Source organism: Meriones unguiculatus, chromosome 8 (genome assembly GCF_030254825.1).
Source record: "Meriones unguiculatus strain TT.TT164.6M chromosome 8, Bangor_MerUng_6.1, whole genome shotgun sequence".
Lineage (NCBI taxonomy): Eukaryota > Metazoa > Chordata > Mammalia > Rodentia > Muridae > Meriones > Meriones unguiculatus.
The window spans coordinates 41928312-42072490 of record NC_083356.1 but is presented as its reverse complement, the minus strand read 5'-3'; the positions used below and the strand labels follow the sequence as shown (position 1 = coordinate 42072490).

General features: G+C 44.8%; 1 protein-coding gene across 1 annotated transcript; it reads left to right on the top strand.

Annotated features, from left to right (window-relative positions):
• The first annotated feature begins 25681 nt into the window (after positions 1 to 25681).
• On the top strand, positions 25682 to 143717 carry Fer1l6 (fer-1 like family member 6). Its single transcript, XM_060389388.1, has 40 exons — positions 25682 to 25760; positions 31161 to 31278; positions 34303 to 34357; positions 34455 to 34586; positions 39134 to 39196; positions 43115 to 43193; positions 43525 to 43681; positions 44462 to 44648; positions 45593 to 45785; positions 48155 to 48507; positions 54132 to 54240; positions 56306 to 56489; positions 60746 to 60866; positions 62424 to 62524; positions 65042 to 65132; positions 70572 to 70691; positions 72055 to 72207; positions 78475 to 78652; positions 82959 to 83083; positions 88510 to 88644; positions 90910 to 91059; positions 99969 to 100079; positions 100324 to 100485; positions 102205 to 102385; positions 104373 to 104590; positions 106218 to 106343; positions 108089 to 108125; positions 109615 to 109739; positions 111374 to 111505; positions 112393 to 112518; positions 115394 to 115521; positions 118278 to 118448; positions 120159 to 120319; positions 121838 to 121980; positions 123489 to 123577; positions 123974 to 124072; positions 126408 to 126649; positions 128167 to 128330; positions 139441 to 139541; positions 141440 to 143717. Exons 1-40 carry the CDS (start codon positions 25682 to 25684, stop codon positions 141624 to 141626), a joined length of 5586 nt encoding a protein of 1861 aa, XP_060245371.1. The 3' UTR covers positions 141627 to 143717.
• The last annotated feature ends 462 nt before the right edge of the window (positions 143718 to 144179 follow it).

The following is a 144179-nucleotide window of genomic DNA, read 5'->3' as shown; positions in this document are numbered from 1 at the left end:
TTTGACAGGATGGGTGTTTTGTGAAGTCTTACTGGCTGCCTTCCTGCATCCATCCATCATCACAAGGCTTCTTGTTAAGTGGCATCTTCTCAAAAGTTTTTTTTTTTGAAACCGATATCTTATGTATATCATGAATACTGATAAGATTTATTTGTATAATTGTTAAAATGATTATAAGAATTAGACAGGAATATAAATGGTCTCCCAATACTTGAACATAAATCAAAGATTGCTTTTTATGCATAAATTATCTTTTAATGGAAACTGGTTAAAAGTTTTTTCAAGTTTTTTTTTCTATAAAATCTGAATATTTACTTTTGCAAGGAGAGTAACAGAGGAAGATTTCAATATACTTATTTTGGGAAGCAAATTGTCACTTGGGTGCCAGGTCCGTAAGGAACTCGGGTCCAATGGCTAACCATTTTGGGGAACAAAAGGCCACTCAGGTGTCAGGTTAATACAGAACTCAGGACAAATGGCTAACCAAAGCGTGTGCCTGTCTCCAGGCTCCCTCAGCATCGCAAATACCTGTTTCATAGTCCATGCTGGCGTCCTTGCCCTTCTTACCTGACCCTTACTCTAAAGTTTTTCAGCTCCCCATCCCCAGCTTCTGAGTCATAGAGGACACTTCGGTTTCAATCATGTACTCTTGGCCACTTTTTTCTTTCGCTGACTGCCACCCCATCCCTGCTGCCACACCATGGCCCAGTCCATTCTGTGGGCCATGTTTTCTGTTACTTTCTTTTCTTGCTCTGGACTCTTCCAGATCCCCTGGCCACACTCTCCTCCATATCTCCACACCTTAGAGTGGTCCTGTCCTCACTCTACACATTGGCTTAACTAATATTGTTGCAGCCTCTTGGGGGTAAGATGGACCTTTGTTTTTCCCTTTTCCCTGATCTGCGCTTCCCTCTCTGGGTTGTAACTTTGCTCAAGGTGCAGAGCATTGGCACCTGGGAGGCAGGCGTATGATCCAGGCTCCATCATCAATCAGATGCTCACATTTGAGATCTGGAATCAGAAGCCTATGCCATAAAGTAGTAGGTACAGCCTAACGGATAGGTCTGTTAATCAGAGAGAGCAGTGGCTGTGTTTGGGGCCGTACCCTCTGGGCTCCAAAGTGGGAGAGAAGCTGCTGTGTCCAATGGCAAAGTCTACCCAGGGGCTAGCCATGGTGACATGGGTACAGCTCTTCCAAGATTTGTAGAATTTGATTTTCTGAGACTCCCTGGGAACCTGAAACTCAGCCCTTTTCCTATGTAATCTAGCCAGAGAGGGTTTATATGTCAGCATTAAGAAATCCTGTTGCTATAACTGGAGTGGGAGGGTACTGTCAAGGAGACAGGGTTGTTTCATATTCGTCTCCTGTCAGCTGTTGAAAGATATCAGTAAGACAAGAGTGTTTGCCAGATCATTCTTCAAGGATTCACTGTTTACTTAGAGTGACTCACTGTTGATAAAGCCTTCTGGAGAGAGTGATGCACAGCCAGGGAAGAGGCTTGCAAGGGAAATGGAAAGTGAGTTAACACCAGTGCAATAAATGTCTATGAGGTAGGAATTCACCTATAACCTCAGAGACAGGATCTCCTAGCAATTAAAAGGTGAGCTATAAAGAGCACCTGGTTACAGGAATTCTCTCTGAAATTCTCCAGCTTCTTGGCTTGAACAATACTAAAGCTGGTTGAAGCAAACAACAACAACAAAACCCAGCTTTTAATAGACACCATGATAATGATATGACTCTTTCAGTCTCTCATGGACCTCCTATTGATTGTGTGTCCATGGTATACCACATGAAAGAGGTGGAGAGGGAAGAGAGAGGAAGGATGTAAGGATGCCCTGCTGCTCTTACTGAGGACCAGGAGGGAAAGGGATAGTGACAGACGATAGATAGATAGACAGACAGACAGACAGACAGACAGACAGATAGATAGATAGATAGATAGATAGATAGATAACTATATGGAAATGATAGATAGATAGATGATAGAGAGATAGAGACATAGGGAGACACACACACAGAAATAGATAGAGATGGATAGATAGATGATAGATAATAATAGATAGAGATAGATAGATAGATAGATAGATAGATAGATAGATAGATAGATAGCAACCTGAGCCATGTGCTCCAAGATTCTAAGACTCTAAAGCACTTCTTATACATGCAGAGTCAGGATAACAGCTTTTCACTGTTTCTAGTCAGTGAAAATTGGAGAGGTTATGTAGTGTATCTACAACAACACTGTCAGTAAAACCAAGAAGTGAACTTAATTCTGCTTTCAGAATCCTATCTACTTTCCAGGGCATCAGTCCTCACCTGACAGAGTCCATGTCAATGCCGACAGAAAGTTGTTAAACATATTATTGCCGCAGGGACGGATGGCTCAATGGTTAAGAGCATTGGCCGCTCTTACAGAGGACCAGGGTTTGGTTCTCAGCACCCACGTGGCAGTTCGCAGTTACCCACACGGTACCAGGGGATCGAATGCCCTCTTCTGGCCTCTGAGGGCTCCTGCACACATACAGTGTATGCGCATATAGTGTATCCCACACACATAATAAAATAAAAAATTAATCAAGAAAAGATCATTGCATCTTTCTTTTTATAGGAAGGCATTCTGAATCAAGGATGGATTTGATCAGTCAATATAGAGGCAAGTGTCCTTTATCCAGGCGTGAGAGCTTTTCTACCACTCTCCAATTCTACTGTTTAAGTTGGCTCTAACTTATAATTTGGGTATAGTAGCCTTTAGCACGAAGGGCAGATATCATAAAATATGGTCAAGTGTGAGAACTGGGGGAGGAGGGAGGGTTAGAGAGAAAGTGTGGACGTTGACTCAGCCACTGTTTTCTGGGGCGATGGAATCCAAGACGATCTGGCTTCTACCCTTCCTGAGGCTGTGATCTAGAGGGCAGAATATGTGTGCATGCAACCAAACCGCCCCTCACCTTAGGCCTCTTGTACTACATTCTTATGTTTTTATAACCACATCCTTTTCTCTTCTTCCATCACGTGTCTTTGGGCATCTAGAAAGATGCTTTGTGATTTTTATATTATGCGACTAAGTAAGTTAACGATATCAGGACACTTGCGTGCACAGTCAGAGAGATGATGAAGGAGCGATGCACACAAAGTTTGCCTTAAAGGCAAGGCAGAGATGAGACAGAGTCAACAGTGGAGCTGAAAACATTTGAACTGGGGGCGCAGTGACCAACCTCATGGTCTCAGAGAATTCCCATGTCCTACCACTTTCTGTCAGAGAGGTCCCAGGCAAGGCATTTATGTACTCTAGGCTTCCTTAATTTTCTCCTTTTAAAAATAAGAGTAAATTGGTGTGTACATTAGAGGTTTCTATAGGATGAAACATGGTGGTGTTTGTGCAATGCTGGCAAAGGGCCTTGCTCCCAGGAAGCCATATCTCAATAGATAGGTGTTTGAGTGAGAAGGGTTTCCACGGCACAGAACAGAGTCCTGTCTAAAGCTCTTTGTGAGAGAGCATGGCAGATCTTCTCTTGGAGACAGGGTGAAAGTCACCTGCCCCACCTCACTATAGTTCTACTGTTTTGGAATGTCCTTAATTAGGAATCATTGTAATGCTGGCAGTGATGGCTCTGAAATACACTTCGAAGTTTTCAGTATGTTCTGGTGTGTCTTATAGGGAAAACATGCTTGTGAGTGCTTGTGTATCTGGGGATTAACAAGGTATCAGGAAGCTTTCCCCCTGGATTGATCAGGATCAAAATGCCTGAAGATGCAGAGATAATGCCTGACTCCCCATTCCCCTACCCCTACCCAGGGCATGCAACGTGCTTCCCAGAAGCCGACTCCTCTCTTTCTCTTCTACTTTCTCTTTGTGGGATGGAAGAAGGTGGTCACTGTAGGGCTGCCTGGACCTCCTGACTCCTTCAAATATCCTGTATGGTGTACACACCTGCTGTGAGAAAAGAAATCTTGGGTTCCAAGACAAGGCGGTGAGTAGAGCAGGATGGAAGCTAGGACATTCTCACAGATGTGTTTGTCCCATTAAGCCTGCAGCCACAGATCACAGACATGGCTGTCCAGGGAGTTACAGGGGCAGCTCTGTTCTTCTTTCTCAAAGAGGAGCCAGAGCAGAGCCTGCAAGGATGATCTGAGCTAATTAATCATCACGAAAGGGATTGGAAAAAGGGTATTTAATTCCTTAAATTATTGCCTCTATTTTTTAAAGATTTCTCATTTCCTTTCCTTTCCTAGCCACCTCATCTCTTTTTAATATCCATGAGTTTTAATATCCATATGAGTTTTTAATATCCGTATGAGTCTATATACTGTGTTACAGTCCATTCTTGTCATTATTTTGGTATTCAAATTGCCCCTTATTGAGTCAGAGGTGTGTCTTTTTTTTCTTCATATGCTCAGAAAGACCCTGCCTGGCTTAAGCCTTCTCCACTACTCTGTGTCAGAGCGTCCCCGAGCAAGTGGCTTACGTGCACAAGGGACCTCATTTTCCTCAACTTTACAATGCGGGTGGGAGGGCTGAGAGAATGGTCAGGGGTTAAGAATGGGTCTGACTCTTGCCCTGAGGTAGCTCCAAGCACCCACATTGGGTGGTTCATAACTGCCTGTAATTCCAGCTCTAGGAGATCTGACACTGTCTTCTGGAATTAGACACACACACACACACACACACACACACACACACACACACACAGAGCACATAAATAAAAGACTTAAGAATAGTGTTCTCTCTCCATTTTCCCCTTACTTCCTGGCAAAAGATGTTGATTATATGACAGATTGAACTGATATATGGAAATCCTGCTGATTAAAATAACACACACACACACAAACACATACACGCACATGCCATGTACTCTCTCTCTCTCTCTCTCTCTCTCTCTCTCTCTCACAAATCAAATTGGAAAATGTTCTTTCCAAAGTCAAACTGGGACATCTAGATGGCTTACATTCACTTGCCAATAGTCCTTCACACAGCCATGCAGCTGAGTGTGTGGAAAGAAGTGACCAACACAGTCTATTATTGGCTATGTGCCAGGGGAGCTGATATTTCACAGGGATGAAGGCTGATAGTTGGTCCTACATGCCCTGCCCACAAGCTGGACAATTGCTCTAGACTCCCCCCAAAAGAGCCCATAATGCTTGGAGCTGGAAAACACAGAATTCTTTTCTCTTGAAAATCTCCCCGACATTATTCCATTCATCAAGGAAAGACATATGTTGACAGGAAAGCAGCACTAGAATGGCAGGTAAAGCTCTTGGGTTTCACGCCGAACTTGATCCAAATTTGACCTGTATGCCTCGGGGCTAACCTGGCTCCTAGTCTGTCTACTAAGTGAAAGAGCTGAATTGAATTACCAAGATTTGCCCGGCATATTCTTCATTATCAAAGGTCTTAGCATCTGCTATATGATATTTATTGAATGTTGCGATGCTGAGGGCAAGGAGAATGAAATGTATAGTGTTTCTGTCTTCTAGGAGCTTTCAGGATGCTTCGGAAGATGGCCGTGATGGTGGTGGGTTTAAACACCTTCTTGGTTGATCAGAATGCTCCAGCACAGGCAGCTTCAACATCTATCATTCACTTTATATCAATAATTGAAAGAGAATTACAACACGGTATTATTTTATAGAAAGAGAATTGCTGTCTTGCCAATTTCAGTGACAGTTTTCTTGGGTTGTATGTAGCATAAGGATACTTGAGTTCAGATTGCACAGAAAAACAATGCACAGGTCACACTGCCGGTGGAATTTTGTTCAGTGGATATACTGAATATTAGCACTAAAGTACATAGGTTAAGAACTAAGGAATCACAGTAATGTCTTGGCTTTATCACCTAAGGCTGATTGAATCTGGGCAAGTACCCAGAGCCCTCTATCTAATTTTCCTCTTCTGGAAAATAGATATGGTTGTTCCTGCTTTGTAGAATAGAGTTGGAGACAAAATGAGGTAAATGTTTAAAAGTGTTTGCTGTATTTCCTGGGCATAAGAGCTCAAATTGTTACTATTGTTTTCTATCATCATTACTATTATTTTCATCACTCTTGTAGACCCTAACTCAAAAGCTTTTTGGGGAGGCAGAAACTTCATCATGGTGTACATCTGAGGAATGAGAACCTCTCCCAGGAGCTATTGTGATGTTTGGGGCTCATATCAGGGGCTCTGATTATTCTGGGGCCTCCTGGGGCATCAGCTTTCCCCTGGCACTTGGTTGCTTGGTGCTTATGAAGATTCAGCTTCTCTGTCTCTGCTTTGTCTGCTGCTGCTGCCACCACCACTGAGCCACTTTCTGCTTCTCTCTACCTGCTGCCCTTTTGTGTTGACACCAAATGCAGGGCAGGAAGTAGTCCTTTTTTCCATTTCCTCACTGTGGTTTCAGTCGACTTCTTTTCCCTGGGTGAATTTCAAGATCCTGCCTCATTACCAGTTTCTAAAGCCATGGTTCTCAACCTGCGGGTTGCGAGCCCCTTGGGTGTCAATTATTAAATAATCTTCATATCATATGTTATGATTGGTAACAGTAGCAAAATTACAGTTATGAAGTAGCAACACAATAATTTTATGGGGGGATCACTACAAGATCAGGAATTGTATTGGAGGGTCACAGAATTAGGGAGGTTGAGAACCATTGTTTTAGGGTCTTTCCAATTTGCACTCAAATTCTTTCACCCATCTGGCTAGATACTGTCACGATTTTACCCAGAAGGTTAGTTTGGCTGTGGTCCCGTCATCTATGGTTTATGGATGAGGTCATGTGTTTTTGGAATGTCCTGACCCTATTACCTCTGAGAGTTGCAAGTAACCTCAACCTTGGCCTTTCAGTCCTGTGGATACAGGGATGAGCAGAGACCCCACACAAAGTTACCTTAACTCTAGATCCAGAAAAGAGGAGGTGGCTATAGCCTGTTGGATAGAATCCACTTTTATGTATCCTGCAGCTTTGTTAATTGCTTTCATTTTCCCATCTGGAGTATCAGCAACTTTAGGAGAGAAACTTAATTCTTCCTGGCTCTTTATTTAGTAATAAGCTTAAAATTTTCTCTTTTAAATATTTTTTGTGTGATTATCAAAGTAATTTATAGGCATCACAGAAAGTTTTTAAGACATAACAAAGAAATGCCAAAGGCAAATTCCATGGTCTTGTACCAGTAACTTTATTACCTGATGCCTCTATTTCTTCATCTAAGAAGTGTATGTGGTGGAGAAGGGGAGTAAACAGTTTTTGTTACTTTTAAGATTGTGGAGGCTGACTGACAAAGATGTCTGCTCTAGTGAAAGAACAGTGATGCTATTCTAAGTGGCAAACTGCAATGACTCTCCCTGCTCCACCACAGGAAGAGTACCCTTGTTTCATCCCTGTACCCCTCAAGAAGAAAGGAGCAAAACCTGTGGGACTCAAAACACTCATATTCCCAAAAAGGTGCATTTTTAGCCTCTGGTTTCCAGAGGTACCCAGAGACTTATTCTGTCAGGGGACTGTAACCTAGCTGAGTTTACCCTTGTGGAAGAGCAGTTCCTCCTCAAGCTTCACGCAGGCAGGGCTTTTGCACCATTAGGTTGTTTACAGAAAAGCTACAGAATGCCTTTCCTTGGGGCATTTAGTCCCCATTTGTTCAACTGTTGAGTCGTGACCAAGAGTTGAAGTCCAGTTGCTGACTCTTGATAGTCAATGCAACTGTTTCTAAAGTGAGTTCTGTGAGCAATGCCTATCATAATAAGCCTGGGATTACACTTTGCAGACAATTTAAATACGTTGTTTGTGCCAGTGTCATTTTCAGGAAGCAGATAAATCGAATAAGCTTTACATAATCCAAAGTCTCTCATTTCCTAAAATGGGGAAAGCAGCTTTAATACAAGGAGTAATTAATTTCCTCTTCTTTGAGAGGAGATTATATTGCCAGGCGGTAGCTTGGATTTCAACAATTGCGTTGCTGAGAAAAGAACACACCAACCCATCTGTTGTGAGGCCCCTTAGCCAAGCTAAGGGTAAGGATGAGTATGCCTGTGCTGTCAAGTGGCCTGCAACTGTGGTCTGTGCAGAACTGAGAGCCGATTGTTTTGATGCTCCGAATGAATTAACAGTCTGAATAAATTTTGTTGTTTAACCAGCTAAGGAATCACTGCATTCTGGGCTATTTTAGGAGAATCTTAGTACATATTAGCTGATGAAATGAAAACCGTGGAGCCAACGATACTGCGTTTACCTCAGTTCTCTCCACACACATTTCATAATGGAACGTTTTTTGTTTTTTTTTTTTTTTTTTGGTGGAAGATGTGTTTGTAACTCTCAGGGTCTGGATCAGATACTGGTACCTTGGGTCTTCCAAGAAGAAGATACCAAGATAACATCAGTGTGTAGATGGATTTGGGAAACGCCTGGGAAGGACAGAGTGGAAAGAGCAGATGGCAAGGAGAACTTTTAGACCGAGCCTCCTCCAGTCTGACATCTATGTCCCAAAGGAGGTAGGAAGGGGAGTTGGGGAGAAAACACTTTCTAAGCAGTTTCTTCTAGGTTGATGGTGTCAGTGGGTGGTGACTTGTGTCCCAAGTTACCCATTAGAAGAGCAGGAAGGAGCCTGAATGAATTCGCTTTTCTCTGCTGTATTAGCCAGGCACAGCCCATTAGAACTGTGGCACCAGCCTGACGCAGATCCCGAGGCCAGTCCAGAGGCACTGTTGCTGGCCTGTCAGTCAAGGCCTGCCCTGCTTCTGGGGCTCTGGCACGCTTTCACCACCTCCATCATTTCAAGTTGTGTCCTTAATTAGAACAATTTAGTCAAAGCTTTTGGAAACTGAACAGTCACTCTGCCCACTGGAGGTTCTGCCTCTTCTACTTCACTGAACTGCTGCAACACACAAACACATGTAAAAGCTCTTTATAATCTTTAAACACTAACCCTAGCCCTAACCCTAACCTTAATCCTAACCCTATCTGTAGGGGATCTATTATGGGGGGGACAGGGGCATCAGCTGCTGAAATGACTCCAGTTCTCTGTCTTTATCCTCAGGGTTCCAGTTTCCTACAGGTATGGTATAGTTCTGGGCTTCTTAGTACAGAGCCCGGCATCTCAGAATGGGGCCAGGCATCTAACAGATACTTCAGAATGCTTGTTGAATCATGACAACAAGCTTTGCAAGAGCTCCAAAGAAATAGATCATAACCAAAGCTGAATGCAGAGTAATGATGTGGCCGAGCCTGCAGGAGTCACGTGTCACTTCTGTCTGTAGATCTCACTTAGTTTAGGCAGCAAGCCTGTGTCATGAAGGCCTCCTTCCCCCCAGGGTAGGGAGAAAGTCTCACAACATCGCATTGCAGAACCTCGTCTTTTGCATTTTGAAAATGAGCCTGAAGCTGATGGTGCCAGTAGGTCACACATTAGTGGTTACACAGCGTCGTTTTCCTGAGCTGTTTACATGACTAACGGCTTCAGTGTTATCAGCTCGTTCCTTCTTGCCTCCGGGGAGCTCCAGCCAGGGCTAAACCACTAGGAAAGGGAGAAGGCAGAGCAAGTGGAGTGCTTTATAACCAGGCAACTTCAGAGTTGAGGGCAGGTCTCTGGCTGGCTCCCGATGGGTGGTGGGTTTCTCAGTTTTGATTTGTACATTCTGTGTACCCAGCATTTCCCACAGTAAATGTCTGTGGAATGAACTAAGGAACAAATCACAAATGCCCACAGTATGGTAGATTCTGGAGAGACAGAGGGAAAGTCAGCCATTCTCTCTCTCTCTCTCTCTCTCTCTCTCTTTAAGGGAGCTTTTTACCAAATGATGGAAGCATACTCTAGTGAAAAACACCACATAAGATATAATTAAAAAGGAGGCATATCAGTGTTCGTCTGCAATCCCAGTACTGGGGAGGGAGAGACAGGGGGTCATGAGTCCCAGGCAAGCTTCAGCTACGTAGTGAGATGCTGTGTCAATAAGTAAGCAAAATTAGTAAATGTATAGTTACTATGAAAGAGGAAAAGTCACGGGACCTTCGAGTGATTGCAGATCTACGTGGTCCACGTTTGCCCCAGCAGGCTAACTCTGAACGTGACCTGATCCAAAATCACAAACATACTTCATTACCAGAGTATTCTTATTCCGGGGTTTTTTTTTTTTTTTGTAACCCAACTTTGCAGCTCTCAAGAGTGAATGCTATGGATGACACGTTGTATTGTAATGACAAAGAGTTAGACAGGCTTGGAAGCTTTAGAGCCAGAGGATCTGCTGAGCCTGGGGCCTGCGTGGGGCCCTGTTGAACTGGCATCAGATCACACATCCTTGCATAGGGCCATGAAGCTGTGGCAGGAGGCTGGGTGCCTTAAAACTTGGGCTCCCGAGTCAGGTGCCCCCAGATCAAAGCCCTGCATTTGCCACCATTTCAGTGGCTCAGTTTTGCCGTCTGCTCACTGGGTACAATGGCAGTATCAGCTGCTGCTGTAAGACGATTCTCAGTGGCAGCTTGCTGGCCACAAAAAGAGGACTCAGAGAAGGATAATAATAATAGTAATAATAATACACTGGACACTTATAATAATTCATAGAAATATTTTATCATTATTATAATATAATGAATTTATATATCTATAATTATTATAACCAACATAAACAATTCATCTATTACTGTTAATTATTATTATTATAACAATACAAACTTAGAACTGAACAGAGGATGGTGAGCATGGTTAAGGGCCCAGGCATGATGGATGGATGGAGGCTGGACTCAAGGCTTTGTCACTGTCTGGAGCTAGGCTCTTTTGAGTTTGCTTTGTTTGGGGCCGGGGGCAGGACCTAGGGCCTCTCACATGCTAGGCTAGCGCTCCACCACTGAGCTACACTCCCAGCTCTCTGCCTTTGGTTTCCTGATTCAGAATGAAACACGCAGGCAGCTTCTCCGCTCTGGACCTCTGCTGGGTTTCTGTATTTGCTGATCAGAGGCCTTGGGCTTGGCCAGCCTGAGCGCAGCAGTTCTAAAGAGAGATAGGGCACTGCCAGATGGGTACACATGGACAGGCACTTCCTGGGAAGAGCCCTACCCAGCGGGAGGGGCAGCTGGTACCACACACCTCAGCTGCTCAGCCCTTCCGTCCGTCCATTCCCAAGGGGAGCTTTCTTCCTTCCAGGACGAGCGCTGGGCGCTGTTGCTCCTCGGGTACACCTCCTGTTCAGGGAGTCGGCGTGGGCTTTTTCGCCTGCTCAAGAGCCTGGAGGTTGAGGTGAGAGTCAACGTTCTGCTTCTCCTCACAGAGCTCGAATCACTTCAGGCCGCGCTGCCACCGGTCCCCGCCGGTCCTTGGAAACGCTGTTCTTCAGCTAGTCCTCAGAGACCGGGGCCACAGAGGGTGAGGCTGCAAATGGAGTAGAGGCAGATCTTGGGTGTGAGATTGCTGTGTGCCTACAGGCAGATTCCTTTACCTCTCTGAGCCAAAGTGCTCTAAACTTGATAAGGATCGCATGGTATCTAACTTTTAACGGGTGCTTGAAAAAATGGTAGCTCTGATTGACATTTGGGAGGTAGGTAGCAGCAGAGGTCAGACAGGATGGGTGGGGTTAGAGTATTTCTGCTGTTTGTGATGGTGGGCTGATAGGCAGATACCTGGCTTTTTCCTTCCTTTTAAATATTTGCTTCTTTCTTTCTTTCTTTTGGGGGGGACAATGTTTCATTCTGTAGCCTAAGCTGGCCTCAAATTTCTGATCCTCCCGCCTCAGCCTCTCAAGTGCTGAGATAACAGGCCCAAGCCACCACACCTTGCCTTTTGACCCATAGCCAGATTTTTATAAGCCAATTTCCTCCTGTGAAAGAGAGATCAGGCACCCTGCTCAAGGCTGTTGGGAAGATTGAGTGACGGGCTCGATTTAGCAACGTATGATGACTGTCTCAGTGTGCTTTGGGCAATAAGAACAGAATGAATAGATGATAGAGAATGGCCGGCTGCCTCAGTGCTGTCTCCCAGGGTCACAGGGAAGCTCGGCTGCTCTGAGCTGTCAGTGAGGTGCAGTGCTGTCGCTGGGGCCATTCTGAGCACATCTGTCAAGCTCTCTGAGCCTAGGCACTGGAAGGATAACTCTGGCTGTGCCGGGACCCATCTGATATTCTCCACACAGAGACTCGCTTAGTCCTCAGCACTCTGAGAGTTAGGTACCCATTGGTACTTGATACCCATGGCCAAATGAAGGTTATGCAGTTTGCTCCGGGTCGCACAGTGAACGAGGCCAAAGTTAGACCAGAGCCTGAGTCTTACCCAGTATGCTGTAGAATCCTACCAGCCTCCGTCCCTCCTGGGACTCTCTCCATGGTCATGTGCTTGGAGGAGGATAGAGCAGCAGGTGGATAGGATGCACAGTTGCTCTTTCCATGCTCAGGGTCCTGGCTCTGCCTTTCTCCTCAGTTTAGGTAAGGCATTCGCCACTATAAAAATTGGGGTTTCAGGCAGGTGTAGGATAGGAAGTGAAGCATTGTATTTATGTATGGATGCACATTGGAATACTGCTTTATGACTTCACTCCCGTCATGCATTGGGGACCAACGAAGGTTTCCCTGTTGTACAGTTCTGCGGTTTAAAGTCATTATCAACCGAAGTTTTTTCCAAGGCCCCTGGGCTCAAGGCCTGGGAGTGTGCACAGCTTCAGACCTTTCTCTTTGGTGTGCTTAGGACAAGCCTGTGAAGGGCAGGCCTGAGGCGATCTGTGACTTTAGGACTTGTTAATTTTGGACTCTGAACTGATGCTTCAGTTCCAAGGACAGTCACTCTTGAAGAAGTGTGCAGGCTTGGTGGTGGTGGTGGTGGTGGGGCTCCTCCTGTCCTCAAGGCTTCCGCTTAAGTTAACAGGAAGCAGAGCTCTCGAGATCTAGGAGGCACTGGGGAGAGGAGGTGGCAGAGGCCTGTTTCGGGGACTCTGTGAATGGCACAGAGGTCTCAGGAGAAGTATCTCGCAAGCCCTCCATAAGCATGCAGAGGGCTGTGTGACGGGACAGCTTCCGGCTTTGTTTCCATCCCGGTAGGATATCTGGAAAACTTGGAGCACCGAGTTTCTAGTTGGATTTTTTTCTCTCTCTTTCTGAGTCATCTCCGGGGTATGATGACTGGGCACTGTTCGTGAGGAGCTGTGTTGAGCTGTCTCCGTGTGAGGGATTCAGAAAGCCTCACTTGACTGCGCTAATTAAAGTTTTACTCTTGGATCTCATCTTCTCCTCTTGGTTGCAGACATGATTAAGGCTGTCAGACATTTGAAGGATATGAGAAGGAGATGAGGTCATTGGTGAAACATTGACCTTGAACAACACTGTGCTTTGAAAGGATGGGAATGTCTTTTTTGTTTTCCTCAGTATATAGAGAAAGATGACTAGACTCTAGTTTTCAGCCCCTTGGAGCGTTTTTGTTTGTTTGTTTGTTTGTTTGTTTTGTTTTGTCTTGTTTTGTTTTGTTTTGAAAGGCACAGGATCCCAAAGCAAAGTTCTGCTGTAGGAACAAATTGGTCTTTGAGTGGGTGGGAAGGAGTCGTGGGAAGGAGTCGTGGGAAGAAGCAGATCAAACCTGGGTTCAGAGATGGAGCCCATGGCAGCCATATTTGCTGGGGTCTTACCATCCTGGCAGATGACCACAGGTGTGTAGATGCCTAGACATTTCTTCATGGTAACCCGAACCCCATATCAAATTTGCCTCTTTTTCGTTCCTAGCCAGCCTCTGAGACCCGTGTATCCTGGAGATGAGGAAGTAGGATTTTGGTCAAGACAAAAAAAAGACCTCCTGCCCTTATCCCCACCTGGCACGCCTCTAATCCTTTCAAATTGTGCCACTCTCTGCTGAGCAAGAGCAGGTATTCAAATCTATGAGCCTACGAGGGCCACTCTCATTCAAACTACCATACAAGTGCAAATATTTTAGAAGGGAATCCAACTTTCGATTGTACGGGAAAGAATTAATGAAACAAGCCCAAACGAGGAAATCCAGGCACAATTTTAAGTGTCCCACCAGAGAGAAGCCTGCTCGTGAGCTCTGTCAAGCATGAGCTCTCTGACTCACACAAGATCTTCTCTTCGCACATGCTGAGGGCATCTCAGCTTTGCAGGCCCCTCTTGGTACACAAGACCCTGGCAAGTGATAGCCAGGACAATACTGATGTAGACTCCTTCCTGTACATGTTTAGTAGTGGTATAGCAGGATCGTAATGGTAATATATATATACACACACACATATCTAAATAGGGACTGACTGTAGTATTACACTGACTGTTTTCTAATGTCTTCGCTAGCATTTTGGAAGGTTATTTTTCCTACTCTCGTTTATTTGTTCTGAAACAATGTCTCACTAGGTAGTCCTGGTTGGCCTTGAGTTCATCATCTTCCTGGCCCAGGTTCCGAAGTGTCAGGATCCATGGCTATATGCCAGCATGTTTTAAGTTTTTTTTTTTTTTTTTAAATGGTCTTTATGAACAGGGTTGACATAGATTTCCCCCTGTTCCACACTCCAGGCATGTGAAGGGGGGGATTTTCTTAAATGGCCTTTGCTTTGGCAAAGAAGAACCCTGGCGTCATAGAGAGAGGTTTCTTTAAATGCTAGCTTAGGCTTGGCCCAGGAAATGACATTGTATGGAGACTGTGGAAAGAACAAGGTGGCTGAAGGCTGATGTGCATCTTCTGTCTGAACATGGTACTGGATTCTGAGACCTTCCAGAACAGGGCTGACTGACATCATTTAGAATGATGCTAACCCAAGGGTCACTGAGCCGCTTTTAGGCCTGCCAGGTGCTGGTGTTCCAAAGTTGCCCATCCCTTGACTCCCACCACGAACCTTTGCAAAAGGAACCCCCCACCCCAAAACGCTCTGTGCTGTCTTCTCCTAGACCTTTAGGCGTCTGCTGACATGGCAGAGGTTGGCAAGTGTCTAAGTACAGCCACGCTCGATCCTTGCTTTGCCGTATTCGTTACTTGTGTTGTTGGGACAAAATATCTGACGAATCCAACTTAAGGAGGGAAGGGTTTATTTTTGTCTCAGGTTTATTTTGTCGCCTCGTTAAAGGTGGGGAAGGGATGGAGCTTGAAGCAGCTGGTCACACTGCATCTGAGTCAGGAAGCAGGGAGACCCGGATGTTGGTTCTCAGCTTGCTTTCTCGGGGACTGAGTCCATGGACTGGAGCTGTCTACGGTTCTAGGGACTTCTCTCCTTATATAAGCCTTCTCTCATTAATTAACCTAATCTAGAAACTCCTTCACAGACATGCCCAGGGATTTGTCTCCTAGGTGACTTTGAGTCCTGTCAACTTGACAGTTGGTACCAACCAACACATATACATTGAAGAAAACTCTGGTCCGGGTTATCAGGTAGATGGGAGGCAGTGAATTATTCATCCCCAAAGAATGTAAGAAGTGTGGTAGATTGTAGCTGATGGGGACACCTGAAGCAATCTTTAAGAGTGTTACATACTACTATGTAACACCATGAGTTACCAGGGGCTGGCTGTGACATTCTAGGCCTTTTATGTGGTATCTGGTCTGAAAATATGTGTGTGTGTGTGGGGGGGGAATGCATGCAACTCCAGATGTCTATCACAACTGGATATTTCCTTGGGAGATTGGAAGGGAGGTTTTAATTCTGGGAAAGGCCCTTAAGGAGACCTTATATTCTGAATGGAGAGATGGGGGCTTGAAGAAAGCTTTCATTTGAGTCCTATTTATGGTCTGGATGGTATGGGAGGCAGGCACAAGATGTGGTTCTGAGTGCTGTAGACCTTCCTGAGAACCAGTCAATGGGAACAGATTGACTCACTGCTAGTTAAGAAGAAAGGGCCTCTCTGACCACTCCAGCCGTCTACAGAAGTCAGAGGAGGGCCCTGGTGGCACCAATGTGCATAGCGTTCCTCTTGCCCTGCTCTGGGGTCTGCATTCTGTCTACGTTCATGGCTTTGCTCAGGTGGCTTACCTTCCTTAAGTTAATACCTACGCTTTGAACTGGAAGTGCTATTGCCTACTTCCGATGCTGTGGGCATTCTATAGAACTATAAAGAATATCACGCAAAGGAACCTGACACACGGCAGGACTTCAGTCACATTCACCCTTTCCCAGTCTCTGCTTATCTTTTTCCTCCCCTAGGACCCAATTAGAGTGCCAGCTCCTTTTAATGCCTTCCTTGACCCTTCCACGTCCATGCGGGTCATTCTTCGTTCTCTGAAAGCACTTAGTCTATATTCAAGGCAGCACTTCCTACCTTGTGCTTTCGAGCACATAGGTGTCTGTGTCCCCACCCACATCATGATGGCCCTAGCTGAGGAACTCAGCTGCACTTATCTTTGTAAACCTTTGTGTGGCCAAGTACTGCAAACAAACAAACAAACAACCTCACATATTCTTACTGAATGACAACACAGGAGAAAAGTTACCAGCCAACAGAGGACATTTAACCATAATAAAGAGAATGAAAAAGAAAGATGCATTAGTAAAGGTGGTGATTGTGAATAATAGATGAAGGCTTGATGACAGCCATAACTGATGTTCCATTTAACAGAGTACTAATGGCTTCCCAGGCCTCAGAGTGGATAATTCACTTTCTCTCCACAGTTCCAGGGTGAATACTGGGCCAAAGCGTAGTCAGCCATTGACATTTTTGATTGTTTTCTTCTGCTCTCACTTTTCAGACCGACTTTAACTCATTTCTGACTCATATAACACAATTTAAAATGGGGAGTAAGAAGTTCTGATTTTTTTGGTAAAACTTCTTTATCTGCATGGTCTATCCAACTATTCATCTGTCTCTAATCCAACATCCTGGGACTCTTAGTTCATACCAAATCATGCGATTGATATCTGGCTACAGACAAAGCCAGGCACAACTGCTGCCTTCAAATGCTCAGCATCTAATGAAGGTGAGAGATGCCTTTCAAACACTATTGGGTCAGTGTGACAGATACTGTAAGAAAAGAACAAAGTGCCGATAGAGGCCAGAGGGATGAGTGGCTTGACTTGTTCCTACCTGTGGAACCAAGGACAAAGCTCATCAAGGGAAGTGGTTATTTAAGCCCAGTAGGAAGATTTGAAACTTGACAGGCAAAGATGGATGAAGTCACCTTAGCTGGAGTCCCAGAATGAGGAAGGGTCCTGGCAGAATAGTGTGACAAGTTCAGGAAGAGCCGTCTGTCAGGATGAAGGACAGGTTTTGAGGGGCAGTGCTGACTGACATGCTGAGACACACAGCAGAGAGCCTGCAAGGGGGCTCAGGCCATTGATCCTGTTTTCTAATTTAACCATGTGTGTGGGAGATAGCACGTTAGTGTTTGCAAACAGCAGCCTGCACGTATAATCTCTTGGGTCTTCACAACAGCCCTTATAAGAGGGGCATATTTTTTCTTCTATTTTACAAATGAAGAAACTGAGGCACAAATAAATTGAAGATTTGTTCAGGCTTGTATGATTAGCAGGTGGCTGAACAAATGCTTAGAGCTAGGGATTTTAACTAACAGAATGTATAGTTCTTTAAAAAAACTAAATGTTTCCTGGAAGTATCTCTCTCTCTCTCTCTCTCTCTCTCTCTCTCTCTCTCTCTCTCACACACACACACACACACACACACACACACACACACTCAGACATGCGCACGCACACACAATTCCACCAATCATTATTTCCTTGCAAGTTTTTTCAAAGCAAACTATTTCTGCAAAATAAATATGGCAAATAACGATTTCCAAATTAAGCTAAAGAAATTGGTTCTTTTTAATCTTGTATTTTTCAATCTGCAAGCATGCAATTCCTCCATTTTTCTTACTTTATAACTTACAGCGTGGCAGTGTCACGCATATTTCTTAGATTTATTCTTATGTTTAAAAATTTTTATTCTCATAGCCAGCATTTTATTTATGGTTTTAATTTTTATCTTTGGTACAAAGAAGTATATTGATTTTTTTTTTCTGTTCTTGCTTATAGATGTCCTGTTAACTTTGGTTAGTAATTCAATTTGTCAGGTTTTTTATGGCTCTTGGGAGTTGAATGAAGTACTGAAGAGGAGATGGCCAGCATTCTGTCTCATTTTATTCCAAGATCTCGGGGGAGGGGAGCTTTGGTGTGCTCTTTTGGTTCGATGTTAACTTTAAGGGGTTTTGTAACTAAAATTTATTGGATGAAGAAAGTTCTTTGTTCTCCTAGTTCTAAAGATGGTTTCAGAGTGGGCCGGGCTGCAAGAAAGACAGAGAGTGGAGTAAGCCTCTGTGTCCAGAGTGAGGCCAGGAGGTGTGTGGGGGTGGAGGAGGGGATTGCATGGGCCTGGGGAAAACACTAGTGTTAGCAGGACTCCTGTTCTCCGGAGTCGCCTATGGTGTTCTTTAGGTCAGTAACGCACATTTTCATGACAAATATGTGGTCAAACACTTTAGAAAGGCTGAGTACTGCATCATCCATTTAGAGGGTCACAACCCACCCTGGCATTTAAGGGCTCTCAGTATCTTCCAGCAGAGATCGTTATTTAAAGGCATGCAGTTTCCTGCCTCTGGTGCCCACAAGAATAAATCCTGTTGTTCACAAAGATTTCATAGGTCCTATCTCTATTGTTTGATTTTCTTGTCAACGCGATGGAAGCAACTGTTAAAGGTGTAATTTGCTTCCTTTGACTCCTTAGTTCACAGTATCAGTTCATCATGTTGGCAGTACCAGCTTCTGTCTATGGCCTGTGGGACCACTGCTTATATCCTGGGACAGACATGGAAACAGGAAACAGGGTACAGCTATAATTCTGGAGCCCCCTTGTTCTTTTTTTTTTTATTTTATTGCTGTGGTAAATATCATGACCAAAAACAACTTGGGCTTGTTCATCTCAGTCACAGTCCCTCACTGAGGGACAGCAGGCAGGAGCCTGCTTTCTGGCTTGTTGCCCATGGCTGGTTCAGCTACTTTTTTCCCCAACATATTTTTTATTGATTATTTGGGAATTTCACATCATGCACCCCAACCACCCTCACTTCCCAGTCCTTCCAGGTCTGCCCCATCTACCCTTGTGACTCTCCCCCCAAAAAAGAAGAAGGAATAATAATAATAACAACAACACTAATAATAAATTAGACCAACTTGCATTGTCCATATACTCACTGGAACATGGTCAAATACCCAGTAGCCTGTTCCTTTAAGAAAACTGGGTCCTTCCCCACCCCTCTTTCCCCCAAAGCCATCAGTTGTAGAAAGCTACACTTCAGCATCCTTAGCACAATTTTTAAGCGTTCTCTTCGATGGTCTAGGCTATTACTTTTGGGGCACGGTTGGTGGGGGTAAAGGTTGTCACAGAAACCTTTTATATCTCTTTTTCTCAACTGTGAGTCTGCACTCACCACACAGTAGCTTCCTTTACAGTCAGGAGACCACGGATATGACCCGAAACTATCTGTCCGGGGATGGCATGCACCACTTAGAGTATCTGGCCCTCGTGTATCAATCGTCAGTCGAGACAATGCCAGGTAGATATGCTCACAGGCCAATTGGAAGGAGACAATCCTCAGGTGAGGTTCCCTCTGCTCAGGTGGCTCTAGTCGGTGTCAGGTTGACAAAAACTAACCAGGACTCATATTCTGCACCCAGCAAGTGATCTGCTTTCACCAGCTAGACTTGACTTTTTGAATGTCCCACAGCCTTCTGAGTTAGGAATTAAATGTTCTCCATGGAGAACGTTTCACATTTAAAGATCCTCTTTACCCAGGATAAAGCTTTAGGACTGTCGCTTGCTATGAAATCTGTCAAAAGTTGGTTCTTGAGATTTTAGCCATGCCTTGCTTTTCCCCCTCACAGGTCAAAGCCCACTGAGAACTAGACTGGGGCATCAAATAGGTATCAAAATACAGTCTTTGGTACTAGTTAGCTGGATTGGAGAGAGGTCAGCTCTAACTACAATCTGGCCTGGAGTCAGATGGGCTTTCAACTGCTTTCTTCTGAACCAGATAGGCTTGCCTATCTAGCTATAGGAGAGGGAAGGTCTAGCAGCCTCAGTGGCTTACTTGCATCTTAGCCTTAGGGTCAGACTGGATACAAAAGTTCCATGGACAGACAGACATCCCCCGCCTCCAAAGGAATGAGCCCAAGAAAGGAACATGAGCCAACCACCATGTTCTTCATCCTACAGAAAGGTTATACTGGAAGCAGGAAGCTTTGAAGAAATGCAGAAAGCTGAAGTGGGCAGAATTTTGAAGGTTACCTATACAGGGACAAAGGAAGAGAGCTGCTTGTTTCACTGTGGCATAGTTTGGATGAAAGGTGGTTGTTACCCTGGCATTCAGGAGAGTAGAGACTAGAGCTCTGATAAGCTGGCTTGTAAAGAAGGCGGGATGGGAAAGATGGGCCGTTTCTCAGGGGCCCAGGTAAAAGAAGGTATTGGGGTGGAAAGAATGAAGTCTTAACCACACAGTTTGAACCTGTTTCTCTATTTTCCCTGTATTGTAGCCAGCTCAGCCACGGGTGGCGTGCTGATGCCTATGGTGGGGGAGGGTACTCATTAATGGAGGAGCCAGGGAGGCAGGCACCAGCGTAGGCACTGAAAAGAGCTCCACACCCTAGGAAGACGGCATCCATAGTAACTGTGGCTGTTAGGCAGTGGGAGTGAGAAGCCTGCCAAGAAAGAAGCCCTTCTTTTCCTGGGGCACTCATCCGGTCACACTCTCCTGCTACTTTGCTCTTGAATATTTGGCAAATGCTTCTGACAAACTGTGGTTTCACTCAGCCTAGCTCTCTTCCCTGAAGCTCCCGATCATTCTTGAACTGTCTTGGGTCCTAAGAACTCACAGGGAGTGAAGGCTCTCATAAGAGTCCTTGGAGATGTGTGTACTAAACTCAGCTGACTTTTTGTAGTTGAAATATCCAGGTCCCTAACGACTGTCAGTCAAGTTGTGACTGACATTCGGCTCTCATTATGACAGGCTTTGGAACAGGCTGTGTAAAACAAGGTCCGTTAGGGCTCTGTTAGGAGCACACCCTTGGTGAATGTAAGATTTCGAATCATAATATGTCAGCGTTAATTGGTTCTCACCAGACCAGGAGTTGGTATTTAATCCCTTCAGATCATTAGATGGCCAGGGACTTTTTTTTGTCCCTACAGCAGACTGGCTATTTGCTCTCAAACCTGAGGATTATGTTCCTCCATAGCTGGACTGACCCCATGACTAAGGAGCAAGGGTAGTTAACACTGTGGCCGATTATAATGGAGGGGGGGTGAATGGAAAGGGGTGTGGAACTGAGCTAAAAATGAATCCTGAACAGGTGGGACCACTGAGTATTCTGAATGCAATATGTATCATTTTCTCCATGTGGTTAAGAACGTTCTTTTAAAATTCCCTTAAAGAGAAAGAAACCCGAGCCAATAAATCCCCTGCTGGGTTAGCATGAGGATGAGCATCGTGTAAGAAGGGGGGTGTGGTGATGTGTGCTTACAATCCCAGGCCAAAGAGGTGGGGGCATGTGCATCTCTGGGCTTCTCTGGCCAACTAGTATCGCCTAATCACAGAGGGAGCAGTCTCAAAAAACAAAGCGACGTGAGTGTGTCTGTGTATCTGCAGTACTGGGATTGCAAGTTTGTGCCACTATGCCTGGTCTTTTGTTGTCGTTGTTCCCCCTTCTTGGGCTCTGGGGACCAAATCCTGGTCTTTATGCCTGCAACACAAGAACTTTACGGACTGAGCCATCTAGCCAGTCCTTGAATAATATCCTAACTGGTATATGCTAACAACATTCATTTTATATAGCATGTTTCCCCAATCTTCCCGCTTCCCTTTCTCATCCTGAACCTCCTGTTTTCCTCCTTTGTTCTACTAGACATTTATGTCATGTATGACGTTCATGTCATATAACATACACCTGCCTGTGTATCTATATAAAGTCTAGGATCCGGAAATGATAGAAAACATTTAGTAGTCGCTCTGAGCCTGGATTAATTTGTTTGATACCGTCATTTCCAGCAACTAGGAATGTATCTAAGGCCTTGGTTAATCTTAGGATGTTGGAAATGCTTTGATTTGTTGTTGTTGTTGTTGTTTGTTTTGTTTTAGGAGCAGGGGTAGCCAGGCTGACCCAGAACTTGGTCTCCTCCTGCCTCAGTGTTGGGTTTACAGATCTATACCACCCTGCTGACACTCATGTTAAGATAGACCAGATGGTCTGCAAATTCATTCTCTTGAAAACAAAATTCGACTAAACATATAATTACATACAGTTTAAATTTTAAAGATGTTGAAGTTTTCATAGAAATTGATTCGGTGTTTATCTCTGTGTTATTATTTTGTTGTTGTTGTTGTTCTTTTTCTGTACTGGATGTTGAGGTTGAGGGTTTGGAAGACAGGATACTCTAGCAACTTGTATCCTATGGCCTCTTAGATGGGGAGGAGGCAGCGTAGACCTGTCCCGGTCACACCATTGGCACAGTTAGCGCAGTGCTTGGCCGTTTGGTCCAAGCTGTCTCTATTCTTCACGGAAGCTGGAAAAGCTGGTGCTGGAAGGGAACCTGGTGACCCAATTAAGAAATCACACAACTCTAGCTTTGAGCGATTTTCTAACTCTTGTCCCACGGAGCCAAAGAAAAGACATAAAATGGGTACAGTGCTCTGTAAACAGTTCATGGGGAAGTGTGGTGAGGTTGTCTACATAATGCCCACTGTGCAAGACAGATTTAACTTAGGACTGTCCTCTGAAGAAGAGCCTGGTGCTTAGAGGATTTCTATGACCAACCATCAATGAAACAATTAGAAAGTGCCTAGAAAAAGCCCTAACTCCAGTCTAGCCCCTTCTCCTCAGTGCCCCAAGAGCTGTGCCTGGCATCCCAGGTGCTTTGTGCCAATGCCACAAGCAGATGGGCAGAAGTCAGTCTAATCCAGGCCTTGTTTTAACATTCTTCTTGTTTGGACACAGATATCGGAGTCACGGTAGCTTTCACCCTGAGGAGACCAGGTTGGTATGGCTGCGTCTGTGTGTCTCTTAACTTCTTCTGGGTGGCCTGGGAGGAGATGTCTTAGATCCTGAGTAAGAAAGCCACATCTTTTTGGAGCTCCATTCTAGAGCAATAAACACACAGGAAAGGGCAGGTGTGATGGAAGATACGTCGGAGACTTACTGGACAAGTCTCTCTGATTTGGTAGTTGGCTCCCATGTATTGGCTAGAAGCCCCAACTCTACTTTATGAGAAATGACAAAAGCAGCACTTACTCCATGGTCTGTGGTGGCAATCCTAGGAGGTCACATGGAAAATGGCATCTCTGTCACACGGTTCCTTATAAGATTATTAAGATTCCTATTATCTTATCACTGGTACTGTAGTAATTCGTGGCAAACCTTACACTTTATAAAACATATCTCCTATTTTAATGCCATTTTGAATTGCATAAGAAATGTCTTTGTGTCACACTGGGATAAAAGCTCACCTACGTACCGAGCCTCCAATTCTAAAGCCGGAGTCACGCAGCTTTCCCAAGCTGCGTCTTCCAGCACTGACTCTGTTCCTAGTGCCCTGTCCTCCTGTGCCGTGAGCAGTGGAGACCAGCAAGCCACACTTCCTCTCTGCTCCTGGATGGCACAGGGTGGTGGAGGAGAAAATCCGTTTTCACGGAGAAGCCTTCTCATGCCAGGAGCACCCTTGACAACTTGTCACAGTTCCAGGCAGACAGCCTGCGTGGATCATCAAACTGATGTTGCTGTACCACTGAGGGGCAAACTGATTGAAATGCCTGATGCATTCCTGAAAGATTTCTGTACTTACTCTGCAGAGATCTGAGCTCTAGACGAGGGATTTTGAACTCCAGCCTTGCCCTTGGTAAAGTAAAATTTTCTAAAGGGAGTTCAAGATATCAGTTCTTTTTGGAAAGAACCAAGCCCCCAGGAGACTCTGATGGACAAAGTGTTCTTTGTTTCAAAGGGGAAGAAGTACCAGGGTCAAAGGATGATTATACCTCTCTCCCCCTGCCTCGGTAGCTGTCTCAAGCCATGCCCCAATGACTTAGTCAGGGCTTCTCTGGGAGAATCCAGAATGCCAGGCCAGGCGTGTTTTGTATGCTGGTCTCCCTCCACTACCACTATTATTGACTAGGAGCGACTTCCCTTTTGCAGATGGAAATAACTCAGTCTTGACAAGCAGCCAGCAGCTACTGGCCAAGTTCCTGAGGGTATGAGGTTCTGTTTCTATGAACCAATCACGGTTATGGGCTCTTGAGGAGCATATGTGTGGTTTCGGGGTTTGGAAAGGACCAGATGTGGGTCTCCTGTGTGGTAGCCACCCTTTGAAAAGAGGCCAGTAACAGCTACCACTGGGAATGTTCTCTTAGAAAATTCAGAAAGGGGAGTCCCTTTGTTCTCTGGAAGTTCCTGGGGGATTTAGGATGATGACACTCCCTCTCAGAGGGCACTCATTTGCTACCACCTGTATACCAGGCAATGCCTAAGCCTTCTGCTTATCTTGCTGCATTTTGTTCTCACTCGGGCCATGAGGCAGGTACCCTGGTATATTACTTTCACACAGATGAAGAAACTGGGAGAAGTCCAGACCATGCCTGAGTGCTAGCGTAGGCCGTTCTCTGCATCTCAGCCCTGCTGTATCTCACTCTCAACGACCCCTATGTCCCCTAGGTCAGAGCCCCATCATGATGCTTGGCCTCACTGCACCATTTGTCAAAGAAATGACAAAAGCCTAAGCAACAAATGAGTAAATCAATCAAGTGGAGATTTGTTTCTTCTGCTCCTTGGCCTTAACCTTATCTCTTAGACGAGATTGAGACAGGGTCTCACTGTGTATCCTAGGCTGGCCATGAGCTCACGGCAGAAAAATAACAATAACAACAACAACAATAATAAACAAAGGCTTATGAGCAACTATATTTTATATACCGTGATAATTTCTTTCCATTTATTACACCGTTACCCAGGTGGGGATCTTGAAGTTAGGGCAGCTCAGGGGCCCGCTCTAGATTGTGAAGACACTGCTGGGATGAGGGGCAGGCAGGCTGACTATGGAGTGTGTAACCCTGCCCGTGGAACTCCACCACCTACATCATCAGTCCCACACCCAGACGCACAGGCCCAGGGGCTAGGAGGAGAGAGCAGTAGGGCTGCTGCCCTGTTCAGTGGACACTCTGTAGCCAAAAGCAGTATGTGAGAAGTGGGAGAGCAAGCCGAGTCTCCACTAGGCTCACCTTCTGGGCATGCGCCATGTAGCGTTTGAGCAGGGTGCTTACGGTAAGGCCTCAGCGGGTACCAGAGATTCTTGACCTCAGAACCAGTGTGACAGCCTGGCTCTGGTGAAGTGATGCCTCTGCCAAGAGGACTGGGAGAGTCGGGGTCCTTGTGGTTATAGAGGATTGTAAACTAAGCAGGTCTCCCGGAGCTGTGTGGCCACCGTGGCCACTCTCCCTGGCTCCTCCTCTGCAAGCTGGGCAGGAGACCATTGCTGTCATCTTTTAGAGAATATCATAGCACCTGGCCCTGGCAAGCCAGGAGATGTGAGAGGTGCTGGGCTAGTACAATTAGAGCCTCCAGCCTGCTCCTGTCACGTGCAGTGGTTTCTAGAAAAGGATAACCCGGAGGTCGGGGGGAAGCTCTCCTAACACGTCTTTCAACCCCCACCCTGGGTAGATGAGGGGGCTGGCCCGCCAGTAGCACCCACCATCCCTGCGTGCATGCTTTCTCCCAGCAGGGGCAACCATGCATTTCGATGATTGTATTGATGAGTTTTTCTTCTTTTCAGAAAGGGAATGTTTGGGCTGAAGCTGAAGAAGAAGAAGAAAAATAAAGCCGAGAAGGGATTGATCCTCACCAACAAAGGTGCACAAGGTGCGGTCTGGTGTGGGGTGCTGCCCACTGCGCAAGCCTGAAGGCCTTCCTGCCGGGACTCCCCTTGTCAGACAATGCGGCTGTGTATGGGGCAGGGAGCAGGAATCTTCCTGCTGGCCCTCAGGTTCTTCTGAATCAGGTGTGGGCCTCAGGGAAATCACCCCGAGGCCCAACATCATGGACAAACAGGGGTGGGGTAGACAGCCGCTGGGCCCTGGAATGGGCCATGTGAGAAAGTGGTGACAGGTTCAAGCTCCATTTTTGCCTTTGTTTTCACTGGGTAAGTGACTCAGGAGTTCTCAGTCTCCCATTATCAAATGGGCATGGCATGGCTAGCCAAGCTGACCTTACACAGCCCTGGGGAAGGTTGAGAACAGTTTTCAAAGTAAAAGCCAGGATTCTCAAAGTAAGATGGGAGGAGGCTTTCTATACATTGTCCGATTTAACCCTTTCTTGCCATCAAGATTGCAAGGTTACAGAGACATAACGAGTGAAAATTATGCATGGCAAAGGCTGGCTGCAGAATTTGTAAAGCAAGGGTATGTGGGTGGAAATGCAAAGCCATTGTTAAGATATGAAGAGGGATTTCAAGGTGGCAATGTAACGCCTAAACCACGTGGGAGAAGATAGGTCCTTCTGAAGAAGGCTCTGCCTGTCTGTGTCAGTCAGCTTGTCCTGAGCATGGGGGAGCCTGCTGGGAAGCAGCTGCATTGGGAGGTCAGAACAGGCTGCCTGTGTTTCTGTGCTTTGAATGGATTATTCCTTCTGCCAAGTGAAGACCAAGCTTCTTCTTGGGTAGGCAGTCAGCATAGATGAAATCAAATAGCATCTATGGTTTCCAAGTGGACAGACAGGTCTTGGGTGGCTGCCTGGAGACTTCTACCTAGTGGCTTTGATAACATTCAGTTAAGGGCTGGCGTTCTGAACCTTTCCTAGACTGAAATGGCACAATGGGTATAACTTATCTTCACCCTTTTGAGGTGCTTCATTGCTATCCAGCTCCCCCACAGCCTTAAGCCCACATAAAGCCACCCTTTGCTCTGAGTAAAACCCACTCTGAGAGACAAAACAATGAACACTCATTCATACTGAGACATTGGTGATGATGACTAAATACCCTAGGATGGAAAGGGAGGATAGAACATTTTTAGTAGCTACAAGGCTTGAAACCTAATAGGAATGCTAGGATAATGGCTCAGTCAGTAAATCAGCATGAGGACCCGAGTTTGATCTTAAGAACCCACAGTATGGGAGTGTGCAATTTTAGTGCTAGGGAGGCGGACACAGACATACCCTTGGGGCTGGCTTGCTAGCCAGCCTTGCTCAGTCAGTGAGGTCTAGGCAAGTCTCAAAAGTCAAGATGATGGATGATCGAGGAAGACACCTAAGGTTGACCTCTGACCTCTGCATGCACACACATGACCTGCTTTTCTCTCCGTAGCAGAGACCTTAATAGGAATACTTTTTTTGTTCAATCAAATTGCTAATATGCATGAGAGATTTAAAGGGCTCTGGGTCTTTTCTTGGTCCTTGAAATTAGGTCCTGAGGCCACCAGGTTGACTAAGAGATGGCCCATTCCCTCCAGGGCCTTATGAAATCTACACATACGACATGTTTAATAAGCTTCTGACACCTGCTGCTACTTGACATGCATCATTCATGACCCTGAGCGTTAGATTCTGTCACCTGTATTTCAGAACAGAACTTCTTTTTTAATTTATTTTTTATATTAATTACAGTTTATTCACTTTGTACCCCAGCTGTAGCCCCCTCCTTCATTCCTTCCCAATTCCACCCTCCCTCCCTCATCTCCTCCTAAGCCCCTCTAAAAGTCTTCTGATAGGGGAGGTCCTCCTCCCCTTCTATCTGACCCTAGCTTATCAGGTCTCATCAGGACTGGCTGCAACGTCCTCCTCTGTGGGAGCAGCCATGCCAGGACAGAACTTCTAATGGGCAAGTAGCTTGCCCCAAGGAGTCACGCAGCTGACATGGGGTATGAGCTTTCCTGGCTTGCGGCATGATCTCTGGTCAGGAGTCCACCCTCACTGGCCAGCAGAGAGGAGATTAGAGCAGTCAATACCAGGCATATCAGGGGAACTAGCTCTGTGGCTACTTCTTGTTAAGAGTCTTCGGCCCACAAAACAAACAGGGCAGAGGGCCATCAGCCCCACCTAGAAAGTCAATGGTATCCATCCTGCTGGGAGGAGCTGGCCCTGTAGGGAAGGGACAAACATGGGTGTCCAAGCAGAATCATTGGCTGTTCCTTCTTGGTTTAGCTTGGGAAGATAGGGCTTTTGGTGTGTGCTCAAGCGTGTGTGTGTGTGTGTGTGTGTGTGTGTGTGTGTGTGTGTATTTTGAGGCATTGTGATCATGTAAGAATTGTTACGCTAATGGTTAGAGGCTAACCCATTCCTTCATTAGTTGTTTAGTAAGTGGTAACTCCTGTGGGCACTCATCCATTCACTTACTCAGTGAACATTGGTGGAATACCTGTTTAGTGTCTGGCTCTAGGCTAGGTCTGGTATATAATGTGGAGCTGAGATGGAGGAAAGACAACCTTGGGCACAACTCCTCTGCTTTCCAGTCCCTGCCATTTCTGACTTGTCCTCTTCCTCAGGATGTATATCCAAGATCCCTAAGACTCTTTTCTCAGGTGGGATCTTGCCTATGGTGCCCCAGAAGAGGTCTTAAGGATTGTCTGAGGGAGCCTGAGGTCCAGCTGGCTGTTTCCCTCAGCCAGAAGAATCAAGTTATTCCTCTTAGGCTAACTCAACCTGAAAGCTTACTCTTCTCTTTTCTCCTCTTCCTCTCTCCTCACCCCTCCTCATTTGGGAGGAGCCCAGGAGACCAACTTTATCATCCTAAAGCCGCTCCCGTCATCCTATTCAGTCATGCCACCTGTTCAATATAAGGAGCCTAGAACAAGACAAGAAAAATGAGACACTGGGCTGAGCCGGAGGCTGTTTGGGAGTCTCTATAGATTCCTGGCTCATTTGCACAGAGACTGTTGGCGCATCCACTAGGGGAATCTCTTAGATGTCATGTTCTAAGCAAGACTTTAAAAGTGGAAGAAGGCCACTAGGAAACAGGCAACAAAAACAAGAGCTCCAGTGTGTGTGTGTGTGTTGTGAAGAAAACCCCTATGGATGAGGAGCAGATTAAGTAAGAATTAGGTCAGAAGGAACTGAGAAAGGTCTGGGTCGGCAGAAAACGGAGAAGACCAGGTGGTGAGGAGGAGCGGGTGGAAGCCAGATGGAACAGGACAGCCACACTCAATCATGTGAGGACTTCAGATTGTTTTCTAAATAGGGTGGAAAGCCACCAGGAGGAGGCCTGAAGAGAGGTCTTGTGCTACCATTCATTTCTGTTTTGTGAAGATGACTCTGCATCAATGGTGAGAGAGAGAGAGAGAGAGAGAGAGAGAGAGAGAATTAGAGAGAGAGTGCATCAACCTTGGAGGAAGGGGCCCACGGTCTGTGAGATGCCTCTCCTGCACTAAGCTTGTGCATTGTATAGCTTTTTGAAGTCCCTAAGGATGCTTACTGCACATTTGCATCTATGCCAGCAGCTCTGCACCCATAAGGCTCCAGAGTCTGCAGAGGATGAGCATTTATTTTATCTTGTTGCTGCAAGGCTACAAGGTGCTCAGCCAGCACTAGTGTTCCCCCGCTAACACTTTTGTCCTGCTTTGGCCTGAATTTCCTGATAGAGACTGCAGTGATGCAGTCCCTCTTCATCCAGATTTCCTCTCTATAGCTACCAAGAATCTATGAGGCCATGCCTAGGGACACCAGCTCCTGGGCAGTAGGACGCTAGAGGCCATCTGTCCTCTGATTCAAGGTTTTTTTTTTCTCTGTTTGTTTGTTTTTGGCACAGTTGTCTGGTTAGACCAGACCCCAGACATGTCAAAATCTGAAGGCACATTAGAAATAATTCAGTTGATGTATTTATAGATGAACCTCGTAAGCCTGGGAACAGCTACAGTCTGAACAGGGCAGGGGGTTGGCCTGGCAAAAGCCTCATCTCCACCCCACAGAACGATGCTGAGAAAGCTTGGAACAAATGAGTTTTTGGTATATATTGCGCTATTTTGAGACTTTTTCCTTTCCAATCTCTAGTTCTGCTTTGATTCATGGGGAGAAATGCCTAAATGACAAGATTATTTAAATCACACACATGCATGGACACATGCATGCATGCACACAGGTGCATACACAGGCACTCCAACACACATGTGCACACACATTCAGAGAAAGAGAGAGGGTTTCAATACACAATTACACCTGTAAAAAATCCTGGCAGCTTTAAAAAGTTTTGAAGACACTTTCCTTATTCAACCTTTACTTTATAGAAGGAAAATAAGCCAGGAAATTCCTTCTGGCTCATTTAATCCCCCCTCTTTAGGCTGTGACAGGCACAGAGCTGGGCCACTGCTGTGTTTATCTTCCCAATGACTGTGTGCTATGGTGGGCATCAACCCTGCTTTAACTGTAGATAAGAAAAACATAGAACCAAGAGAAAGTAAGTGACAGGCATAGATTTAGCAAACTTTGGTCAATATCTGGGGAGCAGATATAATCTTGGTACCCAGGCAATGTTCCCGTGAATTAAATCAGAATCTAGGTTAGGGAGGAGTCTAAGGCTAGGACTGCAATCCACTTGCTTGGGTTTGCTGAATTCTTATAAACTTGTTTCCTTAGGGCTTCCTAGTAAGCTGTCCTCCCTGGGGTAGGTAATTTGGTAACCTTAACACAGCACACATTTATTATTTCACAGTTATGAAGCCCAGAATGCCTGAGCTCAACAGCCCTGCGTCGAAGACCCAAAGAACCATTCTTCCCGTTTCCAACTTCTATTCCGTTATTCAGCGTTCCATCACTATGACAAAGTACCTGAGGTGACAATCTGTTAAAGAGGAAGGAAGTATTTTAGCTCAGAGTTTCAGGCCATGGCTGCTTGGTTCTGTCATTGTTGGGCCAGTAGCAGGATCAAACATCACTGTAGTGGTTCATGCTAGAGCAAAGGCAGTTCAGGGATGAGGGCCCATCTTTTCTACAGCATGACATTCTGCCTTTCAAAGCTGGCCAGCACATACAGGAAAGACACTCACTGGGATCTTGCTTCCAGTTTCCTGACTGTTCCATTTACTTTGGAGACTGTTTATTTGCCAAGGTCTTGCATAGATTTCCTTAATTTGTGCACCTGTTTGTATCTTCTCTCCCTTCTTACAAAGGAGTGGATATGCACACATTAAATTGTGCATCTATCCACCTGGCTTTCCTGTCAACACAATATCAAAATCAACAGTGTCAGGGGCTCCGGCGCCTCCCGTGGTGGTGAGCACAAAGTGGAAGCTTGCTTAATTTAACAAGATTCTCTTTCTTCATTTGTTTCTCTAGATGGGGACATGTCTGAAGCACCGCAGGAAGGGTCTTCTCACCAGGAAGGACCAGAAGGAGAGTTAATTCATGACAATGCTTCCCTCACTCCTGGTCCTTCGGCTCCCCCAAAGAGAAGGTACAGTGTTTGGACAGGTAGTCTGTGACCTCACTTTGCACCCAGGATGTGTCAGGCTCTTGGAGAACTGCAGAGAAGACCTAGTTGCTGCCCATCAGGAACCCAAGGTCTAAGAAGGGAAGAAATTCCGTCTTCCCAGCTTCTCTCCGAGTGCCAGCCTCCAGATGCTGGCCAGCCTTGAGCAGAATCCTGGTCCTACTAGCTTCAGGCATTAAAAACCCTGGCTGTGCTGCTGGGAGTTTGGGAATGAATGTAAGAGCAGAAAGCACATTTGAGAACTGTCCCTTAACCTGCTCTTTAATCCATCATGATCCCAATATCCTTAGTTGTTTCTCCCAAAAGGGAAGGTGTTTCCTAAGCTATCAGAAGAAACTGCCATCTGCATGCTGTATCAGTTGACTGTGATTGTAAAACAACACAGAACAAAGCCATCCAGATCAGTAGCTTAATATAAACCTTTATGATTGTCCTTGAGGTCAGTTCGATGGTTTTAGAGGTCTTAGATAGTTGTCAAATTGTTATTCACATGTCTGTAGTCACCTGATATCTTAGTGATTTTAACTAGCAGTTGGTGACAGGCTCATCTAATCCTAGGACCGCTGTGCTCATTTCAGGGCAAAGTGTTTGTTTCAGTGTTGCCACAGCGGGGTTGAGGAGAGTGGAAGCACATGAGGTCTCACGATGTAGGCGCAGAACTAACAGGGGTCATTTCTGATGCACAGAGTTGACCGATGGGAGTTACAGGGACAGCCCATGTTAGAATGGCAGGAGACAATAAGGGTCCATCCAGGAGAGAAGCCAATTGTTGGGGTCACTAGGGTTTTCTGTCTATTGTATTTGTTTATATCAATATCTGATATGTAGTTCATCAAGTCCTTCCATTCTTTTTCCATGCAGGTTTGTTACTAACAGTCATACAAATTAGTATCTCTCTGGGTGGTAGGTCCTGAGCTGGTATTTCTATTCTTTTCTTTCTTTTCTCTTCTCTTATACATTATATTCCAATTGAAGTTTCTCCTTCCTCCACTCCTTCCAGTCTCCCTCTCACTTCCCCTCTTCTCCCAGATCTACTACTCCTCTGTTTCCCTTAAAAAAAAAAAAGGGCAGGTCTCCTAGGGATATTAACTGAAGATGGTGTAACAACTTACAATAAGACTAGCACAGACCTTCATACCAAGGCTGGGCGAGGCAATCCAGTAGGAGAAAGAGTCCCAGGAGCAGGCAGAAGAGTCAGAGACACCGTCCACTCCCGCTGTTAGGAGTCCCACAAGAACACCAAGGTACACAACCATGACGAATATGCAGAGGACCAGGCTCAGACCCATACAGAGTCCGTGAGTGCCGCAGAGCTTGCATTTCTAAGCTGTGACATCATAGTAACATATGTAGGGGCAGGTCAAAAGGAAGCAGGAGACAGTTAGAAATGCTAGGTGGTGATAAACAGAGGTGACACTTAAAAGCAGACATAATTGTGTGTGTGTGTGTGTGTGTGTGTGTGTGTGTGCATGTGCATGTGCATACTGTCACATCTCTGTCTCCCTCTACACTGCACCTTGACAACGCCCATCCCCTCCCTGTGGCTCCTGACACTTCAGTTATTGCTAAGCATCTTCTGTGGCATCACCTGGGATTTACAGAAGAGTGGAGAGCAGAAGAAAGAAAAGGAGTGATGGCCTCTTCTTCCTCCTGGATCAGAGTGCTCTCTACAGATTGAAATTCCACCCTCCCACCTATGTGCTTAGTCTTTCTTGCTCCCTGAGTCCTGAGGAGTTTCTTCTCCACAGCTCTCCCATCACACGCTTACCCTCTTGGGACATTTCACACTTATGCTTTGGATCTTTGCCTATGCACTAACCTTCCTTTCTCTGGACAGGGTGCTAGCTCTACAAGGCAGAGGAGATGGCCTACTCATCTTTATTTTACTCTTAACTATGCTTAGCACTGGGTTTCAAATTGTGAGTAATTGGTATGAATTTGAAATTTGATTGATGAAAATATGAACGATACATACTTTTCTTTACCCTCAGCCCTCAGAGTTAACCATTTGTGATACGAATCATTACTTCAGATAAGGAAATTAAAGTTAAGCCTAAAATTGAGGAGAGTAAACATTCAGCCTTCAGGTCAGTCTGATTCAAAAGCGTTGAGAATTTTTTTTTTCTTTGCAGCTGAGAGTAGTTTTCTATTGGACTGAATTGCAGTCGCAGACATGGACTGACGGCAGGTACACAGTGTCACTGTTAGAAGCCAAAAAAACAAAATTCAATCAAACCAATCTCAGTTCATTTTCCACCCATTGCTGCTTCCGTGGTAACAAGGAGCCTTCTCCTCTGCCCGTGATTATCTAATATCTGAGTGCCCAGGTGCCACACGTATATTTTCAATTACTTGAGACAGACCAGATAAATAAATTCCCTGGGACTGTGAAACTGTGAGATGGCATTTTGGTCATTCCTTCCAATTTTCTCCTTTACCAATCCTTTCAAAAGCAATCACAACACTCAAAATTGCACCTTCTGGAAAGGCTAAAGTGTTCCTGGGTCTAAAACTAGCCAGGCAAAGTTCAACCAATCTTTGCCTCTGATTTTCTGTGGGGTTGTCATTTCTGTGAGGTCAAAATACAAACAGCATGCAAAACCTTACATATAAAAAGTGCTAGTGTTTATTCTTGTGAGACACTAGATTAAACGTCTGTATGCATTCCTTTATTTAATTCTAGCAATTGCTGGAATTAAATGATCTTATTACCCTCATTATTAGGACAGGGAAACTGAGTCATAGAAATCTTAAGTCACTTGTCTACTTATATTTATTTCCCCAGAGATAGATAATCTGTGGTAGAGTGTAAATGGAGGCACTCTTGGGAACTCTTGGGAAACTCTTGGTAAAGTGTCACCGTGTTTTACATGTCTGAAGTTTGTTCTTACTTGAGATAGATTAATTTGCTTGTTGCATTGTCTACTTCTTTGTTTCATACTTGCACGCAGTGAATATAAAACAATATATTAAACTTTACTTTAATAGAGCAAAACTGCTGACTAAGATCCATGACGGAGAGATCAAATCTCAAAACTATCAAGTAAGTGATGAGATCATCCTACCCAGCATCCCCCATGTCTCCTCATGAGACTGGAGAGCAATGGTCAGAGCCGCGTGAGCACTGTTTTGTGTTGTAGATCACCATAACCGTCATCGAGGCCCGCCAGCTGGTGGGCGAGAACATTGACCCCGTTGTGACCATTGAGATCGGGGATGAGAAGAAGCAAAGCACAGTGAAGGAAGGAACCAACAGCCCATTTTATAATGAAGTAAGTCCAGAGCGTCCTGGGGGCCACACCCTCTTCACTGGCAAGGAGAGGAGTGGAGTGTTCCTCCCCGACAGCTCCTTCCCGGTCTCCAATTTAAATTCATAGCACAGTTTGAGCTCTGTCCACACACAGCCCTAAAGTGCTGATAACAAGGCAGTAGGCAGGAGAGGAGAGGAGGCCCACTTTATCTCTCATAAGCTCTTTGCCATTCTTCATAAGCACTGGGTTTGCATCCAGTGAACCTTGGATGTTGGTTAGCGAGACAGTACACATTCTTTTTTTAATATACTTTTTTAATTTATTGCAATTTATTCACTTTGTATCCCAGCTGTAGCCCTACTTTGTTCCCTCTCAATCCCTCTCTCCCTCCCTCCCTCATCTCCTCCCATGCCCCTTCCCCAGTCCACTGATAGGTAAAGACCTCCTCTCCTTCCATCTGACCCTAGCCTATCAGGTCATCAGTACTGTCTTTCACAGTCTTCCTCTGTGTCCTGGTCAGGCTGCTCCCCCTTCAGGGGAGGTGATCAAAGAACTGAGTTCATGTCAGAGACAGCCCCTGTTCCCTTTACTAGGGAGCCCATTTGGATACTGAGCTGCCATGGGCTACTTCTATGCACGGGTGCTGGGTTATCTCCATGCATGGTCCTTGGTTGGAGTATCAGTCTCAGAAAAGACCACTAGGCCCAGATTTTTTGGTTCTGTTGTTCTCCTTATGGAGCTCCAAACCCTTCCAGGTCTTTCTATCTCCCCTTTCTTTCATAAGATTCCCAATTACTCATCAGGAAAATGCAAATCAAAATGACCCTGAGATCTCACCTTACACTCATCAGAATGGCTAAGATCAAGAACTCAAGTGACAACACATGCTGGAGAGGATGTGAAGAAAGGGGAACCCTTCTCTATTGCTGATGGGAATGTAAACTTGTACAACCACTTTGGAAATAAATCTGGTGCTTACTCAGACAGTTAGGAATAGTGCTATCTCAAGATCCAGCTATGCCACTCCTAGGCTTATATCCATAAGATGCTCAAGTACACAACAAGGACATTTGCTCAGCCACGTTTATAGCAACTATTTGTAATAGCTAGAATCTGGAAACAACCCAGATGTCCCTCAATTGAGGAATGGATACAGAAATTGTGGTACATTTACACAATGGAACACTACTCAGCAATTAAAAACAAGGAAATCATGAAATTTGCAGGCAAATGGTGGGAACTAGAAAAGAGCATCCTGAGTGAGGTATCCCAGAAGCAGAAAGACACACATGGTATATACTCACTTATAAGTGGATATTAAGTATATAATATAGGATAAATATACTAAAATCTGCACACCTAAAGAAGCTAAGCAAGAAGGAGGATCTTGGATAAGATGCTCAATCTTCATTCAGAAAGGCAAATAAGATAGACATTGGAAAAAAGTGAAAATAAGGAAAAAGACAGGATCCTACCACAAGGGCCTCTGAAAGACTCTACCCTGCAGGGTATCAAAGCAGATGCTGAGACTCATAGACAAAACACATTCTTCTCCACAGGAGCAACACTGAAATTTTAATTACTGAATTTGAAGTAAGCATACTTTGTTGGAAAGCAAAACAGTTGTGTTTTTCTAAGATGCGTAGAAACTTCAAAAGAAGATTCCAAAGAGGGAAGTTTCTGAACAGTCTCTCTTTATAAATAAAATGTTATTTAGTAAAAAATATGGCAGAGTATACAATAACATGTAGTAGAAAATCGTACTTCCTTCTAATGTTTGGACTCTGAGAGGGATCCATTCTCATGATATTGAAGAATCTTCCAGAGAGATTCCAAGCATGTACAGGAATACAAATAAATGTCCCAATGGCAGCACTCATTTACTTCTCCTGGGCCTTGTTCTTTTTTACAAAATAGTGGGCTCTGGGACAGGGCACAGCTGGTCACATAGGCCAAGCTCACTTCTGCTTCACAGCTGGAGAATTTCCCATTGCTTCCATGTGTCTTAATTTGCTAACTGTTTAGGCTCTCATCTACACATACTAAAACGTTTAACAATTGGCTAGTACTTACAATATACTTATGTGGCCTAAATGAGGACCAGAGCATAGGCCTTTAAAGTTGCCTGATACCAACTGCCTGTCAGCATGAAATGAATTGCTAAAAAAAAAGAAAGGAAAGAAAAAAAAAAAAAAAGCTGCAGAGTTTTCATTACTACCCTAATGGTAATCTACAAGGGAGACAGGGACAGCATGGATAATGACATTACCTGAAAATCCCCAAATCACATTTGAGCTGTTAATTCTTTCCTCTTTGACAGTATTGCCCCTGAGCTTTCCAGATGTCACTTTCCTCTCTCTGTTCCTCTCCTCTGTCCTTTTTTTTTTGGCACAGATGTGATATTGAAGTGTGTATGAGAATTCTCAAAAGCTACAAAGCCCCTATTCACTTGTTAAATGTTAGAATTATGCTGCCAAGTCTTGGCTGTAAATGACATTAAATTGAGCCCAAGCGTAGTAGATAGGAAACCAAAAAAAAAGAACAGAAGGCAAACCCGGGACATTTGTCGTAACTTGTCACCTTCAAGGCACAGGTCATCAGGTGTTGGAGGAGGAAGGAGGGATTGGTGATGACTTGCTAGCTAGCTAGCAAAACAGGTGCAGGTCCAAAAGTCAGTAAGAGGTTAGAAACTGAGCTGAAGGCAACAAACATTGGAACATTATCAGCCCAAATGACTCCCCAAATATCCATCCTTATCAGAGTGAAGAATGTCATTAAAGTGAAATTTTCACTTGAATTTTGAGTTAGAATATGTAAAAAGTGTGTGTGTGTGTATATATATATATACGCACATATATATTGTATGTATATATATATATATACATATATACACACACACATATATATGGACATTACTTATGAAAATTTCTTTAAAGGTCATACCTGTTTTCTTATTAAACAACATATAGTGAAATCAATATCATCTTTAAGTTTATTTGTTCATTGTGGTGCTAGGGATCAAACCCATCTGCTAGGCAAGAGTTCAACCATGGTCCTCAGCTGTGAGGACCACCATTTTGAAGATCTTCTAGCACAGCACATGGTAGTTTATTTTTGCTTTCCTATTTTAGTCTAGGAAGGAAGTGTGTTAGCTGTCAGTTTCTGTTCTTCCCACTGGTATGTTCATCCATAGCTTATCATTTTTTCATATCTACAGCTCAGAGCAAAGGAAAGAACCCAGGACACAGAAGTGTCCCAGTCCTTCCTAGCCCACCACAGTGTTCTTCCTCCACACGACCACCACACAGCAGCAGCTCCCCTGTCTTATGTGCCTTCAAATTCTACAACCTTGTCTGAGAGGACCATGACTCAATCTTGATGATACTTCCACTCTTTTTCTAATCCTTTCTTCAGGAGGCTCAAAGCGTGGCTCTAGAGTCAGAAATAGCTAAAATTATTAATCCCATCATTATTTCTTAAGCTTTTTAGTGATCAGTCTTCCTACCTGAAAATTTGGGGATCCATCTTTAGAATTCTTACATTTTCGTTATCTGTCTGTGAGCATGTGGACTTGTGTACCGTGGTATACGTTTGGAGGTCAGAGGACAGCTTGCAGGAATCAGTTCTCTCCTTCCACCATGCGGATTCTGAGAAAGTGCCTTTATTCACAGAGACATAGTGACAGACCCATGGTAATTCTTTAACTCTGGAATTTAACATTTTTTCCAATATTAAAAATCTCTATCATTCATCTTCTTTTCATCCTTCCATGTTTAGTCTTGGTAATCTTACAAAAATGTTTGAAACAGAAAAAAAAATCCTGAGAAATATTTTAAATGAGTTCATACAAAATTAAAAATACTCAAGCATACCATTTCCACCTACCAGAAGAAGAAAAAAAGTGAAGAACTAACACTATCAAGGGTTGGAAAAGATACAGCAAAAACCAGAACGTAAAATGCCTTTTGTGGTGGTTTGAATGAGAATGTCCCCCTATAGGCTCAGGTATTTGAACAGTTGGTCCTTAGTTGGTGTCATTGTCTGAGAGAAGTTCAGGAAGTGCATCCTTACTGAAGGAAGTGTGTCACTGGAGGTGGGTTTTGAGGTAAAAAGCCTTGTGACTCTTCCAGATTGTTCCCTCTGCTTTGTGTCTGTGGTTGACATATGAACTCTCAGCTTCCTGCTCCAAAGCCAATCTTCCCTACAAAGACAGATTCTTGTCCCCCTGAAACTATAAGCAAAAATAAACTTGTTTTTCTACAAGTTGCCTTTGACATGGCATTTTATTATGATTATGTATAAGTAACTAATACAGCTTTCTCAGGAAAGAAAGCATAATGCTATGAAAATTTCACATGCACATAATCCATGAGGCAAAAATTCTACTTATGTCTGTTTTAGAGGAATAATTATTCTATGTAAGAATGTTGTTGGTGGCATTTTAAATATCATATATAACGTAATATACAACCAAGTGAAAGCAACCACAGTCATCTAACCCATTACGGGACAAGGCCCTTAGACGTAAACTGGGCATCGATGACCGAGATGAACTTCATGTTTTACAGTACTTCGTCTTTGATTTCGTCGGACCCCAAGTGCATCTCTTTGACAAGATCATCAAAATCTCAGTGAGTACACCATTGGAGGTGGTGTTACTGGGGAAATGCAGGAGAAGTGAGGCACTGGGGTTGTCTGGGACAGCTTGGCATGGTTAGGGATGCCTGCGTTCAGGGGGATGAATAAGGGCTGGTGAGCATGGAGGCTGCAGACCAAAGTTGACCATCCCCAGTATGGAGGATTTCAGGAGGGAAAACCATCTCCAGGGAATCTGCGCTTCTTGGAAGCAAGAGGTAAACCACAGCAAACTTTTGCTAAGCGGATGTGGGAATAATGGAACATATGCTACAAATGACATCTTAATTGACTGCCATTTTTCAGTTACATTTTTAATCAAGTTAATGTTATGTTTTCCTCTTCGGATGATAACTATATTAATTAATCACAACCGTCTTTTCTCCTAGTTAGTGAGAAATAGAGAAACAGGAGTAGAAACTGGGGAGGGACCCCATACAATAGTCACATCACTGATAACACCGAATGAGCAGAGCAAATGGTTTGGAGCATTTTGGCATTCTTGAAAGTTGCCTCTGAGTGTTGACCTCAGGGCCTTTCCAGATGGAATTGGTTCTGCTGGACAGATCTTTCTCAGCCCTTCCAGGGAGGGGACGTTTATCCCAGGGAGGGCAGATTAAAGAGGAGAAACAGTGAGAGCTCCCTGGGCTTGCTGGGGGCATTATCCAGGTATTTGGGTGGCAGGGGTGGGAAGGAAACATACAGATGGTGAAGCCATATTGTCCCAAATGAGCACAGAACTAGTGTCAATTGCACACTGTTCAGCAGGGGGATAGAGAACAGTGGGTGGCAGATGGTGACGTCTATCACTCAACCTCAGAAAACAGCCACATCTTCCACGAAGAGGGGTGTGAGACTGGGTGTGCCTGAGGGGGTAGGGTGGAGGTTGGAGAGTGAATAGGTGCTATGTTCCAAAGACTTCTCAAATAACAGAACTCCTTTCTTTCTGTCCGTAAAAGTACACGGAGAACAAGGGAATGGTTCCCTCAACAGTCCCTCTGATGGGAATCTCGGCTGACATGCATCTTGGAAATCCCCTTCCCTGTCCTGTTTTTAACAACCACTCTCACACTAGGCAGATGCATAAATGCATACGTGATGTGACCCTTAACCTCAACTGAATGTCAGTAAAGTTCTGTCTTAAGGCCTGGGTCCTAGTGGTACTATGATCCTGTCTTTCCCAGGAGCATGTGAAGAATGTGACTCTTGAGGAATGAAAATTCACCAAGAGGCAAACATTCTTAGCATTTGGATTTCAGGCGTGATGGCAAGGATGCAGAAGTTATTTCGGGAGCTGGGATGGCTCCCAGGACTCTGTGCCATCACTCTAGCAGCCACCTGATGAGACTGTCCCTAGGGCAGCTAAGTTCATCACCAGGTCTTTAAGTCACATCATAGACAAGAGTCATGACTGCATGTAGGACACCTGGAATTTTAGACACAGGATCAATGGTGATTTGCATGCCTCCTTCCTTCTCTGAGAGAAGACACTGTTTCCCTGTTCTTAAATGACTCCAGGAAAGAGAGACCAGAGATTTTAAAGAAAACACCTTCCCGCTGTGTTTAATATGGTTTTCCCTGCTAGTTCATAAACTGAAAGCCAGGTGCCCAGAATGAATTCAGTGTTAGAGAAAAGAGAGATGACTCAGAGTCATGTCTGGTTAGCACGTTGACAGCTGTGAGTCCTTGTATTAACCACTGCAAAAGCTTTTTCTGACCACGGCAGAGAGCAGCACAGATGTATATGTGCGAATGTATTTAGAAGGCAGTTTGACCTCATGAGCATTTAGCAAAATAACAAGAACAGGTTCCCATCTAGGGCCCGTCATTTCCCCGTCCTTGGGCTTTTGACTAGCCTTGTATTACTAGGCATAAATTCTCTCCTGAGGAGCAGTCTTCAGATTCAGTGAGAAAATGTTTGGCTACCCCCATCAGATCATGCAACTGTTATGTATGTAAGAGCAAACCAGTCAAAATGCACTGTGAATGAGAGAGGGACTCATGAGGCTCCACCCCTAGCTGAGGACCTTTTGGCAGCTGATGGCTTGTGGATGAGGGAGCGTCATTATTCGTAGGGAGTATGGCCACTGATAGGGTGCCTATGTTCTAGTGGCTAGCCCCACGCCCAAGCACATATAACCAACGTTAATCAGATCCAATGGGATCTACAAAAGAGGAGTGGGGACATGAATTTGGAAGGCAGACATGTTAGAGGGTTCCAGGAAGAGTTGGGGGAAAGAATGAGTGTGGATGTGATCAAAATCCATTGCATATTTGTATGAAATCCTCAAATAATAAATCAATAATGTTGTTAAAAAGGGGTGGACTATGATGAGATGTTCTTGGTATAATATGCCCTGGTGATATCATAGAGGATTTTCCTTTAATGGTAGCCCAAGGAACCTTGAACTTCAGGATGCTGTTTGTGACATCCCCAGAAGCCTAGTAATGTCATAGCCAATCTCAGTAGGCTTAGCTGGCTCTCAGCCAGTGGATGGATACCTTACAGAGGTTTCCTGACTGATTGGAAGAATCATTTGAGAGTCTTGCATTCTATCTTCCACAGGGACCTTTATCTCGTAAAAGGAGCTTGAGACAGGCCTTGGGGAGTCATGTTAGCCACAGAAAACAAGGCCAGTGACAAAAGCAGCTTTTTTGTGTATGGCCTTAAATAGCTCCCCTACTGAAGCCAAGCTGTCCTTGCTTTCCCTCTGTTTTCTGACACTGGGAAAATCACAGCCAGAGAGAGTGAGAGAGCCAGAGAGAGAGCAAGTGTGGGAGAAAAATAGGAATGGCTGTCATTTCTCACGTCAACTGAATTTACTTTTTCTTACTGCCTCTGGCAAAAGGAGCTATTCAGAAGATACTAGACTTTACCACTCATCCTTCTTTAAACCACTCATTAACTCACCGACTGTTCAGTGAATATCCATTATGAATGAGGCACATGGTAGATAGAATACACACTGCCCTTGATCAAGCAAATCTTGGGATTTATAGTTAGTAGGAATCTCAGAGGTGCCTCCTTGATGACACAGAGTTCTTGGGGCCCCTGGGTTCCAGTGACTGAGATGTCACTAATTCTGGAGAATGACCCTTTCATTGCTGAGAGATTCTGACTAGTATAAGAAATAGCTCCCTTAATTGTGCTGGAGTCTCAACCTGTTACTTAAGAACCATGCAGGGAGCCTAACCCATTTTCTAGATGCAACATTCCCCAGATTTGAGGGCACTTCGGTCACACCGTCTTCTTACTGACAGCTCCCCTTTTCTGGATTAATGACTAAATTATTCCAGGGTTTCCATCAGCCTCCCACACACTGTGACTTCTAGGCCTTCCTTCAGGACTTCCTCGGGGGTGACACCAGCCTTTCAGCAGCTGCCATAACCAAGCTGGGCACTCGACTGATTTCTAACCAGGAAAAGTACTGTACTGTGTGGAAGTCACTCTGCTGTGCAGTACCAAAACATTTCCTGGAAACACCTGATAAGTTCTCAAAGAGTTGTGGAAAGGGTTTTAGAGGCTGAGGGAAGAAGGCACAGTGGCAGCTCAGATCTAGGACAGACGCTTGGAGGAGGTGACACTTTCGCCATTGAAGGATGGGTCAAGTTTGAACAGGGAGAGGTGGGTATTGAGGGGTGGCTTTGCAGGTTGTTTGATTAAAAAAAACCTCTTGGGAAACGAGAGTGTTAGGTGTCCTTTGGCAGATGAGCTGAAAAGTTCCTGGAGAAAGAGGCACAGGTGAGACATAGGAGGTCACGCTGGGGGTTGATGGCCAAATTTCACTAAGTCCCACACAAGGTCAAACCCAGACAGGAGTCAAGTCCTAGAAGTCTCTTCATGAATCCTGCATCCATTTCACAGATGTATTCTCAAAGACAAATGAGTTAGGTTGGTACTCCATCTTTTGTAGGTCTTACATAACAAGCTGATAGGAAGCATCCTGATTGGCTCTTTCAGAGTGGACGTGGGGACGGTGTACAACCAGCCTGGTAAGCAAGCTCCACTTGTCCATCTTGCCTTCTGACTCTTCTTTGGTTTACTCACTGGTCTGCAAAGCTGGGGTTTTTCTGTGTGGTTCACTAGATTCGAGGTCTCCCAAATACCTACAGTAAGTTGAAAGAGAAAGTCAGAGAAGAGAGTGGGAAGGAAGAGAGGAGGAGGGAAAGGAAGAGAGTATGGTAGCCTGGGGACTGGGGATGTCTGGGAATGTCTACTATCATAAGCAGAAGCGGAGGAGGCCAGGAGTCTTCAGGTATGGGAAGGGAGCAGGGAGCCACTGTCCCATCTGCAAAGAATGTTACTTACAAGATGTGTTCCTAGGTCATCAGTTCTGTGACAAGTGGGCACTGCTCACAGACCCTGGGGACATCAGGACTGGCACCAAGGGCTACCTGAAGTGTGACATCAGTGTAACCGGGAAAGGAGACATCTTAAAGACCAACCCCAAAACCTCCGATGCCGAGGAGCAAATCGAGAAGTGAGACAGATCCATCCAGAGCCATAAAAGAGAAATTATATATATGCCCCACTCTGGGTCTCTTTCCTCTCTCCACTGCTTTCTCTATGGGTGTGTGAGTGCTGTCAAGCTCATGGCTCATCCACCAGAGACTCTGCTCTGTCAGATGCCTAGATGTATCTTCTCAAAGCCATGGACTCTTTTGGGAGTTCGGATTCTGGGACAAGAACACTGTTTCCCCATAACAGATTATTTTAGAAAAACCATTCTACTACTACTACTATTATTATTATTATTATTATTATTATTATTATAGATTATCATATATTGTATCTCATTCATATTGACCCCCTTTCCTCCCTTCTGCCTCCCCCAGGTCAAACCCCTCTTTCCTATGCCCCCCACTTTATATCCTTTTTGTCACTATTTAAAAAAAAGACTATTTAGCAGCAGGTGTCTGGTCCTCTGGCTCTTACAGTCTTCCCCCTTCTTTTATGTTCCCTGAGCCTTAACTGTATGCATTATGTAGATAAGTCATTTTTAAAATTATCTGATTTATTAACATCTAACTGTTTTTTTCTGTGAAAGAATCATACTTTCAACCACTGGTTTATGACAAAAAAAAAAAAAGAGTTAAATTCTAGGGGGAAAAAAACTAGAAGAAAAATTTGGTTTAGTGATGTATACCAGTGTTTTTCTATATCCAGATTTCTTTTTCCTGTCTTCAACCTGTACCTGCCTTTTCTTCCTCCTCTTGACTGACAAGCTTTTTCATTTTAAGATTTTCTTCTCTCTCTCTAGGAACCTTTTGATCCCTCAAGGATTTCCATCAGAGAGACCTTGGGCAAGGTTCTACGTGAGATTGTACAGAGCAGAAGGGCTACCCAAAATGAACTCCAGCATTATGGCAAATGTCACCAAAGCATTTGTGGGTGACAGCAAGGACCTCGTGGATCCCTTCGTGGAGGTGTCCTTTGCTGGGCAGACGGTGAGGAAACTTTGTTACCTATAGTGGTAATTATGTCCTGCTCTGAATCCAGAACATTTTTAATCAAATGAAATTAAGTTAAAAGTGACTCTGAGAAAATCTTGCACAAGAAGTGTAAGAGTTAGGAACCAGAGATACAGAGGTTGCCCACTCACGCCTCACTGGGGATCCTGGAAAAGAGCTATGGCTTTATGTGTTGCAGCTTAAGGCCAGGAAAAACATCTTTCCTCATCATGGGCTACCTCTCTAAGCAAGGACCAGGCCCTGTAGAATTACCACTCTCTCCTGGCGCATTTCACAAAGTTCCAGGCAATACCTCTCCTACCTAACCCTAGAAACCACTGTTACTTTCTCGGGAGCCATTGGAAGAATCAAGGCCTGCTTCATGGTCAAAACTGCATTCTGCCTCACTGGACTTTGGAACTTGGGACAACATGGGCTTTCAAAATACGTCCCTGTCCCTTCCCATCAGAATGAGTGAATACTGGAGTGTTTCTAACTTGGGTTAAGTTTGGAGGGAATATAGGACATCATTTCTGTTCTATGGCAAGGCAACTGAGGCCCAGGCTGCAGTGTCGATTCACTCAAGGTCATGCCTGACATTCACCCTGGTCTTTGCACAGGCATGAGCTCAGGAGCTAGCTATGCCTGCTGCTCTCCTGGAGGCGCGTACAACAGCTCCTACTTACAGCATAGGGGCTCAGGTCAACACTTACCTGAGTAAGCTTGAGTAGAAATTTCCAAGGACGGTGATTCACCTTCCCCCCAGTGCCCCGCACAACATCTATGCCAGCAGTAATGTTAATGGAGGGTAGTTGGTTTCACGGGCCTCAGGGAAACAAGGCCGCGATTATTGCCAATTCCCTTCCGATCCCCAGGCGCTTCGAAGCGTTTTCCTTAGTCGTTTATTTCTATGGCTCACATCCCCCTGGCTGTACTTTTAGGGACGAACCTCCGTGCAAAAGAATTGTGCAGATCCTGTGTGGCATGAACAGGTGGTCTTCAAGGAAATGTTCCCTCCCTTGTGCCGGAGGGTGAAAATTCAGGTGTGGGATGAAGGCAGCATGAATGACGTTGCCCTGGCAACCCACTTCATTGATCTGAAGAAAATCTCCAATGAGCAGGATGGGGATAAAGGTAGCGTTTCCTGTGTCTGACTTGGAAGTGTGTCTCCAAACCATAGTTACCTTTACATAGGCATGTAACAACACCTTTCATGAGTCTGGGTCTGGCCTGGTTAAGCTCACTGATGGAACCAAGCTCTGATCCTATGTCTTCTATGACTCTTTCTACCTAGCTGTGGTGTGTCACTGTTCTTTTAAGAAAGTGGAATGCACATACAACCAAAGGTTGCTAACCTAAAATCTATAGGACAGACATGTCCTGATATATGTCTATGTATGGTAATGTGTGAACAGTTTTTTTGCATGTTTCAATGGGTTTCCCCCTACATAAAAATTATGTCCCCAGTCGCTTGATGGGAATGTGAGAGCTTGAGAGCACAAAGGTCTTAGCGTATGACTTGACTTCCGGAGTCCTATTACTGTGTAAGAATTTCTAAATTAACTCCTGTTTAAATTTATGACAATCTTTCTCTGTACTGCAAATGTGTGTTAATTGACAAATAAATACACATACATACTTGTATACCACATACATATATAATTAAACGGTCAAATGCAAGCATACATTTATACACGTACATGTTAAATAGATCTTAGCATATGTCACATAAAGATGACATTGGCATGGTCATTTTTAACTAGATGAGTCTTTTCCAAAAGTGGAGACTTGTGTGTTTTTATGTCCTTTACAGACTGACATTACAAAAAGCTAGCAATGAATGTATATTGTCTATCTCTTCGTATTACGTCAGCATTTAACATTTTATGTAAAAAACTCACTCATCCATCTACACTTTCTTAACTAGTTGTTAAGATGTCTTATTCACAGCATTTTAGAAGCCTCTTGATGGTGCTCAGAAAGACAGATGTTTGTGCTTTAGAAGTAGGCAAGAGGGACCATAAAAATCTTTCTATCCTTATAACAATAATGTTTCTGCTTCTTTAAGTTTACTCGAAGGAGAACAGAATCTGACGGATAGAATCTAGTCTGGAGAAGTCAGAAAGAAGATATTTAGGCAGAAAGATGCTATACTACACACACACACACACACACACGTTTTCTTGGCAACTGTGAGGAAACTGATGAACAAATTATGACCTCCTATTTCTTCACATCAGTGGGGGTATGTCCTAAGGGCACATGGGAAACACTTAATAGATATTATCCTTTTAATCTTGATAGGTGAGTTAGGCACGATCAGCTTTGCCTCCATAAGAGGAAACTGAGTTACAAGGAAGTTAAGAAATTTGCCCAGTCTCATGCAGCTGAAAAGTCCCAAACCTGGAATTTGAACCTACACAGCTGAGTCTTTGGAAACACCATGCTGTTTTGCCTTTCAGAATGGATCATGAGATTGACACTGTAGGTCAGTGGCAATCGCACGGGCCTTGAGTTTGATTTCCAGTAGAGAAAAATAGAGGTATGTTGTGTTGACAGAGGTTCTCATGGTGCCATGTTTTCTCAGATGGTCTAGATTCAGGAGAGAAAGTCCCTCCGGCAGGAGTAAGTTAAAACCACCAGGTCTTATGTTTAAGAAATATATTTAAACCTTCATTTCTCACCATCTCTACCACCCTTCCCTAGTCCAAGCTATAGTGTCCTTAGCTTCCATGATGAAATGGGTCCCAAAGAAGTTTTCCCACATCCATTCTTGCAAGTTTTCACCTTCATATGGTAGTCACAATGGTCTTAAGCAGTGGTTCTCAACTTTCCTCATGTTGTGACCCTTTAATACAGTTCTTCCTTTTGTGACCCCCAACCATGACATCATAGTCATCATTATGTCATAACTGTAATTTTGTTACTGTTATGAATTGTAATGTACACATTTGCTATGCAGGTATTTGATATGTGACACACAGCCAAGGGGCTGCGACCCACAGGTTGGGAACCACTGGTCTTAAGAGACATGGTTACATTATCAATTCAATAAAATCCCTTAAAAATATTCTTAATGATAGTGAGCACAACTCATAATGAGGCCTAAGGCCTCTCACCTGTCCAAAGTCTTCTTTCATATCTCTAGTGCCACACTCTTTCCAGCTGGTTAATAGCCCTCCTACCCTGTTCATCCCTCATCAGCCCATCATTTGTTCCTCCAACAGAAGATGTGTCCTCTCCATGATGTTTATTCTGTTAAACATTTCTTGTTCAGTCTTTGTATTTGCTTGTCCTCTGCTCAGCCCCATGATTGCCATCTCGCATGTTCCCTAGTTCGTGTTAGGAACGAACATTTGATGGCTAAATGGTGACAAAAGGTACATAGTGGCCTCCCTAAAATGTGAAAATGTGTAAGTGTGTAAAAAAAGAGAGACTAGGTGGAAAATGAGCAAAATATTGTAAATGCATAGCCAGTTACCTAACACTCAGGTCTTTCCTAGGCTTTCTTCCAACTTTTGGACCTGCCTGGATTAACCTGTACGGCTCCCCCAGAAACCACAGTCTGATGGACGACTACCAGGAGATGAATGAGGGCTTTGGGGAAGGTGTGTCCTTCAGGGGCCGGATCTTGGTGGAAATTGCTGTGGAAATCCTCTCGGGTGGAGCCCAGGAGTCTAAGTTCTCCAAGGCTCTGAAGGAGTTGAAGCTGTCTTCCAAAGACAAAGACTCCAAATCTTCTAAAGGCTCCAGTAAGGACAAGGCTGACAAAGCAGATGATGGCAAAGCCCAGCAGGCTGCTGACAAAACCAACTCTACAGAGGTGGAGGTGGAAACTTTCACTGTACCCCCAGAGGTAGGCCTGAGCACTGCTCCTCTGTGCTTGATGGTCCGGGAGCCCAGGACAAAGGGAGACAGCATTTGTCACAGGCTCCAGAGACCCCTTCGCAGGTCTCATCTTCCTGGCAAAATTGTGCTGGCCTAGTGCTGGATCCTGAGGTGTGTCCTCTGTTCATGCAAGCAGTATGGTCGTATGCTCAAGATGAATTTCTTCAGAATCTCTTGAGCATAGATACATGGAAATTCAAAAGAGCAGAGACAAAAGTAGTCAGAGACATTGGTGGGCGTGGGCAGTAGGATGAGTAAACTCTGCCTGTCTCATTTGGTTTAGCTGCATTATCCTGGAATATTTTTTTTGGATGTGTGACCACGTAGGAAGAGGGAAGAAAGGGGAGAATAGTTGGCAGCAAGCTGTGTGATAAGAAGTGGAGAAGCCTCACAAACCTATTAGGAAATCACAGCCCCATCAAGTGCTTATCTTCAATTAGTTGCCACCAGAAACATATCCGCAGCGCCCACGCCCAGCTTTGTATCAACAGCATGAGATTGGAATGTCAAGATGGACATCAGCTGTGACAACCCCTCAGCCATTATCCTAGTGGTGCCGTTTGTGAGTTCTGTTTGTCATCAGTAGCAGAGGAAGGTTGATTCCAGTTGATCCTGCTTAATTCTGTCTGTGGGAATGTTTCTTGGGTCAACAGATAGGGAGATAATGGCTGCTCACCCAGAGCTGTCCGTTCCTAGGGAGCCTGGACTGAGCTCAGAGCTGCAGTGGGATAGTCACTCTTACCTTAGAAGAGCTATTTATTTTTCTTACTGGGATATTAAGAAACCACTGCAGAGAATTCAGAGCGCGGGACTGGACACATTGACTTTAGTTCTACTCGTGGTTCTAACGCTAACATTGCCCTGGATTGCCATTTATTCTTGAGCTAAATGAGGTCCTGTAGGTCACTTTGTCATAGACAACTTCTGGGGGCTGATGAGAAAGTGTGTCTAAATGGTCATCAGATCCTTTAGCACCTACATGGCTAAGCTTGCAATGTACTTGTGGCTGTTAGCCACTGCTTTCTCCCTCCACCAAGAAGTGGCTATTTAGAGCTTGCCACCTGTTGTTTGTGTCTTGGCTTTTTCAGCACCTCTTTGGACTCTTCTCTGGGAAACCCTTTCTGGAAATGTTTGTTATCAGTTAGTTGGGGACGGGGGTGGAATTGGCATTGTCTGCGTGGGGCTGTGAGTGTGTGCCTGTTCAGAATATAAGACAAGGATGGAAACTTGACTTGGCATTTGTGGGTAGCTTAATGGCTACTCAAGTACACATCTCCTGCATCTGCCTGTCTGGCAATCACTCCTGCTGTGAGCAAGGCTGGACAGGGAGATCCAAGGAGAAAGAAGCTAGGAGAAGATCTTCAGAATCTAAGTCAACATCCTTAAGACATTTTGCTGAGGGTTCCTGAAGAAAGAAATTGTAGCAGAAAGCAAGGGGGGTGGGGTAGCGAGGGGACTTCTCTACAAGTCGAGGTATAGAGAAGCTTACTGTGCTACCGTAAAGAAGATGGTAGATATAGGACAACTGAGGTGCTTCTATGGCTCCATCCTCTCCTCATCTTGGTGTCTTATTGGTAGCATTTTCTTGTCAGATTCATTAGCTATCTGTTGTTACCCGACAAGTCACCCCAAAGCTTAGTGGCTTGAAACATCAAATGTTTATCTTCTCTCCGAGTGAGGAGTTTAGGGATACCTTAGTACCGTGGTTCTGGTCCACACTTTCCTTGGAGGAAACTTTCATCAAGATCTAGGCAGAGTGGATGGGAAGGCAATCTAGTGGTGACATCTGTCATCTCATTGATCACCAGGGGTGATGTGGCTGATATAGCTAGCTAGGCAGGTGTCTCTTTCTTCTGTAATGTTCCATGCCTGTCCCTCCCAGAAGCTGTGTGGTGACCTTCCCAGAACAGAGGAGGAGTGTTCTTTGCTCAAGGGTATAAGAGTAATTTCACTCCCCTACTAGAACTCCCAAACAAGCCCTCAAGATCTTGGCAGAGGCTATGATCTTTTGAAGGTGTCACGGGACTGAAGGAGCCATCTCAAGATGATTGCTTGACACTCATGAAATGTTAGTACCTTGGGGGCCCTCTGTCTTTATTGTTATAAGAATACCATTCCTTGCTATGGTGTCTCTTCCATAAATCCGAATATCCTTATGACATGGTAGTTTGTTTCCTTCCCCTAAGGTGCTGATCTAAGAGAGAGCAAGGCCATGACCAAGCCATGACACCTCAGGCACTTCTGCTGTGCTCCTTCTTCTTGTTAGGAACAAATCATTTCATCTAGCTTATATGCAGAAGGAAGAGAGAGTTAGGGGGAGATTAACTAAGAATTTGTGGACATATTTCAAAGCCACTACCCAGATCCGCTGTTTCCCACAGCCCGAGAAGATCAACCTGTCCCCTTTCTTGGTGTCTCTTCTTTTCTTTTTCAGCTTTCTAGGGCCACAGAGCCCCAGTGTCACTGTTTGCAACAACCTCATGGCACATCCGTGCACTAGGAGACCCTAAGATGCTGCTTTTCACGTCCTCCCTCTCATTATTTAAGAAAGCTCTTCTCTCCTCTGCCAAACTCCCAAAGAGCATAGCAAGCCTGGGGGATGTGATCCTTTTCTATTTAGTTAGTTAATGTATTCACTTTACGTCCTGATTGTAGCCTCCTTCCTCCTCTCTTCCCAGTGTTGCCCTCTGTCCTTCTTTCCCCCTCCCTCCTCTATTCCTCAGATAAGATGAAACCCCCCCCCCCCCCCGCCGCTCACTCATTCACCCCAGCACATTAAGTTGCAACAGGATGGAGTGTGTCCTCTCCCCCTGTGGCCGGGTGAGTCAGCCCCTCCAGGGGAAAGTGATCAAAAAGAGTCAAGGGAGTCTAGCATAGCTGTCCTCAAAGAGGCTCCAGCCAGCAGTGGATTGAAACAGATGCTGAAATTTACAGCCACACACTGGTCAAAGCATAGGGAACCACGTGAGATAAAGGGTAGAAGGACCTGCAGGTGGCAGGAGCTCCACAAGGGGACCAACTGAGCCAACTAACCAGGGCCCAGAGGAGCTTGTGGAGACTGAAGCACCAGCCAAGGACTATGCAGAGGCTGGAGCTGGGCCCACTACACAGATGTAGCGGACGGGGAAGTCAGGCTTCATGTGGGCCCCCCCATAAGAGGAGCGGGGGCTGTCTCTGACAATGTGATCATATTTAAAGTCCGTGAATGCTGATTGAACAGCTTTATAGCAAACATCTCGCTCAACACAGGCAGGAGTAAACGCAAAGCTTAACCCTGTGGAACTTACGCTGTAGGAGGGGAGAGAACACACGCAAACTCTATCCAACAGGAAGTAGGAAGTGATGGGTGTCAGCAACTACAAATTGCTGTTATTTATGTATGGGGTGAGAAAGTTTGGTGTTTAAAATGCTCGGCCTCCTAGTGCAACAGCTGGATTTAAGTTGTGTCAGTATCATGCAGGGGCCAGCGTGCAGGGAGACATGCCCGCCTCTGTTTGACTCTTTGGGAGACAAATTAACCCCTGTGTTAACTGCTTTTTCTTTGCTGAGACAAAACAACTGACTAAAAACAACTTTAAGGAAGGGGGCTTTTAGGTTCACAATTTGAAGATGCAGGCCATCAAGGTAGGGACCTAGGGAGCTGGTTCCACTGTGTCCACAGTCAGGAAGCAGAGAGAAACAGATATTAGTGCTCAGTTTACTTACGAGCTCAGTGCGCATTACGTATCAATAATTTCTCTAGTGTCAGGCATACTTCAAGACGGAGGGCTCTTTTTTTTTTTTTTTGACAAGTGATCCAGGCCCCATTGCGATACTTGCATTATAGATAAGGAAAGCAGCAGCCGGAGAATGGATTCCACTTGCTCAAAGTCTGATAGCTGACAGGTCAGCTGCTTTGCTGCGACTTCTGTCACCCTTGAGGTCATGGGGTCTGCTTTTTCTTCTAGTCTTTTTGGGGTGCTCACCCTCCTCCCAGAGAGTAAATTCAGTTCCCAGACTGCAAGATAAGAGGCTGGTGGACAGACAGTGACTAAACTTTAGCATTATATCCTGCTCTGCCCTGCTCTGTGTTTCTGGTCAAAAGAAACATTTTCTGGATTGTCCGATGCTACAGGAAAGGTCACCTCTCACCCACTTGTCTGAAATCTTTTGGTTCTCTTAGGGGCCTGGTTCAGGACTCTTGTTCAGTGGAACTCCATGCCTGTGAGGCGACAGTTGTTGTGTTCCCTTAGCTTATTGCTGAGGGAACTTAAGCCTTACTGCCCTTTCCTTGGGCTTTACTGAGGCCGGCTGCAAAGCTAGGAAGCCCCATCTAAATGTCTTCACCTCACTCAGAACCTTTGCTGAGAGAAGGTTCCACATTAGGAAGAGCTACTTGCAAAGAACTTAGTATTACCCTATAGTGAAGTGTTTCTCGACTTTCCTAACGCTGTGACCCTTTAATACACTTCCTCATCTTGTGGTGACCCCCAACCATAAAATTATTTTCGCTGCTACTTCATAACTGTACTTTTGCCATTGTTACGAATGGTAATGGAAATACATTTTGGAGATAGGTTTGCCAAAGGGGCTGCAACCCACAGGTTGAGAAGCGCTGCCCAGTGGCTCCTGCCTCATGGCCTGCCACGGCCCAGGCTTCCAGGCTACCTGCAGGATCCTTGACCAAGCAGCCGTGGTGAAGAACAGGCCTCAAGCCTTAGCTGACTTAAATTTGCTGTGTGGCCTTAGAAGCCCCTTAATCTTCCAGCGCTTTGCTTTATAAGGTAAACGGTAGAGGTTGGAGTAGATAACTCTAGTGTCCTTTTTGATATAAAAAGCGCTTGTGCGTCACATGCAGGTGGATCCCTCGCGGCAGCAGCAGCTGGGTTCAGTACCCCACAAACACTGGATCGATGGACGCGTTTGCCTATGCACGGCCCTTCTCTCTTTTTGGCTGACTTTCCTAACTAGTTAGGGAAGTAAACTTGGAATGTGGGTCAGCACCAGGACATCAGGTTAGCACGTGTTAATCGCAGAGAGCACAAGGTCTGGGCTCAGAAAGCCTGAGAAAGACACACAACAACACAGCTTCCTGTTCCTGCAGTCTCCTCTACTGTGAAATGGGAATGGGCCAGATCCCAGGCTCTCAGCGTCGTTATGAGGGACAATGATAAATGTATGTGAGCACCCAGCTAAGCCACATAGTTATGCTCACGTGTAAGGGACTGGTGTTATGACCTCTCAGCACCTCACCTTTGATTTCTGGGTCTACAAGCCTGCTCAGCGTTGGGTCCCTACCGGCAGCATCTTGGAGAGACATACACCCAGCTCATCTCTTGCTGTGAAAGGAGACTTTTTCCCCCCTGTATGTCAATCTAGCAGGGCAGAAGGTGATTCTGTGTCATTGTAGACCAGTGGCTCGCTGGGTTTGGACCTGAGTTTGTTGGCCACAACTGCTGCCTGTCTGCTTAGTGGCAAGGCATGGCGTTTCCAGCTCCAACAGAGACGCAGAGGTCTATGAAGTATACAAGACTGAATGAGTTTCGCTAACTTGGCTTTCTAGAGAGGAAAGGAAGCCAGCTCTGTCTAGCATTTTTTTTTCTCTATCTGTAGATTATGCCAGAAAAATATGAGGAATTTTTACTTTTTGGAGCCTTTTTTGAAGCTACCATGATTGATCGGAAGATTGGAGACAAGCCTATCAGCTTTGAAGTTTCTATTGGTAAGTGCAGATGCATGCGGTGTTTGTTTCTTGAATAAGTGAAGTAATGCCTTACATGAAGGTGATTATACTCCCCGAAAAATTATAATCAGCACCTCAAAAAGAAATGGTAGTTCCTTGTCTGCCCAATATCAACACATAAAAGGTAGATTTATTCCTATAGATTAAACCAAAACAGTAATCAGTACAGGTTTGAATTCAGGGACTTGAATTCAGTAATCTTGGTTCCATTACTTTGGGCTGACTTAATTTCTCTGGGTCTTGGTTTCCTCATGTCTACCATGGAAAGGATAAAAACTGCTCACAGAATTGTAAGATTTGAAGAATTGATGCATATTCACTAGAGGCTATAACTGCAATTCCCAGCCATCTTCCTTGGCTAAATGTGCAGCTCAACCAAGAGCACTTAATGCCATCAGAGAAGAACAGATTCATATCCAGGCAGTTCTGTTCCAACAGGGCAGAAGGAAGTAGAGATGAGATGCAATCCTGAGCTACACAGCTGGAGGCCTGGCACAGAACCCTGTGTCTTCATGTCCACAGGGTACAGATGTCTGTTAGAACTGTAAAAGACAAAACTCTGACAAGAGAGGCCTTATATTTTTCCTGTTAATTGATTTATTGAAAATGGATTTTTTCTTATCCCAAATCATGTTTTTCTCACATAGTTTATCCTGGTTATGATTTCCAATCCCTCCATTCTTCCTCCCAGTTTCTCCCGCCTCTTCTCCTATCTGTATCCACCCTGGTTCCATCTCTCTTGAGAGAACAGACAGGGTTCTATGGGATTACTAATAATATAGTATAATAAGACAGAAATTAACACACCACAGTTGGTCAAACAAACAGAAGGAAAGGAACCCAAGAGAAGGCACAAGAAACAGAGATCCACTCGTTTACACACTCAGGAATCTTGTGAAGAAACACTAAGCTGGAAGCCACTATATATACACAAAGGACCTGTAGAGTAGAAAGAGAGAAGAAAATATATAAAATAAATAAAAAATAATAAGATGAAATAAAGAGGAAGGTGACATGACCCTATGAGACAAAGAAGCTCCAAAGATGCGGTTGAGTTTGTTTTCTGCCCATCTACCACCAGGCATGCAGCCTGCCCTTAAGACTGTTTCTTTCGTCAGTGAGACTCCCTTGGAGGACATTACATTTTCACTTGAAAGTGGTTATTGCTTTGAAGTTAGGGATGGGGGACTATGGCCATTTCTCCCTTCAGCCCTAGAACCCCAACTTGAGCAGTCCTGTGCATGCTGGAGAGACCTTATTTTACATGAGGTCTTATTTTATATTTTATATAGTTACAGCACAAAAGCTGCCTCATTTGAAACCCTAGCTTTCTCCTTTTCTTTCCCCACCACCTTTCCTCCTTTCTCCCTTCCCCCCTTCCCCTGCTCCTGCTCTCCTTCAATAACCATTCACTCTTCTACAAACCTGATGTTGTCTTTGGGTATTCAGACAAGGAGTCTTCTCTTAGAGAAGAAACAGTTTTGATAAGGTTCCCAATATTTTATTGAGTGAAAACCCCATTTTATAAAGTGACACACCAACAATAACAGTTTATCAAGTCTCCACGGCCAGCTTTGGTGGGATATATCCACTAAGATGTTAAAAGTGCTGGTAGCGCAGAGAGCAAAGGCTGCTAAGCTTGATCACCTGACCTTGGTCCCTGGGATCATAGGTGAAGGAGAGAACCAACTCCTGCATGTTGTCTTTTGACCTCCACATTGCTCGTGGATATACACACTCACACAAAATAATGTAATGCAATAAAATAGATAAAAAATAATGTGGCAAAATAAATATCAAAATCTACAGGGGATTTTCTTTTTCCTTAACTGTCTTTCTTAATTTGCAACTTGTGGAGGTTCTACAAACAAGAAAATAGGAAGTTTTGACTTTGTCAATCCAAATTTCTCCTTCTCCATCATTTGTTCTTTCTGCCTTTATCCTGAAATCTTATCTCCTTTCTGGGAGAGGGTGTGGGCATGCCAGGCTGCCTAATCCTCCTTGGTGACACCCAGACCCTTGCCCATTGCCATCATCTCTGAAGGTAACTTTGGGAACCTGATTGATGGAGGGTCTCATCATGGGAGTAAGAAGAAATCAGCAGAGCTGACTGAAGAAGACGTCCTTCCTCTGTTGCACGAGGGAGAAAAAGATGTGGCCCATGATGGTGCTGTTTCCATGGCCTCCACCACTCACCCAGAGAAGCCTCTGGTCACAGATGGGAACAGGTAGGAGATATGAGGCAGGTGAGAACAAAGTTTCTGCTGAGTGATAATTTTGCCAGTTCCTGGGACTGTTTCATTCAGCTTTTCAGTAAGATAAGAAACACAAATTTTATCTCAGGGCTGGGAACAAGTTGCAAACAGGGAAAGGGTGATAACTATCACTCTATTATATCCTTTGCCCTCCGATGACACATCCAGGGAATCCATCTAACGGCAGAGAAGCCATGATGGTTACTCTTAGTCCTAAGGAAAAACATTTCCATGACTGCCTGATTAAAACAGCTGTATTTAGAAGTGCACAAGGGACTGGTCAGTAGACTGTCTCCCCTCAAATTGAGGTTTCAGAGAGCAGTGTCTCGTTGGCTTTCAAGGTCCCTTTTATGGGAAAGAGTTAGGGTTGACAGAAAATAGCTGGAGGCCAGCTGCGGTAGATAAGTGCAAGAATACATCATGTGGAAGGGGAGGGATCAAAGTGTCTGGGAAGACACATTGTGCAAGGGAAAGGGGCAATCATGTATCACAGGTTCAGAAATGCAGGAAGCAAAAGGGGTGAGCAGAGTCATGGTGTTGCAAGGTTAGCATAGGTTGAAAAACAGGGTTTGCAGGAGACATTAGGCTCCGGAAACAGAAACTTACTCTTTCTTGTAAGGCATGGAGACTTACTAACAACCTATGCCAATGTGGCTCCTTAACAACAGTGTGGCTCCTGTTTGGGTTTCTCAGTTACCATCTATAAAGCCCCCTTAACTCAGAAGCATAACAAGCTAAGAAGAAATTTTAAAGTTCAGCCCAAACCCAGCTGATGATTGTCATTTTTGCACCACTAAGGAAACTCAACTTGGTGGGTTATTGAATATGTAATTTCTGCCCTTACGTTCGCCACAGTAATTTACAAACTAAAGAATGATGGTGAGGCACTGGAAATGACCGCCTCAGAAAACAGTTGGGCCAGCACCATATCTTTTTGTATTGTGAGCACTCACAAACCTTTAATTCATGCAAATTTTCAGCCTGTAGTAAAAGTAAAATTACAGAGTTGTTAAAGAAAGCACCGTCAAGCACCACGCAGGAGATTTATGAGTGGAAATAAAAGCATTCGTGCATGTGCCTTGTTTTGCTGAGTCTCATGTTGTTTGGATGAGTAATCTCCAATGTCAGGGACTCTCGTGGTGGCCATTGCCATCCCTGTTTTACATGTGAGGAGACTGGCATCTACAGATGCTTCACTGCTGCACCAGGCCGCATCATTGCTTTTCAACCCTCTGCTCTTTCTGTTTCCCTCAGAAACTGACTTCCTGCTCTGTTTTCTCAGGCACTCCTCTTTCCTACAAGCAGATCGGATGCCCCATTTGAGTGGCTTGTAAATTACCAGACTTTTTTTTTTTTAGCTTCCCGTCTCTAGACAGATCCCTCCACTCTCAAAGTCTTCCAACCCACAGTTGGAGGATCGTCAGTTGTTCTCTTCCATATTTTAAAGATTTGTTTTATTTTAAATTATGTGCATATGTGTGAGGGAGGTGTGTGTGTGGGGTGTGTGTGTGTGTGTGTGTGTGTGTGGGTGTGAATGCAGGTGCCTGTTGAGTGCAGATTAGGGTGTCAGATTCCTTGGATGCACACACATGTACATACACACACATGCCCATACACAGACACACACATTCACACTCAGACACAAAAAGGCACACACAGACATATAGAGAAACACACATATATACCCAGAGACACAGATATACACACAGACACATACATATACACACATGCACGTACACACACAGACATACATACATGCGCATACAGACACACATCACATACATAAACACATATATACACAGAGACACACACATATACATACAGACACACATACAAACACATATACACACACACAGATGCATACATGGGCACACACAGTCACGAACACCCACAATATATGCCTATTTCCCCTAATAAAATTCCACTAAGCATGTGTTCTTGGATTTCCGGTTTCACAAAGTATGTGTCTTTGCATACAGTCTGTGCTGGGTAGAGATGAGGAATAAAATCAGAGTAGGTGACATCCAGTGGAGGCTCATCATTACATCCTAAGGATTCCATGTTTATTCTGATGCTGTGTTGGCAATCCATCCATACTGACGTTTCTCACTTTGCATGGACAACAAGGCACCTTCTCATTTGCTGCTTTTCCATTTGCACAATGGCTTACCCAATGAGCCTCAACTGCCTAGTCCTTGAAGACACAGCAACAAAGCTCTGAAAAGCACAGAGACAAAGGCCTAGACTACCGTTAGCACACAATAACGAGAGCAAAGAAACCCTGAGACCAAGTAGAACAGTATGTGGGTGCTTTTTTGATGCAGGGTTCTCAGTGAAGTAATTTTAGAGATAAAATAGAGAGTAGTTTGGTTTCTGACCTTTTGTCTTTGTTGTTCTCTTGCTGTAATGACAACTTCAGTCCCTGCCAAGAACCTCTTTGGCTTACTTTTCTGAATGGACACCTGCTGGTTTATTTAATTTTTACAGAGCATACCAGGTGGCCCTTTGCTAATTCTTTTGTTTACGTGAGGAGAAATTAATGTTGAAGAGATAAAAAGGAACATCCAATCTTTCAGGCTAAAGATCTTTGTAGTTTTTGTTTGAAAGAAAAACAAAACTTGTTTCTCTCTTCTCCTCTCCTCCCCTCCCCTCTCCTCTCCTCTCCTCCCCTCCCCTCTCCTCCTTTCCTATCCTCTCCCCTCCCCTCTTCTCCTCCTCCTTCCCCTCCCCCTCCCCTCCTCTACTCTCTCATCCTCTCCACTCCCCTTCCCTCTTCTCCTCCTTCCTCCCCTTCCCTCCACTCCCTTCTCCTCTCCTTTCTTCTACATCTCCTTTCCTCTCTTTCCCTCTCCTCACCTCCCTTCCCCCTCCCTTCTTTTTCCCCTCTCCTTCCCCTCCCTTTTCTCTACAATGCTCTCCTTTCCTTGATCTCATCTCCCTCTCCCCTCCCTTTCCCTCTCCCCTCTTTTCCCTCTCTCTCCCTTTCCTTCTCCTCTCCTTTCCCTCTCCCTCCCTTTTTCTCTCTCCTCTGTTTCCCCTTTCCTCTGTCTTCTTTTTACTGTTCCTTTCTCTCCTCACTCTGCCTCTCCTCTGTGCTTCTGCAAACCCCTATCTCTGTCCCTTTCTCGCCAAACCACCACAAATACATTTCTCTAAACGACATCCATTTCTCAACAGTAAGTATCACACCCATTCCAAGCATTTTGCTTCTGCCTTCATTCTGTACTTCTCTCTACAGCCCTGTGCACGTGTGAGGAAATTACAGGTGGCTGGGAAAACCTGATCATTAAGACAGCCGTTTTACTAAGGTGAAGCCTGGGAACTTGACCTCTTCCATTGGCCCTGCCTTCACACCCACCTAACCCCACCCCTTGGGAACCAAATCCACGTTTGTCCTGTCTTTCTGCTTTGTTTTATTCTATGAATGATCTTTCTCTATCAGCGTTAAAGAGTATTTATTCCACTGTCACCATCAGACATTCCTTGGGGCTCCACATCTTCAGTGCTGGGCTATACCTCTTATCCCTTCCTAGCCAAACAAGCCACTTGTATGATTGGCACCAGTGTCTGGTAACAAGTATTGAATGGATGGACAGACGGATGGATGGATGGAAGAATGATTCTAAACTACAGATTACTGATTTCTGATTCAAATTCTGATTCAGATTGGGATATATGCCTTTACCCACATTGGTATTATGATTTATTTTCTTCCAGAAACTTCACTCCATCTGTTATATCAAAGGAGCAATACAATATGCTCAGAATATATCTTTTTTAAAAGTAATCTTGCTCTTTTACTTTATCAGTTTAAGCCCTCTTTGAGGAAGGTTCGCCCAACATATTCTACACACTGATGATAATCTCTAAGCTTTGCCCTGTGTTTGGTCTTCTTTGGAGAGTTGCATGTAGCCCAGGCTGCCCTCGAATCTGCTATGCTGCTGAGGATGGCTTTGAACTATTCCTCCCCCTGCCTGTAAGTTCCAAGTGCTGGAATCAGATCTGCACCACCATCTTCGTTTGATGGTAACTCTTAACCCTTCCCACTGCAGTCACATAACCCATCATTTGTTGCTCACAACTCTCCAATTATAGACCAAGAGTGGCACTAACAGTTTGTGTCCACCCTTCTGCAGCCCGACAGAATTCAAGAAACATGAACAAATGGTTGCAATTGCTTGGAAACCACTGATTGCTCTCTGACTTCCACACCCAATGTGCCTTTACAGAAATTACAACTATTTGCCTTTTGGTGCCAAGAAGCCCTGTGTTTCTTTCATCAGTTCCTGGGGAGACCAGACATTCAGACTGCACTGGTCCAACATGCTGGAAAAAATGGCTGACCTCTTGGTAGGTGGCTTCATAGGCAAATTGGGAAACTGGGGGCAAAGATATGCTATTCTGTTCAACCAGGGGCTTGACCTCAGGTTAAACAGCACTGAATTGGTGGCTACTGTATGTCATGGCTTCTACCGTGTGGGACCAGAGGGATGAGAAGGTTTTGCAAAATCCTGGAATTCAAATCAAACTATCCAAATCAGAATCCAAACTATCTAAATCTGCCTTTCACCCTTACAGTGCCTAGCAAGTGTCTGACTCCACATCTCCCAAAGGCAGGAATGCGAAGTCATCTCACAAAGCCGACATCCTTACTTTGACTAGTTCTGTCTCCCACACCCACAATTTTCTTCCCACTCACCCCCCCAGGTTTCACGGGGAGGGACATCCTCTAATCTTCTGCTGGCTGTCCCACTAGATGGCTCTTGTCTTAACTTCTTATTTCACTAGAACATACACTAAAGACAGAATTATTATCTCCCTCCTCTTTGCTCCACACCCTGACTTCTGTAAAGCAAAGCAGTGTTTCCAGCTATGGGATTCTAGACATTGGGGAGCTGGACCATGAAAAGAGCCCAAGAGGCCTAGCTAGGCTCAGACAGTGTGGACGCTACAGGCTTTGTAAGTCTGGCCTTGTTTATTCTTCAGACACAGTAGACTTAACATCCATCATTAACAGTAATGACAAAACAAACCAGAATATTCCCTACAGGCTATGGTTGCCTTTAACACTCTTTCCTACTTCTTTGCTCAGCATCAATAGCCCTTCATGGCTTCTATAATTAAGTTTATTCCCCTTATTACAGCAATGAAGATGGTTCCTATTAATTTTATAAATGAGGAAACTAAGCATAATGGGATTAGTTCACTAGTAAGTGGCAGCCTGGATTGGAACTCAGGTAGCCTAAGCCAGAGCCCAAATCCTTAGCTTCTTACTCCATCGTGATGTCTGTTCTTCATGCATTGGAGGTGGGAAGGAGGCTTGAGTACTCAGGCACCAGGCTTTGGTAGGAAATGCAGGTTTTATAAATTCTAGCAAAGCAGTAGGAAGATCAGCATTTCCCTTTAGATGACATTTTCCCCCACTGGACTGCTGAGTGAAATACTAGAATTTAGGGCCAAAGAGAAATGTGAAATTATTACCTGTATAATACACTCATACACTCAGAACAGAGAGTGGCTTTTTAATGCCAGTAGGACCACCTCACTTTGTAATATTGACTTAAATATTGATTCTGAATATTTTTTTTACTAATTGCATATAAAACTTTAGATTATGAAATATTTCTCATGGCATCAGGTTTTCCACAAGGCTGGTTACACAGAACAACACTTAGTTAAGTAGGACCTGGGACACAGTGGCCCTGGGTGATGCAGGAAGGGGTACACACCTGGACCTAAGGAAAAGAAGGATCAAAGTAGGAGCACAGCAGTTTTTCCAGGCCACGTTCAAGGAAGGGAGGGGCTCTTCCTACCTCCTAAGCCACAGAGACGAGGATAGGCAGCTGTAGTTTCTAGGGTGTGACAATTGGTGATCTCTATACCACGAGTCCTGTGGTTTGTCTTCAGGAAGAAGGCATAGAAGAAGTGAGGGAGCTGGTCAAGGTTTCCGAGGAGGCACCGGAAGAGAAGATGAAGGCTGTGCTCCGTGACTTCATCAGCCAAAGCAGGTGGGTGGCTTTGGCAGAGCTGAGCCCAGATGGACACAGCTCTTAATGACTTTGAGAAGTCAGCTGCGCTCACACCATTGGATGAGCACCTCACAGAATTGTATTCGCTCCTGACTCTTAAACAACTAAAAGAGAAGCCAAAGGGGAAAAGCCAAAACAAGACACACTCACTGCTCAAGAAAAAAAAAATCCTCATAGCATTAGCACCAAGTCGCCAGTGGGGATTCTGTGGCAGCACAGATGGTAGGAAGGGCTCTCCGGGGGCCTCTAGAGGCAGCTCATCCCATGCGGGAGCAACTTGGGCCATCTCTTGAAATTAACTCAATCAAGACAAGCAAAAACGAGAATTTGCTAGAATAGACTTACTAAAAAGTGAGTGGAGATTAAATTATAACAAAGGTTAAAAAACAATAGATAATCTGCTATATATGTGTATTTGTGTGTGTGTGTGTGTATGTGTGTATCATCATATATTTATATACATATGTAGGTAAGCAAAGGAATGAATGTGTTGTTTGTGCTGTCTTCATTCACTTTCATTTTTTTTCAGCACAAAAGCAATATAAAGCGTGGGTCCTTCCATGAGCCAAGTGCCCTTTATAATTCCCTTGAAACATCTTTTAAAGGCTTCATAATCTTGTATCTCATGTTGGAAAGTACTGGCAAGAAAGTAATAGCTCAATAACTCTTCTATATTATGGGAGTGCTTGAGGATGATAATTAACTGTCCCTCTTGTTCTTCAAGTTTTCAGTTAAAACATCCGTGTGTGTCAGTGATCAAAATGGTAGTTTTATAGTTGGTAACCGCAGGTCTGAGAAAGCAGTTTGGACCTGAGGTCAGGTTGGAATTCCTTCTTCTGGCTCCTTTCTTGGTCAAGCAGTTGGTCTCCTTGAGGCCACCTCCACAGCAAACACAGCCATTCACCATGTAGAGGTGACGAGACTGCCCACAGTCAAAGAGCAGGCTACATCTGAATCATGGAGAATGAATGAAAGCACAAACCTATCACTCATCACAATTTTGATGTAGAAAAACGTCTTTCCACTAGCCTCTGTGACAGGAGAGACCCTAAGCAGCCAACACGTCTGCTCGGGCTGATCCATCCTGGAGAGTAGGATGGGGTTCCCTGTACTTCTAGTAAACACAGGAATGCAACAAGAAGACTCCCACCTCAAAATATAATCCTCCTTAGTCTTTGTAGAGGGGAACAGGAAATGCAGCTTTAATGGTATCCCCGAAGATAATCACCAGGCAGAGCCCGGGTGTGGGGTCTCTTCTTAGACTCCCCTTTGTAAGTTTCCTTTGCGATAGTTTTCACCACAGAAGGACCGCATCCTCACTGTATAATACATGCATCTGTATTCCATGCTCCACAGCTCTATTGTGGCTATGATAGGAAGTGATGCATTTTCAATTTCTCTATATTCCTACTTTCAGAGATAAAAAAAAAAAAAAGAATCTGTTCTCCTGGACTGTTTTTCCCTGCCCTTGCAGACATGCATCCTCACTCACACACACTATGAAAGCACTTTGTTTCTTCCCAATGAAAGCAGATATCTGTCTAGCAGGTTGCTTCTGAACTCAGTGATTTATCATAGGCATCTTCACACATAGATGCACCATAATTAGCTTAATCTGTCTTTAACAATAGTTAATTGTTCCATTTATATTATCACCACAGTAAATAGTCTATAAATATATTCTTGCAAAAATCATTCCACTGTTTCTGAAGGACAAGAGTTCTAGTGTAATTTTTAAATTTAATTATGCATATGTTAAAGTGCTCATAGGTGCTACCAAATAGTTTGTAAGAAACAACCAGTTACTTCCACAGCAGCATGCATTTCCCATACTCTCCCGTACCACTATTCATTTTGCATAATATTACTTTTATAAGTGAAGTAGCATTGATTCTAGTATTCTTTTAGTCATCCCTAAAGACAATATGTTACTTCCTTAAGATTTTAGGTCCATTTACATTTCTTCTCGAGTTGCATTCATACCCTTTATTATTTTCCTTTTTAAACACATTTAGCATTTTATTTCCAAAAATGCTACTCTTCGAGAAGGTGGGGCCATATCTCAGTCTTAATTCTAAAATATCTGCTTTGTATGTAACATTTCAGAAAAGTCTTGGTGCATCTCACCTATATAAGGCTGTATTATTTTGTGGACATTTGTGATATATTTTGATAGCAGTTGCGACGGCTATGTATGAAGTGGAATTCGTAAATCTCCCCCAAACACAGGGCCTGGGTATCATTTCTAGTCCTTTTTGGGTGAGGAGGGGGTCTATTGGAAATGTTAGCACACCTAACATTTATGTTGCTTAAACCTAAATTTAAAAACCTCGGTTTATCAGCTTTCCACTGTGCCGCAGAGAGTAACTGTCTGTCTATATGTCTGTCTGTCTGTCTACCTACCTACCTACTTACCTACCTGTCTATTTACAACTCTCTGGAATCACACAAATGGGTTTTCAGTAAGTAGGCTGCAAAACGGATATTCTCTTTCAGAGCCTTTATCTCTGAGGCAGAAAAGAAGCCGAAGATGTTGAACCAAACTGCGCTAGATAAGAAACGACTCACGCTCTGTTGGCAAGAGCTGGTATGTGAAAACCTATTTATATTTTGAACAGAGAGAAAGCATGTGCTTTAAAAATAAACCTCATGGATGACACATAGGTCGTAGGGCAGGCAAGGACAAGGTTTAAAGAATGTATTTTTCTGTGAGGTAGAGACAGCAGTGGGAAAGAATGTGTGTTGGGGTAGGAAAGGAACTCATCTACTGGATTCATAAGGACGATCTGGAAGCCCAGGAATTCAGTTTCTTACTCAGATGGAGTCCCGATTGTGTGGCTCCCCTCCCCCGCCCCCGCCCCCGCCCCGGCACCCCACCACCCCAGCTACCGTGTCTATTTCTTCTGAAATTTGCATTTTGCTAAAACTGTTAGGTGTGGGCTAGAGGAATGGCTGGGCATTGGGCGTTTAGGAAAAAGAAATGCTCTTCCAGAGGACCCGGGTTTAATTCTTACACCCACGCGGAGGCTCACAACTGTCTGTAACTCCTGTTCCAGAGGATCTGCTGCCCTCTCCTGGCCTCAGCGCACATTGCACATGGTGCGTAGACACATGTAGGCAAACACGTACATACATTTTTTTTTTTTTTTTTTTTTTTAAGGCTAGGCTGCTAGACAATTTCACCTTGATGTCTGCCCCACACACCAAGAAGCTAAAAGAAGTAACAATTCTCCCCTCCTCCGGTCCCCATTGAAAATCGTGTTAAGGGTTGCCAGGACTTCTTGAGAACAGGCGGCTACTGATGTCCCTGTGTCCTGCCCACTGCCATCGTGTTTGTAGATGCTAAAAGGTACCCTATAGATGTTCAGTCCCTGTGGAACGAGTGGTGGCCAAGAAATGCCAGCCCAAGTCAGACAGACCCTGAAATATCTGACCGTGAAATTTCAGTTCCAGCAAGAGCCCAAAGGAACATTTGCCTGACATTGTGATAATTCTGCCAAGGGAAAAACAAAAAAATCCTCTCACTATTTGACTTTGGGTCATGGGAAGCATTTAAAACATAACAGCAGGATTCAGAAAGATTTTTTTTTCTAGGATTACAACTATTTAACCCAAGTCCAGAGACTAAACCAACTGTCTCTTCCTTCACCTTTCCCCCAGGAGATCCAGGGGGGCTGGCTTCCGCCATCTGTAAGACCTGTGTGCTTGGTCCTTCTTCTCGGCCTTTAGCCGACACGCTGTCTATACCTTTTCTCTATTGTGCATTCGCTGCAGAGCTCCGTGCGCTTGTTTTCCACCAATCCTGGCGGGGACAAGCCCACAATGCCAGTGTCTCAATAGTGCCTTGGATTTGTTACTCTTCTCACCACAGGGAACGAAGTCTACGAGATTTTGGCTCAGTCACGGCAGGGCAGGTGTGGTGGCGTTCACGGCTGTGGGAGCACGTAGCTGGGGCTCTTCACCTCTCCACATTTCATGAAACAGAGAGGGGGGTGGCAGTGTGCACTGTGCTTCCTCCTTTTTATTCAGTCCAGGAACCCAGCCCAGCAGACGGTGCTATCTGCGTTGGGAGGGGGTCTTTTCTCCTCCTTAAACCTCTTTAGAAACACCCTCACACACACACACACTCAGAGTTGTATCTTCTATGACCCACACTTTCTTCTCCATCCTGTATTGCCATACCCCAGCTGTACTCACTGATCCAACGGAAGCCTGTGTATCAATGCTGACTCTTATCCCTCACTTCAAACCATCAGTGCTGCTCCCAGATCCTGTTAATTCTGCCCCTTAAGCGTTCTAGAGCTCACTTTACTTCTCTAGCCCCCGAGAATCTCTGGCATAGACTTCCCCTGGCCTATCTTCCACCCCAAAAACAAAATTTGGTGTGATCACTTGTTCTTAGCAAATCACTAAAGTGTGTCAATAATTCATAGGATAAAGTCTAAATTCCCCTTGCATGACACACAGACCTAGCATCCTGGCCTTGTCCTGCAGTATGTCCTTACCCTGGAATTGTGTTGCAACTAGCTGGACTCTCGCTGTTATTTGTTTTCTTATTGACTGATGAATTCTATACAAGTCAGCTCAGATTCAGATCCTCCAGGCAGCCTGACTTCACCTCTGTCTGATCTCATGATACTTTATACGTTTATTTGCATGTATTGCTTTCATTTAACAAGAATGTCAAAGGAAGCATCATGTCCAACTCAAGTCTCAGTACCCGGCAGACAGCCCGTATTCATTCTTTCACTCAACATCACCAGAAGGCTTCTTATGCCAGGCATGGAAAAAGTGCTAGGCACACAAAGCTGAAAGTGCTTAGTGTTTGTCTGCAAGGAATCCATAAATGGGCTGGCTTACTCATTCCATATTTAGCACCCTCTCATACTGTATGTCACTGTTGTGTAATAGTTATCTCTGACAACATTCGTTGTTCAAAATAAGGTCCCTGTCTAACTGAAGTTTCCATCGTAGTGAAGGAGACAGAATGCAGACAGGTAAACAACCCACACATAAAAATAATCACGGGTTCTGATTAGGAAGGGAAAATCGCTAAAGCCACAGTAAGCAGGGAAACACATGACAACATATAATACAATGGTGATGTTTAAACTGCAGCCATGAGGAGGCTAGGAAGAACATTAGAGCAATAAGAAGGTCCTTGTGCTACAGCCTTAGGGTAGACCAAACTTGTCATGTCCCAGGACTCCTGAGGAGCCATGAGCCTGGGGCACAGTGGGAGAGGAGAGAAAGCTATTAGAATGAAGGAGTAAGCACAGCCTTAGAAGTCACTGTAAAGAGACTGTGGGCTTTAAAATAAATCCCATAAGAGGAAATCGCATAGGTGGAATGGATAAATAAAAATTAGTATTTTCTTTGCTTCTCTCCTACCTTCCTTTGTCCCTCCCTGTGCCTTTTTCCTCCTCCTTCCTGTTCCCCATCGCTTCTCTTTTCTTTTCTTGACATGATCTCGTGTAGCCCAAGCTGAGCTCACATTTGCTGTGTAGTTGAAGATGGTCTTGAACTACTGATTCTCCTGTTTCCATATCCTTCCCAAATCCTGGGATTACAGAGGTGTACTTCCTTGCCTGGGTTATAAAATAGTTGTTTGGTATTTAAAGCACTCTAGTGATTCTTCCTGTTTCTCAGATAAGATGAGAAAGTGACACGAATTCTGGACTGAGCTGAAGATCAAGCCCAGGGGCTGTGAGATTTTTAATCAATCAATCAATCAATTAATTAATTCACTTTACATCCTTACCCTTATCCCACTTCATCTCCCGGTCCCACCCTCTGTCCATCTCCCTCTCTTTCTGTCCTAATCCTCAGAAAAGGGGAGCCACCCCTTCCCATCCACCCCAGCTCATCAAGTCATATCAGAGCTGAGCATGTCCTCTTCCCCTGTGGCCTGGCAAGGCAGTCCCTCCAGGGGGGAAGTAATTGAAAAGCTGTCAAGAGAGTCCATGTCAGAGAGAGCCCCTGCTCCCCTTATTGGGGAACCCACATGACACCTGAGCTGCTCATCAGCTACATCTTTGTAGGGGGCCTAGGTCCAGTCCATGCAGGGTCCTTGGTTGGTGCTTCAGTCTCAGCAGGCCCCTCCTGGCCTTGGTTAGTTGGCTCTGTTGGTCTTCTTGTAAAGCTCCTATCATGTCTGGGTCCTTTTCTCCTTCCTCCCACTTTTTCAAAGGGCTCCCTATGCCTTGCCCAGTGTTTGGCTGTGAGTCTCAGCATCTGTTTAGAGGTGCTGCTAGTTGGAGCCTCTCAGAGGACAACTCCACTTGACTCCTGTCTGCAAGCATAGAAGACTATCATTAATAGTGTCAGGGGTTGGTTCTCTCCTATGGGGTGGGTCTTGGGTTGGGCCAGTCATAGGTTGGAACTTCCATCAGTCTATCATATCCGCTCTATCTTTATCCCTGCACATTTTGTAGGCAGGGTAAATTTTAAGTCGAACTTTTTATGGCTGGGTTGATGTTCCCATCCTCTACTAGGAGACTTGTCTGGTTAGAGGGTGTCCTCTTCCGTCTCTATGGCAGAAGTTGAGCAACACCAGGAGCTGTGTGATTTTTTTAATTACCCTCTCCCCCTCTCCTGCTCCTCAGAAAAGGTCCCCTTTTCTGGTGTTGAGTAATAACTCAACACAGTTTAGCTTATGTTATTATAGTTGTTATTAAGTATGAGGAAGCTGAGTTCAGATACGGATGAGTAATCATGTAGTCTGGACAAATTTCGGCACTTTCTAGGTCTCAACATCTTATCTATGCACCAAAGGAGAGATAGCATCTAGTGTTTCCACATTCCTGTGTAATTTCTATTCAATACCCATTTCTTTTTTTAATATTTTTTATTTTAATTTTTATTTATTACACTTTATTCATTTTGTATGCCCCCATAAACCCCTCCCCCTTCCCTCTCAATCTCACCTTCCCTCCCTCTTCTCTACACATGCCCCTCCCCAAGTCCACTGATAGGTGAGGTCTTCCTCTCCTTCCTGCTGATCCTAATCTATCAGATCTCATCAGGTGTGGCTGCATTGTCATCTTCTGTGGCCTGGTAAGACTGCTCCCCCCTCAGGGGGAGGTGATCAAAGAGCAGGCCAATCAGTTCATGTCAGAGGCAGTCCCTGTTCCCATTACTTTGGAACCCACTTGGACACTGACACTAAGCTGCCATGGACTACATCTGTGCAGTGGTTCTAGGTTATCTCCATACCTGGTACTTGGTTGGAGTATGAGTCTCTGGGAAGACCCCTTAATTTTTTGGTTCTGCTGCTCTCCTTGTAGAGCTCCTGTCCTCTCCAGATCTTACTATTTCCCACTTCTCTCATAAGATTCCATGCACTCTGCCCAACAGTTGGCCATAAGTCTCAGGATCTGCTTTGATATTCTGCAGGGCAGAGCCTTTCAGAGGCCCTCTGTGGGAGGCTCCTAACTTGTTTCCTGTTTTCTTCTTCTTCTTCTGATGTCTAATCCTCTTTGCCTTTTGGGATGGGGATTGAGCATTTTAGCCAGAGTCCTCCCTCTTGATTAGTTTCTTTAGGTGTATAGATTTTAGTAGGTTTATCCTATATTATATAATTTATATGAGTGAGTATATACTGTGTGCATCTTTCTGCTTCTGGGATAGCTCACTCGGATGATACTTTCCAGTTCCCACCATTTACCTGCTAATTTCATGATTTTCTTGTTTTTCATTGCTAAGCAATATTCCATTGTGTAGATGTACCACAATTTCTGTATCCATTCTTCAGTTGAGGGGCATCCGGGTTGTTTCCAGGTTCTGGCTACTACAAATAAAGTTGCTACAAACATGGTTGAGCAAATGTCCTTATTGTGCACTTGAGCATCTCTTGGATTCAATACCCATTTCTATTCAATGGGTAATGTGCACAGTGTCAAATCCAAAACTAGTTTTGTGTGGATTTGTGAGGTTTACAAACACCTTCAGGACACTCCAGCAACAGGGCAGTGTTTGTTGCCCAGACTTCTAGAAAGATATACACCAACTCTCATCCTTATTTTAGGAGGCAATGGCCAAGGAGGCTGAAGGGGTCATTCAACAACAGAAGAAAAAGTTATCTCTTGATGAAATGATCCGGGAAACTCAGAACTTTGTGGAGAAAATCCGCTTTCTTGTGGATGAGGTAATCAACTGTACCAGCAAAGCTCATTGGGAAGATGGGAAAGAAATCTTCCCAGGAGGTGGGGTGAGGTGGAGAGGGCGAATTGAACGCTTCCTTTGTGACAGAAGGAGAAATTTAAAAATTAAGCCAGACATAGATCACTATATTCTCATAAAGTCAAGTATTCAGTAGAGTATAAAGCATGTTCCCTAATACAAGAAAAGTCCAAACAAGCATGCTGTTGATGGGAACTTGATGGGTTTTCAACCATAAGAGAATTTAAACTCAATAAAAACCAAACAGTATCTATTTTTTAAAGTTAGTTGTTAGGAACCTTTTCTAGTGTCTTCTACAATGACCTTGAAAAGGCATCATATTTGTTTCTGTCACATGCTCAATCTTTCTTGAAGCCTACAGGTGTGGACAGACTTCCTACACTAGTTTTTGTGGGGGATGGTGTTAGGAAAAAGTACATGTATTTACTTATTCATTGGCTCTTGAATGTGATGATTCTCTTGTATATTATTTGTTCCTTGGAAGTATATTAAGTAGTGAGACAGGTAATGTTAAACAGTAGGCAAGAGGGTTTCATTAAGAACATGGAAGGTTTGAGCCAGGCGTTGGCTTCCTGTCTGTAACTAACGAGGCCTGTGTCTGGAAGACTATCCTTTGCCTTTGGTTCCATATCAGATAGAAGGGATGGATGTTCCTTTTCACTACCAAATATGTTTATAAGGGGTGAGAAAGACAGGGAATCTATGTCCAGCTCAAAGCTCTATGCTTCCTTTTTGGGTAGTTATATTGGTTCAGAAAAGTACATTTCAAACACAAAATAACGAAACATTTGATATGGAAACCTGCATTTCCTTATTGAGTAGTTTAATTTTTAAATTTTTTAATTTCTATAAAGTTTAATAGAGTTTCTCTGAATGGCTGAAATAGAAGCCAGCTATTTGGCAACTAGATCTCCAAAAGTAAATGTGGAATGATTCCAAGGCATTAGTGCACTTGTGTTTTTGTCTTTCATTTGGACTTTCTGGAATGTTACACGGGTCTGAAGAAATCTAATGCTGTAAAGCTAAAATCTAAATTGGAAAAGAATCAATAGAAATCTGTAGGAAAGCATCCCTTTGGTATATCAAGAAAAGCAGGCCATCAAAGATGCTCCAACACACGTCCAGCAAGCACAAGCAAGCACCTGTATTCCTACCTCACAACCAAGGTGTTTTCCTCTTGAGGACGTGGCACTTCACTGGCTTGTTTGTACAGTTGGTTAAACACCTTCATTGTTTAACATGGAGACTGCAGAAAAAGGGTTCAGGTAAACTCTAGAAGCACATCCGTTAAATACCAACCTATGCGATCATATCCCTCCACCACGCAGCCACAGCACACTATCCCTGACGTCTTCGTTTGGATGCTCAGTAACAACAAGAGAGTAGCATATGCCCGCATTGCTGCCAAAGACCTGTTTTACTCCCCCGTCGGAGAGCAGATGGGCAAGCACTGTGGGAGGATCAAGACCCGCTTTCTCAAGGTAAGTCTGCTCCAGACCAGAGGAAGACCAACGTCTTTTACTCTGAGTGGCTTAGAATTGTTGGCACCTGTTCATGTCTGAAATTCTTCCCAGTGTTTTCAAGAACATAGACCAGCGGGAGACCTCAAGCTTCTCGTTCAGTGGTTTCTTCTCTCTTTCCAATTGCTATGTCTTTTGACACAGGTGGATTTCTCTTTCAATCTAATGACCCAACCCTCGAGCTTAGATTTTCACTCCTTTGGTTACTAGTGAGAGTAGATGCTTTTCCTCCTGTCATTTTCTCCTGTACAACTTTTCCAAGGCATCTTTTCACAGGAGTTTATATATATAAATAATGAACCTCATCCACACATACAATTAATACAGGGTTTTTTGGGGGGTTTTTTTGTTTGTTTGTTTTTGTAAATTCAAGACTGCCCAGGTGCTGAAGGCCTTTAACCCCAAATACTTGGGAATCTGAGGCACTTCAAGACTAGCCTGAGCTACAGAGTGAGCTCAAGGCCAACTTGAGCAAGTTAATGAGATACTGACTTAATTTTTTCTTTTTTTTTCCATTTTTTTTAATTAATTACACTTTATTCCCTTTGTATCCCCCCTGTGGTTCCCTCCCTCCTCCCATCCCAACCCCTCCCTTCCTCTACCCTCTGCATGCATGCTCCTCCCCAAGTCTACTGATAGGGGAGGTCTTCTTTTCCTTCCTTCTGATCCTAGTCAATTAGGTCTCATCAGGAGTGGCTACATTGTCTTCTTCTGTGGCCTGGTAATGCTGCTCCCCCTCAGGGGGGAGGTAATTAAAGAGCAGGCCAATCAGTTCATGTCAGAGACAGTCCCTGTTCCTATTACAATGGAACCCACTTGGATATGCCATGGGCTACATCTGTGCAGGGGTCTTAGGTTATCTCCATGCATAGTCCTTGGTTGGAGTATCAGTCTCAGGAAAGACCCCTGGGCTCAGACTTTTTTGTTCTGTTGCTCTCCTTGTGGAGAAAAAAAAAAGGAATGAACATGTTCAGAGGTAAAGAGCTTGCCTAACTGTGAGGCCCTACAGTCAGCCCCCAGTTTTGAAAAAAGAAAGAACAAAGAAAGGATGGAAGAAGAAAGAAAGCATTCCTTTAATAAGGTTATCAGTCATAGATTTAGGGACCATCCTATTTCGGTACAGTCATTTAACTAATTACATCTGTAATGACCCTACTTCCAAATAGGGTAGCAATCTGAGTATTGAAGATTAAGAACTAAAATATATGAATCTGAGAGGAACATAATTCAACTCATAACAGAATTCTGGGCAAATATTTACTGGCTGTGTGATCTTGGACGCATTGCTTAATATTTTTCATCTTTCTGAAGAATGTTTATTCTATTTTTCATCCTCTATGTGGATATGGCTGTGCGGATTAAGTGAGTAAATTCAAGCACAGAACAAATACTTTTGCCTCCCACAGGGTAATCACTCAATAAATAGGAGTGTTCAAACAACCGGAGATCCAGCATCCAAGAAAATGTTGTTAACCCCATCAGAACTAATCGGTTATTGATGGCTGTGGTGCTTAATCTGACTAGATTTAGAATCAACTGTGAGACAGAGTCCAGGCGATTGTCTGTGAATGTGCTTCAGAAGAGTTGAACTGATGTGGGAAAATGTGCTCCATCCCACAGACTGGGACTTCAGAGTGAACAGAAAGGAGGGACGGGGGAAGGAGTTGAGCACCAGGATTCATCTGTCCCTGATTTCTGATTGTGAACCTGATGGACAGCCACCTCACCCTCCCTCCTCTAGAGGGATGTAGCCTGAATGTAGCCTCTCTTGACCAGGAGCCAAAATGAATCCTTTCCTGAAGTTGGCTTTGTTGGGAGGTCAGCACAGCAATGAGAGAAGGAACTAATGCAATGGCTTTGCTTGTTTCTTTCTGTTCTGTCTGTAAAATAATTTTAAAAATCTGTTCCTATGAAACCGTAAGTGAAGGGAGGGGGGCGATATTTTTTACCCAAGTCATTCATCCCAAATATCAGAAACTTTTTTTTTAAACCTTCTCTAGTCAAAGATTGCTACAGGAGCAAGAAGGGTTTGTCTTAAAAATAGCAAATCATTTCCAGAGGACCCGTGCTAAAAATACTAGAAAGCGGTGTGAAGTTACCCTCTGCTAAATATTGTGGTGTATCCTGGCTCCGTACAAAATTAGAACAAAGAGCATCTGTCAGATCAAGCCAGGAAACAGGTACAGCTGAGGTGGGAGAAATGCCTTTCCTGAGGCACCCAGCCTGTGTGTTATCTTTATCAGTGTGGTTATGGCTTTCTTTCCCTGCATTTTTCTTTTGCCACTGCCATTGCTATGGATGAAAGCTACGTCTGTTTGAATTCAGGTACTATGAGGGGAACATCTTGAAAGGATGATACAGCAAAACCGTTTTTGTTCCTATTTTGATTGTTACCTTCTATTTCAATTCCCTTCCTCCCACCCACCACTTCCTTTTATTCCCCCCCCCTTCCTGAAATAGTAGTTTGAAAAAAAAGCCAAGGTTATGGGAGGAGACCCAGTCTCATGCTTCGTTCCTAGTGGAGAATTCAGAAGTGGAAATAAAAAGCATCGAATGTAAATCTCTGAGCCAGAAATTCCTCAAAGTTTATTCTGTGGCACAGCTTTCTGCTGAGTAAACATCCCCTAAACATTTAAAGACCTGTAGGAGGCTGTGGTTGTCACACAGGGAAGTCGTAGAGTCTCATGGTGCCCAAGGGTCAGAAAATGACTGCTAGGAACCCTACGGTCAAGAAACATCCGATTTTTTGAAAGCCAGGTTTGTCAGCTAATTGCTCCAGGGTATCTGTTTACATTTGTATTGATTACCCTGCCTGTTGCGGTGCCAGAACGCCCCGAAGAAGCAGCTCAAGGGAGAAAGAATTTAATTTGTCTCACAGTATAAGGTGACACAGTCCTTCATAGAGGGGTGGGGAAGGAATGGTGACTAGAGTGGGTCTGGGGCGACAGGAGCTCATACAAGAGGCTTCCTGTGTATACAGACCATGAAGCAGAGATAATGAAACAAAACAAGAGGAAAGATCATCTTCAAAGACCTGTCTGTTAATTAGGCTACAGAGCCAAAGTTTCTATAGCCTTCCCAAACAGTGCCAAGGGCAGGGAAATTAGTGTTCAAATGTTTAGGAAGGATATTTTACCTCCAAACTCTAGCAAGGACTTTAGTGAGTCTTTTATTCTTTCTGCCCCTTTTAGGAGGTGGGAGGTAAATGAGGCATGAGAAAGGCTAAGCCTTGAGCATAACATTTCATGAAGGATTTTGATGTGGGCTCTCAGAACTGTTTATGTGCCTCTCCATTCTTTATTGTTTTTTTTTGTTTGTTTGTTTTTTATCTGTTCTCCATTCTAGTCCCCAAAGGTTGCATAAACCAAACCTGGATGAGTGAGAACAATTTTGATTTAGGAATGCTTGTCTGGAAAATTCCTATGTTGTGAACTTTAGTAATACAGCAGTGATCCTGTGGAAGACTTTCGCAGGATTTGAGTTGGGTTTTGGTTCTCAGTGTAAGTGCACACACACACACACACACACACACACGCACACACACACTCATAGTTTGTTACTATTGAAAGGGTTAGAATTACTTTGTAACCTATATGTCTTCTAAAGCCTATAGTTTTGAGTTTTAGGTCCAGGTTAAGCTAAAACCTCTTAGTACCTTTCCAGAGAGTGAAGAAATGTGACCCTATCTGTGAGGACAGATATAAAAAAAGGGCAAGCAAGCAATGACCTTCACTCAGCAAAAGAAGGACCAGACCCTTGTCCTTGAGATAACGTTTCTTAGCAACGAACCTAGACTTCTTCTGAGTAGCTTTTGACCTCCAGCCAAAAGTCTGTAGCCCCTAATCTTCAAGGATGAGCTAACTACCCCCACCTTAAAGTGCAGCTGCATCCACACTTGGCAGGACTGGCCAAGCTTGAGCACCTAAGAATAACCAATTATCTTACTTTATAACTTCTTCATCCAATCCTAAATTGCCAAAACTGCAACTTCAAATTTCCTGCATTTTTTCTTTTAAAAACCTAAAGGCCTTTGTCTCCCAGTGCCACTCTTTGCTGACCGGCAGGGGTGACCCCGTTGTACAATGGTTAATAAACCTCTTGCTTTTGCAACAAGTCTTGGTCTGGGGGAGTTTCTGGGAAGGGCGCAATTGAACTCCTGAGCTGTGAGACCCCAGGTCTTACATTTTCAATACAAAGTAATGATGTTTTCTGTTGCTTATCATTAAAGAATAAGGAACGTCAGCCTAGTATGGAAGGATTATAGCCTAGTATGTTAAGAGCCATGCAACTTAAATACTTAAAACTCAGGTCTGTAGGCCTGCAGGCTCAGTTCTAACAGAAAGATGTAAGGAAGCTCACGCTCCACCCTGGACCCACGGAGTCAGAGCTGCCCTTTAATGAGATACTCAGGCAATGTGTGTGCACAGGCACACACAACATGTGTGATGAGCAGAGTGGAGTTCTGTGCAGAGCCAATGAGTGTGCGCGCATCCTTTCTTGCTCTGTGACATTAGGTAGTTGCATTTATTTCCCTGAAATTCATCTTCTCTATTTCTAAAATACACTCGTTAAAAGTATTGCAGAACTATTGTGAGATGGAAACAGTGGCCTGTTACACATGAGGAGATAAGACTTTCTGCAGGAGGAAAACATCAGGCCAGGGCCTAGTTCCTGTAAGTTCTCAATGGGTGTAAAGCATCATTATTTTGGGGAATACAATATTTATTAAACAAACATTTGCTGCGTTCTCTGGCACCAAGTATTCCTTTTTAAGTCTTGGAAACATCACTGTGATGCACCAGACTTCCCCCCCCCCCAAATCCTGCCTTTGTGAACTGATGTCTCCAGGATGGCTACAAAGAGCAGAAGAAATGCTGTTACTACAACAAAACGCCTCTGTGCTGTCAGAGTGGATCACCTTCACTCCAGCCGCGTAGTCCTGTACAGACACTCTCAGACACATCCAAAGGCGTAGCTCACTGATCTTTTAGATGTTTATTAACCCAGTCAAGTGAACAATAGAAACCACGTATCCGTCTTTTGAGTGAGTGCGGGTGTCCAGATGTGAGCTCTTGGAGGACCTGGCTGAGCCTCAGTACCCGATGCTCCCTGGCCCCAGTCCATTGGCCAAAGCCCAGCGCCACTTGCAGTGGTTGAGTTGTTCCGAATCCGCTGCTGGAATCTTCAGAGCAAGCTACAAAGGCAAACGGCCATATTAAATTTGCAGCCGGAGCCTCCCCGTGGGTGCTTTGGAAGTTGTCAGAACAAGGTCTGGCTTGTGGTAGTAGGACTTCATGGTCCTCCATGGAAAGAAGTCAGTGCAGGGGAGAAGTTACTTAGAGACAATTCTAAAACCTGCCATGAAGAGGCGCTTAGAAGAGTCAACAGAACCTGGAGAAGTCACCATGTCTTAAGTGTCATCGGCCCTGCTCAGATGCCCGCAACACAGCCAGAGCTGGTACCTGGAACTGTGCAGGTGTGGACAGGTGCAGGTGTGCCTAGGAAACGAAAGAGGTATATTGAATACATCAGTCTCTGTCCTTGTGGTCTTGGGGTGTATGAACCCCCACAAATACATTTGCACACACACACTCACACACCATATTACATCTGAATTCATCAGAAGGAAAGTAAGCAGAGAACTCAGGGAGCCTAAAGCCATACTGCCTGAGGAGGATGACGGATCTGAAAATGTCTGCCAGGCTAACGGGCCAAGGAGAGTAGGCGGGTCTTCCCTCACACAGAGCATGAGATAGGAGAATAGGACAGGCCATCCTGAACAAAGTGAGGGACAGAAACCCGAATAGCGGAGGTTGCGGAAGGCAAGGCTAACTGAAGAGCCTGAAGAGGCAGGCTGTGGGCTCAGAGCCTAGAGTCTACATTTGGAGTGATCAATCCCAGGCTCTAGGCTTGGGTGCCTCAGTTAAAGACTAAGAGAAGATAGACACTTTCCTCATCTATGAAAGAAGGCAATAAGCACACCTGAGTGATCCAGGGCCTGGCAGTGGTTATCAGAATGCGTGTATAAGCTTCGGGCCTCCAAACCAGGGTAGTCCTCCAGAGTACCATTGGGGCCATTTCTTTCACTTTTGTGATATAGACAGAGCCGTGGGGTGTGGCCTTCTGTACAAAGCTTGAGGTATATGTCCAGGAAGGACCCCTTTTCTCAGAAGAGAGCCCATGCTTGCCTTATGGAAATAAAACAGCCTTCCTTGTCCTCTCTCCCAGCTTCCTGGGAAACGGCCAGCTGGCTGGACTGTTCAGGCAAAAGTGGACATCTATCTGTGGCTGGGCTCCACCAGATACTCCAGTGCCATTTTGGACAACTTGCCGGCAGGTTATGAAGCAGAGATGCCCTCCAAGCCATCTGGCACCTATCACCCTCCATCGGCCCTGCTCTACCAAGGTATGGTGCCCACAGAGCAAAGGGGGGCAGGAGACATCTCTGACGTGCTTCTGCGTAAACAGTGGTGGGGACAGTTCACGCGTCTGTGTCGTTTTAGTTGGGCCCGACTCCATTGCCTTCGTTAGTACAATGACCAAGCATGCCCTCCTCCCAAGTGGGAAGAGATGTCCCATTTAAAAGCATTACACCTGGAGTAAATTTTATGCATTTCTCTGAGTAGAGAGAGAACAGTGTGGATTTCTTGGTAGATGAACTGCATTAAAATAAGTTTGCATTTTAAGCAGGACTTTCTTGTGCTAACATGACTCACAAAATTAAGGTGGGTTTTTTGTTTGTTTGTTTTTGTTTTTGTTTTTTCCTTTTTACACAGCATTGAGGTTTGAATGCATATCGCTTCAGCAGCCCAGTACAAACTGAGGTTGGGGAAGTCACTGATGTTTCTGCAGCCCAGTTTCCGGCTTGGCTGCTACTTTATACAAAGGCAGCATGTTTTATGGACCTATTTAATCCATACGGTTACTTTCATCACCAACATGTTTACATTTCAATAGCGTTTGAATCCCATTTTGAATATTAACGCTGACATTTGCATTCTGCTCTGTTTTCAACTCACTTTTGTGCTTTTTTAGCTGCTAACTCCAGACAAAGCAAGCCGCTGTTTTATCTTCACTTCCCCTGAAGTTGAGTTTTGAGTTGAGCCAAAGCTGCGAATGCTGCAGACACACTAAGTTTCCTCTGTTGCGTGACATCCCTTGGTGTCAGTTGACCTTGAGTGACAGTGCACTCCAAGCAGCTCCGTAGTGAGAGAGGGACGACAGCCTTGTGGAGATGCGCACACAGTGGTTCAGCTCATAGAGTCTGCACTCACTGTCAGCGCACAGTGGGTTATTTTGGGAGGAAAAACATAGCACAAAGTGCCAAGCACCGAGCCGTAGTACATGCTATGCCTAAGATCTCATTTAACCTCGGGAAGTCTTTAATTCACAGATGTGGAGAATACATTTCTGAGACACCCAGAAATTGCCCGGGATCACTCATCCGCTGAAGGATTGGGCAAACCATTTCCAAAACTTTCTTATCTGCCTTCTATTAAACCACTGAGAGCTTTTTATCTTAGGGTAAATAACACCCACATCGAGCTGGCTCCTGTTTCTGTAGATACAAACAGCTACACAGGTGCAAAGCCCCAGGCCTGTTCACTGTTTCAGCCACTAACAACCCAGAGGAGAGGACAGAGGCTTTTCTGAAGCTTTGAGAGGCCGTGCGGCATGTCATTTTTATGGAGTTACCTAATGACCTTCTGCCAAGCACTGACATTGGTGGAGTTGGCTGCCTTCCACGCCGACTGGTGAATTTTATGCTCCAGAGGATAGCCATTCAGCAAATAATTACCTTGCACCTATATCTGGAAGGCACGGTGGAAAACCTGGCAGGGGGTGTAGAGATGAGCAAGAGGTGATTCTTTCTTCAAGTAGGACATCCAGGTGTGGCTTTCATATCCACAGGAGGCAGGAGATGGGGCGACACAGCATGGGGAGGGAATCAGGCAAGGCATCTCAAAGGAGCAGAGCTGGTAAGATTCAAGGTTTCTGAAGAAACCCCACATGTAGGCTAAGTAAATGGCGCCCCCTAGAGTTGTGCAATGTGCTGGTATGTAGCTTCAGTTGGAAGAGCTGCTAAAATCCCAAGGTGAGTCACCCCAGGGGTAGCTGGTGGGTGTTCTCTCAGGAATGGGACCCCCCCAAGTCCAACTGAGGAATCTGCTGAACTTGGTAGTGTGGGGACTAACGTCTCCCAGCTGACAGCTCTGTGACACCTGCGGCGCACTGCTTTGTTTACGGCTGTCATTTTAAGGGACTCTCTTGTCGGCAGAGCCCAACCTGTCAGCATCAGAGTTAATTGGTGTCTATGGAGACAAGGAGGGCTTTAGAAATGAGCCCCGAAGAATCACTTCTCTCCGTCTGCCGACTTGCTTACTTTGCACAGCCTCGCATTGTAAGAGCCGGCGTGGACTTAATTAGGCAATGTGCACAGCTCAAGTTTCCTAATTGCCTGCAGGATTAAGATGGGGATTGAAAGGGTTGCTACATTCGCGGGCTCCATGCTGGACCTCACGTAAGCCAGACAGTGGCATGGGGTAGAGAGACAGAAATATTCGGGTCGTAGGACACTCAACTAAGAAATTATCTTTGACATGTGGCCTTCCCTGTCCCTCCACACCCTGTCTGTCAGAGTCAAGTTCTCCACCGTCCACATAAGGCTGCAAGGTCCTACCCACTCCTCATTTTAATTCCTCCACCGGTGTGTGGCCAGCTGGCTCTTCCAATTTTCAGCTACAGGGGGCACTGTTGTCTCCTTAACTCCATCCCTTACATCTCTTCTGGCCATTGAAAGCTTGACCTACCATTTTATCCTCCTGATATCTTACTCTGATATCATCTGCTACTAAACACATACACACATACACACACACACACACACATACCTTCAAGAGTCCTATGTGGCCTACTGCACTTTTCAATGCTTCCTGCACATCTGCAAGGTTGAAGTCATGTGACTACCGCTGTGTGTGACCCTTACTTCCACACAAAGTAGCCAACTTTTTTTTTTCAAATTTTTTTTGAAACTGACTAATCCTATATCCTTGCTATGGCTGTTTGAGGCTTGCATCCCTGCCTATCCAACACCACCCTGAAGGTCTCTGCTCAAAGCACAGAGCCACCTCCCCTGGAATCAGCTCCTTCGGATTTGAATATTTGAATGTGCTTTGGTGACTATGACCTGTTCTCTAATCTTATTTCACAGGAACTATTTGTGGTTGTGCTATTTTGCCTTATTTATTCCCACTATATACTAGATCCTTGACCCACTGCTTCTACTTGCTTCACCAAGCTGCCTGGCACCTCTCCTGTCTGTTTCTGCTGTGATGATACCCAGGTTGCTTCCAGCGGCTCACTGCCGTGGGCGACATGGCAACAATCAATAGGAAGAGCACACCAGCCTCTTCAGGACACCTCAGTCAGTACTAGGCACCGTCCTCAGCCCTCGGCCTTCCATAATAGCCTCATAGGAGTGATTATGAGCCTCCATTTTACAGATGGCTGTGTTCAGGTTCCTGCGTAGACATGGGGGGTTTATGCCTAGCAGTTGCTGGAGGGGAATTGATGAAGGTTTGGAGTGAATGTTCATAGGGTATTTGTGGTCTTCCTTTAAGTAATTAGAACCCGTGGGTACACCAGGGCTCCTACACAGAAGTTCTCCTGCCAACACAAAGACATAGATTATGCTAACATAGCACCTTTCAGAGATGTGGAAATGGGTGGGTATGGAGGCAAAAGGGATTGAGGGAATGTGAATACAAGAGGTTAGTTGGAAGGCCCAGTGGTGATGAGATCCATGAACCAAAGAATGTGGCCAGCTGACCTGTCATTCTCCATTGAATGCTGACCTCCTCCAAGCTGTCTCTCCCTTTGTGTTCTGTCCTATCCAACATGTGCTCTCTCCTGCTTTGTCCCCCAGACCCTTTGTCCAGATCCCTCACACCATTCACCACACCCTTCCATCACTGTGATGTGGTTCTCATCTATCTTCTGCCTTCCTAGGGATCTTCCAAAGACAGGGACAGTTTTGGTCCTGTTTCTATCGACTGGGCCTTAGAGATCAAGGCCAAAACTCTACATAGTAGTCACACAAAATGCCATTGGTTAGCAAAGTAGAAGAACAGATGGATGGATGACCCAATACATCTATTGAGTTTATTAAAAGTAAAAGCTATTTGTAAGGCACCTTATGCACCTGAGTACGAGCCTGTATTTGCATGTGTGCTCACAAGCGCATGATCTCTCTCTCTCTCTCTCTCTCTCTTGTAAACAAGAGATTCCTAGGGAGCCAGGCTGCTTCTTTAAGCTTGCTAAAACACAACAGTTTAGGGAGAACCGGTGAATTTTGAAATTAGGCAGAAGAAAAATCTGGGCTCTGTTCACTTGGGAAATTACGTCATCCATTTTGGGGTTATTTTCCTCATCTATTAATGAGGAGATAATTCCATATTTCACGTGGTTATTGTGATGACGATTAAGAAATACAATGGGACAAAACCTCAGGGTGGAATGTGTGCTTCCGAAGTTCTTGGCACTAGCTCCTCTTCTCTGTCTTCACACTTCCACCTGGCCACGGAGGAGGGCAGGCCTGATATCACAGCCATCTTTTGGTGGACACACAGCCTCTTGGCACTTGCAGACACACATTCACGCGTACTACTCCTAAAAGCCTATTAACATTTGCCCTTTCCATAATTTCTCCACAGCCCAGCATGTCTTCCAGCTGAGGGCACACATGTACCAAGCCCGGAGCCTCATTGCCGCTGACAGCAATGGACTTTCAGATCCCTTTGCCAAAGTCACATTCCTGTCACAGTGCCAGACCACGAAGGTAACCAGAGAGCCAGCAGCCTCCCTGCCCCCACCCCACTGCTGCTGTAGCTGATGCAGAGCAGAGCAAAGCCTGGGAAAGAAAAATGAGGACCACACCCATCTCCACTGCCCGCTGCATCTCCCAGTGCACAGTCAGAAGCCAGTGGGCCAGGAAGGACAGGCAGGGGGGATCTATTGGTCCCCTTGAGCCACTACCGAAGACAGATAGACAAGTCCTAATGCCAAAACAAGGGCAGAAAAAAAAAAATAATAAACGGAGCCTGGCATGCCCTGGGCACCTGCAGGAGTTCTGGGCACAGAAAGAATGAGAGAGGAGGAACAATCACAGACAGCGTTCCTGACACCTGAGTCTGTCATCACCTCAGGGGACCTGCTGGGGAAAAAGGGTCTAGCTTTCTGATTGGGAAGTTCTAAACTTTGCACTTATCAGCTAGGCTGCTTCTCAGAGATGTTGTGCTTCAAGCCCTCTCTCCTGGAGAACACCCCTTGATGACAGGTGCTGTTTCAGGAGATGGGCAGATGGTCGCTTCCTCTGCTTCCTGACTACCTCACACACTAAGCTCTAGCTCGGAAAAGGGTTCCTAGTCAGTGGAAGTCCTGCAGGATATCTTCTCCCTAGGTCACACTCACGAAAGCCTTTCTTGTTCTTGAGTTGTTGGCTGGGGAAGGGTAAGATCATATAGAGTTGGCCATCTCAGATGCAAGGCCATCTTCTGCTTTGTCTCCTCTGTAGCTGTGTGTCTCCAGACAAATGGCTCACTAGGCCCCAGTTCTGTGGTTCTAAAACAGCTGTTGTGAGGAAGTGAAAAGTTGGGTGTATAAATAACCAATGAATGGGGGCCATTACATTGGCTGATGTCAAGAAGGCACACATTCTTTTCCAAGACAAACCCGATGACCTAGTTGATGGATTTAACTATATTTTGGTTTATCACACAGAAGCCGAGAACATGATGGGAACCAGCACCTGTGCCTGTTGAGTACTGGTTCTGCATGGGCTCTAGGAGACAGGGAGTGGGCTAGAACCTGATCCTGCAGACAGGGAAGTGGTCCTCCAGGTGGATAGGCTGGTTGTACTGTGCTCATCAGCCCTTTGTGCAGGGCTGAGCAGAGGCCTACAGGAGTCACATGGGGAGCTCAGTTCATCTGTCTCAGAGAGTCCTTGGGAGGAAGGTGTCTCCAACCTTATTCATTGTGTAAAGGGAATGAGAAAGCAGAAGACCTTCCTCTCTGATGATTTTTGAGAGGACGCACATGGCAGTGATTGTGCGCTTGGGTCCTGGAGAGGGGCAGTAGATAGCTCTGTCTGTAAAGCGCTTCTCGTGCAAGCATGAGATTCTGAGTTTATCGCCAGAGCCCGGGTAAAAAGCCAGGCATGGAGGTGTGCACCTTAATACTAGCACAGGGGTGGTGGGTGGAGATGGGAGGGTTGTGGGGACTCGCTGGCTTGCCAGCCAACCCCTAGATCAGCGAGAGTGCTTGTCTCAAAAACAAGATGGATGGCTTCTGAGAAATACCAGTGATTGCCTTCCGGTCTCAACATACATGTACATGTACACGCATGTACACCTGCACATGTGCATCCCCTACAAACACACATACACACACACACACATATACATACACCCCAAATCAATACACAAACATGGATTTCCCTGATTCCAAATCCAACATCTTCTACTTACTAGCTAGATGATGCTAAACAGAATTCCCTTTAGGTCTCACTGCCTTCATCTGTGCTGGGCATGATAGTGACACATACATCTCCCTCATAAAACACGAAATGTTGATGGCTTAAAACAGCTTTTACCTGATGGCTGGTGATGGCTGCTACTGCAGCTGCCATCCCCAGACAAGAGTGGTCTCAGAAGGCGGATCCAAGGGCCAGCCAGTTGCCTCAGCCATGCAATTCCAGGCCCTCTGGAGCGACCTGGAGGAGTCTGAGTGAGCTCACAGGAATGCACATAACTGTCCTGCTGGTTTTCGTCTCCACATAGCACCGTGGTTTAATTTAGATTCATATTTCAAAGAAACAGACGGAGTTGGCTTATCAAATAATTGTGTGAAAGGGAACTAGGTTCTGTTGAACCTTGGATTTGCCTCTAATTTTGGATCACGTGCCCAACTTTTGCTAATAATAATAGCTGTCACTTATCCAAAGCTCTCACGTGCCAGACACGACAATAAACATTTTCTGTACATTGTTTCCCGACCCTCACCGTAACTCGGGAACACATGCTCTTATGTTCCCATTTTGGAGATAAAGAAGTGAGAATCAGAGATTGCACAGCTTGGAGACAGTGGACCACGACGGAGACCGAGGTCTTCCCAGTTCTGAGACCACCTTGGCCTAGCCACTCTGTCTTGATTTTGGTTAGAAAGCTCCCAGGTTTCTCTCTCCTTGGATGTTGGGCTACATTGGATGGCCCGGTCTGGGACTGTGGCAGGCCTCCTACATGCTCCGGAAAGTTAAGCGTGAGACCCTGCCAGAACAGCAGAGCCTGATGTTCATAAGGTAGCATCCTTATGGGATGGCACTGGTTCCCAGGAGAACTGAGCTCCTAGTGCTCCAAAGAGCCAGCCTCTAAAGGGTGTCCTTTTTAAGGGGCGGGTGTGACTTGATGGGTCTTGTGACTTGAAGGTCTGGGATGTTTCAGAGTTACTGCAGACACTATGGTGAAATAGGACTTGAAGGATAAAGGAAAGGAGGAGAAAGCTCCTATACAGAAAGGGTTTGAGAACTGAAGAGGAGAGGTGTCAGATGTGAATAAGGGAACATGACAGAAAGAGAAGGAGGGTGGGGCATCTTAGACAGTGGATTTTGTTAAGCCTGGGCTTCCCAACAATGAGACTGATGCCTAGTCCTGAAGATATGACGGTTAGACAAGATCACCCAGTGTGCCAAGACTGTCATAGGTAGGCAATGTGTGTGTGTGTGTGTGTGTGTGTGTGTGTGTGTGTGTGTGTGTGTGTGTTTTCCAAATAATTGGACCCCAAGATTGACAAATACTAGGCAGATACTCTACTCCAGAACCACATCCCTTGCCCTAAGTGTTTACTCACTTATCGGCAAATATGGACTGAGATGGAATGCATTTAGGGAGGGTAGCAAGCATTTACTGAGCACCTACTGTATGCCAGGCAATGAATATTTTTTTTTTTTACCTCAAACAAGATGGGTGTTAGCCCATTTAAAGATGGGAAAGTAAGGCTTGGAGACATTAAACCATCTGTGCAATTTGGTCATAAGTTAGTTAATTAAACCTGGATTCCTTTTAGGGTTTTTGTTCCTACTGCTGTATTCTATCCAGGACATCTGATTAACTGTTCACAGTGTTAGCTAAGTCTAATCCTAGACTTCCAAATGATGCTGTGACTCAGTGGTTCTCAACCTTCCTAATGTTGCAACTTTTCCGCACACTTTCTCATGTTGTGGTGACCCCCAACCATAATATTACTTTCATTATGACTTCGTAACTGTAATTTTGCTCTTGAGCAGTGTCTCAGCTTCTAAGCCCATCAGAAATAATGTATTTTCTGATGGTTGCAACCCACAGGTTGAGAACCGCTGCTTTAAACTCAGCTCATTGCATGGCTTCTTAAGGAATCCTTTAAGAAACAAGGCTAATCCTGAGTAGCTGAGCAAAGATGTAGGAGATATTTGTTCGGGTGAGCCATTAAGTACTGCTCTAAAGTGACCGGGTGACCTTTTTACATATGGCGGCAACCTGAAGGACAGGTCAGGTCCCTCTCATCTGTCCATGCAAAATGGCTGTCAAGCACCCATTATGCCGAGGATGCGTTCTAGCCCACTGCAGCTGCACGATGAATGAGTGGATGAAGACTGAATGGATGCTGGCCTCTGGAATCTTATTCAATGGCATTTCCAGCCACATTCCAGGGCTGCGATTCAAATGTTCCCACAGGGAAGATACTTGTGGAGGTTATAGACTGCTTTGACATTATTCTGTCAGTCAGGTGCATGCCACAGAGGGCTCACCTGTCTCTTCAAAAGCGACATAAAAGCACACAGCTTTGCATTACAATTGTGTCACTCGTGTTTATCGGTTGGTTGAATTTAGGGTCTTTTTATGTCAGAAAAGTGAGATTTCCTCAGAAGCATCTTAAAGCTTCACTGTATCTGCGACATGAAATATTCTAAAATAAAAACTCAAGAAGGGAGGAAAACTGCAGGCACACAATACTTTTACGGCTTATGTAAAGAACTGTAAAGATATTCTTCCGTGCCCACAGAGCAAACAATTTAATGCCGTAACTGGAGCTGGCTGGTTATATAACTGAGCTGGCAGTTTTATGGGAGTCTGAGGGTTAGGGAAGGCCAGTCCTTTCTTTCAGCCTTCCTGGACTGGGCAATGGCGGGTAAGGAACAGTTCAGAGGTGCTGTGGAAATTTCCCCAGGATCCAGCAGCTGCCGAATGCTTTCACTTATGAAACCCATCTGGTTGGGTAGCTTGGAAGAGATCTGTGCCCATGGACTCTTTCCAGTAGAGGCTGCACGTATTGATGGAGCAGTGTCTGCCCAGGTGCAGGACCACCTACCCTGCAAACAGCTCAGCCTTTCACTCTTGCGAAATTGGCCTCTTTCCAAATGTCTAAAGAAACACAGGAAGAAATTCAATTGTCGATAACCTTCTCCCTTCCGAAGGTCCCTCTTGAACAGCCTGGGGAGAGAGCTATGGGCTGATTCTGGTGAGACCCTGATGGCTCTGGACCAATTCTTCAAGCTAGCATCCTTCCTTGATTTTTAGTCTCCTCTGTTTGTGTGGTGGGTACAGCCCACTACCCAGGTCACGATTTTGCTACTGCAGCAACTCCTGTGAAAGAAAGATGACATGTCAGGTGGTGAGGGCTGTTCTGAAGGCTATTCAAAACAGTCAGTGCAGAGCCACAAAGCTGTAGACTCCTACATAGAGTATATGTGATTTGAAGATCAAGATCAGGGACTTTGATTGTATTTGATCCCCTCCCCCTTCTCAGTGGAGGGGATCCCTAAAGTAGAGGTTTTAGTAGAGTTACCTGGTGGAAGTGGATGATCCAGATGGACTTTCAGCTTATCACCTGTAGACTCTGCCTAGGTAAACCTGTTTCTCTGTCTTTCACGTGCGTGTAAACAACTGTACTCATTCAAGGTTTGAATGAGACACTGCGTGCACAGTGCTATACTGGGAGCAGACAATAATTACTCAATAAAGAGCAACTGATGCCATTATAACCCCAGGGTGAATCAATATTGTTTATGCAAATGTGTCATTAAGCAGTACTCCGCCAATAACACATTACGGATACAACGTTTTCCGGGGACTGTGACTTTGCATGTAACAAACAGCAGCCACGGACTTTCCTTGCCCTCCGTGTTTCTGTAGAACGACTCAGTTGAACAATTCCTTTGTTGTTTTCTTCCAGGTCATTTCCCAGACTCTCTCTCCTACCTGGAACCAGATGCTGCTGTTCAACGAGCTGGTTCTGCACGGTGAAGAGAGGGAGCTGGCGGAGTCCCCACCCCTCGTGGTGGTGGAGCTCTACGACAGTGACGCAGTGGTGAGTGTCCCTAGGCGGCACTGACTGCACCTTCTTCCAAATGCTTTGCTGCCTGAGCTGACTTTATTTGAAAGCTGATAGAGTCCTGACTCTGTGAGGGTTCAGGAGTCTCGATGCACCCAGTGATGGCTTTGCCCACAGCACACCATGATACACAGAACCATGATGATGATAGTCACTGCTTTATTTAAGGTCTGTTCTTCAGAGCTCCCTTTTAAGTACAATCAAAATCCCACCTAATCAGCAAAACTCAGTCAACACCCACTTCTGTAAGGATGTGATACTTGCATAAGCCAATCTACAACTACAGCAAACCTGTAGCTGGTCCTCTGTTCCTGCTGTTTATAAGACTCCTCGGAGCCTTTTGGAAAGCGGTTTGTGCTGCTCTCGTCCGGCTGGAGAGAAATGCATGGGCATCTTCACAGAGTCAGCCTTGGAACTGGATCTCCTTTTACTTGGCTTCTGCTTGGCCCTACAACTGCACATTTATCTCAATTACAAACCGAATGTCTTCCTCTCCATAGACATTCATGTTCTGAAACCTTGGGGAACCCCCAAAGCTGACGGGTTGGTGTAGGTGACTAAAACAAGTATTCTTTTCTAAGTTAAGAAGTCTGCTGTAGATGACAGAGATTTCTGTCTTTTACTTGACATCTCTACTGCCTGAAGAATCTCAAATATGTAAAGCACAATGGTTGTTTTGAAAAGATTTCCCAAAGCCTCCTCACTCTTAGTGTGCCCCCACTAACCCTGGGATGAGACAAGGCCAAGGAGAAACAAGATGCATGATTCACAAGAGTTGTAGGAAAGAAAGACAATACAGAAAGTTTGTGCTTTCCCCCTGGAGAAATATGGGGAGACATACATAAGATTTTTGTTCATGTCTCTAGGCTGCCATTAAGATGAACTAAAATATGATAATCAGATTGTTAGAATTGAGCTCTTCTGGCCCATGTTTTCAGTCTAGAACTTCCTCTTACTCTCCAGTGGCTTGTGGTCCCTCATGGTTGACTGGCACTATAGGAAATGCATTTCCGTTTGGCGAATTGGCTGCTGCTTGGGTTTATGCTCACTCTTACATTCCTAACACTAGTTTGAGTTAACTATTTCTAGGAAGAATGGTTAGCAAACTAATTGTTAAGCAGATCACTCATTTTATGCCAAACTGTCCTAACCCCATCCATTCCATTCGCTCTCCCAACGGATAGCAGCAGGCTATCCTGCTTGTTTGTTTTCAAGTGTGGCTGAGCTAAAGCCCTGTTTCCACCCCCTTCCCTAGCCGCAAGGCAAGTGCTGGCTCATGAACCCAAAGACAATAATGAGGCATGGCTGCTAAAACCTGGCCTAAAACAAAATAGAACGTGGGCACTGTCCTCAGACTAAGCAGATCGTGTCTACCATCTGTCACTCAGCAAATACACACTGACTGGGTTTTCAGGCGAGGGGATGCGGCAGTAGACAAAGCAGGCAGCCCCTCCCATACGGAACCTGAATTCTTATGATTCCTGAGAGAAATAGCCAAACAGAATAGCTGCTATAGCTCCTGCCTCTCCTGGAGGAGAGTGGACCTGACTCCTGAGAGCTGTGTTGGGGAAGCGTCAAGCAGTTCTTGAAGCCATACATGTACACACATACAAAGGTAATTTCCCCTTTTTACTCCCCTCACCGAAACATGCTGGCATCAGTCATCACCATTAGCAGCCCATCACCATATATTAAGCACATAATAAAAAACGATATCTAAGATTACATTACTTCTTATAATGTCATGAACAAACAAAAAGCTTTAGCCCTGTTTATGAGCCTCAGATAGGCTGAGTAGCTGGCAGAGGTCACAAAGCCAGAGAGAGGCAGCTCTGAGACCACACACCTACGGGTTACTTAGCTCTGAAGCTCACGATCCTCTTCACAGCAGAGACCGCTCTGGGATGTCTGTAAGTCCTGTGGTTTCTCTTTCCCTCCCAATTCACTCTGGTCAGCTACATTCATTAATCTCTCTATAGAAGGAGTCTTGGACCAGGGAAAGCCCCAAGGTTATTCTTTAGGTGTTTCACTGAGATCCTGAGAGTACCCTCTGCCCCTCCCCCCATGCTGAGGGTAGGAGTGGGCATGGGAGGAGGGGGCAGAGGGTACTCTCAGGATCCTAGTACCTGGTAGAAGGTAAGCAGGAAACGACGCTGGCAACTTTGCAAAAATGATTTGCTAAGTTGCACTGATACTGAGAAGAAATAGTAGATGCCCGTTAAAAACTCATTTCTTCTTTAGGGGAAACCAGAATATCTGGGTGCCACGGTGGCTGCTCCAGTTGTGACGCTAGCTGACCAGGACTATGTGCCCCCCAAGCTGTGCTATCACCCAATCTTCTGTGGCAACCTCTCTGGAGGGGACCTCCTTGCTGTGTTTGAGCTGTTGCAGGTAAGATGTCCAGGCATGTCTACCAGATGTCTTTCTGCCCTGCTTGGCCAGAGGGACAGCTTCTTGGATGTGATGTTGAGTGAGGCAATGCCTGGTCCATCCCTGTCATTCCATGTCTGCGGGGGATCTTCTTCTGGGCATCTGGAAGCTGACACTCAAAAGCTTTGATAACATGAGGTATTCTCAGAACTGCTGCACCACAATCAGAATCTGAGAACGAAAGGTCCTTGAGGGTTGGGTCATCGTGTTTTGAGCTACAGCAAAGTCCCTCCCTGTTCTATCAGACCGTATACGGATGTGACAAAAGAAGGCATCGGACATTTGTGGTTGTAGTTGCCGTGTGCCTGAAGGTATAGTTGTGGCATTTCATATGTGTCCACATCCTAGGCCATCCTGAGCCTCCGGGAGACACATGTTAACATTCCTATTTGAGAGATGGCAAACTGGGGCTGCAGCGCTTGGCCAACCTCATCTCCTGCTGTAGGTAGACAGTTAAGCTGAGCTCTGAACCTTGGCTTTCAAATCTTTCACTTCTTGCATTATATCACATTGTTTTCCAAGGCCAAAGAATTCCTAGTCCTTCCCTGAAGTCCTAGAGGGTGTGTGTGTGTGTGTGTGTGTGTGTGTGTGTGTGTGTTTGTGTGGTGTATGTGTGTGTGTGTGTGTGTGTGTGGTGTATGTGGTGTGTGTGTGTATGTGTATACAAAGACCCTCTCATAGGAAGAAAAGCTGAGTTTTTGAAGTATGGCTGTCTATTAGAGAACCATTGAGACTTGAGGACAAAGAAAAAGGAAGCATGGGCCTGCTGGAAATTACTCTACTGGACCCTACCTTCTCTGAGTCTTCAGTCACTGGTGACTCTTTGCTTTTGGATCAGGCCAGTCTTTTCTCTTAGTCCATGCAGGATGCTATGGAAGAATGTCATTGATTGAAGAGCTTAAACAACAAGCATTGTTTTCTAGATGTTGTCACACTTGAGGCTGGCTGTCCAAGAGGGCGCTGATAGATCTGGCTTACCCGGCTTATAGATGCTGCCTTCTCTGTGTACCCTCATGTGGGTGGGAGGGTAATGTTCTCTTTTGAGTCTCTTATTAAAAGAGACACAACACATTCATGAGGGCTCTGGATTCTTCTCTAAGGCTGAACCTCCAGATATCATCATGGTGGGGTTATAATTTGAACATCCAACTTTAACAGGAGAGTAAAAGCATCTTTTATAGGAAAACCTGATTTCAGAAAGCTCAGTTCAAAATAAAACAAAGCTCAACTCACTTGATAAAAAAACTGAGAGGCACGTATTCCTTACACACACAGCATGAATGCTCATGAAGGTAGGAGGGACTGGATCCCATGGGGATAAATCTCAGACATACCGCTTGTTAGAGTGTGGCTTTCTCTCTTTAAAAATATCAGGCATTAATCAGTCTACCCAAAGTGTCTGGTAATAGAGCAGTCCATTATTCTTATTTTAATAATAAAATATTTTTATTTTTTATTACTTTATTTTTATTATTATTATAGTTTTATTATTAATAATATTGTGTGCTATAGGACATTAAAGCAAGACCTTTGGTCCCAGCTATTGATTTTAGAAATTGGAATGGATAGAAAGGCAACGACATAGTCAACATGGCAGGTCAGAATCTAGACTCCGGTAGACAGGTTTCTAGCCAAAATGGAGGTCTAGGCTGTGTTAATTATTGTAGAGATAGATTTAGGTTAGACACGCTTGTATTCAAACCCAAATTCTCTTCGCATCTACAGCCTAGATATTGCTATCAGATGCAGTGACGCATTCTTTAGACCACCCAATCACACGTTGTCATCTGTGTTCCAAGTCACCTGAGGAAGAACATTTTATGGAGAAAATGGTAGCTTTGGAGAAAGAGTAAACTCTGCCGGGGAAACTGAGTCTGCCTAAGTAGAAGTCAGGTGATGAGAAATGAAAGACTAGCTTCATTCCGCTCCGAGTATGGAAGTCTAGCAGGGTAGGGGAGAAGAACGAGGAAGACATTTCTCGTACAAACATTAGGTTTTAGGATGCCAGGGTGATAAAATAAGTGGTCTCCAACAACACCATCTGTAGCCAGATAGGTGTGTGCCACCCAGGTGTGTGGATGTCCAAACGGAAGGCAATTATCCAAGGGGGCTGCTCCAGTCTCTCCTCAAATGAGAGTCATAAGTTGTAGGCAAGCTGTTCTGGTTCAAACCCAGACAGATACCAAACAACGCTGAATCTGGACACAAGGAGCTTTGCCCTTCTGCTCTCCCTTAAGGCTTTGCTTTCTGTCCCCATATAATATTACATCAACTGATAACTTCCCTTCCCAAGAGATAGCAGTTTCAGACTTAATGGCTACACAAAGGCATTTCTTGTGTCTTCTTAGAACTTCAGTTCCTCCAAATCTAGTGAATGGGAAGCTTAATAATTGCTTCATATTACATATTCCAATAACATTTTTGTGTGTATTTGTGTATGTGTTGTGTGTATGTGTATATATTTGTGTGCATCCATAGGTAAGTTCATGTGTACATGTATGTGTGCATGTGTAGCCTGAGACAGTGTCAGATGTGTTCCCCAATCACTCTCCACTTTATTTTTTGAGGCAGAGCTTCCCACTGAAGCTGTAGCGAATTCAGCTACAGTTTGTTCACCCAGTTTGTTTAAAGTTTCCTTTTAACAAACAAAGCGGAGTCCACGTTCTCTTCAAGGCTACCAGAGCACTGACCGTCGAGGGAGGTGGTGGCTGACTGTGAGAAGTGGACCTGGTCCGACACAGTGTGCATGAGAACGCTAAGGTACCAGGTTAGCTGAGCTGCATCTAGGCACTGCTCTTCCCAGCCCAGAGCTGCCTTTATAAGCGCTCTTAGCCCAAGTCTCCAAGTCTCTCAGTAGTCCTTCAATGAGGGGCAAACACGTTGACCCCTAAAGATGACGTGAAAACTCTGGCATCTGGGACTCACAGTCCTACCCACCACCCTCTCAAAACTGGGCACACTGCTGAGACTTATAAAGGAGCGTTGCCAGAGGTAGGAGGCTCAGGAGAGGCAATCCTCAGGGGTTTCATTAGGCCTTCTCATTTGATCGCTTGTCCAAAAAGTGACTTAATCGTCAACGTGACTGTCTTAGCAGGTGGAGCTCAGGCATGCTGAGCACACTGGACTGGAGATGTCTTCATTTGACACAGTTGGGTCTGTGGACGATTTACTTCCTTGCTTCCCATGCTGAAATACTCCCCTGACACAGGAGTTGATGGCATGGCTCTTCTATGTACCCATCAAATCCATTGTCTCTGTCAGCCACACACACTAACTGCCCCTCTCTCTTCTCAGTCGTAGCCCATCTAGGATGTTAGCTCTGTCACTCTGGCTGAGTTCTGAATGCAGGCATAATTCTGTACGCAATAACTATGGCCAAGGCCTGGGCAGCTCTAGCTGTTTCCATGCTTTTTTCTCATCTTCTCTGTTTCTGGAATCTTCTTTTAGTTCTCATGTCAATCATTGTCCTGTTCTCATCATTCTCCACATCCCTTCCAGAACCTGAGTTGATCATGCCACTCTTCTCTTCCACGTCTTCAGCTGCTCCCCACTCCTTTGGTAAATGAGAACATTTACCAAATTTTCCTTCTCTTAAAGGAATTTTCCTCCTCTCAAATGCAGTGAACAGAGTTTGAGAAGTGCTTCTTGTAACATTTCTCTTGGGGATTTAAAATACCTGCTATCATAGTAAATGCTCTCTGAAGAACATTTAAAAATGTCTTTAAACTGTTTTTTAAAAACCTGCTATTTCCAAAGCCATTTTTGTTTTTATTATAATGGCCAATAATGCATGGAGAGAAAAATCCAGACTATACATGAATATAAAATTCTCAGTCTGGCTTTTAAGCTGTCTCAAAAGTTGTCCTCAAACTACTTTCTCAGGGTCACATATTAATATGCAATTTACCTTACAGCTGCCATATCCTTTTTATGAGCAGCCACTCCAGGCTCCTGGTGCTCATAAATTTACTCTCCTGCTCTTAGGCAAGCTGTTAACTCGTTCTGAAATACCTCCCCTCTCTGCCCACCTCAGCTCCTGCAGAGCCATTTACCTGCCAATGAGAATTATCAAAATCCAGAGCAACAGGTTTCTGTTCCAGCTTGCCCACTCCACCTCAGTCCAAACCCCCTCCCATCCTGCTCGTTTGCCTCTTTTCCTGTTCAGTCCATGCCTGATGCTTGTCAGCAACTGAATCAGTCCTTACCTCCTCTGTTACTGGGTCAGTTAGTTGAGGACAAGGGTCGCGTTGCTCATCAATCCATACATCCAAACACGTATTTATCCAGGGTCTACTGTGTGGGGGGATTCCCGAGGAATGTTCCTAAGCAGACAAAACACAGAGATTGCTTTCATTGTCTGTCTGCCATACTTTCCAAATTCTAGAGATGCTGTCTTACCTTACTGCAGAGCAAGTTCACTACACATCCCAAGGAAGGGCCATTCCTAGTTCCAAGAGTTGCAGCCCCTGGAGTTGCTCAGCGTGTAGCGTTTATAGACCTCTGTGGCATATCTGCCACAGAAATCTCTTCTGAGATCGTATGCCACATCCCAGGAACCTTTCATTTACCATCATGTGAGCTCTGTCCATTTTTCCCATTCACTTTAAATCTTTGTCTCTTTGATACAGATCAAGGAAAAGCTATATTGTTCTTGCCTTTTGCTTAAGTCCCCCTGGCTTGAAGAAAGTCAGATTTTCCTCCTTTGTGATTGCTGCTTGTTAAACCATCTCATTAGTGGTCTGAATTAAGTGAGTGGATTCATTTTACATAGCATTTCTGTATGTTCTCCCTGTTTTAAAGTTATCAATTAAGGATATGCTAATATGGATTTTGCCATTCACCTGGAATAAGCTGGTGACAGACAGGTCAGGAGAACAAGAAGACTCTGGATATTCTGGAAGACTCTGCTCAGACCCCGGAGCCTCTTCTTGAGTCATCAGGGAATCGCAGAGATGGCACTTGCCTCCTCTGGTGGCTAACACGTCAGAGCGTACACATTCCTGCTCTCACACTTCCTTCCTGGGAAGCATCAGCCGCTGCAGTGTCACCCTGGTCTAGGTCTAGAAGAGATGCACGCACACATTTACTGTTCAAACTAGGTCCTAGATTACTTCCTCTGAGATCTTTTTGTGTGCCGGAGTTGGTGACAAATTTCTTTCAGTGTTTCAGACGCTGCTCTGCCTTTGGGCTTCCCTTCTCTGTTGAGAAGTTGTGTGTTATCCTTATTATTGTTCCTTTAAAATGTGAACTTTCACCAAGATTTTTATTTCTGCTTTTTATTTTTATTTCATGTATGGCCATAGAATTTCCATTTCTTCCTTCTTACTGAAATCTTTTGTCATGTCTTTTATTGGACAGACGAAGCACTGTTGTTGTGGAGTTCATGTCTGGTGACGATGCTACCCAGATCCCCTGGGATCTGTTTCTTTGGTTGTGTTTCCTCGTGGTATTTGACGACACTATCCTGTCTCCTCACACACCATGTTTTGTTTCACTATGGACATTGTATATAACAATATGCAGAGAAATTGGATATTGTTTCCCTCTAGAGAATTATTTTGAAGCCACCAGCGCCTCACCCTGCACAGTTCTGGAACTGGGGAAATAACAAGTGAAGAACTGAGAGACACATGAAGAGAGAAAAATCCAGGATGTCGTGGGCCGGGCACTCTGATGGAAAAACAACAGCAGGCTGGAAAGCAGTGTTGTTATATACTGCTGAATGGGGGTGTGGCTTAGCTAATCTCTCAGTAGGGCTCTCTGTCGGGGAGCAGTCTCAGGCTGTAGACTCTCCGCGGGGAGGAAGCTGTGGTTGTTTCATAGTGCATACACTGTCAATATCTATCCTCAGACCATGGGAAGGCCTTGCCAGTCCCATGGGTCTGAGGCCTTGGAGTACTTGACATGGCGGTGGTCATGTCAACAATACAGTCACTTAGGACTTCATCCACCCTACACAGCAGCACTCCAGAATGGACTCCATTCAACTAGAGGCAACACAAGGTGGAGCCTTGCTCTTTGCAAGGCCTGTGCAGCTTGCCTTCACTCCTGATGAATTCTCTGTGGAGAAAGCATCCGAGTGTTGGACACGCTTCTCTACAGTTCTCCACAGCAGTTCTGAGATGTGGATACCCTTGTCTGCACTCTGCCAATGGCAGGGCTGAGATGCAGAGATCACTAATTTTGCACCAGGTACCCACTTGCCTCACCTTTGCCCTATTCGTGAAGCCAGATCCTCTATGAGCTCCTCGTGTTCATCTTCCCTGGGATATTAGAGCAATTTGTCCTTCACAAGTCATTCCACTTGCCCCTGAGTCAACTTCACCTTCAAAACAGTCCCTCATTTCCCAGGTCCCATGCACTGAGCAACTACATACTGTTTATACAGGCCACACAGACCCATTGCACTGGGAAGAAGCTTAACCTTGACTGTCAGCCGCTCCACCACACTGTGGGATCCCTTGGAAGCTGGGGGTGTGTGTCAATATTTAAGGTCATAAATGTATGCCTCTTGTGGGGATTGCTCAGGCTGACATCTCAGAACTTCCAGGATAAGGAAACACACTTCCTCTTTTTAAAAGGACTTTTAAAATATGCCTTTAAAACCTTTGTTTGTATTTTATGTGTATATGCATTTGCCTGCATCCATGTATGTGCACCTTCTGCATGCTTGCTGCTTCTAGAGGACAGAAGAGGGTATTTAATCCCCTGGAACTGGAGTTACACGTAGTTGTAAGTCACCGTGTGGGTGCTGGGAACCAAAGCTGGGTCCTCTGTGAGGGAACAAGTGCTTTTAACTGCTGGACCATCTCTGCAGCCCCATAAGTGATGCCATTTTATAAAGCATCTTTAATAATGGTTCTTGGAGCCTTCGAAGGGTGAGAGTGGGAGTGCAGAAAACATTAACTTTCGGTTGGGTGGGAGGGATAATTTCTAATGTCCTCTGGCAGCAGGACAAACACAACTAGTAGAAGTTGAGGGTTTTTAATATCCGCTCCCACATAATTAACAGAGCATCATATCCTGGAGGACTGAAGTGTTGCCCAGCTGGATTTCTGAGGCTCTAAGAAGAAATAATCGCTATCCGAAGCTGTCCAAGTAGCCCATCTGATCATTCTTCACTATTTAAAGAGCATTCCGCCTTATACATAAAGTATACATCAAAATATGCATAGTTGTCATAAGTCAAAATGGAATAGAATGAAAAGAATGTCCACAGTCGGCTCTTTCCCTGCCGCTGCCTCAGCTGGTTTTTCTTTATTCGTTATGCATGGTCCTGGGTTACATAAGGACACTTTCACACACGTACGCAATGTCCCCTCCCTTTCTCCCCACTCTCCCTCATCCTAGTCCCCTCTGTTCACCCAGACAGTTTCACGTCTACTTTTATGTCTTATATATACACACAAGACTTTACATAACTATATACCCTCTAAGAACTCCAAGGGAGAGGAAATTCACAGCGCCTGTCCTCGAACCTCTTAGCTCTTCCGTGGCTTTACAGCCGAAGTTAGAGGAGCAGTTAGTGTCCCAGGTGAGGTGACAGGCAACACCACTCACGCTGGCGGGGCCAGGCAGCTGGCTACCTGCTCGTCCTTGTCATACCAGCTTCCTTTTCTGGCTCATTCCAAAGCCTCATTATCTCTGGCCTGTTTGGTATTTGTAGAGTCTGCTTGTCTATTTCCGGGCTTTCGTGTAATTAGACTAACCATGTCTGCCATGGTCAACCCGAATGTATCTGTAATAACGAAATGGGTGTTGGTTTGCGCTCTGCCAGTTTTCATGAGCAATCAGGCATTTTCTAGCACATGGAGCTAATGTGTCAGTCAGCTCGTAAACATGTATCAGGAAGCCACAGTATGTGCAGCACTGCCTGAGTGCTTGGAGAACAAGATGAAGCAAAGAAAGAGTTCCTCTTGGCCAAGCGCTATAGAATTTTCAGGCAGACAAGATCCTCACAGAGGTGAGCCATAGACTCCAAAGCAGTAATTAACAGAGCATCAGATTGTGGAGGACTGAAGTGTTGCCCAGCTGGATTTCTGAGGCTCTAAGAAGGAAAGCAGAGCGTCGCTCACAAAAGCCTAGTTTCTGCACGTGGTTGCCCAACCCCCACACTTTTACCTATATAGAAGATGCAGTGCACTCAAAGGACAGAGGGCAGAAAATGGCCACAACAACTGGGATCCAGTCTGGGAAGGCTTCTTGACACATGAGGCAGCGAGGTAGGACTCAAAGAGAGGGCAGTGTGGCCCACATGTGGGACAATCCCTGCCTCTAGTGGAATTGTCTAGGTTCTTTGTAGGATATTTCAACAAAGCATGCTGATTGTCCTGTAGCTTCACTGTGACCAAGGGCACAAAAGTGACCCATTTTCTTCCCGAGTTCCTCACTCAAAAGATTTTAAAACAACTTCTGTTTCACTGGTTAGCAGTAAGTCTCTATTTCATTAAATACAACCTTGTTCTGTAGCTGTGCACTGTGACCTTTCTGGAGCTCTTGACTCTCTGGGGATAGTGGGTAGTTAAGCATCAAAAGTTTAGGATGTGATCACAGCCCTCTTTGCATCCATCGCTACAATTTTTTCAAGCTGTGAACATCTATACACTTGTGGGGCTTTCCCTCTCCATTATCTGCTGTAAGCTCACTGAAAGCTGTCCTACCAGCCCGGTGTGGTGGCACACCCCGGGGCGTGCTCACTACATGTTTGTCAATCAATGTTCTTATCATTAGTGATTGACTGAAGGCCAGTCTGAAGGTCAGTATGCTGCCAGGTCCTTGTAAAGATGTCTTGCTGAGGAAGTTCTGCCTAGCCGGACTACTCTTCCTCACTTCCCTCAAGTCTGCTCACTAATGGCTGTTTTGTGTGACAGGTCCCTTCTTCTGGGCTTCAGGGCCTCCCTCCCATTGGCCCTCCTGACATCACACAGATCTATCCTGTTCCCTCCAACATCCGGCCAGTGCTGAGTAAATACCGAGTCGAGGTATGGTTCAGGAAGAGGGGCGGCTTGCCCCATAGGACTCATAAGGGGCGGTCATCCCACCTGCAGAGTTGAAGGGGTGTGGCATGATGGGCAGATGACCCAGCTGAACTGGACAGGACAGGGTCTACCACTAGCTACATAGTCTGCAGCTGAAAGGCCATACTTTCACTCCCAGGAGTCACGTTTGGTTTTTCCATTGGCCATGCACCAGGCTCCTCTCTGACTCTGCCCGCCCTCTCCTCAGGTCCTTTTCTGGGGTGTCCGGGAAATGAAGAAGGTACAGCTCCTCTCTGTGGACCGGCCACAGGTTCTCATTGAATGTGGGGGAAGAGGCGTGAAGTCCTGTGTGATCCAGAGTTACAAGAACAACCCCAACTTCACCGTGCAGGCAGAGGCCTTTGACGTGGTATGGCTTTCTCCTCCCTCGGGTGCTAAGGGTCCTTTGCTTCTCCCGCTTTGCCTGGGGGTGGGGGGTGGGGGGTGGTATCTCAAGATTTCAGATGTACACAGTCTGCACAAGTAGCCAGGCTTTCAGAATGAGAGTAAAGTAGATATCTGTTGTTCAGATGTTTGGGTCTAGATCATAGAATGAATCAAAGAAAGCTAGAGAACATTTGCTTAAAACACACCAGCCTCACCTGCTGCACATTCTCAGCTAAGCATCCTGGTGTAGGCCTGTCATCCTAGCTACTCAGGAAACTGAGGAAGGAGGATCATAAGTTCAAGGCCTCACCAGGCTACAAAGAGAACTGTAGACTAGCCTGGGTGAGTTAGTGAGGCCTTGTATTTTTATTTTTATTTTTATTTATTTATTTTTTTGAGACAGGGTTTCTCTGTCTAGCCTTGGCTATCCTAGACTTAACTATGTAGACGAGGTTGGCCTTGAACTCACAGAGATCCTCCTGCCTCTGCCTCTACCTCTGCCTCCCAAGGCTGAGATTACAGGCATGGGTGTGCCACCACGCCCAGCTGAGACCTCGTCTTAAAAATAAAAACTAAAGATAGGGCTGATAATGTAGCTCAGGGGCAGAGCGATTACCTAGCTTGTGTGACGCTCTGGGTTAAATACCCAGTACTCACTGCCCCCCCTCATCCCCACCCACACACCAAAGAAAAAGAAATATACACCATCACATCTAGCCCATTCTACCAAACCAAGAAGTGTTTAGCGTGGGGCACAGGCATCCCTGGTTTAACAAGCCCTCCAGTTGCTTCTGAGAACTGCTGGCTACAAAATACGCTACAGAAACTTACTTCGATGACCACATTTAAATAAGGTTCCTTGTGTTTAGAGTGTCAGTGGTTCTCATGTGTAAAGTTATATTTCTTGACAGCTGTGCTTTTATTTATTTCAATATTTCAGCACACATATTTTTATCCTATTGTTTGGAACTATGAAAAAAAGAAGGTTTTTTTGTTTTGTTTTGTTTTTGTTCAACCCACTCAGCATCCCAGATGTTTGTTCTAAGTGATCAGAGACGACGCTAAAGAATGTAGTGTCTGCAAGCCTCCATGTAGTTCAAATATTGGGGCTGGTTAAACTGTAGCTTGAAATGTTTTTTTGTTTGTTTGTTTTGTTTTTGTTTTGGTCAGTAATGACAAAACAAGAGAGTTGAAAACACTGCCACGCCAGGTGGTAGAGGGGCTGGAGAGATAGCTCAGAGGTTAAGAGCACTGCCTGCCCTTCCAGGGGTCCTGAGTTCAATTCCCATAACCACATGGTGGCTCACACAATCTATACTGAGATCTGATGCCCACTTCTGGCATGCGGGTGTACGTGCAGATAGAACACTCATACTTAAAAAGAAAAAAGGAAAGAAAATGCTGCCATAGAAATATGGAAGATATTTTGCAATCTAAATCTTCCTGGAATTTCTGCCTGGAATGAATTATTATTAGAAAATATTCGTCACAGTTTTAGCGCTTGTTTCCTGGCCTGGGAAGACAGTCCCCCAGAGTTCAGGCAAGCTGCAGAGCTGGTCTGAGGAGTATAACGCCAAGGCCAGGAGAAGGGAAGCAAACATTCAGCTGCCCGCCTGTAGCTGGGTCCGCAGGGCGGAGCAGGCAGAGCTTCCCCAGGTTCAGCTTCCCCAGGTTCAGCGTCTCCCCTCCACCTCTCCTGCAGGAGCTGCCTGAAGATGAGCTTCTGCACCCTCCGCTGAGCATCTGTGTGGTGGACTGGAGGGCTTTCGGGAGAAGCACCCTCGTCGGCACCTACACCATCAACTGCTTGAAGCAGTTTCTGTGCAAGGCCAGAGAGCCCCTTGGCCTGACCTCACAGACGGATGGAGCTGGGGCCGGGCCAGGTAGGAAGCACATCCTAGATTATAGAGTGGAAAGAACTTTAGAGTCATGGAACCTGTGGGTGTGTCCAAGATTGTCCAAGTGGCTGGCTGGGCCTTTCTGCTGAATTTATACCTCTGTTCTCTCTGCCATAGTTGCCAAATTATTACTCATATCAGAGCCAGGCCTGGTGGCACACGCCTGTAATCCCAGCACTCAGGGAGGCAGAGGCAGGCAGATCGCTGTGAGTTTGGTCTCCAAAGTGAGTCCAGGACAGCCAAGAATACACAGAGAAACCCTGTCTTGGAAAAAAAAAAAAAAAAGACTCATATCAGGATGAAAGCCTCTGTTCAGGCATCCTTGAATATTCCCTAAACTCCTTAACCCAGAGTGCATTCTCTGCCATCTTTCTTGGCTTTATGCTTGGCGTTTAGTTGGTCCCCCTTTTGGCTCTTAGGTGGCCAGAGTTAATTATGCTTCTCAGCTTCATGCTCAGCTTCGTCGTCACCATTGATCTGTTCACGTCTTCTCTGTCATCCCCCCCTCCCTCCCAGTGCAGGCCTCTTGACAACGCTGTTGTAAAACTTAAAGATTTAAGGAGTATGTGTTTGTGCGTGTGAGTTGTGGTGTGCGTGCGTGCGTGTGTGTGTGTGTGTGTGTGCAGGCAGGTCAGAAATAAGACATCGGATGCCCTGGGGCTGGAGTTACAGGTGATTGTGAGCCTCTTGAGGTGGGTGCTAGGAACCTAACTTGGGTCTTCTGCAAAATCAGCGTGCACTCTTAGCTGCTGAGCCATCTTTCCAGTCCCTCCTGTAAACTTAAGCGCATTTGATCCACACACATGGTATAGTGTTATAGTGATTTTTTTTTTTTTGGTTCTTTTCACTTACTGCTACATTCTAATATCCATGCACATTGCCATCTGCTCATTAGTTTATTATGACTATCCAGGGCATCTGTCCAGTACTTTCTTTTCTCCTTTCATTTCCAATTTGACTGGACTCTTAGGTTGTTTACAGCTCTCTCCTTTTACCTGTGATCAAGGTACCTGTGTATGTTGCCCAAGGGAAGATGCTGTGTGGGAATTCCTCCAGCCTAGTTATCCAGGAGTCAGAGTGCTGGTCCCAAGGGTTGTGCATGTGAAACTGTATTGAATATAGACAGAATGTACTCTGGAGGACTGCACTGATTTTCACCGCTCTGAATCTCTCCCATCCCTGCATCGGAGCCCCCTCTGCCTCTTCTTGCAGCCTTCTCTCTAAGTTCCTTCCTCTTCACCTCCTACCATCCAGTTTTTGAGGGTTGAGTTTCGCTTTGTTGGGCTATGGGGGTGTTGCTCTTCTGTGGGTGTCTAGGTGGGGTTTCTGTGTCTAGCACGGAGTAGAGACCTGTGAGAGTTTGTTGGATTAACTTTGCTTTTGAGAGCAACACCCAGAGGAATGAGAACTCCTGAAGGCCTTGGCAGCCATGGAAACTACAGACTGAGAACTGTCTCTGGGTGCTGAGTTGAACAACATGAAATGCAGAGGTCATTTGGCGACTTTGGACCAGTGTAAGCCCCGTAAATGACATCAGTGGCCCAGTTAGAATCTCACAGAGTCCAAGGATATACTTCTGCTTTCCACCAAGCACAAGTGATCATGTATCCAGCGTTCTGCCTGTGCTTGGCAGTTCATTGGCTGCCAAAACCTCAAAAATCGATGCAGATTTACACACTAGAAAAGACAATCAATGCAGAGGACCTGTGCCCTAAACCTTGGCTTTCAGGATCCCAGTGTCCACAGTTTCTCTAAGGGATAAATAATTAATAAAACTGCTTATTGATTGCCTATTGTATATTAGACATCATGCATCATGATCTCATTTTATCCCCCAGGAAAATGGGCAGTTTTACTGTCTTATTTAGAAATAAGAAAAATGAGGTTTAGAAATGTCAAGAACTTGCCACACTTGAATAAAGTTATAACAGCTGTGTTCCCTGTTGAATGAGCTGTCATTCAACCATTTCAGAGTCACCGGCAACCACAGGGTCTTCCAAAATCCTCAGCTCTTCCCAGGATCTCCCAACAGATCACATCTTTGTGGAGGTCGAGCCACCTCCCACAGTGGTACCTGACTCCGCGCAGGCGCAGACAGCCACCCTGGTCGACATCCCTGACTCCTCTCCGATGCTGGAGCCCGAACACAAACCTGTAGCCCAGGAGCCACCAAAAGATGGAAAAGTCAAGGTCAGTCAGTGTAACCCTGCTTCTTGTTCACCAGGCTCAGTGGAGTTTGCATTGGAAGGTGTAGACAGTAATTCTCTGGCCACAAGCTATGTGACCTTGAGCCAGCAACTTCACGCCTGTGTATCAGCCTCCTCATTCCCCATGAAGATATTGATGCCCACCTCAAAGTACTGTCGGAGGATTGGAAAGTCACTGTGGATGAAATTAAAGTGTTAGTCAGGTGTGACAGTAATATTTAATGCAACAGAAACTCTTGCAAATTCATTAGCTTGGGAAGGCAAGGGTTTCTTTATCCAAGACTACCGCTCAGACATTTAAAGCCTCCTTTTTACAAGGTCAGACATGACCGAGAAGGTGTGTCCTTTAAATTCTAAACAGGAAAAAGACTTTTCATCTTCAGTTAAGGGGGTTCTGGAAGGACTGCCATAGCACACACTCTATGCTGACCTCAGAACTAAGCAGGATTGGTCCTGCTTAGGATGTTGGAATTTCTGAGGACCACAGATGCTGTCAGTCTTCTTAGGCCACAGATTTAATTGCAAACCCCACGATCATTCTAAACCTTTCCTTGTCAACTATAATCCCAGCACCAGAAATCACAAGAGGATCAAAAATTCAATGCCATCCTGGGCTACATAATGGGAGCCAGTCTCAAAAACACATCCCAAGAAGCTTCCTGCCCAGTAGATAGTAAAAACTGAAATGCAGAAATAAGTGTGGTGTAGTGATGGATGTTTTTTCAGGCTGTCCCCATCACGGCCTTCCTCGGTGTCCCCTCACCAGGTTCTCTTCATTGTCCCGGCTTTGCACCAGACACTTATGTACATTTTCAGTCTTAGAGTTTGTTAGTTTCATAAACCTGTTAATCCAGGTTGGATGACATTGTGTCTTTGTGTGTCCTGTCCTTGAGAGAGTACTTGACACATAGTAGGTCCACTAATGATGCTGGTCAGAGAAGGAATGATGGGTACATTTTGAGTCTTTTATAGACAACTGCCAATGTAACAACTGTCTCCTCCAAATTCTCCTTTCTGAGATAAGTACTTACAGTTTCTACATATAAGTAAATATCTCCTACCACCCACCACTTATGTTTGAGATGTCACTTACTTGCACTCCTTAAATCCAAAATGGAGCCAACTGGGGAGTTCCTACTTCATGTCACTAGAACTTCCCCACAGTTACGTAAGCTAGTAGCGTTACATTCCTTTGTTGAGAAACAGAGAATCACATATTTCATAGTAGTTGCTTAGGGGTTGTTAACCCAAGTCCATATGCAGCCAATGCCCCTTCCATTATGTAATATTGTATCATGTGGTCTGGTAGCCATTTGTTGAATGCCTATCTCCTCCTCTGAACTCTAGATTTATGTTGAAGCCCTATTGCATCTCTGAAACCAAGCACAGTATACCACACCATCATAACTGTTGACTGAATTAATTAATTGTGATTGAAAACATAATTAAATGCTCATTTATTGAAGCAACATTGAGAATTTCTACCCCAAAACCACCAGGTACCTCTGTCCACCTGTCACTGGGCACCTACATATATTCTTCAGAGGACCAGTTGGCTTTGACATGTTCACAAGGCCTGACTAGTAACCAACCTATCTCTCATCCCTCAGCAAGATCCCAGGAAGCCTTCCCGGAGATCCACCAAAAGGAGAAAGAGGACTATAGCGGACGAATCTGCGGAAGATGTCATCGACTGGTGGTCTAAATATTACGCCTCCCTAAAGAGAGCGCAGAAGGTAGAGTCCGCCCTGCCTCCCTAAAGAGAGTGCAGAAGGTAGAGTCTGCCCTGCCTCCCTAAAGAGAGTGCAGAAGGTAGAGTCCGCCCTGCCTGGGACAGTCAAGGGACTCAGGGAGAACGTGTCATCCTCTCTCTCCCTCCAGGCCACATGCCTCCATTTAAAGTCCAGTAGGAGGAGCCTGGGGGCCCAGACATGCTCCTGCCTGGCATTCTACTGTGGCCTGGTCCACTTACCAGGGCTGAACACTTAGAGAAACCCGACCTTTCCTCTCCTAGCAGCTAGCGATTGCTTCTCAGTTAGGGGCAGAACTTCAGGCTCAACTCCTCTTTCCACACTGGGACTTGGTCCAGCTTGGGCTTGCAAAGGTCTCGTGCGTGCTGTCACAGCTGATGTAAGTCCAAATGAACAGCTGCCCTGTTGTGACAGTGATCTCTGAGGCTTTGAAGGAGGGGTGCAGTATAACCGTCTCCTATAGAGCCGAGCATCCCAGAACATTTTGGAATCACACCTTGACCTTGATGGGGAAAGGCACAAAGCTGAGTAGAAAGGAAAGGAGGGGTAGGTCTGGACAGAGTTGGGTAACAGGTGAGTCAAAACTGGCTGTATGAAATTATCAAAGAACTAATTTTTAAAAGATGAACTTTCAAAGATGTGGTTCTATTCTTAAATGCAGCAGGGAGAAACCTAGAAGACCAAAGGTCCTGATTACAAGATTCCCACCCTCCAGCTGGAGCATAAAACACAAGCTCCATTGGAAACCCCAGAAGGATATTCAGTATAGCCAGTGTATGCAAGGTCTGATCCCTTCAAGACTTAGTGAGGTCACCAAGGAGAGGTGGAGTTTCAACAGTGGGCATCAGTAACAGGAGATACCTAGGCCACAGCAGAGGGCTTCAGCAGAATTCTACATTTGTAGGGGAAATGATCCACATAAAGGTAGAGCTTGGCATAGCAAATAGCAATAGTTTGTGGGTTGCCATGGCAACGATGGGTCCTCAAGTACATGGACTAATAATACAAGAATCGAATCATAACACTGGAGAGCCATGGGGAATGGGCCTGGAAACTCAAGTAACAGCTCAGTGACCAATTTTAGTACCATTTATCAGCCACAAGTTAAAAAAAAAAAAAAAAAAAAAAAGAATTAGTCACAGGCTATCATAGTTGAGACTGTTAGGAGTCTGTAATTTAGGAAGACTATACTTTTATCCAGGACTACCCAAAAACACGGGTATACAGTAAATTAATAAACCAAACACTAGTCCCTGCCTTTACCCTTCTTCCTTATGCTAAATGGGTTCTTCCGCTTCCTAGGAATAGATAACCCTTTGCTGTTTCTCTACTACCGTTCTCAACCCCTGGTACTCATCCAAAGGCTGAACATGCTAGCAGATAAAGCTCATAGGGCAAGCGTGGGGTGCTCCAGGGAAACATAAAATATTTGTCTTCCCTATTGCTGTGAAAGAGCCTGTACACTGAGAACAATCAATGGCCTTCACCTTGGTGACACTTTTGTTGGCTCTATGGGTGCCTATTCTCTAGGACTAGGGAATTGCCATTGCAACTAGGAGCTATGCCTTCACATTCTTCATTCTGGAGAATCCTTGGAGACTCTTTAATATTCTTTAAATGACATTCCTGGGGATGCAGAGAGCTGGGATAATTAAATTAGAGCTGTTAGCACCCTGACTTAGTAAATTAGAGATGGCAGAGTCAATAGTCATATCTTCTCTCTTTTTAAGGAAAAGGAGAACAATCCCAAGGAGAAAAGGGCCACAGGTAAGTGGCTATTTGGGGGATATTTGAATGTAGAATGGGACCATCATAATAAAAAGTATGGGAGGTATGTCATGTCTCAGCTCCATTGTTTACATAAAGAAGAGGGCAACACATTTCAAAGGACTTCCAGAAGGCTGGAGGAGAGAACCTACCTGGCATTTCTTGGGTTCAGTCCCACAGTACCAGAAAACAAACAAAGTCTTATCGGTATTGGAGCTGAACTAGTCTGTAACTCAAATCAATTTCTGGAATCGATTGGCTCGTGTCTTATGCATAGCGTTCATGTGGAAGCAGCAGGATAAAAAAATAGTCACAATGGAAGCACAGGCCCAAACCAACAAGATAAAAATTAATGGTGTTGAGTGTAAATATCTGGACTCAGGATCCAAAACTCACTTTGCAAGGATTGGTTAGATATGGTCTGGCAAAGCCCAACGGAAGAAGCTTGGGAAAGCTCAATTCAAGTCCCAGCGTAACTACAGCAGTGTTATCCAACCCAGCACTGTCAATCAAGAATGACAGGGACACACACACACACACAGAGTGCCTGACTCCTGGCATGCTTCATTTCACATTCCTCCTCTGACCAGCCAGCCCTGATAGCATCTTCATCTTACACATGATAAGACAGAGATACAAAAATGTCATTACTCATTCAAGGTCACACAACTAGAAACCGCAGAGCTCAAAGTCTGTCTCTAGTCATTTTTCTTCACAAGATGCTGCCAATTTTTTTTACTAAATAATGTTAACAAGACTTTGTTTTAAGACCCTTAACATGTTTGAGCCTTGTGTCGAACTAGATGACTCTCAAGACCTCGAGGACATTTATGAAGAAAGATAACAAAAGGATTTAGGATCATCAGAATTCAAGGTGTCTTCTCTACTAGCTGGGTGAAAGGGCAGATAATGTACCCTCTCTGTGCTTGTTTTAATGCATTCATGCACAGACATGGCCCAGTGTCTTACTCAGGGTTTCTATTACTGCAACAAAACCACCAAACCAAAAAGCAGGTTGGGGAGAAAAGGGTTTATTTGGCTTAGACTTCCAGATCATAGTCCAATCACTGGAGGAGGTCAGGACAGGAACTCAAGCAGGGCTGGAACCTGGAGGCAGGAGCTGATGCAGAGGCCGTGGAGGGGTGCTGCTTACTGGCTAGCTTCCCATGACTCGCTCAGCCTGCTTTCATATAGAACCTAGGACCACCAGCCCAGTGATGGCACCACCCACCATGGACTGGGCCTTGGCCATTGATCTCTAATTGAGAAAATGCCCTAGAGCTGAATCTCCTAGACGCATTTCCTCAACTGACGCTCCTTCCTCTCTGGTGACTCTAACTCATGTCAAGGAACAGGAAGCCAGCCAGTACACACAGTTAACACGTCGCAGCCACAAGCATTGTATTTACATATGATACAAACGCCAGGGCTATATGCACTTACACTGAAGTTTAACAGTTCTATAACAATTTCTGCTGGATACCCACAGAGGCAAAGCCAGACGAGGTAGTGTTGGATATAGATGATGGCCCCAAAAAGAAGAAAGACAAAATCCTCAAGAAGAGAGTGAAAGATGACGGAAATGACGGGATCCCAAACCTGGCTGTCTTGAAGGTCTGTGGGCACAGGGCCTCCAAGGGTGGGGCACAGAGCTCAGCAGCAGGCTTCCCTTAGTGCTTTGGTGGACTTTCGTTGAACTAATTCATGCTGTCTTCATTATAGTCACTCACATGGGGAAAGAAAGTCTCACATGAATGTAAGTCAAGACAATGAAGCTTGTTCGTTTCCCTTCTCCACAGCACTATATTCAAAAGGGTATAACATACATTGTTCAGCTGCAACCTGGGAGGTAATTTACAGTGTAAAAGTTCCCTTCAGCTCCTCCTGGAGCTCAACACCAATCATGTGGTGCATGCATGCTAAAAATAGAAGGCACTTTAACCAAAGTCAGCCCCATCAGACCAGCCCTCACATTAGTGAGAGGATAGTACCTAGAGGCATATGTATAGATGTGAGAATTTGAATTACAGCAATTACATATGTAGATGATTGAGTTGGGTAAGTAACTTTAAAGGGAAATTTGAATAAGTATTTTAATGATATTTCTGAACCTCAAATTTAAGTCTACTTCGCATTTCTAAAGTCTATATATCATTTCCCACTTAGAAAATTCATGCCTGCATGCATTATAATAAAAATAAACACTCTGTCATCTTAAATTGCTATGAATTAATGAATGTTAATGATTCCAACTTCCCCAAAGTACTATAGTCTATATTTAATGGCAATGACATTAATAAAGCAAATCCTCTTGCAGAGGATCTGGGTTCAGTTTGCAAAGCCTACTTAGTAGCTCACAACATCTATAATTCCAATTCTAGGGGTTCTGACACTGTCTTCTGGCTTCCACGGGCATTAGGTATACATGTATGGCACATGCATACATGCAGGCAGAATATTCATACACATAAAAATAAATAACTCTTTAAAATGGTTTTAGTTGGCTACACTTCTCGGAATTCTATCTTTTTATGCAAAGGACTGTATAAAATTCATAATAAGGGGTTGGGATTTAGATCAGTGGTACAATGCTTGCCTAGCAAGCTCAAGGCCCTGGGTTCGGTCATCAGCTCTGGAAAAAAAAAGAAAAAAGAAAAAAATTCATAGTAGTTAGCTTTCAGGGTGTTGAGTCAAACACTTTCCTTATCTTGTTAAGGATAAATCAACAGTGGTATCTTACCTTTTCCCTGAGGCATATTTTGAGGCCAGTTTTTGAGACTCTGGGGTCTTTTCCATTACCAGCACTAGATAGACCTTTTGTATTAGTTCTTTTTGCATAGCTCGGATCTGGTGATAACCTGAGAGAATAACATGGTTTATGTAGGCTCATGGTTTCAGGGGGCTCAGTCCATGATTGCTCAGCCCATGTGCTTAGATAGACCATCATGGTGTCAGGGGCATGTGGTAGGGGAGAGTTATTCTCTTCACGGTTAACAGGAAACAGAAATGGATGATTCTGGTGAACCTCAATAGACCAGGATGCTGATGGAAATGTAGTCAATAAAGACTGTCCTCATGAGGTGTCAGATAGGAACAAGGACTTTACTGGGGATTGAGACAGAGGCCATGCTGGTGAAGACTGTGTCTATGTTTTGTGTCTGTTTTCAAACTTTGAATGAGAATGAATTTAAAGGTGATGGAGTAATTAACCTTCCTTCCTCTTAATATAATTTCCCTTCTCTCTAAAGATCTATGACGGTGACCTTGAGAGTGAGTTCAACAATTTTGAAGACTGGGTGAAGACTTTTGAACTCTTCAGAGGCAAATCTACAGAAGATGATCATAGTCTGGATGGAGACAGAGTCATAGGAAAGTTCAAGGCAGGTCCCCACGCGGATCCCCTTCTTTGTCTGAGTCCATAAATGTCAGCCACGACTCATTCCAGTATGGGGTGATGTGGGATGTGTGTGTGGTGGAGGAGGATCCTCAAAGCCTACCCAGAATGTTCTCTGAAACCCCATAAGCCCAGGCACAATCTCTGAAGATAGTTTTGACTTGAGGCCAGTGGCTTGAACTCACTCTGTGTAATGTAAGTGAGCAGTCGCTACCCCTAAGGACCACTGTCCTTTGCTTCACTGTCCCATTCATAACACATTAAGTATGTGATCTATGTAGACTTACCAGGTGAGAGACTGAGATAAATCAAACAACACAAACCTTTTTAGGAGGCAGATGTTGACATCTGTAGTTCATTTTTTTTTTTTTTTTTTTTGCAGGCTGGGCCTTTACTATGCTGCACAGTGTGCTGAAATATGTTGAGTGGGTGACTCAGCTTGCCAACCTGGATTCAAATTCCGTTTATTATAGTAGCTAGTTGTATGGCCTCAAACAATCTAGCTCACCTCTCAAAGCTTCAGTTGCCATATCTGGAGAGAGGGATGCTGTGCTCAGGACGGAGGGAGATAGTGGGCAGCCAGGGCACAGCGTTCCATGTATAAAGTGCCCGGATCCTGTCTGTCACACTCCTCGTGTAGTGGCCCTGTGATGATGGCATCAGTGTAGTGACCCCCATCCACTAGTGTACCATGAATAAGTGCTGAGGCAAGCAGCATGTATAAATGGCCCAAGGACACACGCCTGACAAAGGGTAACACTAGCCCATGTCCTTCAGACGCTTGGACTGTATTTTTTTACCGTAGGGATCACTGTGGTCTTCCATGGGTCATGTGACAGTTCTGTTTTCTGACTTTGTGTTCTGTGGTTCCAGGGCTCCTTCTGCATCTACAAAAGCCCAGAGGATGCTACCTCAGAGGACAGTGGGCAGCTGAGAATCCAGCAAGGACTCCCACCCAATCACCCCATTCAAGTGCTGATCAGGGTGTACATCGTTGCGGTAAGCTGTCCTCCTTTGATCAACGTGGATTAGCCTACCCACGCTGCGGTAACAAAATACCACAAATGGGTCTAAACAACTGAAATGCCTTTATCACAATTCTGGGAGCTCTACGTCCGTGATTACAGTTCTGGCAGTCTTGGGGTCTGTGGGAACCTCTTCTGCTGGCTTATGGATGTCTGCCTTCTGACTGTCTTCACATGGCCATTCTTCTCGGGGTGTAAGTGTGGAGGGAAAAAGAGCAACTTCTGAAATTTAAAGCTCCACTCCTGTGACATTATTGGTTTTAGTCACAGGCCTTTGGGCAGCTATAGGTCTAATACAGTAAAGCTTCAACATATGCACTTAGAAGGCACCCAGATCAGTGCATTTCAGCTTTAACGGCTCTGTTAGGTTACCTCCTAGCAAGAACGGAAACCAAAGGCAGAAGTAGAATGCTCACAAGGAAGACAGTAAGAGGAGGAGCTCGAGAAAGGCACCCAGGACCCAACAAGGCACCAATGAGGTGAAATTTCCCCAATAGCTTTGCTGCTGCAGTCAGAAGTTTCATTTAGAATGAAAAAAAAAAAAAAAAAAAACTCAATGCATTATGTCTCTAGGCTTCTCCTTTTTGATAATGACTTGCCGGGAAAGTGGAAAACCAAACCATATTGTTCAATTGTACAAGTCCTTATGGACCATGGATTTGTCTTTAACTCGTTGCTCAGATTTGATTTTCATGACCGTCTTTGTAGTGTTCCTCTTCAGTGCTACCTCCCCTCACGTTGCTTATATCCTTTGTAAGAAGCATTAACAAAGCCGAAAAGGAAAACAAATTACTGATGTGGTGGCACAGGCCTTTATTCCCAGCACTCAGGAGACAGAGTTCCAGGCCAGCCAAGCATACAGTGAGACCCTGTCTCAAGGGAAAAAAAAAATTAGTAATGAGACGAGAAAACCAATTGTCTTTTTATTGCGCACTCCTTGGGTGGCCTCTCTCCCTAAGTTTCATCACACCTCCATGCGACAGGGGTGTTGTGATGGAGCCTTTGTCCTCACAAAAGGAGTCTAGCTGGACAGGGTGGCAGCGCCCATGATAAATCTCAGACAGTGCTGTGTAGCTTACAGTAAGTGCCAGCCTACGGGTTGCTCTGCAACAGCCTTTTTCAAAATGTTATTCAGGAAGCGCCTGGTGTCCTGGGGGTTAATTAACATATAGTCCTCAAGAAAAAGAGGACATATTTATGGAAATTTGAGAAATGTATCCTTTCATTGATTTTTTTTTCTCTCCAATTCTGGAGGTTCTCAAAGCTTATACGCACACTAAAGGCTCAGAGAATTTGGGAACAAAAGAAATCTATAGAACAGATAGATGCTTAGCATGGTCTCCACTTGAGGGAAGGAGCATCTTTTCCTCTCTCTGAATTATAGTGCTATGAGACACAGCACTTCTTTCGTCTAGGGCTCTCCACACAAAGGTCAGGGCGACCGTGGACCAGGTTTCTACCTAGAGCAGGAGTGGGCAGCATAGGAGAGGGAAGGCTTGGGCTGCAGTTTGAGGTCGCAAAGGACTTGAATGAACAGACTAAGAGGATGAAAGTCCTGCATTTCATTAGCAAGAAAGTCACTGTGGGATGGAAAGCCAGTATTTGGTGTGGACCTTGTTGGTAGTTGTGATTGTGTGTGCTTTTCTATCATTTATCAAGACACAGTTATACAATACGCTGATTTTAAAATAATGTAATAGGCACGAAAAAGTTGTAAAAAGTAAATTAAAATGCCTACAGAAAGAAATCAAGGTTCTTTCCTGTGTTGCTCACTTCCCAAGGTAGAACAGACGTTTTTCCAGATCAGTGCATTGTTTCATTCCTTTTAGTGGCTATATGGTGTTTTCTTGAGTGGATATAATAACGCTTGTTCACACAAGAAACCTCAAGAAGACATGTTCTATGTCCTTGAAATAGAGTGATGAACAGGACAATATGCTCATTTTCATGAAGATAACATGCTTGTTCCAGTGGTCTAAGAATTAGGAAATATAAAAATATAAAAAAATAAACAAAAAAACAGCAAAGTAAGCCGGTTGCATTAGAGTTCACGGGCATACAAAATTAAATGTTAGTGATTCGACAAAGAAAGACAAATGAGTGCTTCTTTAAATTGTGTTTTGGGGTGGGGTGTAGCCTGTTTACAGGTCTTGGCTAGTAAGCAATTTCTAGAGGACGTTCTTGTTCTTGTTCCCGTGGCTGTCTCTGCTTACCCTGTTCTGTCCGCAGAAGACAGTCCTGCTGCTTCTCAGCTCTCTTCACTCCCGCCTTTCTCAATCTGGTGGATGGCGTGTCTTACTGGCCTCCTGGCAGGGCCTTCCCTTATTCCACATTCGCTTTTGACAGCCTAAGGTCCAGCCCGTCTGGAATCTGGCTTCATGATCAGAAACACACCATCAGTCAGGAGGCTGTGGCTAAAAGGCAAGACTCGTGGGGTAATGGCGTCAGAAACCGCCAGTGCTGGACAGGGTCTTCTGTGGTCTTACAGATAGATCCAGAAACAACATGACTTGCCCAAGATGAAACAACTGTTTAGAACTAGACAATGGGTTCATGCCTTCTGCCTCTTTCTCCAGTATGTTTCTCACTGCCCTGTGCTGTGGACTAGTTTCCTCTGGGTAGAGGACAGAAAAGTGGTAACAATAATTGCCCTTTTAACATAATTCAGAGGCCAAAGCAGTGGTTCCTGGCTTTAACGGCACTCTAAAATCTAAGGAGCTTCAAAAAGTCCTAAAGCTCAGGACCTAGAGACCTGGAATGTCTCAAGATAGAGCCTGGCACCCAAGTGTCCTCATGTGCAGCCAGGACTGAGGCCACTGGGCCAGAGCCATTTCCTTTTTCCTCCCCAGGCATTTAACCTCAGCCCAGCAGATCCAGATGGCAAATCAGACCCCTACATTGTGCTCAGACTTGGCAAAACAGAAATCAAAGACCGGGACAAATACATCCCCAAACAACTGAATCCAGTGTTTGGAAGGTAGGCGAGTTGCATTGTCCTTTCTGCATTGACTGCTGCTCCCTTCCTGGAGGGCTGGTGGAAATGGGGTGCATGTGTGCGTGTGTGTGTGTGTGTGTGTGAGAGAGAGAGAGGGAGAGGAGAGGAGAGGAGAGGAGAGGAGAGGAGAGGAGAGGAGAGGAGAGGAGAGGAGAGGAGAGGAGAGGAGAGGAGAGGAGAGGAGAGGAGAGGAGAGGAGAGGAGAGGAGAGGGTGTGTGTGTTGGATAAACAGTAGCTGAGGATTAAACACTGACTTGTACTCTTGAGAACAGTCAACCAAATGTCTATCCATGCAAAAATGTAGACTGTTTTCCTATCTGGGATTTGGTTCATCGTGTTCTTCTGACACATGATTTTGTAACACATAAGTTTTAAACTTAAAAGTACCTTGAAGAGTCATGGATACCACCTCCTGGTACCGTATTGAAAGCTTTCTTCTTACAATCAAGCCATCTAATGGTCCAAAGAAGTTAAGAAACATATTCAAATTCACACAGCTGAGAATTAGAGGGGGTTAGGTCAGATGTTTGATTCTGGTTTGATTCTTCCTACTAGAGAGAGTTTTACCACAGTATCATTTTGCCATCCACTTGCAGTGATTCCTGAGGTCCAAACATTGAACTGAGGTCCTCCGGTGTTTTGTTTTCCTGCAAGATGTTAAAATACACTGTATGTATGTGTGCACAGTAGAACTAAACACAGAAGTTTTCTGGTACATGGAAACACCTTTTTAAAAAGAGCTCTGTATTTTGTTCATGTGTGTGCAGGTTTTTGCCTGCATGTGTGCATGTGTACCACACAGGTTCAGTGCCCCTGGCACTGGATCCCTTGGACCTGGAGTTATGGGTGGTTATGAGCTACCATCTAGGTGCTGGGAACCAAACTCAAGGGCTCTTAACCACTGAGCCATCACTCCAGCCACACCCCACTGACATTCTAATAGCATATCACACAGGTGTCCTGCTTGAGTTTGTGCTCTAGCTACCTTGGGAAGGAGGCTAGGTTTCATTGTCAAGTACAGACTCTGTCCCCTCATGCAGCTGTCTTCGCCTCAGACTGGAGCTATAAAGCAATGGACACCTGACTCTAGACTCCTTTGAAAGAACGTGTCAGACATCCATAACACAGTCAGTGTTCAACACCCATGTACCATCTTTCCCTCCTTATTGGTTACTCTAGCAATCTCTTAAGTACATTTAACTTTCTTTTCCTGGAGGAACTTAGAGCACGGGATGAAATCCCCACTAGACTCAAGTAAGTTCATTTACCCATTGGTAATGGGTAAATGGGTAAATGGGTAAAGCCATATTGGCTTTCGACCCCATGGCATTTGGTGAGCATCAGCTTCTTAGATTTGTATTACTGCTGAGGAAATGAGGCCATAAGCGAACTAGTCTGGATTAATAGGAACAATTGAAGTGACAGTACCCCGTTTCTCTGATCCAGAGGTGACATCGGCTGCTGTCTACCACCTACGTAGCCACTGCTTCATCTGTCACTACAGTTTCCCAGATGTGAATTAGACTTGCTTTATCAGCCTTATTTTATGACTCTGGAAGGCGGGAGGAGAGTGTGCTAGAATCCACCAACAGCTTTGCAGGGGTTCTTTTACACTCTCTCTGGGCGTGGATGGTTGGTGGAGGTGTGTATTTTATTGTTATGCCAGGATAGACGTACCTAGCTCAATCCTACTGGGTTCCAGCAGGCTGTGAGCCTAACCTGGGGCATACAGTCCCCCTCCCGGTGATCACTGCTACGGTGTTCATGTCACAGCCACTTCCGCTAACACCCTGGTTCTTTGTGCCACCTTCTTTTCTCCTTCCTAGCTCTGGCATAGGTCTACTTGTTCGTGTGTTTATTGGTTATCCCCTTCTCTCTGCTACAAGGTCATATCTGCCTGTGCATGAACTCAGGTGGCCAATAGCACTTCCCCAGTACCTCGGACAGGGCCTGGCAGACAATAGATGCTGGATATTTTATTGCGAAAGAATGAATGAGTGATTGCAAACTCCAGCGATGCGGAAAACAGAGAGCGGTATTCTGCTCTCGAGGGGCTTAGCCCTAAGAACAGCGCTGCGATTCTCTGTTTCCGTCAGTGCGGTTTTCTTTATGAAAACTCCAGCTGGTGTTCCTCGACAAAGCAGTAATGGAAAGCAATGATAACATTCTGTGTATGAGCTGAAAACCTGCAAGTGAAATGTGTGTTTTATAAGATCAACCTTAGATACAAGGTTGTTACTACAAACCAACCCACACTATGAGATATATGTATCCACGCACGCGCGCGCGCGCGCGCGCACACACACACACACACACACAAATAACCTTATTTGTTCTCATTTTCATGCAAGGAGGATGGAAACTATTACATCCACAATGTTTAACAGCCACAGAACTCAGATCCAAGATCAGACTGGAAATCAGAACAAAGTCCACAGGTCTAGGGCCAAGAGAGCTATCTGCAGTCTATCCTAGGAAAAGGGGCTACTCTTCATGCCCCTCTTCCCAGGAAACAGCTCTAAGAGACGGTGGACGGGCCGACCACTGTCTATTAAACTTTGACAAAGAAATGAGACGTTAATTGTACGTGGATAATAAACCACATAGATGCAGGTCAGTCCTGACTGTTGATCCAGGCAGTGCGCCCACCCTGACAGGAAGCTAACCAAAGGGAGCTTGCGAAGTCCCATGGCGCCAGACATCGCTAATCCCCGGCCCTCCCTCTGCTTGGACTCAGGTCATTTGAGATCCAGGCCACTTTCCCTAAGGAGTCCCTGCTCTCCGTCCTGATCTATGACCACGACATGATTGGCTCGGATGACCTCATTGGGGAGACCAAGATCGACCTGGAGAACCGTTACTACAGCAAACACAGAGCCATCTGCGGCTTGCAGAGCCAGTACGAGATGTAAGTTTTCTTCTGCGGAGACACTGCTGGGGTCCCCGGGGATCTGGACTGCGCATGCGTCTCCCTCTAGGCAGGCCGACCTTAGCAGCAGAACTGGTTTAGGGAGGCTGTTCCCTGCTCTTGAGGGCCAGTGAATCTGGGAAGGCAGCTCTGATTTAAAACCCAGGACAGGTCCTTCAGGAGTGAAGAGCCAGGCTGTGGCTTCTTGGGTGTTCAGCTGTGTCTGGTGGTCGGGATTCCCCGGGGATGGTGTTAGGTGAAGAATGGTTACTACAAACCAACCGTCAGTGTCTGAGCACTCAAACAACGGGGCGTGAGCTCAGGACTGGCAGTTTTAAGACGTTTGCATGGAAGATCTTCTCAGTTTCCCCAGAACTCGCTTGGTTTTATGATTCCCACTTTATAAGTGAAGGAAGAACAGATTTAACCCTCATTTTTTTATGAGGATTTGCAATTCAACTTTATTTTAAAATGTAGGCTACCAGCTTGATTTTCTTTTTAAGTGTGCTGTATCTGATTATATTTTTAAACAAAATCTTACAAATCACAACCAGGAAAATATAGACATTCATTGGAGGAGTTCCATTTTGTAATTCAAAAACATATTTCAAAAACTATTCCTAAAAATTGAAAAAATAATTTACATACTTTATCACTACAAATCAAATACTTTTCATAATACACTATTTTGCATAATTTTGATTAATAATTAAATATTTATGTAAATATTTTGCTTATTTCTTTTTTGTGTTTTTTTCTGTACTGTTTTCTTCTGAACTTGGATTACACTTTCCATGCTTTGTCATTTGTTTGTTGTTCTTACTTGTAGCTTAACAGTTTTATAGCTGTCATTTAATATTGCTTGCAGTCTTTGATGTACCGGGCCTATGTAGTATTCTATCATATGAACGTGTTATAAAGTGGTATAGCCATTTGCCTTCCTGACCCGTAGGATATGTGACCGTGGCAGTTCCTACTGTGGTAGGCCAGGTGTGTCCAGTGGCCTACTTCCTCCAAAACTTCCTCCTATTTCTTAGGGGATAAAAAGGTTGGGGAGACCTGGGAATGGCCACCAGTAGTCGCTGATTAGAAAAACACGTCAGAACTTTCTGCCCAAGACATTGAGGTGAAACGCTGGGTTGTCCTCTTAAGAAGCACACAAATGACCAAACACTGCCTCAACTTGCCAGGGCCCCATAGCAGTAGGAAAACAGACTGGTGCTTGCTAATGGTGCTGGGAAGTGGGAATAGAGAGAAACTGTAGTTTGGATTCAGAATCTCCTTTTAGGGTGATGGCGACGTTTTGTAACTAGGCAGAAAGAGGGGTTGCATGTTGTCAGGAAGATACGCAATGCCACTGAACCAGTCGACTTCAAAATGATAAATTTCACTTATATGAATTTCACTTCATTTTTTTTTTTAAAGAAGAGTGTGTATCTTATAATAATAATCAACATTTCCTGCAAACCGTCTTAAGGTCAAGCTTCCCGAAAGCCCTGTCTTACATGCAAGCTGTGCGTATTCAAAGGTGCCTGACTAGAAAAAGGAGAAAATAAAAAGCCAAACCCTCTAGCCGAGGTGTATAACCTGGCGGGTGGGTGGGGAGGGAACCACACAAGCTTGTGAGCTGAGCTTTTAGTGGGGGCCTCAAAGGGTGTTCCCCGAGAGGGCAGCCGGTCTCACCTCGTCTGTCCTTCCTTCGATTCTCAGAGAAGGCTACAATGCCTGGAGGGACGCGTCCAAACCCACAGAAATCCTAACCAAGCTCTGCAAAGACAACAAGCTGGACGGACCACACCTTCGCCCTGGGAAGATTCAGATCGGAAATCAGGTCTTCTCCGGGAAAACAGCCTTCACCGAAGAAGATTCTGGTAACTCCCGGCACAGTGCTCACCCTGAGGCAGCTGTTCTTTTTAAAAGACTGGTCCCAGTGGCTGAGGCTTGGGGACAGTGGGTCATCTAATTACCAAAGGAAAAGATTAAAAAAAAAAAATCAAGTAGGCTAATGACAAGCACTCCAAACCACAAGGCTCAGGTACCTAGGCCCACGTCAGTCTATCTCCTTTCAGCCCTTGTGTGTGTTAACTGGTTAAGGACTTGCAGATGTGCAAAGCAAGAAACAGATCTAAGTGAATGTCAGTGTAAAAACGCAGCGTAGAGTCTACTTACCCCACAAGTACTGTACCAAACCATCTATTGTAGCACCAAGAGAGGAACATTTTTGCCTGAGTATCACAGCACACACGCTGGAGATCCCAAAGAAACTTCCATAAGTTTGGGATGAGGTGGGGGAGAAGGCATTTTTAATGTCACAGCACAATTCTGGTACCACCACATCTGAGCAGTTCCTACTTCTCTCTAAAGCTTCCATGCTTTTGCCACAGTCAAACATCAGTGATACAGAGGCTGTTTCAACACTCTTGACTCCCACCATCTCTATTTCTTTTTACTTCATTATTTTGGACCCAAGAACATACTGAAAGTTCTTGCACGCAGAGTCATTGCTTTTTAAACAGTGCGTTTGGTGACATGTTGGTGTTGATTTATTTTGAAGAAATTTCTTCTGCACAATATACTCTTATGGTGATGTAAGTATTTGGTCAAAACCCTACATTTGATCAAACAATGTTTAAAACATTACCATTTTGCACACTAAAAATCTGAAATTATGTTCACATCAGTTCCTGAGTGATTAATATGACAATGATTTTATTCATTGACTGTCTAACTCTTCAGCTCTTACTGATATAATTATTGTCACCGGGTGACCGTTTCTGTGGCCAGGCTTGATTATCTTATATCTTATAGCATTATAAGCTTTGTCGAGAAGATTTTATTCTTTCAATAATTTTGTCTTGCTTCGAGATATTTTTTCCACCAATATTTTTATTATTGTTTTTGTTTTTGTCTTTTAAATCATGAGACACCTCATTTGTTGGAATGGAGCATAGGTGTGTATATTTGGGGGATCTCAGGCAAAGAGAAGACACCTACAAACACACCTTATGCCCCCATTTTAAAGAAAGTGATTTCTAGGCCTTCATGTCATAGAGTTAGCAAACATACCTTCTTTAGTGTCTGGCATTCATCTTCTGTGGGATTTCCAGGAATGTGTGTGTGTGTGTGTGTCTGTGTGTGTGTGACCCTCACTCTCCAGGGTGTGATTGCCATCTCTGTCTTCTTATCAATTCAGTCACCTTAGGCCTCATCTCCATATTCAGTCTCTTTCTCTTCCATCACCAAGCCACCTCCAGTTCTTTACATTTTCGATTTTTTTTTGATCCTACTATGTCGCAGCATCTTTAGGAGGCGTGGTTAAGGGATACACTTAAGAAGGCATAGACAGAGAGCTTTTGACATGCCTCTTCCCTTGTCTTTACTCCCTGCAGAGGAAATGGTGGAGTCTTATGAACACTTGGCCCTCAAGGTGCTACACTCTTGGGAGGACATCCCTGAGGTCGGGTGCCGGCTGGTTCCTGAGCACATAGAAACCCGGCCACTGTACCACAAGGATAAGCCGGGAATGGAGCAGGTAGCGTTACCAGCCTTATTAAGGGCAGAGCCTGGACCTTGGCAACCTTAAGGAGTTAGGGTTGGTCACTCATCCTCAACAGGCAAATCAAACAGACAAAGTCACAGGGAAAAGCAAAGAAAGATTTATTAACTGTGTTCACACTGAGAGGACGATAAAGGGGTCCATTGAACCCCCAAATCTATCTTAAGGACCCTAGTGTGACATTTAGGTTTAAAAGAGTTTAAGAGGACTTAGCTGGGCAGTACTATTCAAGACGCATTCCCACCCACCACTGGTCAGTCATCGCCTTTGCTCCAGTCTCTCCAAGGTGGTCTGTCAAATTGTCAGACTGTACGGAGTTTCTTTCTGCCAGAGGAGCTACCCCTCTTGATAGCACAAGGTTTTATCTTTTCCCAGCTCCACACGCAATTCCCAAGTAAATCCCACTTTCCTGAGAACCATCTTAAAGTCAAAGGAAGGGACACAAGCGTCTCCTGGCCTGCTTGTCTTCATGCCTGCCAGGGTGGAGGCAGTAGTGGGCAGGACGGGTCTGGCCTAAAGAGGACAAGACAAGCGTCTTTGTTCCTAACAGCTAATTTTGTGTGCCTTACAGCAATGGTTCTATCCAGTGAGGGCTTTGAGCTTCTTCTCAGGAGGGAACACATAGCACTGTCTGGAAATAGTACAGGCTCTTAGAAGCAGGTGAGGTGCTGTTGGTATCTATTGGGTAGATGCTGCTAGATTAAATGCTCTAATGCACAGGACAGCCTCCACCCCAAAGAAAGAGTTACCTAGCTCAAGTGTCAGGATGCCAACATTGAGAAACTATGCTCTGGGGTCAGTGTTGGATTTTTTTTTTTCAGTTTTATAATTTGAATTATTAAAGTCCTTTGTAAGAACTTCGACATTTGGGAATATTTGGTAATGTAAGAATTCATGAGACAGTATGTATCAGCTGCATATACCATGTCCAATACATAGCAGAGGCGCATAAAGATTTTCTTGTCCTTTCCCAGCTCTTAACTTATGCATTAGTAAATCCTTAATAAAAATATAAGTTATCCCAGGCATGGCGATATGAGCCTTTAATTCTAGAATTTTGAAGGTAGAAGCAGCTGCATCAGGAGTTCAAGGCCAGCTTCATGTACATAATGTGTGCAAGGCCAGTCTAGGCTACATGAGAATCTAACGGAAGGAAGGAAGGAAGGAAGGAAGGAAGGAAGGAAGGAAGGAAGGAAGGAAGGAAGGAAAGAAGGAAGGAAGGAAGGCAGAGAGGGAGGAAGAAAGGAAGGAAGGAAGCAAGTAAGTAAGGGAGGGAGAGAGGGAGAGAAGGCAGAAGGGAGGGAGAAAAGGAAAGAAAAGAGAGAGAAGCCTCTGCCTTTTTAACAAGTGGGTCACATGTGCATAAAGACGCAAGCAGTATCTAACATCCACTTCTAATGAAGCGATGTTGTAAAATAATGAATGGTCCATTGTCATGCCCTGCCCTCTCTCAAACCTAACGGAAACTTTCTTTTGTCAACAAGGGCCGTCTACAGATGTGGGTGGACATCTTTCCCAAAGACACACCTCAGCTTGGGCCTCCTGTTAACATTTCACCCAGGAAACCCAAAGGGTAAGTCTGTCCATGCTAAGGGAAGAGACTGCGGTAGCAGAGTACAGGATTACAGCAGGGGATGAGAGAACGTAGCCCAGCAATCAGTCACACCCCCCTCTCCACCTGGCCAGTGACAGTGGTGCATGGGTTGTGGTGATGGAGGTGGTTATTTTGGTGGCTTCTGAGTCTCCAGCTTCTCGTATGGAAAATGCTGATCCACAGAGGGAAGAGCTGCTCTGACCCACCCACACCCTGGTTGAGTCTGAGACCAGCTGTTGAGCCGCTTAGTTCTGACAGGCCAACCAAGAGTGCTGATGCTAACAGACGTGGGAGACCCAAGGCCCATGGACCAGGTGCAGTGCTTTTGACCCCGTTTCAAGGTCATCTGCTTAACCCTGCACTCCTCCACCCCAGGTATGAGCTGAGAGTGACCATCTGGAACACTGAAGATGTCATTTTAGAAGATGAGAACATCTTCACGGGTCAGAAATCAAGTGATATTTATGTCAAAGGGTAAGGCTCCCCAAAAGCTCCATTCTTCCTTTCACCATCTTCTCTCTTCAGTCTCTAAACAATCGCTGCCTCATGGAAGCTTCTACCCACGTTCCACGGAGGGAACTGTCCTGCCTTGCTAGGTAAGGCCACTTTCTGTGTGAAATATTTGTCTTGTTCATTCATTTTTGCTAAGAATTATTTTATGGGGCTGGAGAGATGGCTCAGAGGTTAAGAGCACTGGCTGCTCTTCCAAAGATCATGAGTTCAATTCCCAGCAACCACATGGTGGCTCACAACCATCTATAACAAGATCTGTTGCCCTCTTCTGGCCTGCTGGTGTACATGCAGACAGAACATTGTATACATAATAAATAAATCAATGTTTTTAAAGAATGATTTTATAAAAACATTTTCAGTGTGTAAACCTTATATAGTTATCTTTCAGTTAAATGACGGATGACTAAACTTTTAAGTGTCGTTCAAAGTATATCTGCCCTCCAATGGGAAGCAAGCAGAACAAAGTGAAGGCCATGGAGGGAAGACCCATGTTTAGCACCTTAAAGGCTCATGCAAAGGCTGGAATTTAGGCCTTCCGATTTACTGGTGCTACTGAGTAATAAGAGAGTCCGGCCTCAGGCCCCCGGGGGAATCATTTGATACGTCCCTTAAATCTCAGTCCTGCTTCTATTCAGCCCCTGGTCAGGGAGCAGGTGAGGGCATAGAGAATCAGTTTAAACTCATCAATTACCCTTTGGCGACAGTCGTTGGCCTTCCCTGATCAAGAAGCACTTTGTGTTCAAAATTCTCTTAGCTACCAACGCATGTTCAAAAGCCTCATCCCCCCAGAATGAGAATATGGGAATGAATTATGACAAAGAAGTAGTGATCAGAGTAGCAGAATAATACTTGGATAGCAGAGTTAGAGTCATCTGATATTGCTTTCCAATATTGTTCAGGATAGATAAATGTGTTTTGGTAACTGGAATTTTATCATGACTCATAATATGGAAGGCTTCTGGAAGAGTTCAGAAACTTCCAACTCCTGACCATTAAGATATATAGAAAGAGACGCCCACGTCCACCCTTCCCACTCACCTCTCATAAGTCTGGGTCTGGCTCCCTCCCCAGCCTGGCACAAACTCAGATCTCAGTTAATAGTCAGGGTATGGTCCTGGGCCCTCTTGTCACCCGACTATTTTATCTTGATACCGTCTTCTTTTTACTTTAGCTAAATAAGTGTGTCTAACCCCCGAGTGGTAGCATTTCTCTGGGAGGAGAAAGGCTTTTCATCTTCCCTAAGACTGAGAAATTGATGCTTTCAGAAAGCCGGCGGTTTGGGGCCTGAAGAAATGGCTCAGCAGTTAAGGGCACACACCGCTCTTCTGGAGCACCTGAGTTCAGTGCCCAGTGCCCACATTGGGCAGCTCAGAGGTGCCGGGAACTCCAGATCCAGGGAACTCAATACCTCTAGCCTCTTTGGGTACTGACACACATTTGTGCATACCCGCATATAAACACACACATACACGTAATGAAAAACAATAAAAATAAACCTTTTAAGGGGTTTGAATTTTCAACTAGTTCGAATAAAAAGTGCTTGTTTTCTGAATTAATCAGCCATGGGCAAAGTACTAGGGGAACATATTGCTTGTAGCTTACATTATTCTTAGCATGGAGAAAAAAAATCAATGGGTAATACTGAGAAAAAAGCACATCACAGGTCATTTGGAGCCCCCACGGTCTTAAACAGATGTGTCATGTATTCCTCAGAACAGCCTTATGAACCAAGAGCCAAACCCAGCTTCATTTTTTACAGATAAATATAAGATACAAGGAGGTTAGATAACTGACCCATGGTTACAAGGTGAGTAGGTAGAAGAGAACTTGGAAAGGTGGCTGTGGGCAGCCCTCCTCTACCCTTGCCTCTATTGTATCCCAATGACCCAAACCTGCTACACTCTCAGGACTCAGAGTCAGAGAGGAGAAGCCATTCCCAGACCTGACAGCAGGCTTGTTCTAATCTTGTTCTAATACTCTGGAAATAATGCTCCTTACAGAGAGGACTCCCCAGCAAATTACACATTCACTTCCTATTTTCTATCTTAATTGCACAGAGCTTTTCATCTATGAACAGCCAAAGACACTTACACAGCCTGATTTGGGATAAGTCTTTTACATATGTGTCGATCTTAGCTTTTCTTTTTCATACTGAAATGGAAAGTCCCATCTGAACCCAGTGACATGTAATGTGAAACTGAAGCTCAGACTCAGTGAAGCTGGAGAAGTCACTTGATTCGGCTGGTACCTGAATACCGCACTCTAAGTGTTTGAATTTCCTTCATCTCCAATGCAGGTGGATCAAGGGTTTGGAGGATGATAGGCAGGAGACAGATGTGCATTACAACTCCCTGACTGGAGAAGGGAACTTCAACTGGCGCTTCCTGTTTCCGTTCCAGTATCTGCCAGCTGAAAAGCAGATGGTCATCACCAAACGGGAGAACATCTTTTCCCTAGAGAAGATGGAGTGTAAGACCCCAGCCGTGCTGGTGCTGCAGGTCTGGGATTTTGAAAGACTGTCTTCAGATGACTTCCTGGGTAAGCCCAGTGGCCCTCTCAAGCCACGCATTAATGTTAAGGATGTCGTCCAGGCTTTTGAAAAGCTGAATGTGATTTTGTTATGAGGACAATCATTTTAGTGCTATTTGTGATCAGAAAAAAAAAAAATTGTAAACAGTCTAACCAGCCATTACTAGGGAACTGGCAGAATCAGCTGTGGTCTGTGCATACAGTAGGCCCACAATGCATTTAGACATGCTGAGCTTTGCTGTATGTAACATGAAGAAACAGTTAAAAGCTGAGTTCATTACTAATCTGTTACGACCGACCAGAAGGGCTGGAGAGCTGGTTCAGCAGCTTAGGGCACGTGCTGCTCCTGCAGAGGCCCCTGGGTTTGGTCCCCAGCACCCACATCAAGAGGCTCACAACCACCTGAGACTCCAGTTCCAGGGGATCTGATGCCCTGCACAGCATCTGAGTGACTGCAGTACACAGACATACAAACACATAAGGTAAAATAATAAAGTGAGTCCATAAGAAAAAGGACCTTCCGCGGCTCCTCACAGAGGGGATGTCGGTAAACAGCAGCCCCACAACCGTGAAAACACTGAAACAGCCAGTGATTTGGAAAAGTGCAGGGAATGCACTAAGTGAAGAAGAATGTGGAAAGAAAACCTCACTTCCTAGGTACACGCGCTCGCATATACACTTATATAAATATATAAACAAATAAGACATCTGATTTAAATGTATATGTTAAAGAAATACTTATATAAGTGTATATCTTAAAGAAAGAAGAGGCAGGCAGGTGAGGGCTGTGCCATGGCCAGTTTGGTGACGCTGAATGGTTTTTTGCAGAGGTACAGGTTCTAAAGTTTCACATTTAACAAATGTTACTTTAGCCCAGGCATGGTGATGCACCCCTTTAATCCCAGCACTTGGGAGACAGAGGCGGGCAGCTCTGAGTTCAAGGCCAGCCTGGTCTACAAAGCGAGTTCTAGGACAGCCAGGGGCACAGAGAAACCCTGTCTCTGAAAAACAAAACAAAACAAGAAATATCCAATAAATGTTCCATTATAACTGGAACATTGTTAAAGTGAGAGACACAACACCTTTATGACAGTATCTTACCCTGGAGCAACACTGCAGTAAAGTGGGAGGCCCACCGTTGTCCTACAGAGTAGATGTCAGGTGGACTCTGGCCTGCAAGATGATGTATGGGGGCCACTGTGGGGAAATCAGCGCTGATGTACGGCACACCTGAGGCCCCGCATCCAGACTCAGAGAACTGTGCGTAGAGCAGGGAAGGGGCCCAGCAGTAATGTTACGCCAAACTGAAGCCTGAAGCTTCACAGAGCACTCTGCCCTGCCTTCCACCTGTACCATGTTGTAACATTCTTGATGGTGCCGTGTGTCTCCATCCCATTCATAGCTATTCATATAGCTAGCACATCTCCCACGCAGCGTCAGGCTGACTGAGTGACGGGCAAGTGAGTCCGTACTGATCCACGCTGACTGGAAAGCCCTCCTCAACTGTCAGGGGCGTCTCTTCACAGGCTCCCTGGAAATGAACCTTAACAGCTTCCCTCGGGCAGCCAAATCTGCAAAAGCCTGCGATTTGTCCAAATTTGAAAACGCAAGCGAAGAGAGCAAGATCTCCATATTCCAGCAAAAGCGTGTGCGTGGCTGGTGGCCTTTTGCAAAAAGCAAGGAGCTCACGGTAAATGGTAGCTGTCGGAGGTGGGCTGGGGGACCGTTGGGGGACAATGTTCTTTCTCGGTGAGTCATTTTGTAAGCACCAAGTTAAGTGCTTTGAAGTGACTTTTTAAAAGCCCTTGAAGTAAAAATCCTGCCAAGAAGCTAGACTTTCCAAAGCTTTATAAATGCATTAGTAATCCTTTCATATTTCAGCCTACTTGACTTAGAAGCTATCTCCACTGGGGTGATTTTCCCTCATTTCACCTGAACTCATGCCCTTGGCATTAAATTTTTAAGCATTTCTTGAAATCATGCATACAATTGTATCTAATGCACAATTTGAGTATAATTCCCTCATTCCTTAACCTCCAAACATGGGACCCAATTTTACAGTCAATCACCCTTTTGCAACTTCCTGAAGAGGGTAATAGCTGGTCGAGACATTTTCTCTGTCTTCTGCATTGCAAGTTTAGCCTGTGTTGGTCCCTACTGGAGCACATGCGCCTGGAGTTCCTGATCTTTCAAACATAATTGGGTAGAATGTTTCCTTTTCACGTTCTTTGATGCCCCCCTAGACCCTCATTGCTCTTCTGTAGGGATGGAGGGCTATCATAAGTGGCCAGGCAGGACGTACAAAGGTACTGGTGCAGACAGCAATACTCTCCCCTGCTAGCCTTTCTCTGCTCTGGATTCAGTGGGTTTGAGGCAAAAAACAAACAAACAAAAAAACCCAGAAGCTGTTGGTCTGATGTTCCTGTATCTGCTCTTTCTGCTGTCTTCCATTCTTAGTTTAGTTCCCTATGGCCTAATAATATTGTTGAGGAAGCTGAGGTACCAGCCACCCTCAGGCTTCTAGGTCCCCAGAGGGCTTACTGAGGGATGACTGCATTCTAATTCTATGCTGGTTCTGGGCACAGAACTTAAGAAGTAAAACCATAGCTGGAGAGAGTCGATACCAAAGAGGCTAAGAAGAGACAGGCAGAGATGGGTGAAGAAGATGAAAGGAAACAGGCTAACACAGAAACCAAAAGAGGAAATTCTTAAGGAACCACTGGGATATATATATATATATATATATCAGCTACTGTTTTGCTGCTGGGTTAAAACACCGTGACCAAAAGCAACTTATGGAAGGGTTTATTTTGGCTCACAGTTCCAGAGGGATAGGAGTCTACCATGGTGTGGGTGAGTGGCTGGCATAGCAGCTGAAGCAGGAGGCTGAGAGATCCCATCTCCAGCCACAAACATGAAACAGAGAGTAAACCGGAAGTGAGGCAGGGCTATATGCTCTCAAGGCCCATCCTCAGTGACAGACTTCCTCCAAGAAGGCTGTGCCACCTCCCCAAACAGAAACACTAACGGGGCCCAAGTTCTCAAATGCCAGAGCCCACGGGGAACATTTCTCATTCAAACTACCACAATCCCATAGAAAGAAATTTGCTTTATGAATTTAAATATGTGCTCTCAAGTCAGGATCTTGCACATGGAACTTAGGATAAACCACTGAGTCTCTCTGAGCCCCATCAATGAAGTTCAAGGAACAATGTACGTAAGAATTCCCTAGGAAGCTGTTAAATGAGAGATCCTTATTCAGTATACGGGAAAGCCCAGCATTGTGCATTTCTAACAGCAAGATCCCAGGGGAGGCAAGTCTTATGTGTGCCTGCCAGCCTTACTTCAGCAAGTGCCATCTGAAAAGATGGCCGTGGGGCCTGGTCCATGGAGCCTGTGCTTGACACATTATTTGGATGTGTCTACCAGATTAAGCTGCAGAGACGGTCCCAGCAATCTTTGAAAAATGGAATTGTGAAAGTTCACGACAGCGTTAGCCATGATGTCCTAAAAGTGGAAACAGCCCGATATCCATCAGCTGACAAGCAAATAAATAAATAATGATGCCCATGAACAGCTGAAAACTGTTACCCAGCTGTGGGAAGAAGTGGAATAGTAAGCATGGACAGACCAAGAAAACATTATGCCAGGGGAAAGAAGCCGGGCAGAGTGGCCACATGGTGTCCAATTCTACCTACACAAAAAGTACAAATGGGCATTCCATGGAATAGCCTGTTGGTTGACAGAGACTGGAGGGAAGAGAAATGACAGCTAATTGGCTACAGGGATGTTCAAACAATGGGTTCAAGGCTGACTCTTGTACAGAGCCTGGCTCCCTTATTAACCCGCTGTGTGATCTCAGGCAACTCCTTACCTGTAAAAACAGAAGAAATGAACACGAGTACCTCATGAGGCTGTTGTGACATTGAAAGGGAGCAGGGTCTTTTTCAGGAACATTATAAGTATTCAGCAAATGATAGGATTTATGTGTCGTGGCATGGTAATGTTTTACCATCCCTGACTTCTGCCGCCGAAAGAGCTAAATATCCGAGGCCATAAACAGCGACGTCCACCCCTAATGGGCCAATAAAATAGAGGGGAATTAGGGTATTTCTCATCATGCTTTAAGGCATTTGTAAATTATACTTCTGATGAATTGACCAAGATAATGGACTTCGGCAATCTTTCATCAATGCTACTCAGTAAATTTAGGAGCTATTAATTAAATGTGTCTCATTTCTGTTTGCTCTTCTTTTGAGTATAGGTCATCTAGTGCTCTATCAACCATTCGTTTTATTTCAATAGCCACAAGGAGTGTCCCCTGAACGCAGTTGGGGGTGTCCCTAACTGCTGAGTAGGAAGCAGCCTCCAGTTCCAAGGAGCTTGCTGTCTTTTGGGAAGGCAAACTATGAAAGCCTCCCGTCCCCAGCTGCCACGGGGGAGTATGATCTGTCTGTAGCAATGATGACTACTGCTAACAACAGCTGACCTTGCCGGGGACAGGTTGCGAAGGGCTGAAAATGCAAACTGGCAGTGGAGGATCACTTGTGACTGAGAAAGCCTGAGTCCCGACTTCTGCTCTCTGACCTCTGCAGTCCTTGAAAAGCAAACCTCAGCCTCTGCAGAGACTAGCCTCAAATGGTCATGTCTGGTCAAGGGTACCAGCTCTCCAACTAGCCACATAAGGGGCCTGCTTCTTCTTTTCCCACTCCAGAATGCTTTACCCACAGAGAACCCAAGCTTTCTTTGGCTGAGCTACTGTCTCACATCCTGCCTGTTGTTGAGTCTCTGCCATGCACATGGGACTACAAGTGACAGAAGTTGACAAATGATGGAGTTCTGAATCATTAGTCTCTGTTTGGTGTCGCTTGTGTGGGCTTCAGTGTTACCCACAGCGCTAAAGACTTAATGGTTATTAATTCATTCATTCTAAAGCCCCATGATAATATACAGATATTCCTATTTTATTATTTTATAGCTAAGGAAGACAAGCACTGAGAGGTCACCAAATAGCTCTAACATGGCTGCTTAGGGAAGGACATGGTTTAAACCCAAGCAGTCTATCCCTAAATTCCTTGCTCTTAATCCCTGAAACAGTGCTTCTCTCTCTGGAAGAAACCCATGCTAATGGAGGGACATCAGCCTGGTTCTACCCAACCTGGTCCTTAGGTTATTAGCCATCTTCTCCACTGAGGGCTAAGATTATACCTATAAAGCAAAATCTATTCCTGAACCAGAAAACTTATCTACAAAGGTTGAGATGAAAAGATACAGAGATGAAAAGTTTGATTACTACTCTCAGTTAGTTGCTGGGAAAACAACAACAACAACAAAACACCAGGACTAAAAGCAACCTTGGGAGGAAAGAATGTATTTCACCTTACAGCCAGAAATCTATCACTGGGAGAAGCCAATGCAGGAACTCAGGGCTGGAACTCAGGGCTGGAACTCAGCGCTGGAAGTGGAGCGGAAGTCATGGAGGGGTGCTGCTTACTGGCTTGCTCAGCCTGCTTTCTTATACCACCCAGGACCCGCAGCCTAGAGAGTGGCCCCGCCCATAGTGACCTGGACCCTCTCACATCAATGACCAATCGAGAAAATGGAATACTGGCTGGCCCACGGGTCAGTCTGGAGGGGGTATCTTCTCAGTTCATGTTCCCTCTTCCAAAATGCCTCTAGGTTGTGTCAAGTTGACGTAAAAATAGTCCACACAATTGCTAAGGATTAGTTAACCCAGCGTGTGACATGCACCACAAGGAAGAGAGTACAAAGACAGAAACACCCCTGACCACCTCTGCTGTTACCAAGCCAAGCAATCACAACCCACCCCACACCTTGACAAAGACAAGCCCGCCTATTTTAAAGCATACAACCCATCCCGTTTTCAAAGTTGCTTATATACATGTACCTAGTTTCCAGGTAAATGGTGACTGGTCCAAGTAAGAAGACTTATTTTGTCAGATTTAATTCATTCTAGAATAATGCAGTGATTGGAGTGACCAGCTGAGTTAGAAAATTTGTTTGTTGTGATGGGTGGTTGTGGAGGTTTGAATTAGTTTGGCCCTGTAGACTCTTGTGTTGGAATGCATGGCCCTTCGGGAGTGACACTATTAGGAGGTGTGGCCTTGCTGGAGTAGGTACACCCTCATTGGAAGAAGTGTGTCACTGTGGGGCTGGGCTTTGAAGTCTCCGAAGCTCAAGCTATGCCCAGTATGACAGTCTCCTCCCGGCTGCCTTCAGATCAAGATGGAGAATTCTGAGCTCCTCCAGCACCATGTCTGCCTGCATGCTGTCATGCTTTCTGCCATGATAATAATGGACTAAACCTCTGGAACTGTAAGCCAGCCATTAAACATCGGCCTTTATAAGAGTTGCCTTGGTCATGGTGTCTCTTCACAGTAATATAACCCTAACTAAAACAGGTGGGGTTAGGGCTAGAGGGATGCTTGTGAATCTTCATGACAGGGGACATTTTGTGACTTGGAATGAGCTAGAGTTAGCTTCCTCCCCCTCGGAAGTAGCAGTATGTTTATTTTTAGTCCCCTCCCCCACAACACACACACACTGTCTCCAGCCTCCCTAAATTCTCCATGCTGGCCTTCCTATCCTCCAGCCTCAGTTTCCCAGGTATCTGGACTTGCATGTAGGCGCTACAGTCCCAGGCTGGTATGCTAATTTGTTTGCTGTTTGCTTTGGAGATGAAGGTTCCTAAGCCCTTGACAAAGACAGGCCTGCCACGTTTTAAAGGAAAAAGGCCACCCAGTTTTCAAAGCTGTTTATATACATTTCAAAGAGAAGAGGAAGTACTTGTAATTGTAGCTCTTCTACAGTAAATGCTCTCAGATAAAGGAAAAAGGGGGAATCCTGTTTATATGGTTTGTTTATTGTAGACAGGGTCTTTCTATGTGGACCAGGCTGGCCTTGAACTCATGACCCGCCAGGCATACTGTACCATGCCTGGTCTTTTCCCCTTGTTATCACCAGAAAGAATGAAGTCTTTTAGAATCTGTATTTTTCCTTATTCACCCTAAAGGGGGAATGTGAAATGACTTGATTCTAAAGGCACAGCGCATCCCTGTAAGATCCTAAAAGCCCTGCTGAGCTTGCGAAGGAAGTTGGCCCCAACTTCCCCTTGTTCTCTTTACTCTGTAACCAACCAACACACATACCCAGGAAACCAAGCCACCAGCGCTTTTCTCCTAACGTGACAGGAAGTTGGTCGTGTACAGGGAAACCTCAGCCATTCGTGGGTCACCTTCTGCCTCTTGAGTCTCGGGTTCTAAGTCCCTAAAGTGCAAGTGATGAATTGGATGTCCCAGACAGTTCGCAGCACCACCTCCAATTCTAACTCTGCCTGGGTCCTCCCGTGCTTTGAAATTATACATAGTGTTGGCAATGGCGGCTCGACCTGTTCTCCCAGCACTGAGAAGCTGAGGCAGGAAGCCTCCTCCAAACCTGAAACCGACATAGGCCACACTGCAAGTTGCAGGCTCACCCTGAGGGCTCCCCTACTGTGCCCCATCTCAGAGTGTGTGTGCGCGCATGTGTATACACATATATGTATTGGGAGCATTCAGTGTTTTTTGGTTTTTGTTGTTTTTGCTTTTGCCCCGGTCACTGGCAGGGGAGAAAGAATTTGTTTCCAGTGTCCACCACCTGCCAGGCTTATTTTTAAAGCTCCCCATCAGTAGCCCAGCCTGTCTGTCTAATTTAGACCCTTGGATTCACATAGCTCCTTGAGTGTGTGCACTGTCACCTTGGAGTCGGTGCAACCTGGCTTCAGGGATCTCTCAGAGTGGGTGCCCTTGGCAGAATGGGAGGGCAGACACACACATTGCACCAGCTAGTCCTCTTCAAAGCCATCTTTAAATAAATCACTCCTTTAAGATATGGAGGTCAGTGAGTTTCTTCTACAGGCAAAATCTACAAATTAACATGTATTTTAGGTTAGGTCCTGGGGCTATGAAGCCCTAAATTTAAAAGAAGCAGCTATACTTCAGGTTGAGGGAGGAACCTTCAGCATCCTCTGTGGCTAATAGCTACAGCTTCAGTGATGCTGGGTTGCTGGGTTGGTTAGGTTGGCAAATGTAAGATGTACTTCCCCTTTGCATGAACAGGTCACTGACAGGGTCACCTGCATTGTGAGGGCTTTCTTCTGCCACCACAGCTCACCTACTGGTTTTAATAACCATCAAGGATCTTGTTTAGTTCATGCTTGCTCTCTCTCTCTCAGTTAGCATCCACCTAAGAGCTTTCCATAAAGCAGAAGCTATGAAGTGTGATCACTCTACTTTCCCACCCCAAAAATGATGTCATAGATAATTAATCATACTTACTAATTACCAAAGATTAGAGTCAAGAGTTAGTGTTAGAATCATAATGACCCCCCCCCAACTTATTTTTGGCTGTGTCACTACAGACTAATGGAATTTTTTGAAAATATATCGTCTAAATATACCCCCTAGAAGAATCTAGGATCAAAATCACTCAGTAACAAATAAAATTTTAGTGCTTTAATTCTATTTTCTAGATAGCATCTTCTACTAAAAGTAGCTGACTTCAGACCTAGAGCCAAAAAACCCAAGAAGAGTCTGAGATGCCCAGTTAAAGTACACAGGACAACGTGAACACTCAGTTCAAGAATGGTTGTGCTTAGTGCAAAAGCCTTTTCTTTAGGTTTCGGAATTATTCCTGAATTCGGGTACTCAGAAATGAAATTCCTAGGTTGAGAACATGGGAGTACACGAAGTGCACATACGTATCTGTACACATGAAGGAATCAGCTACTTTCATACGGCTGCGACAAGACCAACTTAAGGAGGAAGGATTTATTTTAGCTCATGGCTTCTGACATCTTCAGCCCATTATAGCAGGGAAAGCATGGTGGCGCAAGTGTGTGGCAAAGGTCATTCCCCTCATGGTGGACCAGAAAGCAGAGAGTGAGTCTGATGGGACCAGATATATCCTTTAGAAACCCACCCCTAGAGACCCACTTTCAATCACCTAGATCTCACCTCCTGAGGGTGTCACAGTCCCTGTGAAATAGCATAACCGGCTAGCGATCAAGCATTCGAAACATGAGCCTGTAGGGACATTTCAGATTCAAACCATAACTCTCCATATATTTTTTTTTCTTAAAGTATTTTACCAATGCACATTTCACCATGAATTTTTGCAAATGACTTTTCATACCAATGAGGCTGCATTTTAGTGAGCAATGGCAATTAATTAGTGGTGAAAAATATGTGTCTGTTCTGAAGGCGGCCTCGTCTCTTCTCCTCTTACCTGACATCCACTCCCAGAATGTTAAGGCTTGGAGTTCTTATAACTGGTATAGCACATGCGCAGTCTCTTCAGAGACCTTTCCTTGTCATTTTCCCCCATTCACAGATGTCATGAGGTTAATGGCTAATCTCTCAAACTGTCTGTGCTTTTCTCTTCTTCTTCTTATAGCCCTGATTTTAAATTACATTTGGAGGATATTATTAGCTTAAGACCTTTGCTTGGTGAGAGGCTGAATATTGATGATGGAGTAGGAAGTAAAGCCCTCTGGATGCAGAGATAGGCAGAGAGGAGAAGCATTTATCAGAATGCAATAGTCCCCGTTGCTCTCCTGCGGCTGGAATAAGCAAGGCTTCACAATAATAGCTGTTGACTTCTACGCAAAGGTCAGGACTTTGCGCTCAGAAAGCGACCTTAGGCTGGGTGGAGAATGCTGACTGTGTGTTCATATCATGAACGTCCTGAGGACAGGGAGTTGAACAGGCAACTCACTCAAGGTCACATTGTTTCAATGAAGAGCACTAGACTGCATTCCTTCAACTACGGTCCATCTGACCTGCGCTGGTCTATGCTATATCCTGTTCATTTCCAGCCCACAAGTTGGGGTCACATGTATATACCAGTGCCAGAAGGATGATAGCAAAGATTGTGGAATCATTTTAGAACTTTTCAGAAAAGTCACATTTATTATTGAAGATGGCTCAGTGGGTAATGGCACTTGCTGAAAAGCCTGAGGAAAAATGGGTGTAATTCCCAAAATCCGTATGGGCTGGAGAAGAGAGCTGACTCCTGCAAGTTGTCCTCTGACTCACACACACACACACAAGTGTGCACATACATACTCTATCTCCCCTCCCTCCCCTCCTTTCCTCTGCTCCTCCCCTCCCTCTCCCACACAATAAATAAATAAGCAAATGTAAACGGTATTTCTAAATCCCAGAACATTTGGGTTGAACTAGGTTTTTAAACCAAAGAATGACTGAAGGTGCCAGGATTGGAACTCATAATCTGAGTATGTTGACCTCACATACTGCTCAGACAGCCACGTTATTCTCTGCCTCTCTCCCTTTTGCCATGAATTTTGCCCCAAGTGCTCTATCTCCCTCAGCAAGGAGGCACTTGGACATATAAAGTAGCAAAATCATGAGAGCTTATTTAAGAGTACCTCAGGAGTCACAAGATAATTTAGTAACAGGGATTAGCAAGCCTGGGTTTCCATGGCTGCAACCCCAAACACGGAAATGCTATCTACTTTGATGGTGCTTTACATGGCTCATATGTGTATCAAGCACTTATTCGGACTACAGAAATCTGTACTGAGCTGCTCTGATGATGATGATGATGATGATGCAGTAGGGTATAAAGAGGTTGTTTTGGTCCTTTCACTCTTGACCCAAGTGTGCCCTGTTCCAACAATTCCAGAACTTGGGAACTGGTTAGCTCCACCCCACCCCCCAGCTGACTCTCCATCAAATTAGAGCAACTGGATGAAGTCCTTAGTGTACAAAACACTGCTCAGAAGAGGTTAAGCCACCCCTGAAAGAGCCCTGGAAGAGAGTTCTGCTTGTATAGTGAGCCTGTTCCCTTTGCAATCATCAATTTTAAGCTGCTTTCCTAGCTTTCTTCCAATAACCAAGTCTTAAGAAACTCCTTTGCATTTTAGTTCTACCTTTAGCACATCCTAGATGTTACAGCCACATGGCTCTAGAATATCTTACAGATGAGGAACTCAAGATACAGGGAGACGAGTGCCTTCAGGTGGTGATAATGAACATCATGGATCACCTGAGAAAAGCATTTTAAACCTTCTCATCCAGTATCCAACAAAGGAATGAATAAATTGCCAGGCAATTTGTTATCAGTTTTTATCTTATAGACCAGGGTTCAAATTCTAGTTGGGGATGGCCCGTTATGTGTATTTCCTTGGGAACATTGTTTGATCTCTAGCTTCTGGTCCTCGTGAAAAGAATAGCTAGCTTGCTTGTTTTTGAGACAGGCTGAGAGATAATAAAGAAATGATCCAGAGACAAGATGTACAACTGCAATTTGAACTTCAGTATTCTTATTATATGCTGATAATTGTGTGGAAGAGTGACTGTAAACTACAGAGGCTATATATCACTTATTTCCCAGCTTTTAAATACCTTCTGAGCATAATCTGCCCTAATTTCTCAATGGGAATGAGAGACTACACATATTCATGTATGTAAGGGTCATTTCTAAATCATAGGACATAGTTGAGTGGAAATAAATAAGAATAAGAAATAAAGCAAGTAGTCATGTGATCTCTAATCTACGGGACCTGAAGACAGCTTTGACAGTGACTGCATTTGTTAAAATGCTTCTATGATGCTCTACTGTCCCCTCTCCGCGCTACATCACCTTGAATCTCAGTGCACAAAATCCAAGGACGCAGGAGGAAAGAAAATCTCTTCTTCAAAGAACAGGCATTCCAGCCAGTCAGAGGCCCCAGAGCCAGGACTGGCAGTGGCTCACAGAGGGCCCGTCGTGCGGCGAATGAATGATTGAACAAGAAAGAATGACTTGATTTCTGCCCTGGAGTTTGCCAGCCATTTCCGTCTCTGCCAATAGCGTTGGCACAGTGCTTAAGAGAATTGCCTGACACCCACAACTTCCGATTCAGAGGGATGCTTGCCATAGAGGAGAAGGGTAGTTCTAAAATAAAACACTGGTTCTGACAGCCTTGGTGAACACACACAATCAATGATGGGAGGCAGGGAAGCTATTCTGAAAACTCAGGGTCGTATCCGCCAATTTCCTCTGGAGAACTGACGGAAAGTGGTTGCTCTAAAGAGGCCTAACACTTGAGTCATTAGCTCCCTTTCTAATGACTACTCAGTTCTAGTATTATTCTTTCTCTGTTAATGATGGCCAACTGGTCGACGTGAGATATCCGTGTCTATATCTCTGTGTCTATTTGTATACGTGGGACCCTTCCCAAACACAAACCTCAGCAGCAGCAGCAGCATTATGGGCCTCTGTGGCGGGGAAGGTGTAGGTGGTTAATGCGGGTGTGTGCCCAGGCACGCGTTTGTAGAGACCCAGTGGATGTTGGGATATCTTCACCCATCACTTCCCTCCTTATTATCATTACTGTTGTTGAGACAAGGTTTCCTCACGCAGCCTGAAGAGCTCAGTTGAGCTAGACGGGCTGGCCGCTGGGCCCCTGGGATCCACATGTCTCCAAACCCTCCTCACTGCTGGGGTAACACGCTGCCACCTCTGGCTTGTAAGCACGTGCTAAGGATCTGAACTCAGTTCTTCATACTTCATAATAAGCAACCCCACCCACCGAGCCCCCCCCCCTCCAGCCACACCCTGGGGCTTTTAGGAGTCCTCACAAGATGGTTTCTCCTGAACCAGAAAACAGGTATTTTCTCAAAATAAACCAACAGACTAGTCAGAATACTTCCTGCTGACAGAATGACAGACACTTCGGGGTCGCCGGTTTTGCCCCCAGGTGTGTGATTGGAAACTGCAGTTTCTGTCTTATGCAGGGCAAGGTTGAAGCTGAATTCCACTTAGTCACAGCAGAGGAAGCCGAGAAAAACCCTGTCGGCAAAGCCCGGAAGGAGCCCGAGCCCCTGGCGAAGCCCAAGTGAGTATGGCTGGGTTGTAGCTGGGAACGCGGCGCATGCGCGGGGCCTCCGCGACCCCCAGGTTTTTCTGAGGCCCTGGCATTTCCTGTTACATCGCCGAGAACTCGGGAGCTGAGGGTCAGGCGGTATGTGCTGACGAACCTGTGTGGTTTATTGTTTCTGTAACTGAAGAATGCCCCAGAGATCCCAGACTGCAGCTGAAGCAGGTCGTGTCTGTAAAAATGCCTCACCTAGAGCCTCTCTAGAGCAATTCATCCATCTTCCACTCGTGTTGTGTGCACGTGAATTGCTGACCCGACCAAGCTTACAGGACCGACTTAACGTGTTCACACTTCACTGAAAGGTTTTTGCTTCATTGTCATAGTTGTTCTAGTTGGGATTTTTGAGGACAGCACAACATTCCATAGGCTCGGTGCCCATCGTCAACTTGGTCACCACCCAGAATCATGAAATCAACTTAATTTTGCCATTTTCTGATTTGTTTTTTGTTTTGTTTTTTGATGAAAACATTTTCTTTTTGATACATCGTTGCTTTAAAAAAAAAAAAAAAAAGGTTCCCAGAGTCAGAATTAACTGATAGTCCTTTATTGCACTTGACTCTCATGGCCATTAAAAACTGAATGTACAGGAAATACATGTATAAAATGCCTTTTGGAATTATGTTTACTCTATCTCTCCCCAGACCCGGGCTGTGCGATCTTGTCTCTGTACCCACATTCCACCTCTCATAATGCTAGGAACATAACAGGTGCTTGGCTACTCATTAACTCAAAGTTCTTTGTTAAAGCATCCACTTAAGAACACCTCACACACAGATACACACCAGGTACACACTGGGCCTGCACAGGTTCCAGTGCTGAGAGGGGGAAAGTGGACACAGGATCCCAAGCCTAACCGAGAAGCTATCTACAACTGATACCTGCTTGCAAAAAAAAAAAAAAAAAAGTAGTTTTCTCCAATGGCATAGAAGGGTAGGCTCCATGCTGAGCCATAGATGGGTAAGACAAAATGAATTTTCAGTGGCACTTTTGTAGACTTTTTGTCTCATATTGTCTTATGGAGGCATTTTATTTTTGTCTTACGGTTTTTTTGCTTGCATATTACAGTTTCCAATTTTGTGTTTTTATAAATTTGTGTCTGTCTGTGCCTTACTTCTGTCTCTGTTTTTCATTCTGGTTTTTTCTGTTTTGTTTTGTTTTGTTTCTTTTTTTTTGTTTGTTTGTTTCTAAATGGAGAGAGAAAGGGCATGGAGTTAGGTGGGTGGGGACAGGGGGAGGAGTTGGGGAGGAGTTGGGGAGGGGAAAGTGATCGAATACATTGTATGAAATTTTTTTTCAATTAAAAACAAATAAAAAATAAAAAAGACTTTGGAGGGCACAAAAGAAATATCAGGCATAAGCTCTGCCTCCCAGGAGCTTGCCATTTACTTAGAAGTAGCACAGAAACTCATGAAATAGTTATGAGAGCATAAAAGACAAATATGCTGTGCCGAGAAGGAAGTTCGATTGCGGTGGGGCAGGAATTTACAGTGAGGACTCCTGGTGCGCTGAGGTGGTCAGAATAGATTTCATGCAGAAGGTGGGCTTGATCTGGTCGTAGAGGGACAGGTGGTGGAATGGACGGTGTGGGCTTCAGACTGGGTTCTAACAGGGCTCTGGTTTGATTCAGAGCAGCCTTTAACACATGCATTACACCAGCCATTACTGACCGCTTGGTAAACTGCCCTATTTCTGTTGCTTTAGGTATAATGCTCTTCTTCCTCCAACCCCATTCTCAGAGATTCCTATATTCTATCCTCTCCTATGGGTCCCCCAGAAAAACAGCATCGAAAGTGTTTCCTGGGAGGTTGGGACTCATGGCTATTGACCATGACCCCTTTTCCTGATTTCCCCCCTAGCCGCCCGGACACCTCCTTCTCGTGGTTCGTGAGCCCCTTCAAGTGCCTGTACCACCTGATCTGGAGGAACTACAAGAAGTACATCATCATCGCCTTCATCCTCATCATCCTCATCATCTTCCTGGTCCTCTTCATCTACACCCTGCCAGGAGCCATCAGCCGGAGGATAGTCGTGGGTGGCTCCTAGGAGCAACATTAGACACAGACCTCTTTATGATCACGTGCTGTGGGAGGTACTATGGTGATGCTAAAGGGAAAGGATAAAGGGACCCGATAACTGTCCCTGTGTCTTGGGGATAAATCAGGTCTTCTCTAGGAAGACTGAATCCTGGCAGGCTCTCCCTGCCCCAATCTCAGCTACCATCTTCCAGAACTCTAAATCCCAAATCTTGTTTTTGCCTACACTCCAGGATAATCAACGGTGACCCCGAATTGACCTCAGTAAGCCTTCTCTCAATGTAATAGATCGTATTTTAAAAGATCAAACTCTGAATCTGAAATTTTATCGGAAGCCCCATATTTCAAATAAAATGTCTTCGTAAACAGACAAAAAAGGCAGCTAGTAAATTACTATCTACTTAACAAGTCCCAAATACCACTTGGTTTAATCTTCACAGTTACAGGACACGTTCACTTTCAGGCTGTCAAACTGGCTTGACAAGAATGTGTCTAAATCATCTAAACTATTTCATTGTTAAAATCCTCCCACAGAAGTGGTTCTCAGCCTGTGGATCGCAACCCACAAAAGTAATTTTGTGACTGGGGGTCACCGCACGAGTCGCAGCCGTAGGAATGTTGAGAACCGCTGCTCCATGGAGTGAAACCGCAGACAGGTTACCTTCAAAGTCAACTGAATACACACAGTAGCAGTAGCAGTAGAGCTGTGAGAAGTTCTCTTGCATTTGCTCTGTGGCACTTTCCGAATGCAGCGTCCACAGTTTGTCATAAGACATGAATTCTGTGCATGTGAGTCAGGTGGGAATTCTCATTGGCTAGATATACAGCCCCCCGGCGAGCATTGTGTCCCCACTGGTCACAGACTGTGACAGGAACAGCCCGTGCCGCCTCTGCTCATCCCTCACTGCCCCAGCAGGTGAGCCAGGTACTCGTGTGGCCCTCAAGTACAGAGTGTGAAAGCCCGTCTGAGAAACAGCAGCTAATTCACGCGATGGCATCGGCACGCCTTGAAAGGAAACTCCCAGTCTGCAGCACCGTTCCTGCATTCTGTCCTATCTACAGTGGGGGTTGGGTTGAGGGGCCTCTTTTCTCAGACATAGTGAGAAAATACAGGCTCTGGGATGTTTGGCCTCAGTCCCCTCGCAGGACTTCTCCCCCCCAACAATTTTTCTTCTTCCTATCACCAAGAGTCATTCCCCAGGTGGCACTGGGGAAACTAAGTTTGAGTTCTTCTCTCGACACTAGAAGCATCAAGACAATGGCTTTAATTTTACCTTTTTGTTTGTTTGCTTTGTTTTGCTTTTGAGATGGGGGTCTGCTATAGTCCATATGGATCTTAAACTTCCTAAATGGCCAAGAATAACTACGATTCCCGATCTCCCTGCTTTCATTTCCTAAATACTAGGACTATAGACGTACCCCACCATGCTTGGCTTCTTATATATATTTTAATGCTATTGCACAGTTGTAACTTTTCTAAAGTCGAAAGTGCTTACATCTACATAGAAAATCATTCTGGAATGTTCCTGGTCCATCAAAAACAGAAGGTATGCTCTGTGAAATTAAAAAAAAATAGAAGCTTATAGTGCTGGTATTCAACCCCAGAGCCTGGTGCATGCTGGGCAAACATCCCACCATGGATTTGCAGGCCCTGTGATTTTAGACTTGAGTCCTGTTCATTCAGTTCTGGCTCTCGATGCTCTATCTCTGAGCATCGGTACCATCACATTTTCCTGAAGTTCTGAGAAACAGAAGCTTGCTGCCTTGGCAGCGTTTCCTAGTGAGACTGGCTGCGTAAGTGGTGGCTTATTCTCGCTTCGCAGTGATGTATATTCATCCCTGACGGAGAGGTCAGATTGTTTGATGTCATGAGGCGTACGTAATAAATCTGCTCTAAGTATTTGTATATGTGTTAGAAACCTATACACAGCATGTTGGAAAAATAAATATGCACGATGGGAAATTTCTAGAGGAATATAACAACATGAACAGTTATCTAAGCAGCATAATCTTTTATTTACCTCTTCCTCCTTCTCCTAAAACTTCTTTAATAAATGTAATATTTTAATGTAAAAAAGTTAATAAATATAAACTTACCTCTGTTCATTGAAAAATACTTATTGGCACCTATAAGCGGGGCAGTGGAGAGAGAGCAGGGATAAAATAAGCATGGCCAGATTATCATAGGGATTGCATTCTGGAAGCTCCTCTCCCCCAAATTCATTGTTTTATCTTCAAATAATGGTTCTGCCAAGAAAGGCATTGGACGACCAATATGTTTCACAAATAAGGCTTTGAAAAAAAAGTGCATATATTTCTGGTGTTGTTGGAAAAGGAAGTGCTATTTTTAGATAAATCTGGATGTAAGAGCAGGTGCTTTCTAGTGGATTCTGAAAGGTAAAATCTTGACAAAGCAATGCAAATTGTTGAATCAGCTAATAAAAGCAAGCAAGAAAATTATCTGGAAACCCTTCCAAGTTAAGTAGAGTCCACCAGCTTCCCCTTGATGTCAAAAGATGTCCAGATGCTAAAAAGCCTGGAGGCAGAAGCCTTCGAAACATTT

Bases quoted from the DNA above. Each gene is read 5' to 3' on its own strand.
- Fer1l6 (XM_060389388.1), top strand. From the start codon at position 25,682: ATGTTTGGGCTGAAGCTGAAGAAGAAGAAGAAAAATAAAGCCGAGAAG. The intron at 100,486-102,204 runs GTATGGCTTTCT...CCTCTCCTGCAG, and splicing joins AGGCAGAGGCCTTTGACGTG to GAGCTGCCTGAAGATGAGCT. The intron at 128,331-139,440 runs GTAAATGGTAGC...TGTCTTATGCAG, and splicing joins CAAAAAGCAAGGAGCTCACG to GGCAAGGTTGAAGCTGAATT.